We start from the raw sequence: 143,504 nt of genomic DNA, 5'->3' as shown, positions 1-143,504 counted from the left end.
TCCCATCCTAATGTGCTTAACTATAAATGACCCCTTTATTTTTTATATCTCCATTTCATTTTTCCCCTTCTTCCAAGGAAGCAGTAAAACAGGGAAGCTGAGAAGCAGAGCTCTTATTGTAAAGTGAGTGCTGACACAGAGCAATTCTGGGGACCTCGCAGCTCACGTTGAACATTTGTATCATCACAAGGAGCCTCTGGGCTTCTCCTCTGAGAGCCAAGCCCTAATCCTGCTCTCAGGCTCCCAAAAGAAGCCTATTGGGATCACACAGGTAGAGGTGAGCTGCTTCTGGTCTGGGGGCCCTGACATTTGCTGGCTAAGCTTGACAGTATTTTATTTCCAGTTTTACTTGGTGTTTTATTCCATGCTGTCCTGGGGTTCTACTCAAGGATGGCAGATTTGGGTGAAGACAACCCAGCTGAGCAGAGCACCCCAAATACAGCCCCTCTTTTGTGCTCTTTTTCTCCAATATGCAGAAGATTCTCAGCCACCCTGGGCAGAAGGACAACAGCTTGCTGTTTATTAGTATAATTTTTAAAGGTGCCTCATTGTATTTATTTGCTGTGTGGTTAAACATTTATTATTTATATTTAATTTTTCCAGATTCAAAGGGGCATCACTAGTGGCTGAGTGTCTGCAGATTCAGTGCAGCTCCTTCGCACACTTATTTATGTAACCTTGGCCTCCCCCGAGGGGCTCCCGTTTCACTATGTGCCACTGGCCTCTTAATTGGCCTCACAGATCACGCCTTCTCCTTCAGCTCACCCAGGTCCCCACCACTCGTAATTTCTAAGATATTAAATGTGGTTGAAACAAAAGATTTCAGTGAATTAAAGCCAAGAAGTTTTGTATCTCTCCCAAACCTTCACTGCCAATTCCCTCTCCAGGGCAATGGCCAGACTGAGGTCATCAGCACTCCTCTGGAGAGCTCAGGAGGGACCAGGCTGTGTCCTGGGCAGGAGGTGGACACCCTGGCTGGTGTGCCTGGCTGTTGTTGGGCCTGGCTTTGCACCCAGCTGTGTCTTCTTGATAAGAGTGTTTGGCACTAATTAGTCTCCAAGCAGCTGATTAACCCGCAGGGATGTGTGGAAGCTGTTTTTGCTGTAAGACACTACAAGAGAGGCAGGATTCTCTCCTTGAGACTGTTTTGCATAGCCAGTCCAGCCACCTTCGATGGACAGCAGGTGGTGGGATGGGGGAGACTCATCCTCTGCCTCTGAGACACCCCAAAGCCACCGCTCTCCACTGCCCAGCACTGTAGCTCTCACCCAGATGATGGGCTGGGTACCAAACTTACAGGGGCAGCCAGGCTGGGACACTTATCAGGACATAGACTCTGGGGTCTAAAAATGCAATTTTCAGAGCTGTGGAGACCAGGAACTCCCACTGGCATTTTCTGAGAAGTAAAACCACATTGAGGCAATGGCTTTGGATATTCCTTTTGTGATACATCCTGCTGCCAATGCACCCCAAGCACCTTAGGGTCACATCTGACCAAAAGATGCTGCCTGCATTTCACTTCCAGCCACCAGCCCTGATGCTTCATAAATAAATGAAAATGCACTTTAAGCTATTAAACTTTATTTTAGACAATACAGACCCTGTCACAAGAAGTTCCACATGTCTGCAACAAGGCAAAGACATCTGGACAACTCAACCATGTGAGGTTTTGACTGGGGTAGCTAAACCTCTGGGTGAAGGGGGTTGAGAACTCCAGCACGTTTTTAGCCAGTTGCCAGCTGTTTGGGTTTAAAGAGAAACTTCACTCCCAAAGGTAAAACTATTTAACATTAATGGTTTTATACCTTCTCCTTAAATATATCACAGGCTATACTTGGAGATGGAGTTTGAGAGTAAACATTGTTATGCTGGAGCTGTCATCTGTGAGTAATCACAGACCTAATTGAAGCTGGCCAGCCTATTAAATAAACATTCTGCATAAATGAGGGAGCAAAGAAACACCGTTTAGTTTGGTAAGACTCGAAATGACGGAAATCTGTACCTGAGTCAGGGACCAGGGAAATGGGGTTGGAGTAGCTGGAGAGCCAGGGAGGGAGGTTTCCCCCAAGCAGCTCACAGCAGTGGTGCTGCAAAGCAGCAAGAACCAGAAAGCACCAGCAACCAGCTTTTGGAGGGAGAGCAAGGAGGGTGCTTCCCTGCTGGCCATGGCAGTGCTGGATTTTGGGACACTGCAGTTTTGAGGAGTATGCTTTTGTTGCATCCAGGGGAACATGACTTCCCACCACCTACTGCTAATAGCTGGGCTAAGGCTCACAAAACAGCCTAAGAAAAACCATCCTCCCAGCATCAAATACTGCCTAATCACCCCACTGAAATGGGCAACAACACAGTCTTGCAGCGTTTCTTGCGTTCCTTGGGGAACCACCTAATCCTCCTTGTTGTCTGCCAGTTTTTCCTTGTCCTTGGGAATTTCACGTCTAGAAAAGGCTGCAGCTTTCGAGAGTGAGGCGCTCGCTGCTGGGGGCTCTCTCTGTTTGCTGCAGTGCCACGGGCAGCACATGTGTATCCAAGGCTGTGCTCTGGGGCACAGAGTGCAGAACAGGCAAATTTTCACCCCAGTGAATCTCGCAGCATCCTGCCCCTCCTCGCCCTCTCACCAGATGTTGCACGGATGTGTGCGAGCGGCGCTGCCTCTCTGGGAGGTGATGAGAAGAGGGTGATGCACCGAAGTGACATGCTCAATTTCCCTCAAAGATGGTGCAGCCACAATAACATTTCTCCTGCTGATGGCGTCCATGTGTCTCTCCCTTTTCACTGGAGCTCTGTTACACACTGGGATGTGGTAGGAGCGTGTGTGCACCTTCTGTTCCCCGAGCCATCCCTGCCTTTCTGGGGAGGACGAGGTGCCTGGCCTTCCGTGGTTAGTTTAAGAAAAACACTCTCCCAGTGATCAGTGCCTGTATGAAGTAGATGTATGGTTTCAATTCTGTCCTTGAGCCATGGATCATTTAATGTTGTCAACACATATACATCCTTCTCAAACATCCCACTGAGAATTTCTAGGGACTGTAGACAGCTTAAAGCTAGCGTTACAGCAGCAGCAGCTTCATATTTGCTTTCAGATCCACGTGCATTTTTTAATACTAAAGCTTGCATAATTGCTGCTGAATTTCTAAGCAACTTCTTCAAAGGGGCAGAAGCACACTAGCAGTAGGAGAACTGGTGGTGGAGCAGGAACAAGGCCTGTTGTTGGCTTGTGGTTTCCCAAAAGCTTCTCAGAGATGATGTTTGAGGAGCCCTGAAGAAGGGCTGGATTGGGACCTCCCAGCTTGGTGTGTGTTTGAACGTGTTTTCTTCCTGACCGTGGGGGCAGTTTGCATGTGCTGCCAAGCAGCCACTGATGCTGTCTGCATTAAAAGCATTTTAGTGATGCAGTTATTTTGCCAGGGAGGCTTGCACTGACATCCTGCATTGAAAAAAAGGGGGATATGGCTCTGCCAGCCTTTTTTTTTTTTCTAGTGAGGTCTGGGTGTGCCTGGAAGCACAGTGAGATGCTACATGCAATGAAGATACCCTGGCAGGCCAAGGGGCCATTACAGGATTGATTGAGGCAGGGATGTAAAAGGAGAGACAAGGTGGTTCCTCACTATAAGAGAAGGATCTCCTGGTCTTTCCCAGCTAGTGGAAATGGAGTTGCAGCTGGGTGAGAGCTAGTACCTTGTGATTTTGAGTGTGGTAGTCTCTCTGTAATGTTCCTCTGAGGTGTGTTGCTGTTGCATGGGAAGGGGATCAAGCTCTGTTTGTGATGCCCATCACTCCAGGGCTTAGTTTCCCCTGCGTAAAGGGCAGTAATAACCTCAGGGAGCAGGTCACGCTCCTCTTTTTTAGCTGCCAGCTGCTCTCCTGAGTGCTGGGGGGAAGAGATTGATGTGAGGTGGTCTGCTGGCTGGAGTGTGAGAATAGGAGGCTGTGGGTTTGCTGGAGAACCTGCACCAGGGTTCTCCTGAGAGCTATGGATGAAGCTGGGTATCCAAAGGCTTCTTTGCCTTTGGAAACGTAAAAGGGTGGTGGGTGATGATGGTTCCCTGCACACACACACCATCGGGGCTCAGGGATGCAGGGCTCTGCTGCAGGCAGGGGGGCCAGCTCCCTCCTTCCCCTGAGGAAGGGCATTGCTGGGGGTGACACCAACCTTCCACCCCCCAGCTGCCGCAGGGCCCTGCTCACTGCCACGTCTAAGGCACCTGGTCAGCCAGACTCCATTTACTGCATCTTTATTTATTATATTGGAGCCCAGGGTAATTACTTTACAACTCTGAACATTAAATATCATTTGTCTTATTCCAGTAGGTCCAAATCTTTATGAATTTTATCTGACACTTGTTCCCTTCAATTATCTGCCATCAGAAAAAGTTTACCGTTGCTGCAAAAATATCAATTTGCCAGAGGTTGCAATACATTTACTCTCCACCTCTGTAATTTACAAACTTACATTCTATGATTAGAAAGAAAAATGGCTAATAGGAGAAATATTCATGCAAAATCGATACTGAATAAGATGCTGCCACCTTTTGGCTTAACCTAATTCTACATGTGGGGCCAAATTCATCACTGGTGTAACTGCTTTGCTGGGAGAGCAGCTAGAGCTGCCCCGGGGCTGGCTGAGAAGGATGGAGTGGGATGGGGGATGACATGGGGGGCTCAGCCCCTAACAGTGAATGGGGTATGGGAAGCTGAGCTTGTGAGGTTTGCAGGCTCTGGTAAGAGGAAATTTTCCATAGCTGTGCATATGCAACAGGATTTTCCTTCTTGCACATCCAGAGTCGAAGTGAAGATTCCCAGCAGGCTTTTTTCTCTCTTTTCAGCCATCCAGGAGGCTGTTCCTGGAGTTGTGTCCTGGGTGTGAGGACCAGCACTGGGCTGAGGGCTTTTCTCCCTGTCAATGTGCTGGGAAGAGAGTCTGGGATCTGATGAGGCTCAGCACATGGCTGAAAGCATCTAACCAAGCTCTGAGCTGGTCAGACAGTTCATCTAAGCTTGTAGGCAACCTCCACCCTGCCTGCCTGCAGCACGGTGAGACACTGTGCAACACAGCAGCACTGTCAGTCTTGGTAGCTACTGAATGTACTTGTTCTTCAATTACATGTCACTGTGATGGGCCGTGGAGCCCAAATGCTGCTGTGCTTTCAAAAGAAAACAAAACAGCATTTAATTTTCATAGCAAAGATATTCCAAAGTGCTAAGTGCTACAGCAGAGCGATTGCAGCGCTGCTCTGTCTCCTTGCCCAATGACACAGGGGTTTTTCAGCTGAATACCAGCAAGCACGTGATTAAAAGCCCTCAGGATTCTGCTGTTATGGGATTGCTGCTATTTCTCTCATATCTTGCCCCTTTGTTTCCCCGAGTTCAGGGCAGAGTCTGAATTCGGTAATTCTGACCTGGGTTTGCTTTGCTGTCTTCCCAAGGAACTTGTTTGAATAAATTGAATTGGCAAATGTATTGTTCAGCTGCAAAGCGTTGTGTCAGGAATAATGTAGGTATTTCCAGGCTCTCTATCACTGTGCTGAGCACTGCCAGGGACAGAGAACTCATGCAGGAGAGCTCCCTTTGAGCTGCTCCCTCTGCTTCCTCTTCAGAAAGAAGCACGCATTTTTTTGGCTGGTTGCTCCATGCTCTAAAGCAAGAGCAGAAGGGGCTATTGGAGCCTCCTCAGCACATCCAGAAACCCTCCTCCACTGGGTAATTTTCATTTAATAGGCTCCTATGGGCTGTACTTGTGTTTCCTTCACTGGAGCAGATTTGGGTGCAGCAGTCACCTTGCTTATCATGGAGCATCTGAGCAGTCAGTCCCACGGACATCAGCATTAGGTCTGTGTCAGTAGAGCTCAGGGCAGTGTGGTGGGGTCAGGCAGGTCCTGGAGCTGTACAGAGCAGAACAAGGGCATTAAGCTGCAGAGCTTTGCTGAAGGACCCTGAGGACTGGGTTAGGCTGTGGAAACTCAGCAATCAGGAGCTCAAGAGCCTAATCAAGGCACTAACCAGGTGCTGAACAAGTTCTTTGGGTTTGGGGCTGTCACTCACAGCATCTCTTTTCTGCACTGGTGCTCGTAAGATGGAGCTGATTTGAACATGCCAAGGCATGAAGTGTAAAGTTCCTCAGGGATATAGGCTCACCTGTCCTCCCTAGCACATCATGACAGCGTTAAATGTTTGATATTTCAAGACAAAGATACTGGTGTAGAGCTTTTCCTTTTTCATTGACTTAGGGACATGGCTTAGGGATGGACTTTGCAGTGCTGGGTTAATGGCTGGACTTGATGAGCTTGAAGGTCTTTTCCAATCTAAACAATTCTATGATTCTATGACCAAACTCTGTGTGAGAAACAAGCTCTCCTGCATGCAAGTCCCTGGAGGGTGGGAGCACAGCCAGAGCACACCAACAGGTCAGCACACACCAGCCAGGCACAACCATCATTGTGACACTGACAACTCTTCCAGTGCCAAAAAATGAGTGTGCCAGCAGGGACAGGAGCCTGGGACCCCCCCTGAGGAGAGCTGTAGCCAGTGGCAGACAGCACCACAGCTCTGCAAACCTTGTGCCCTCACTGTGAGGTGACCACATTTTCTCAGGAGATGCAGAGGGCTCTCAAAGGTGAGTGGCCTCACTGTGAGGATGCTCCATGAGACAGGGCACCACCTCCCCCTCCCTCAGCTGGGTCTTACAGAAGGGAGGGCTGCCCAGTTATTTTAAACCCCCCAAAAGCTCAGTGGGTGGATTTCAGCAATGGGCTGCTTGGAGGCCCGGGGCTGCCAGGTGAGCAGGGTCCTGCAGAGGCTGCGTGGCCGCAGAGGTGACCCCGCCGTGCGGGTTAGCAGGGACATGGTGCCACCTCGTGGCACTCCGATCCTTGTCCTTGTGGGATGGACATCTTTCCAACGGCAGCAGCACCTTGCGGGTGCTCCATCCCCTCCCAGGGCTGCTGGTGCCTCCAAGGGTGTGGGTGCACCATGGGCTGGTAAAAGCCACTGGTAAATGGGTGGTTGGGACCGATGGGTGAGGGGACCACTCTCTGGAAAACAAGGGGAATAGCTAAATCTGTCATCCTATCCCCGAGCCCCAGTAGTGGCTGCAAAGCAGGGTATGACCCGAATTCATGGTCAGAGTCATGGCTTTTGGAGGTGATTTCTTTAGGACTGTCTGCCCACTATGGAATCCAAGACTTAAGGGAGTCTTCTCCCTTTCTCAGCTGTTCTCCCCCTGGATATATCCTTTTCCTTCTGGCTCCAAAGCTCTGCCAGGACTCCTCTGCCCACCCTCCCCTGCTGACTCACGGGAGATCCACTCATATGCACCAGAAATGGATTTGGTCCCCTCCTGTGTTGACAGCAAACCAAACTCCACTTACGAGGCTTCAGGCCTATTTCTTAGTGCTACAAAATAAGAAGAAGGATTCTTCTTCACATTCCATTTATCTACACAAAAATAGGAGAAATAAGATTTGGCACTTTTACTAAATCATCATCTGTTGAAGTACTTAAGGATAGTGCCTCAGTTTTCAGTGGAACGGTTTAACTCACAAGCAGGAGGAATTTGTTCAAACGATAATGAGGATTTGGGGTCTAACTTCCCTTGCTAATTGATGTCATCATGGTAGTGCCTAGGAAATGTGGGGCTCAGTAGTGATGGACTGGGTCCTGTAATGCTGTTTGCAGTATGGACTTTACAAAAAGACAATAGTTATCTCAGGAAGTCTGCCATGGAGACCTCTAATCTGTTTTCTGCTAGGTAAGACATCAGTGTTTGATCTGTGACTAGAAATCACCTGATAAGGGATTTATTTTTCCACTACAACTAGAAATGCTGTTGCAGTGTTTCCCACCCTTTGAGATAGCCTTTTCAGAGGTACATGCTCTCTGTACCTGTCCCACTGCTGGCTCAGCTGCTGTCTGTGCTCTTTCCTTTTGGGTTGGGACATTCCCTAACAGCAAAGCAAATGGCTTAATTTTACTGATGTTTTGTTCCTCCTATACAGATCCTTCCTGGATGCTCGCAAAAGAGGTGTGGGACATGGTAGGTATCAGAGACAGTGGGAGGTATGGTGAGTTTTACCTCTAAAACGCCAAATCCAAGACTCCCCTGGAGGGCCAAGAGCTGGGATTAGGAGCAAATTGAAGTGAGTCTACAAAGCAGATTTTTTTTTTTTTTAACACCCCAAGGAGATAATTTAACATTCTTTACAGGTATATATCACCAAAAAGTAGCCATCAGAGGAGGCCCTTTCCAGTTTATTTCATCATTTAGGAAGAGGGTCTTAAACAAGGGTCTGTTCTGTCGAAGAAGTGAGCTCATGCTGGTGTAATGGTATCTGTGTAAATCCAGCAGCATAACAGTGGATGCAGCGATGAGCCCTTAGGCACTTAGCAAGGATTTGCCAAGGAGCCTAAGGGTTGATACACACTTGAAACTCAATGGGATTTAGGTGCCTAAATGCATCAGGCTGCTTAGAAAATCCCAGCCTTTGAAGTTAAAGTAGACACTAACAAAAAATGGCTAAAAAACCTTAAAATAATAAATGTCAGATTAATGCCACCATGAAGGCGGTGGGTTTGCACCCAAAACAAGGCAGCAGGAGGTGGCCACTGAAGGCAACAGAGAGGTTCCACCAGCATGAAGGTTCAGAAGAGCTCCATCTCTGGTGTTTGCCATTCCATCAGGAATTGCAGAAGGACCCCTCTGGAATCATTTCCATTTCTGATGGTGTCTGCTTGAGTGGGAATTTGGCTGGTGGAAATCCACCTCATGAGAGTGTATGTGGAAAACATTAGAAATGTCTTTTTCTTGGTTGAGGAGAATCTTAGGGCATTAAAAGTTGGAGAACTCATCTTCATTATTTCTCTTTAAAGTTAGTTATGAATTGAGAATGGCTCTGCTCATATTTCTCTTTTATTTGCTATCTCCCCAGGCTAAAGTGTTGTCTATTTATCTTACAGATTAGGTTACTTTTTATGGGGTTCCTGCTATTATATTTCACCTCTAACTTTGTTAGTTTGTGTTTGCTATTAAATTATGTTGAATAAAACGGGCGGCTGAAGGACATTTTTCAGCTCCATCCTGAAATGAGGTTCTTAATCCTGTTTCTGGGTCTGCCCCTGTAGCCCAGCCCATGGGGACAGAATTGGGTATGTAAGAAGGGCAGCAGAGGAGTGTTTGTATCAACTACAGGGTTTGCAGGGTGAAGCTGCAGGAGAATCGTGCCTGTAAAGCCAGTCGGTTCGTGTACAGTGATTTTGGAGGCATCTCTTTAGAAACGGGTTCTAATAATATTGACATCATCACAAGATAAGATCCAGGACTAGTTAAATCACAGCCTCGCAACTCAGCGTTCCTTTGAGGATTAGAAGAAGTCGCTGAGCTGTCACTCTAAAGCTGATCATGGACTCGTTTAACTATGTCATCCCATAAGACAGCCCTTTCAATTATGTCAACCTGTCTGCTCTCCCAAGACTCTAATTTTAGAGCAGCAGTAGCTAATATTCTTGGAAAACTGATCCGCCTCCACAGATCTCTCCTCTCTGCCTGCTGCTGTTAACGGAGTATCCTGTGGGGAGATCGGACTGCTTTACTTCCCCTCCTGTAATAAACCTAATAAAAATAGGTACCATTAGGTTCCTTTGTGTGTGGTCTCTTTAAGACACTTATTTGAGCTATGTAATGGAGATGTCATGTCTCCTCCACAGAGAGATCTGGCAGCACCACAGGGTCATTGCAATAAAAATAAAATTCAGTTTTAAGAGCCAGGTACAAAATTATGAGCTGAAAAGCAGGACACTGGGATTGGAGTTCAGAGACCTGGAAAAGGTAAATATGAGCTGGAGTCACCCAAATGTTAATGCCACAGCAGTGGCTGTGCAGCTGGAGCAACAAGCACCGTGCTGGTGCAGGAGGACCGCAGGCAATGAGGTGGCCCTGGGGACACCAGGGCCAGGGGACTTGTCCGTGTCCTCTGGATGGTGTTGGGAGGAGTTGGGGGCACACAAGGTGGAGAGGAGGTGGATGGACCTGGTTGTCTTGGCCATGGGCATCTCTGTGCCATGCTGCCTGTTATAACCCAGGGAGGTGGGAAGGGAACAGACGCTGCCTTGAGAGATAGGATGGAACCACATCCCCAGCTCCCCATCCATGTCATGTCTGTGGCTGGCAGTGATGCTGGACAATTGTTCTCCTGCCATCCCATCCATGTCCCTCTGGCTTCACAGGCTGGCAGCACAGGAGAAAACAAAGTTGCCCTTGGGCTGTCCCATTTGGGTTTTCCATTGTGTCAGCCACGGTGTTGAAAAGTAGCACAGACTTTCTCCAGCCATGCAATTAGAGCTGCCACTACAGAAGGAGCAGGGAAGGCTTTTGAAGACCTTCTCTCTTTCTTCTGGGCAGCGTGAGAGTGCCTTCAGCTGTGTCAAGTCTCCCTTGGCCATTGTTCCTTTGTGCTTGGCCTCTTCCAGGCTGGACTGGAGATACTGGAGATTGGTGATGTGCAGGTCTGAGGCTGCCAGAGGATTTTCTGTTTTCTGCAGAGCAATTCTAGGCTTCTCCAAAATGACTTGTGGGGGCCCTGGTTGAAGGAGCAAACATCCATGAACCTGATGAAGGCTGTGATCCTCTTCAGAGGTGTTTTATTCCCCCTTTGGGATGCGGTGTGGGTCCACCATGCTGGCATGGTGGGGTGGACAGTGATGTTTAATAGCCCACCAAGAGGCAATCTCATGGACTGGAGGGAGAGGTTGGGAAGGACAAAGAGCAGAAGCATGGGACAAGGGAAAAAGCAATAGCCTTCCTCCCGTAGAAAACTAGAAAGGAGGTAGAAAGGATGTTTGGGGAATGAGGAGGCAGAGAGTCCACGCAGAGGCAAGGGAGGGAGGTATCCCCATCCATCCCACCCAGTGTCACCACCCTGGTGCCCAAGGGGCCAGGCCTTCCCTGTGCAGATCAGGTTACATAAAACTAACACACTGCAGGCTGCCGGGAACGGTACCTCCCCCAGACTCCAGCAAGTTAGTTACACATAGCCTTCCTTTCATAAATCCACGTTGGCTGCCCCTAATCAAATTCTGCTTCTCAAGCAATTTCCCTTGCTAATTCCTCCCGAATCAGCCCTAACCCACCTATCCCCCTTGTTGCTAAGCTAGCCAGCCTCTAATCACACACTGCACTGTGTGATCCTTTCCCAAGTAATACAGGGTTCGGCACTTTCCTCTGGTTCTCAGCAGCCTAACCTGTCAGGAGCAACCTTCTAAAAATATCACTAAAGACCTCGGCTAATTTCTAATCCTCATTTCTATTAAGACGGCTGCCTGTACTATGTGGGTTTCCAGACTTGGGATTTACAGACTTCCTTAAGAGCATCTGGTCTGCGCAGAGCCATTTCTGTTGTTATCCATATGCAGACTCCTCCCTTCCCCACCATAAAACATGATCCCTTTGGCAGTGGCTCTCCAGTCTGCACGGCAGCATCAGCCAGTCAGCAAAGACACCAACCTCTTCCTCTCTGCTCAGCTCACCCTGCCGCTTTTTGGCAAGCCTCCACTGGGGTCCCACTCCTGTCAGGCACTGGGTAGGCGCTTTGTATTAAAAGAATCAGCCTACAAGCTCAGCAGGACATGTGATTTTCTTTGCAATTCCCAAGTTTTTGAGTGCTGTGTAACGGAGCTGATGTATAGATGTATAATGGAGCAGAGCTCTTGAAGTACCTTGGGTAACTGGACTTTCTGTTACTGTTTGTATTTGGATATTTTTTACTGTTTCCTCCTTTTTAATATGCCCTTGTCTGAAGCTGCCAGAACCAACCAAGTCAAAAGAACAAGCAAAGCGGGGGGAGAGTGCCATGCTCTGGCTGTGCCCCTCCACCCTGGCACACACCAGCTAGCTGGTTCAGCTCAGGCAAGGGAAATCTTTTTAATCACATGCTACTGGCCAAAGAACTGTGGTGGGAGATGCTGCATGTCTGTCTTGTCAAGTGCCAGGCATGTCTATGTGCCAGAAAGAGCACTAAAGGAGAACTAAAGCTCTCCCTGGGCTTGAGACCACCAAGGTTTGCATCAAACTTGACTCGAGAGGCAGGTTCTGCCACAGGAGAAGGGAAGCCACAGCCCAAGGATGGAATAATCATCAGATGAACAGGGTGATGTCTAATGGAAACTTCTCCCACTGCTGCAGAATGCGCCTCCAGGACACAGCTGGACAGTGGTGGCTCTTACACATTCACAGCAAGGTCAGTTTGGCTCCTTCACCTGCTGGTTACATGGACACAGTGAGAAGAAACTACATAAACCAAAGGACAGCACTGCTTGGAAGACAGATGACCAGGAAAACTTTTACACTGGAATCCTGAAGCTGTCTTTTTTCATGAAAGCAGAGGGGCTATGGGACATTCTGATGGGAATAACCAAGGGATTTATGAAAGGAATTACATGAATAGTTATATGTTTAACAAGAAGTTGAATTGAATGTCCCAGAAGGTCTATTCTCACATCAGTCTCCACAGTCTATGTGTCTGTGGCCATGTTGGGCAGAGGGCAGGATTCTGCTTGGCACAGCACTGCCTTTCCCACTGCTGCAGACCGGAGCTGGTATCTCCCTGTGGGGCTATGCCAGAACCCCAGGGTGTGCCAGGGCAGGCTGTGGGTGCTCCCAGCATGGATGTGGCATGGCTGTCCCAGAAGGCCCCATGCAGCAAATGCCACAGTGGAGGAGGTGAAATCAGAGTCTGCCCTTGGAAACCGAAGACCTGTGGCAGAACACAATACACTGTCAGCACTGTTGTTCTGTGGAATAAGGGCTTTAAATGAGGAGATTTGGTAATTTTAGGGGTTCAGGAGGAAAAATTAAATTAAGTGGGAAGGCCTGGGAAGAGTGTCTGGCTGATGACATGGCATAATTTATAAACTGTGTTCTTGGGAAGAGCACCAAGTGGGTGTGCTGTAAGCTGGCACACACAGCAGGAGTCACAGGAATATCACGTGGCTGGGTGACGTGGAAGATGGAGGAGTGGCACATGCCATTCCCAGAGTTCAACAGCACAAACTGACCTTCACAATCAGTCAGCACACGCCTTCCTAAAGCTCCCCTTTGACCTCATGGCTCCACTCAGCATCTGAGTCATGTACTACAGCAGAGTCAGGTGTTTTCTAGGGAGAGCAGGGGCAGAAAAACATTTCTCAATCCTGTAACAAATGTCATCAAACCAACAGTCCTCACCTCCCCTGTGCAAAGCCAGTTTGTTACACGCCTTCAAAGATCAACATTTCTGAAACACACCTTGATCCCAAGGTGCCTTGTCAAAGTGAGATAAGCATTTAAAGACAGAGACCAACTGGGAAAGCTTTTATTCAGTTGACTTGTGCAAACTCACAACTGCAGCTCATGCTTGTCCACCCTGACCAGTCAGCACACACTGAAGTCCTGCAATGGGGCCCTGAGCATCAGCTTGTTGTGACTGAACTCATGCTCTCATCAAGCTCTCTGGATTTATTTTGAAGTTTGGAAGTTAAGCATCCCAATCCAGAGGGATGGAGCAGCAGCTGAAGTCTTGATGAAAAAATGAAATAAAAATGGAAAAGGCAAAGGGCTGATGTACTCCAGTGTGCTCTGGAGCACACCAGTCCAACATTTGCTGTGCCATTCTCCCTTATTTGAGACGTGTCCCCCAGGCAGGACAGCCCTGCACTCTCATCCCTTTGAGTGCCTGTACAACAGGGAATTTGCAGGAATGGGAATGCTTGCGTCATGTGGACGCGACTCCCTGGGGAAGCTGGAGAGCCCTTGTCTTCATCACCACACCATCTCACCACCCACCCCTCCTGAACTCATCTCCACGCCCTTCCCCAGGCCCTGTTGCCTCAACTCCTTTCCTATCCCAGCACCCATCCCCATCTTCATCCTCACACCCATCTCCATCCTGTTCCTCATCCCCCTCCTCATCCCCATCTCCATCCTCGTTCACATCCCCATCTCCATCCTCGTTCACATCCCCATCTCCATCCTCGTTCACATCCCCATCTCCATCCTTGTTCACATCCCCATCTCCATCCTCGTTCACATCCCCATCCCACTCCTATCCTCACCCCCATTCCCGATCCTCACTCCCATTCCCATCCTCATTCCCCATATCCATCCTCATTCCCCATATCCATCCTCATTCCCCATATCCATCCCCTTCCCCATCCCCTGGCCCCGCCCCGTCCCCCTGGCCCCGCCCCCTGCCATGACTCAGCACGCCTCCCCGGCCGCCCATTGGCCGCCCGCCAGGCACGCGCACGGTCGGGGCGCGCCATTGGCGCGGGCGAGAGTGACGTCACCGCCGGCGGGCGGGCGGGCGGCGGGAGCGTGACTAAGCACGGGGGGCGCTGAGTCAGCGGGACGAGGGATAAAGGCGCGGGCGGCGAGGCCGGGATTGGGATTGTGTTCCTGCTCCCGCTCGGTCCGTGTCCTCGGGCGAGGGTCCCGCCGCGCTATGGAGCTCCCCTGGCTGGGCGAGCACTGCTCGGAGCGCACCTGCAAACAGCTGGGTAAGTGCGGCTGCCTCGAACGGGGACCGACCCCCGGGACTGGATCCTCCGGGAGGGCTCGTCAGGGTGGGATAACCTGTGTCCCGGGGGGGCTGTCCCTATACCCCGAGGCTGTGGGTAGTGGCAGATGTCAGTGCTGCTGCTGGAGACCCCCTGCAGTAGGTCTGGGGAAAGAGTGATAGCAGAGCCCGGTGTGTTTTGTTCTTGTACGTGTTAAACTGTTAAGGGATGGTTTTTAAGGAATAAAAAGACTTCCGAGTGTGGGCTTTGGATTTGTACTTCAATTCCAAGCTCTCGACTAGGGCCTCATTAAAGTTTCTGTGTTCAGAGAGCTCCTGAGGTATTTGTGGCTTGTGCTCGCCTAATGCTGTGGATAAAACCAAGGAAAACTTACCAGTCTTGCTTTTTTTAGTTGTAATATTTATAAAGAATGGCATGCTCTCTCTTGACATAATTGAAGTGTGACTAGACAAAAATTAGTTGCTTTAGAATTTATTTGTAGTCCTTTGTGAGTACCCTTAGAGCTGTTAGCTCTGTTCCATGAGAATCCATTTTCTTTTTTTGTTCTTCTTGCAGATTTCCTTCCTCTGAAATGTGATGCATGTGGGGAAGTCTTCTGTAAAGATCACATCCGTTATGATGACCACAAGTGCAGCTCTGCCTACAAGAAGGTAAGTTCCTATCTGTGAATCAGGAATCTACCCTGCAGAATTGCTAAGTCATTTATTAAGACTGGTCTGAAACTTGACATGTGGTTTCAATAAAAAGGGATGGGAGAGCCACAAGATGCAAGTTAATGACACATCTGAATTTCAGATATATAGAAACATGACATTTCAGAGGTTAAGTACTGCTAGATCCTATTTTCTTACACTGCAGCTTCCCAGAGAGGACTGCTTTATATTTTAAGTAATGTATTATGGCCTAAAACCTTCTGCAGTCCAAGTTCTTTAAGTTGAAGGACAGCAAACATGAAACTACAGAATAGAATAGAGTGAGGCCAGACTTGATTTCTAGCCTATAATCGGGCTTTGATGTGTTTGAAGGCTGTAATTCTAGAAAACCCAGAAGGATATTTAAAGTCGATTTACCAAATATGTTGCTATAAATTGATTTGCAAAGCGTGTCTGTCTATTTTTTGGGTAGTGATTTGCAGTTACTGTTGGGAAGTGTATCTTTAAAAGCATTAGTGAATGAGAACATGAAACACCTGTGAATACACTTCTGTCACCCATGGGTAAGGGAAGGGAAAGGAGAGAAAAATTGAGCTGGACTTCTAATGTTTGGACCTGATTATCTTAAAGGTCTTTTCCAACTGAAATGATTCTGTGATTCTAAACTGTGTTGTGTGTTCTTAGAATGTGCAGGTCCCAGTGTGTCCACTCTGTAATGCACCTATCCCAGTGCAGAAGGGGGAAATACCAGATGTTGTGGTTGGAGCCCACATGGATAAGGACTGCAAATACAATCCAGCACAGCAAAAGAGGGTAAGGAAACTGCTGTTTTACTCTAGACTGCCTTCCTAATGCTTGTGAAGTTAGGACTTCTGACAGCAGAATGTGTAGAAACTCACTCTGTTTCATCCTAATTCTAAGGGTTCTTAAACATTTGTCCTTCAGCTTGGTCATTGCTTGGGAAGCTGCTCACAGAAAGCAAACGTTGCCAACTTCCTTTCCTCTCTTATTTAGATCTTCACAAACAAGTGCTTAAAGCCAGGCTGCAAAAGGAAAGAGATGATGAAGGTGCTTTGTGAACAGTGTGGCCTCAACTTCTGCATAAAACATCGGCATCCCCTGGATCATGACTGCAAAGGGAGCAGCCACCCCATCTCCAAGGCAGGGTAAGCTGTACTTAGGGTACTTCAGCTCAAGCTGAGATTTCAGAGCTGTTATCAGGTTGGTGGGGAGCTTGGACAAATAGGGAATTGTCCAAACTACCCCTCATGACAATAAAATAGCCACAATTTCCTCTTGGTATTTCCAGCTTAATTTCTGAAAGTCTGTGAGCAAGGAGAAAAGCTTGTAAAATGCTTTCCTAAATTCTTCCAAGCTTACTGGTATCAGTCTCTCCTAATTAAGAACAGGCACTGGCCAACTCAAGTTCCCTTTGGATCAAAATACTAGAATCCTAAAGCTATGCCCAGCACCTCGAAGTAACCAAAAATAATCAATACACTATGAAGGCAAGTTTAAACTTAATTGTAATAAAAATCTCTTGCAGGCAGACGTACCTTCATTGTTCTGTGCAATAGGACTGTGAGACTTGTGTGACAGATGCAGGTGATTAAATTGAATGAAAGAGTGAAGCTACAGACAGAGTGCATAGGTGCTGAGCCTGGTTGTGTTTGTTTGTAGATATGCAGCTCTGATGAGAGCCTCTCACACTGCCCTCAAATCCCCGGGAGCAATTGGAGTGCCATCTAATGGGAATCTTCAGCACAACAGGTATGAGCTGTCAAAGGGGAAAAAGACAAATATTGCTTAAAAATAGGCTGGTGTCAACATGGTGTAGCAGTGCCACTGTCATACCTTCAGCTGCTCTAGAGTTGGGAACGCAGTAGAGGGGTTCTGGCAGCACAAGTAAATCTCTGCTTCTCTATACTGAGTGATTAAAGTAGCTAAATAGACACAAGCATCAGGACATCAAATTGTTGTAACTGCAGGTTGGTCTCCCACCTGCTCAGAGTGAGGCTTGGCCAAGTTCTGGAAAAATGGTTTGTCATCAGAGTGCTGAGGAAAGCACAGCAAACACACAAATGAAAACAATGGCCCAGGCTCTTCCCTGGCATGTTATATCTCCTTGTGAATGAAAGTTCTAGTTGTGTAACCCTTACAGTGCATTCTTATGTCTTTCAGGTGCAGGTAGTAGAGGCTCTTCATATCTGGATCAAACCTCTGTCTAAACTTAATATTTTCTCTATCTCTTTAAATTTCTATGCCATTAACTTATTTTTGTATCAGAATGTTTTGTGTATTCAATAAACTTTCCAAGCCAACGTTATTTGTTCCTATATTTGGAATAAGAACTTTAATACTATGAAAAATATTTGATGGAGGAAACTGGGGGATGGTGGTAGAAAGAAGATTACAATTAGTATGAAACACAGCCAGCTTTGCTTAGGTCATGCAAAGTCTGAACTATGAGTTCCCCAAAATGAAAATCTGAAATACAAGCTGCTCTCATATGTCTCAATCCCTTTGGAAGTGATCTAGCACACAGTGCAGTGTTCTGTGTGACAAACAACATCAACATGAAGCAAGTTTTATATAAGCTGCCTCTTGGTTTCTGAATGTCATTAGAAGAACTTGATTTATAATCCATGCCTAGTTTTTCTAGGCCCTGCCTGAACAATTCACTCAGTGAAAGCTGGTGCTCACAGAGGCATGTGCAGTATAATTCTTCAGCATTTATTGCCCCTTAGACAGAAATCTACATTTGCAGGGGTGTATTTTGTAGCTGGGGGAGGGGGGAAGGAAGCCAGAGAAAGTAACATTAACTGTGTCTCATGTAATGAGAATGAGGCCAAAATGCAGCACTGTCTGGGGAGGTTACTCTTGCAGTCTTCCTGAAAAGCTTAAACAAATGAAGCCGTAACAGATAATGCTCCATCTATTACCCTGATCAGCTGTCCTGGCTCTTTAAAACTGCATGACCATCCAGCTGCTTTGCTTGAGGCCTGAAATATTGTAGTCTGATGAAATGGAAATGTGCTGTTAATGAACAATGCTAATTCCCCAGCTGGGATCTAAGTAGACCTCTCATCCAACTAATTGTGAGAAAAATGCCAAGGCTTACTGATGTCAGGGGGTCAAGACCTCAATTTCATGTGTGGCTGGAGCCATTCCTCTGCACACTGGGGCTGCTGGGCTGGAGTGTTGGCTTAGGACTAACTGGAGGGTAATTGCAGTCCCTTCAGTCCCCTGCAGCTGTGAGTGTCCAAGGCTCCTCTGCTGGGGTGGGAGGGTGAGCAGTTGGCAGAGCAGAGGGTGCTGAGTCCCTTGACCTGGGAAAAATAATCTTTGATGATACCATGAGAGATGTGAGTGTAAGTGCAGTTAATGCCTGTGCTTTGTGCAACCTTGAGGGGCACTGCAGCTGTGCAAAGACTCTTGTGCCTCTTATTTCTCTTTGATCAGGTTTAATTCTTGGAGTACAAAGGCTGCCTAAGGAGGAAATGTAGATTTATGGCCCTTCACAGGGATGGCATATAAGCAATCAACACCTTGAGTTGTAGGCCTTTCATAAGGGAAGATGTAATTTCTGGCCAACACAGAACAAATATCAGTCCTATCCCATATTAATGTTGGGCCCAATGTGATTTTTCCTGCTGGGAGAAATTTTTGGAGATCATTGCTAATTGGCCAAACTGAGTATGTAATGTAGGTATGAGTTACCACTGTTCATTCCATTTAATCTAGTTTTATGCGATCATGCAGCCAAAATTGTGATTTGACAGTATCTGTAATACTATGTTTAACCACAGGATGTCACAATAGGATATGCAATAAAATGATCTTTATTTCAGGGAGTCTAAACATAGATGACATGCTTTCCCTTTTCACATTGGAGCAAAAGCTTAAATTACAACTTTAATTTTAGGTGCCACCACCTACTGATTATTCCATGTGCTCTAACGCCATAACTCAGCCCTAGCACGTTGCTACATTTTATATACATTTTGTTTTATATACATTTTGTTTTATATACATTCTCTATACATTTGCATACATTTTATACTTTTTCTGTATAATTTATAACTGGCCACCCATTCCCCAGTGGTGCCATGCACCCCACTGGTGGTATGGAAGGGGGTTTCTAGGGGGAGCAGCAGGGTGGAGGACATGGACCAGAGCCAAGAGGCTCTGCCCAGCCCAGCAGTGATGGGTGGGGGAGGGGATGGCCCCTCACAGTCTGGGGAGAAGGTGGAAGGGGCAGAATGGTGGAAGTTTTGGACAGAAGATGCAGAGGTGTGAAAGGATGTCTCTGCCCAACAGGGAGCTGTTGTCACCAGCACCTGCTACCACATCCAGCATTTCATCTGGCACTGGGATCCAAGCAAAGGGAAACAAAAATTATGTTTCAGGTTGTCATGAAAAAATTGCTTCACCTACCAGTGTGTTTGTACGCTGTATTCTGGTCCTTAAATTACCAAGGGGAGATGGAGGTGTTTGTGCACGTGGTATTTATAGAAAATGAAAACATGGAAGCCAATTTGCTTCCTGGAAACCTTGTTCTCAGAGCTGTTTTGTCATCCCTTCAAACTGCACCGTTCGCTTCTTCCATGCATTCCCTCAGACCCGGTCAGGACACGGGTGATGCTGTCTCAGACATGGAGCCTTTAGGATCTGTGGGCTGAAGGGGATCATGGCCATTCTCCAGAGAGCCACATCTCCCCGTGTCAGCACTGCCCTGGCCCCCACGGGAGCTGCTGTGCCAACAGCACCGGGCTGGCTTCCACGGGTGTCCTGCACGGACAGTGAGGGGTGGGAGCTGTCAGGCTCTGGAGATCCCTGGTAGGCCCCGAGGGATCCCTGGCAGGATGCAAGTGGATGTCTGTCAAGCCAAGGGGGTCCCTGTCAAGGCATAGGTAATCCCTGTCAGCCCATGGGATGATCCTCGTCAGGGGACAGGTGATCCCTGTCAGTCCATGGGATGAACCCTGTCACGGCACAGGTGATCCCTGTCACGGCACAGGTGATCCCTGTGAGCCCATGGGATGATCCCTGTCACAGCACAGGTGATCCCTGTCAGCCCATGGGATGATCCCTATCCCAGGAATGACCCAGGCCAAGAGGCGGTGCCTTGAGCGGATCCCGGCGCACGCAGATGACGTCACACTCCGCCGCCGAAGCCGGTGGATCGCTACCCTGCACGTGTGTTCCCGGTGGGCGCTTTAACTCCGGAGCGGCGCTTCCTATTGGCCGGTGGGGAGATTGGCGTGCCGGGAACCAACCAGAGCCCTCCGTTCTCCCCGTGTAGCCAATGGGAGGCAGGGGGCGGGCCGCGGCGCCAAGCGTGGGGCTCGTTGAATGTGAAGGACCGGGAGGTGCGCGGGGACGGGCGGGGGCGGACCGGGAACCCCCCCACGAGACCGGCGGGTTCGGGGAGGGAGGAGGGGCAGCACCGGGGTGCCCCTGCGCGGCCGGGGCTGCGGGAGGGCTGGGGTGGCCCGGCCACGTGCACGGCGGTGGCTGGGGGGCTGCTGCGAACCAGGGGTGCTGTGCTGGGAAGTGAATTTGGTCGGGGCGTGTTGGGAAGCGATCCCAGGGGTCTGTGTTGGGAAGCAGAGAAAGGGGGTTCTTGTTGGGACGTGAACCCCGGGGTGTGTGCTGGGAGAAGTGAACCTGGGAGTGTGTGTTGGGAAGCATCCCAGGGCTTGTGTGTTGGGAAGTATCCCAGGGCTTGTCTGATGGGAAGCGAACCTGGGGGGGTCTGTGTTGGAAAGCGGACCCAGGGTCCTGTGTTGGGAAGCGGACCCAGGGTCCTGTGTTGGGAAGCGGACCCAGGGTCCTGTGTTGGGAAGCGGACCCAGGGTCCTGTGTTGGGAAGCGGACCCAGGGTCCTGTGTTGGGAAGCGGACCCAGGGTCCTGTGTTGGGAAGCGGACCCAGGGTCCTGTGTTGGGAAGCGGACCCAGGGTCCTGTGTTGGGAAGCGGACCCAGGGTCCTGTGTTGGGAAGCGGACCCAGGGTCCTGTGTTGGGAAGCGGACCCAGGGTCCTGTGTTGGGAAGCGGACCCAGGGTCCTGTGTTGGGAAGCGGACCCAGGGTCCTGTGTTGGGAAGCGGACCCAGGGTCCTGTGTTGGGAAGCGGACCCGAGGGTCTGTTGGGAAGCAGTCTCAGGGGTTGTGTGTTGGGAATCGGTCCTGCTGGTCCTGTGCTGGGAAGTGAACCCAGAGTGTCTGTGTTGGGAAGCGATCCTGGGGGTTTATGTTGGGAAGCATCCCAGGGCTCGTGTGTTGGGAAGGAGACACAGCAGTTCTGGTTGAGAAGTGAACCGTGTGTGGGGGGGGGGGTCTATGTTGGGAAGCAGACCCAGGAATCCCGGCTGGGAAGCGATCCTGGGATCTGTGTTGGGAAGTGAAGCTGGGGTCGTGTGTTGGGAAGCCAGCGGGTGGGTGCTGGCTGTGTGGTGCCCTCCTGCCCAGGGCATGGCCATGGGTCCTGGTATCTCTAACTGAGGTGCCAAACCCATCGTTTGGTGGGTTCTGCTGTATTGGGAACCTGCCAAAGCGTATTTGTGGGTTGTTTTATCTGTCAGCGTGTTTCAAGGTAAATATTTGTGACTGAGCCAACAGTTGCCTTTGTGCTGTTAAACAGAAAGTGACAGTGTTGGGGTAGCTGTGGAAAGCCACTTAAATCAGATTTTCTCGCAGAGAAATAATGTGGACTTACAACTAGACCTGGTTTCAGAACTCAGTTCTCTGCAGCTCCTGTTTGCCTTCGCCCTTATGCCAGTGTAAAATTAAAGATAAAACTAATGAGGCAATTCATAAGCATTTTTTTACCACATTAATCTGTATGAAAATAGAAAAGCTTGCAGTTTAACTGCAGAAAACTGTTTAGTGATCACATAGGCTTATTTTTGCTTGTATGTGTGTATGCACGCATATGTATTTTATTGAGATGACTGACAGTCACATTAATGTATTTTGAGATGAGAGAGGCTTGATTTGTGTTATCTGAGGTAGACAGTTATTCAAACTATTTAATATGGTGCATTATGACTTGCAGAAAGCACAGCATCAGTTATGGGGGGTTCCTACCAGGAGGGTCAGTGAGGCATTTTCCACAACAGGGCCTCAGGGGAGAATAAGTGCTGAGTTTCCTACAGGAGATTGACATTTGAGTTTTACAGTAGCTTAACTGTAACGTAAAGGAAACATGAAAAAAATCCTAAAGGAAGTATGAAAAGATCTCTAAAATGAATCAAAATTCAGTCCAGACATACATTTCATAGTTAAGTAGTCACAAATAATTCTCATACCAGCGTAATTATAGTATAACTGTCTGTATATGAGACTGGCATTTAATATTAACAAAGGTTCTAACTGCAGTGTGGTGGTTTCTGTTACAGAACAATTCTATTTCAGAATGCCGAAAATGAATGCAGAAAAAAAAGAAAAGAAGGCAGAAAAAAGAAAAAAGCTGAAGCAACATGTGGCCCCAAAGGAAGAGCTGGAACCAGAAACTGAACCAGTGAAGAAGAAGAAGAAGAAGCAGCAGCAAAATCTGCAGGTTTGACTGTTTAATTCAGTAAAATATGGATATATTTTTTTGTGTATTCAGTACTGAACCTGAGTGTGCTGTTTGATTCAGTTGCAATAATTCCTCGGATGCAGTATGCCTAGAGTGAAAGTTAAAAGGAAAAGGTAAACTAAGCCAGATGGGATCTCTGTTTGTTTTGGATGCTTCTGTGAAAGACAGAGAATGGGTGAGAGAATGTGGGTGAAAGGGGAACCAAGTGGCACCGAGCAACTGTCATATGGCAATATCGACGCAGCTTCTGTTTCATGTGATCCTGAGTGGCTGGGAAAACATGAAAGATGTTTTCTTGGAAGTCCTCTTGATTTTTTTTTTTTTTTTTTTTTTTTGGATGGAATGTCAAGTGGCCAGAAGGTGTCAGCAGTCTCTTTGTATTCCTGAACACTTTATGAATTAATTTTATGAGACTGCAATTAGCAATATCAAGACATTATTTAAGCAGAGCTGTGTAATGCTTGGTGGTTTTTTGTGATGGCAGCGGTGCATAAACAGGACCATTCAGTTCTGCTGTTCTGAGTGGTTACTGTAGAGTGAGGATCAAAGAAATATGAGGCAGTTTGGCACTGTCAAGGAGTGGAGAGGGAAAGGCAAAGGATTTTTCCTGAGGAATTCCCGAGGGTCACCTCAAGAAGCCCTATTCTTAAAAACTCTTATGTTTCCTGGCCTAACACAAAATAGATGTGACAGCTTGTTACTTCATTTATCATGAGATGTGCAGCTCAATGGAGATCGTGTAACTGAAAGTTAGTACCTATTTTGTTATTAGACTTTATTTAAGCTTGTTGGCAAGAATGTTTTTGGAGAACTTTTGAATTCATAAGTGTCTCTAGGTATTGCATTTAGGGTTTGTGAAGCTTAATATAAGAAAAGCCAACCTACTGGCAGTAGTTATTCAGAGGTCTATAAATTCTTGCAGTTTTGCAGTCAGCAGTAATTTCTCAAATAGGGAAAGGTTTCATCTTTATCAAAACAAAAATAGAAAATTTTTGTATTTAGAACTTAATAAGAGGGAAAATTTCTCTTTTCCTCTGGAGAGTATTATAGACCTTAGATTCACAGTACTATAATTTAGTTTGACTGAAAATATTTTTTCAGGATAAGACCATGTGAAATTGAAATATCAAAATGAAAATTTTATTGCCTGTATAATTTCATGTAAAACTGCAAAACATCCCAAATGGGCTTCAAGCCTCTGCCAAATGAGGCCTTTTTGGACCATCTGATGTCAAGTGATAAGTCCTTGGAGCACACAAATTAGCTCTTGTGGGCTGTGCAGACTGTAGGACTGTGAGAGAAAGAGCAAATATTAAATGGAAAGAAGAATCCTTAATGTCAGGGAACACCACTAGGCACAACAGTTCTTAGAATCATAAAAGCTGATGCCAGTGAGTGACTTGAACATGTATATAGTATGAGTTTAAGGGAATGCCATATAAGGTCTATGACAAGCCATTTCTTGGCATCAGCTTTATAAACTATAACTGTTGATAGCAGAAAAGCCTAAGTTAATAGACCACATTTGGTTTTTTTTTTATTTGAAGTGACTGTTGAGAATAAAAAACGTGAGGCAGATCTTACACAAATTTATTTCATTGGTTAAAGAAAGCTACTTTCCAGTTTGATTGTTACTCAGTGTATATGCTCCCAGCTTTGTGTGAAATCTTGGTTCAGACACACTGGCAGTTATGCTTTAAAGTGCTTTTGGTCATCAAACCTTGTCAGCATGGAAAACGTAGTAAAAAAAAAGGTAAAATTGCTTTGTGTGTACAGGAGGATCAAGAGGAGCTCTGGGGCTGCAGTGATGTGCTCAGTTAGTGTGGAAGGTTCCACACATAGGAAATTTGGAACAGAAATAATTAAGGCAACTGCTGAGAGTGTTTATTCTGCAGCCTTACTTTCTTTAGTTTTATTTCTGTTACTTTAAAACAAGTTGGAATTTTGCTACATCTGCAGGAATTCCTGAATCGTGACAACTGGATTCTGATGAGCTGTGAGTGACTTTAGTGCAGTAACTGAATTAAAGAAAACTCTTTTGAGCATTTTTAAAGTAAGGATGGGTAGACTCCAGTTTTTCCTAAGGAGTCTCATGTTTGGTAGAAAGAAGTCAAAGGTTTTGGTGGGACACTGATTCATTAAGTCACTTTACTTTCCTGTGATTTACTTTTTTTTTTTCAATTGTGGTACAACAAATTTAGTCTCCAAAGTGGAAAATACAAATCTCTAATGGATTTTGGTATAGACCTGCAGGCAAGTTGAGCTGTGTTTAAAGTGTCTGGATTTAGTTGTACACTGATCATTCCTTCGTGAAATTTGTTTCAACAATTCTTCCCAGCTTCAGACTAAGGCATTTTTCCTTGGGGCAACTTGACCTTTCAGAGTAATCTTGATGTTTTATTGACTTTCATCTACTCAGTTTCTTCTGTTTACGTTAAACAGCAATAAGCAATTCAAGACCAATATAAATGTTTTCATGAGTGATCTCAGAACCAGGCAGCTCTAAATGACACATCTCTGGTGAAGTTGAGCATTACAAGTTTTAAAACTTAATTCAGCCTTGTGGTTTTTCTAAATGATTTTCCTAATGTCACTGTTCTATTTAACTTGGCCATAACTACACATTTTAAATGTTGTTGTTTCTTTTGTTAAGTGCCTGGACATTGGTTTTATGTGGTTTTTAATGATTTTTGTAGTTTAGTAATATATTTATATGTTAGACAGTGTAACAGTTGAGTTCATTCTTGTGAATTGTCACATAACATAGGCATAAAGAAAAGAGATTTAAAATGTGTCTTCCAGGCTGGTGGTTTGAAGTTAAATACTGGCTTCTTAAATAACGACTTCCTGATGGATCTTGTCAGAGACAAGTTAATTTTGTTTCAGTTCTCTGAAAAAAAAAATATTTACAGTATTGTTAATGTGTCAGCCTGAAATAAGAGAAGCGTTAGAAGTGTTTCTTTGCAATTACCCTTGTCTTGCTTCTGGTTATGGATTTCTTCACCCTTCAGACTTTGAGCTGCCTCAGTGTTGTGAAGCAGCAGTTGCAGCCCTGTAGGTAGGGAACAACATGTGGCTGCTTTTTCTAGGAGGGCATTTTGAGTTCTGCCCAGAATGACCTTAATGTATCAAAGGATCTTGTAATTTAGGGGTAGATCTTGTTTCTGCTGTTTTCAGAGCTGGTTGCTTTCTACAAAACAGTAAGGAATTCTTTCTGAGTAGAACATCTATTAGGCAAGACTCATAATTCATAATCCATAGCAAACAGTATAAATTTCCTGTTCCTTCCCAATTTAGTCCAGTAAACACTGTAACTTCCAGGAAAACTACAGTGACTAAGAGACAATCTATCTTTATAAATCAAATCCCCTTGTTCATGGTTGAAGGGTACTTTAGGTAATGCTCATACAGCCAGTGGGTGTTTCCTTGTGTTTCCTTGTTATATTCAGCATTGCAAACGGTTGGAGGAGGAGAAATCATTTTTCTCGGATAAAGGCAGGGTCAGTGGGAAAGGAATTTAATTTTTGAGATTCCATACAGATAGTACAAACAATGGCAAATAAACAAATGGTGTTTCTTTCATCAGAGTGTGCAGGTGCCCAAACAGTAAGATCTGTTTACTAAATGGAAAATGGCTAAATCTGTAGGGAAGGGCTTTTTCTGTTCAACTTTTTGGAGGTTGTCATAAAGAGCAATATAGAACTATTAGGCTGGAAAACAAACCACAAAACAATGATTCTTTAAAATCAATGTTTGCTTGTAGCAGTGGAAAAGCCCATAAAATTATGTTTAAGCTGTGGAGGGAAATATTTTGGCAGGAGCTTGGTGGAATAACTAGGAATGTTACCTTGATATGATCTCTAATGCTGCTTGTAATCAGGTAACCAGGGTAGTAATTTGAATGTTTAATGACTGCAAACCAGACATTGATGCAAACGGATCCAGCAGATGCTGTAAAACTATCATCAGAAAGTGTATTTATTTGTTTGACAACCCACTAATTCATCCCAAAGTCTGTTGTTGCAAGTATGAGTTGTGGATGATTTGCAAACAAACTCAGTAATCCTTTAGTGTTCTCTTAATTTATTTTTCTAATTAATGGGAAGCTTATCTTGTAACCATCAAAATAACTTGGTTTATATTTTCCCATCCTAAGAAATGCCATGAAGTCGACTTAGTGTGATGTTACAGGATTGTCTTCTGATTATCAGGCTACCAGTACTAACTGTGTCTTATATACGTTAAAAATACATTTTGGAAACTGCTTGCATTTCAATTCCACTGTCCATTCTTCCTGCACTTGTGTAATTTTGCTGTAGTGGCTTAATCCTTAATTATTTTATAAGAAATATGTAGAAAACTAATCTTAAATATGGAAAAAAAAGGAAAATAAATCCCGAAATGTTAATTTTATTTAGCATAACCTCCTAAAATAAGAATCTTGTCTTGTTCTGGTTTTTTTTTTTATTTTTTTTATTTTTTTTTTACCATGTTTAGAATACCTTTAACATGCAAATAGAGTTTTGTCCGTGTTATGAAGAGAAGATGACATAATCTTTCATCTTCCCCCATCCCTGCATCTCCCCCTGTGCCTTGATGGAGGGATACATCAGCAGAAAGCAGTTTTCCAGTTATAAAGGGGAGGGTGAGAGCTATTTCTCAGAATGGCCAAGATAAATGTCAGGGTGGACATTAGTGTGGTCTCATTAGTCTGCTGGTTTTGGTCAGTCTGTAATTGAAATGTTGGGCCTATTTCTCTTTGCTTTGGGCTGCCTTTCAGTTGAATGTTTATTCTTGGTTTATTTGGGGTTGTTTTACTTGCACAAAGACACAAGTTTGCTGGCCCGTTGGCTCCTTGTTCTACAATGGCCTTCTGATGGTTGAAAATAATTATGGAGCTCTAAATCCATGTGGCATTTATGACTTACTCTGTGTCATCTTACTTGGCTTATCTGCTTTCTTATCTATGCAATATTTCTCAAATCAGGAAAATTTAAAAAAAACAACCAACCACAAAACAACAAACTTTGAGGGCAGCTGGTTATGGGACTGAAACATTTGTTTCCTGCTAGCAGTTTTTCATCAGAATATTGATAGAGTTGCTTTAAATTATTTTATTAAATTAACAAGACATTTATTTATTTTTAAAAAAAGGTAAATTTAATTGTGACACCGCATAGTGTTTATAGAGAATAGTAGGCCTTTTGTAAACAAACATGTCTAAGGAGGCACAAAATAATGTCTGAAATATGGATGTGCATAGATTAGGCTGAATAATTTTACATTCCTTTGAAAATTATTTTTGTAATGATACGAATAGATTTCCCAGGAAAGAGTATTCACAGCTGGGAAAACAGTTGCTACTTTGAAGATGGTTTTCCCAGGCGAAAGGCTCACGTCCCCAACTGTGTTTGGTATAAACAATATGTGGTGTATTTCTTACTTTGTTTAAAGGAGTTGTGCATTCTTCATTACATATTAGCCAACGAGAGGTTCATCCTAATTCTGGGTATTTGCCTTAATCTGAATCTATTCAAAGTTAATTCCTTACTTTTATTAATAAAGCCAGGGTATTAAATTAATGGGGAATTTGGTGGTGAAACACAACAGGCCCTTCTTTGCTATTAAGAGGGAGAAATTCCTCTTTCTGTTCTTGGAGCACGTACTTGTCTTTCCCTCTCAGCCCTCATTCTTTACTTAGTGGTGAGACCTTCCTTGATGGTTCTTGCTGGATTTCCAGTATAAATCCTTGCTTTCATGACTTAGCTGCAAATATCTTAACAAAATTGAAGTTCAGGACAGGATTCCCACTTGTGGGCTCAATTTGTTGAGTCTTCAAGCAGTTGTTGAAGGAGCAGAGGCAAGTTCTGCTTGACTGCATGTCACCCAGCTCCAGTCCAGTGAGAACACTGTTTTCTGCACCTTTTCAGTAATGATTTTATTCTGGTTCTGTATTAATGACTTTTAGCTCCTCGTAGACAGAGTCATCATCAATTAAAAGTGCTGGAGAAGGCCCAAATTGTCGAATGTAGAAAATTTGGCACAAAACCTCAAAATATGTGTAACTTCAGTTAAAAAAAAAGTCCTTTTACATGTTTGATTTCACAAAACGCATTCACTTGACAAGAAATTAAGTTGTAAGCTTGAAAGGATGTTTGCTACATTCTGATGCAGAATAAAGTGCAGATAAATGGGCATTCAAAGGCATTTATTCATGAAAGGGCCTGAAACTTGGATGTGTGTTTTGTGTAACATAATAATACAAACCTGATTCTTGTGGGTTTTTTACTTCCACCTTATTGTTCTTGGTACTATTTTATTAATGTTAATTTGTTCAAAAAAATAAAAAATGGCACAGATTTGGATAGTTAAAATGTTTATTCTAAAAAGCAGCTGTTCTCCCTGTCCTTGATGGAGTGCTACTGCTTTTCTAAACAACATGTGAGTCTGGTATAAGGATTTTTATAAAATACAAATTTTTCTATATCAGTGGAATAGATTCAGAAATTAAAACCTCCCAATATTTTGGTGCAGATAAAAGGGGAATGTTGGGTGCTTCCACAGTATAAACAAGAAACTAGAAGTTTCCTCCTTCAAAATACCTTTTGTGTTTAGATGCAATATTGTGAACCACATGAAAGAACAGTGTATATTTATGTATGTTAATAAATTACAGCATAGATAAAATGGCTCTTGGGTATTAGATCAAAGCCACACAGATTAATAAATACTCGGAAAGTGCTTGTCTGTTACATCCAACAAGTAATTAGAACAGAAAATTAATCTTTTGACTTTTAGAAGCTGCCTGAAATATCGAGGGTACAAGCATGAAGGTATTTGACAGGGGAACCAGACTCTGAGTGAATTTACCTGTTTCTAATTGAATCCCACAGGAGTTCTGTAGGACATCAAACAGAAGATCATCAGCCAGTGTTTTATTAAATTTCTCAGCATTATCTTAATAATCTGTAAACCAGGCTATTGCAAACAGCATATATACATAAGGGCAGACAGCTCTTCCTACCATCCTATGTTTTGAAAGATGTCAGAGCTGTTCAGGGAATGTACTGAAGGCTTAGAGCTACATCACTTAAAAAGGAGCAGAGAGGTTATGTAAAGAGAATAGAAAACCTAAAGTATGTGGGGAAAATACATGCTTTTAGTAACTGTCATTCCATCCTACCTTTACATTATGTACTGCATCCTAAATGGGAGTTATTCATATTTACCCATGTGTAAAATGACTCAGTGGTTACAGAACTGTGACACTGAACTGTAATACAAAGGTCATTGAAATTGGTCATGGACTTTGGAGCTTTCATGTACTTCATTGGCTGGTCCTTTTTTCAAGTCACCTTTGGAATAGACAAGTTTTTCCTATTTTATTATGAAATTCCCACCTTTCATGGCTTTCAAGCCTGTACTCCATGATTTTCTAAAGGCATTTTTAATAAACTTGTGAGGTTGTTTTTTTTTTTTTTGTAAATAGTTTGTTTTCGTGGTTGAAGTTTGCAATGCTTAGTTTAAAACATGGTTATCTTCCTTACAAAGACTTGTCTAGATTAAGTCATGATCTGGTTTGGGCTTAGAATAGGAGCAGCCAACTGTCCTGATCCAATAGGTCTTGTAATAAAATCTCTGGTCAAGACCTGAAAGGTCTCACTTGTTATCAGTGGGAGTCAGAAGAGCACAAATCTGGCAAGGGACAGGGGCAGTTTTCCATGGATCCTCGTGGGCCCTGTGTTATGGGCTGAGGATGCAGCAGGTTCTGTGTGACCCGATGTGAACTTTAGCAGCAGCTCTGCCAGCAAGTTTGTGCTTCTGATCCCACAGCACTTCAACAGTGTCACACTCATCAGGCATCTTTAATTATCACAGATGTCATGTTTCTCACTGTTCTAGAGAATTACCTTGCAATATCAGAAGTAATTCTGACTGTATGTATTTAAAAACCAAGCAAGTTTATAAAGTAAGCTCTCCCACACATCACTGTCTGTATCTTCTTCCCACCTTGATACTCAGTTGTCAGGTGGATGTTTGGATTGTTATCACATTGTTTCAGTGAGCTCTTTCCTTGGTTTCTTTCTCAGTTTGCTGTGTGCACTTCACTCTGGAGCACAAGAGTTAAAAGGTTTCTGGAGCTGGGTACAGGCTATTTCTCTTTTGTAGTTCTGAATGGAGAGAGAATGAAAGGAAGAAAATCTTATTTGCCATTATATTACTGTTTCTATTGAGAGAATGCCCGGGAAAGGAAATATTTCTCCTGCTGAGGCAGAAAATAAATCTATCTCCAGCACTATTAGGCAATTCTAACACTGAGCTCCTTCTGTAAAAATCGCCTTAACTCCAATTTCTAAGGATAATTTAACAATATCCTAATAATTTTCCTGTTTCTCTACTATGTGGTTTTTCCCCATAGTTTTTTAAAAGTCCTTCCAGAAAACACATTCAATGCAATTTGAAAAGGTCTTAAATAAACCTTTTCAGTGGTTTTGCTTGCAGGTCAAGTGAGCTGGAACTTGTAAGCAAAGCTGCTGCTTTGGAAAGGTTTACCCTGTTGCATTAAATGTTTATTTAGAGAAAGTGGGTTTTACTTTTTGGTGATGAACAGTTCAGTAATTTGTTAATTTAGAGCTTTGAAACTCTGTATGTACCTGCAGCAGACTGTGGGAACAATGGGCTGGAAACTTGAATATGGTTTTGTCACAGGGGCTGAAGAATTTCAAAAGTAATTCTAAACACACAGGTGATTTTTGTGAGACTCAGACAATCATCTTTAGATTTTGTAGTGGAATTTAGTGGACATATGTAAAATAAATGAAGTAGGATGTAGGAGACTGAGTTGAAAGTGGAGCTAATCCTGCACTGTCTGCAGTCCTGAGAAGGCATTGCTGTCCCTTAAATGAAAAGCAAAACCCCTTATCTCTGTTGTTTTCAATCAAAATCAAATTAATTCATTGGTTCACCTTCATGGATAGCTATTAAAATTCAAACCTGATTCTTCATGCACTCACTTGTTTTTACTTATGCAGAAACAAGTTCAAATGGAATTAATGATAATCAGGGTTGAACTTGACATGCTTTTACTTACGGTAAACCACTCTTTAGCACATTTTTTATGTGACAATCCTAACCATTTAAAATTGTCCAGACAACCTTTTCCCTTTTGCAATGTTAATAAACAGATGAGAGAATACAGCAAAATCCTTACACAGGAAAAATTCAGTTATACTCTAACATAACTTGATGGCTGGAAAAAAGATTAGAACCTGCACTGTACAGCCAGTGAATTTTGTTTGAAACACAGATACTTAGTCTGAAATTTTACAAGCATTTTCTTGTGAAACTTTGTGTTCAATTTTTTTTTTTTTTTAAAGCTTGCAAAGGGAGAGGTGACTTTTCTTACATCTTGTCCGTATTATGTCAGTCTTGCACAGAATCTGGGATCACCTGACTCGTTGATTCAGATTCCCTGTCACATGTCCTCCCATCGTGTAATGCTTTTCATAAATGAATCAAGCTTTATCTTTAGACTGACTGACTTTGCATTTTCTAGATGTGGATGTTGTGCCTGCACAGTTGGTATTTAGTGTACCTCCTAAAACTTAAAAGTATGTGAAGTTGCAGCATCTCTTTAACATGTTAAAATGGTCTCAGATAAAAATTTTTCTTGTATCTTTTTACACAGCTGAGGGAAGGCTGTTGCTTTCAGTTGCATGAGGTCCAAATTAGAGCTCGTTTGTACTGTTTGCATTTTTTTTGTTTCTAGATATTTAATTATACTCTGCATTCAAGATATTCTTGTGTTAAGGTATTTTCAAAAGCAGTTAATGGTTTCAGATGTTCTCCCTCCCCTCTCTTCTGTGAGCTTTTTGTAATATTAGACTTTTCTTGTCTGGAGACTTGATATAGACTATTATAGCAAAGATTGTAAGCATCTGTGATAAACAGATTTTTAAATCTCATAGTTGTCATCAGTCCAGCATTTTAGAAAGGCATATGGAATTCTTCCCTTAAATTAAACAACTGAACAATTTGTGAGAGACCAGAGAAAAAAGTGAAGAAGTTGTATCAAAATTCTTGTCCCCCTTTCCTCTACACTCTAGGAAAGTTTTTGTTTACTAATGATTATGCTCTTTAAAATCAAAGAAAACGACACATTTAGCACAGAACTATTTGGTTCATGGATAAGCCATAGTAACAAGTTATTGCAAGTTGATGGGCTGCAGAAAGCATGTTGTGTATATAAATACGTGGAAGTTTTATGGTGTTTCTGCAAATATTACTTTGTACAGAGTTACTGTTTTAAAAAAAAAAGGTTTTGGAAATAAGTGTGCCACTTTTTCAGCTGGGACAGTACTTTGCATTTAAAGTAAGTAGTGTGTTTAAATTTAGTAATTTCAGGCACAGTTCGTAAGCATGTACCAAAATATGAACAGTAGGGAACTCAACAGGTATTTTAGATTTGTTAATTTGGTTTTAAACATGCAATAGGTTGTTTCAAGTTAAGTAAATATTTTATTCATACTATAGTAATCTGATCTTTCCTAGATTTCACTGTGTATTACAGAAAATGACCATTTAGAAACAAACTACTTCATAGCATGTATGAGCAGGCATTTGCTATTGCTGTTTGTTTATTATTATAAGCTTCTGCACAAAGACTTTCTTGACTTGTGTTCTACAGTGGTAGTGAAAGGGCTTCTACCACAGCCTTGATCAAAAACCTGATCCCTGTATTGGAAGGAAGGAGGAGGGGAAAGGAGCTTATTCCTATAAAACCAAAATAAGCAACAACTACAATTGGGAAAGTATATTCCTGTAACCCCAAGTAAATTATTTGTTCATGTCAAGCATCAGGATTACACAAAACTAATCTGTCTTTAAACTCAAGATGTGTCTCAATTCACAGAATTGCATTGCCAAGATAATTATCCATTCCTTCAGCTCGGGGTTGTCTGAAATAGTTGTCTTTGAAGGTGTGATGATGCCCACTGACAGTCCACAGGCCATGAGTAACTGTGGCAAATTCCAAAAGTGAAAATAATGAAGAAAAAGGGCTCCGTGTGATGCAGCCCAGTGGTGTGAGATGTCTCGTTAAGTGTTGTTTAGCAACTCATCCTGTGCTTGCATCTGTCTTTAGAGAAGATATATTTGGTGTTCTGCAGGGAAGATGTGACTAACATGACATTGTTCCTTAACCCGCAGTTGCCTCGGACCCCACCCTGCAGTTCCTGTTTGAGCTGCAGGAATATCTAGATATCTATTTCAAATTCAGCCATCATCGTCCTGTGGCCTTTCTGTTTATAGGTCAAGTCTTTTGTGGCCAAAACTTCCACTAGGAAGCTCGAGATATTTCATGAGAAATATGAGTGGAATCACTGTTTTCACTGTTTTCTTTATTGGTTTACTAGCTTCAGTCGTTGTTTTAAGGATCTACGTTTAAAAATGCTTTAAAATCTGTTATTGTGCTAATTAATTCATGTATGACATTTAAAAATAGGACAAAGTGTCTTATTCTGCAGAGTTCTGGTGCTTCAGTCAATAAGCACAGAGGTGAAATGGGTTTGTTCACCTCAGAGGTGCAGCAAGTGATGTTTTAATGATCTTGCACACTAATCTCTAGGAACTTTATAGCTTCCTCTGAACAACTTCAGCAGTAACCTGTGCTAAACATCAATCAGATTTAAAACCCAATTATTTCCTAGAAGAAAAGAGACGCTATTGTTTTCCAGGAAGTGGTGCTATAATTTGTTCTCTTAGTATAATTAATCTTCAAATGAACAAAGCAACCTACATGCATCTTAAAACCTTGAAAGGCCAGTGTTCTCTGGAGGTGGGATGGACAGTGCACAAGGTGCAAATCTGATAATTGCCAATCACGCTCCCCCTTATGTAAGTTCTTCCTTTCTAAAAATAGAGGCTTCTGTTGTTTTCATAAGCACTATTTACACCCTTTTGCAGCAAGTGGCACCTCTGTAAAAATCACAGCATTTTGTTCTGGCAATCAAAATAGACCTTTTGAATGTAAAGAGATCTCGTGAAACATGCATTCAGTTCTGAAGGCAGATGTGAATGTACGTGTATGTGCACTGGCATTTTTAACACAAGGCCCAATTATGTCTGTCCTGGGAGAGATGGTTGGGGTCAACCCTTAAAAGACAGAACGAAGCACTACATTTTGCTTATGTGAAGTTCTTTGAGATGAGTAATATAGTTACAGATGATTTTGGTTTTGATCAAGTAAACATGTAAACAGCAGTTTACATTTAGGAGACGAAAACTCACCACTGTGCTTGATTATATTATGATTAAAAAAAAACTTAATCATGGAAGACATGCTAGGATACAGTGACAATAGTAGTATGTAGTTCTTCTAAGCAAAGTCATTTATCTTAACATGTTTGGATGGAAAAAAAATCAATGTTTTCTGCATCTCCACGTCAATATGTTGTAATGATTTTTCCCCATTGTTAGGGCAGCTTCATTATTTCAGTGGAAGTTATATATACCAGCAAAATAGAATCTCTGATAATCAGATTACATCTAGAGTCTTCCTAACTTGATAAAATTTTCTCCTCTATTGTCATTCATGCATGTATAATACAAAATAAAGCTTCTTCAGTGCTCAGCTTTTAATAATCCTGTTCTTAATTAAATATAAATCTGGCTAAAACATATTCTTCTACATCAAAGTCTTGTCATAAAAACATTTTGAATATAAACTTTCAATACTCAGTAGAGCGATACACTATATATATATATTCACAAATGCACTTTTTTCTGTTACTAGCAAGCATTTTGTTCACTATTTGCACAACTTCACAGTCATATGTTTTATACAACGACTACTAAATCAGACTTCTGATTGCTCGTTACTGTCAGGGATGACAGACGTTAGGGCAGCCTGACAGAAGCGATGTAACGTTGACATTTTTGTTTTCTGTTCAATGTACAGTCGCAGTTTGTCTCTGAAGGTTTCCCCTAGGAAACTGTAAATTAAGGGGTTCAAGCAGCTGTTAGAAAAAGCTGCCAGGTTCACAATGTGTCCTGTTAGAGGATAATCGTGTCTGAAGGATGGGCTGTTTGAAGAGACGGGCTCGTTTTTCTTCTGAAGAAGTTGGACGCTGATGAAGACGTTTTCAGGTAACCAGCAGATAAAGAAAACCAAGACCACCACAAAAATCATGCGAAGAGCCTTTTGCCGCCGCAGACGAAGACTCCTGTGCTTGTGGGCTTTTATAAGAACTCGGACAATTAACGAGTAACAGAGACCGATGATCACAAAGGGGATAATAAACCCCAAGGTTATTTCTAACCACTGGATTTCTTTTACATCTGCAAAACAAAAATAGACCTCTCCGGTGTGTTGTAAATGCACGGCCGTGAATGGGACCAGAGCTGCAGAAATGGATGCCATCCATATGAGCCCGCAGCTCAGTCTGGCGTGCTGCATAGTGCGGAATATGTTGGACCTCATTACTTTTGCCAGGGCTAGGTATCTGTCAAAACTCATCCATGTCAGAAAGAAAATGCTGCTATACATGTTGATCTGAAGGAACAAAGACATAAAGGTGCAAATGATAGTGATATCATAGTACTTTTCGTCAAGATTAAACACCTCAATGAGAGAATCGGCAACTAGAATGAGATCGGCCACTGCGAGGTTTATGAAGTAAAGGTCTGGGATAGTCATTTTTTCCCGAAAGCTTATGTTGACAACCAGTATCAGAATGTTTCCTACGAAACCGATAGGAAAGAGAAATATTGTGTAAAGACATGATAAGAAAAGGCCAATGACATATTGTTGGTGTTCCGATTTATCTGCTAATCTAGAGGATATGCTTTCGTTACACAGATGGGATCCAGTCAGGTTAAAAGTTGTGCTGTTACATATAACGGGTGATATTGAGGCAGAATAAGTTTCCATGGTTAAAATACCTGTAGAAAAGATATTAGCAATCACAGTTTGGTGTCAGTACCAAAAAAATGAGATTTTTGGTTGTCTTCAACTAAACTTCTAGTAAGCATTTTTGATTGGAGTTGGAAAAGATGCAAATTTTGTATAGAAAATTAAAATTCTTTAGAAGTCAGGTTAATTAGACTTAAAACTGATCCAAATATAACACTACAAATAGTAAATGTCTTAATTTGTTTTACAGGACACTATATACATTGTAAATGAGAGAATTTACAGTTCTTGTGTGCCCTAAGATCATGTAGGAATCTTTTTACCATGATGGTACTTGTGTCTCTTTAATAAAAGCTTTTCATCAGCAGTGTTTCTTCTTGCAAGTTGGAATGCAGTAGAATTTTAGCTCCATTTGTTTTCTTTTAATAATCAATGAACATCCTTGGACCTGCAATTTGCAAATGGAAAACAATTAATCTCGTATTCCAGCACTGTACCATGTGCTATGTGCTGCTTCTAACTTAACATCACAGCTGAGGTTGTAGGAAGCGTCATGTTTTAATATATGTGCAAAGGTTCAGTTAAAAGAATTTAAATTTGTTCTGGATGATAATATATTGTGAGGGCAGATCTGTTAAAATGGTGTGTACCCTTCAGGGGTTCAGCATCAGAAAATGCAGAAATACAGAGAAATCAGATGAGTGAGTTTAGCCTAATAAAGAAAAATGGTGTTTTTTACGTAGGTATTTATTTTATCAGCTTGTAAGGCTATTAAATAGCAAAGTCTGTGGCTGAGAAAGCAACGGAGATGAAAAGCAGTTGGTTCCTGCTGCTTTCAGTGGGAAGGAAAGGCAAATTTTAGAAATGAAGGTAATACAAGCAGCGTATTGATTTACACTAGCATTATTATACTCAATTTGCTTTTCGTTGTGATTTATTATGTTTCACTGACTTCTGGGTAGGAATGGAAAATACCAGTTATCAGATTTGTTTACTCATAAATGTTGAATGTTATGGACTTGAAGCATTGCTAGAAGTTTATTTAAAGGAAAAAACAACCAAACAAAAGACATCCCAAACAAATAAAACAGCAAGAAAATTATAAACCAGGGTATTTTGTGTTAAGTTTTAAATATTTCGAACTGCTTTAATCTTCATCCTCCTATCAACTCCTTGACTTTATTTACACTAAAACATAGTAAAAAAATTGTTTGCTAGTAACATTCGTGCATATTTCCACATGTTAATGACTTAAATCCTGCTGAGGTACAGGGTCTGGGGGAGAAAAAGGAGCAGACCACTAATGGAGTAGGAGCGTTAGAATATTTTTAGTCAGAAATATAGCTCTGAGTTTGCTTAAATGTATTCGAATCACCAGAAGTAGCTACAGATACTTAAATAAAGATATGGGTTCCAGAGCTTTTATTTCTCCATGAAACAGGCATAATTTCCCAGTACCTGTTGCTGTGTTTTGAATCGTTTTAATAGTGTAAATCTTTATGCTAAAATATCCATAGGAAATTACACGTATTAGAAGAAGGTTCGCTGTTTGTTTCCAGCAGCTGTGGAAGTCAGACATAAACTGTTGTCCCTTACATAGGGTCCTTTTATTTGCAAACAAGGCAGTAAAACTGCTTTAAACACAATAAAAGATAAGTTAGCAGCCTAAGAAATTGATTTTAAAAGGTCGGTCTGTGGTCAGATTTTAATTACATCTGAAAGGCTGCCAAAAGCCAAGTAATTACAAGCATTACAGGTAACTATGTACGATGAAACACTTTATTTTACCTTAATTCCATTTCTCCAGAGCTGATTTTCCTCCAGGCAGCAGCAGGCTGGTCCTTGCTGGGTACACACGTAAAGGATGTGCCAACTTCCACTGTTCTCTCGGTAAAAAACTTGCCTTTAGGTGTGCAGAGCTGCAGTGGATGCCACCTGTTGATGATTCAGCATTAAAAAGAAAATCATATAAAAGTCTGTCCTGCTTTAGAACGTTTTAAATAAGGGATAGTTTACAACAGCAAAATGCAGATCTTGCCGCATGTCCTTGCCAATAAAACAAGCTTTATAGATTCCCAGGGTTGTTCTAATTTGTGTGCAGTTGAAGTGCTGCTGAACAGCCTTATAAGGCTGGAATTAACCCTGTTTCTGCTGGTTTCTTTTTTGCTAGCACTACTCAAGCATCTTTTCTCTCGTATTTGTCAGGTTTATTTTGCCTAACGTTCGTTGCACCCTCCTTTCTGCCTCTGGCATTTTTCAAAGTTATATAGTCCGTTCAAACCTATAGCTCAGCTGATCAATAATTAAGAGGGTTTGATCAATCGTTAAAATATTTGTTTGCAAATTTTAAGGAAGCATGTTTTATGTAGATATAAAGCAATAATTGCTATATGTGGTATTTTTTAAAAGCCTCTGGACAATCTAAAGTGGAATATTTGGTTGAGAGACCTCAAGCAGCTGAGATGGGTCATTTGCCAAACTGACAAGATAAAGTTCAGTTTTCCTACCTTCAAGCTGGTCCCATTTTGCCTGTTTTTATTTAAATTTTCAGGTATATATTGTCATCCTCTTACTTCTTGGAATTGCTCAGCTCAGAAGCACATGGATAAAATACTTCTTTTACAGAGAATGTGGAGCTTTGTGTAAAACCACCAGTGCTGCAGGTGGAGTTTTGCATTTCATCTGTAGGGGGGAAAAAAGCCACTTACCATTTCCAGTAACACCACCTACTGGTGGCCAGGATTCTTAGATAAACCTTTCTCATAAAAGAGAAATATTTTATTTGTGGTAGTTGCTTTCTGTGGTTATATTGATCTCGTACCTGAATTTCAAGTGCCATGAGTGGTTATGCTGTACATCAATGCAGCATCTGCTCCTACTGGAATAAGAGGAATGGGAGCTCAGCATTTAGGACTTCAAGAAGACAACGGGGCAGTTTCAGAAGTGTGGAGTAAGCAACTACCATGTCATTATAATGCCTGTATGACACCAGTTACAGTGGTCAAATATTTTTAGATTACAAAAGATCTCATGTGTAGAAAAGTGAAGCAAAAGTTCTTTAGATGAATGGCTTTGGGAGTAGAACCACTTTGCCTTCATTGAAGCAAATATATTATTTGCTGATTTTTTTGTAACACACTGTGCATAGGAACAGAGGATTTTGGTAGTTTTACTAAAAGAGTTTTTTAAGATGTTCTTGCATGATGGCTCCTCATAAATAGTTTGGGAATCAATTACGATTTAGATCAAAAGAATGTTTGCGCAAATTGGTGCTGGTAAAAATTTTCTGAACAGAAGATTTCCACTATGTGTGGAATGGCTTTATGGAGTGGTTTTTTCTACAGGGTGATGAGGACAGAGACTAAAGTGTTTTGCTTTGAGAAGTGTACAAATGTGATGGTGTTATGGGACTGGAATAATTATAATGTAGAAAAATCTTGTGATACCAGCTTTGAAGGTCTTAATTTTTTGGTGTCGTAAAAGAACAGGATTAAAAAGAGTCTTTATTGTTGTTTGTTGATCATGTGGTTTTGCTGTACTTAGTTCTGTCCTTCAGAGCTTCCACTGATCTTGTAAGAGCCAGAAGGATTTTTTACTTTACTTAATGTGTAACATTCGCTTCTGGGTATTGCTTGGTTGTAATTATTGGGGCCTGAATTTGATCATCAGCTGGTCTGTTTGTCCTTGCTTTTCTAGCTTTGCATATCATCTGATTTGCTATGAAAATGTATAGTTCTGAGCACTAATTTTCTTGTTTGAAGTCATGGTAAGAAATATGTCACTTTGCCATACTTCCAGAATTGTTAGGAAAGTCTCTTTCAAAAGGCCCACGAAGAAGCTGTTTTCTGTGCTAGTAGAACTATGAAACATGAGAGGCCGAATCTGGTATTATGAATATTCTATTATTATGTTGTAACTATTGAGTTCTCTATTTCACTAAGATGATCATGTGAATCCTCTGAATCTTGCTTCCTAAAACAATGACAGCATTGTCAGGCTCTTGTTTATGCAGTCAAATTATTGTTACTGATTAATCTATCTTAATCTCACTGATTAATCTATCTTAATCTCACTAATTTGAGCAGCTGCCGAACATTGTACCCTTGCTCTTTCCCTATCAGTTGCAGCTATTCCATGGGACTTCACAGCGAGTGCCTTAATGATCCATAGTCACAGCTGTGACAGTATTGAGTCTCAAAATTCCACCTGTTGTACCTTATTATGATTGTTCCTGAGAACATGCATGAAAGCAACTGGTGCAGTAGCATTTTTATTATGTCAGACTTCAATAATCCAGCATTCAGAATTCTCCTAGCGGTTTCTTTTTAAATACAAGTAGTAGTCAACTTGTAAAACGCTGTCTGTATCTCAATAAACATGTCTACCACCCCAGAGTCTTTCAGGAGCAGTGATGTAATTGTCTGTGATGTACTTACTAGCACCAGGAGGCAGAATGTGTGGTATATTAGAAGATACTCTGTGTAATTTAGCAGACTTCAACATATGTGCCTGCTATTGTGCTGCTAAAAGGTGGCAGCTGAGGAGGAAGAAAGTGGGAGGCGTGAGTGTGGGAGAGAACAATGTTAAGAGGTCTGGTGCATCACAGCACTGCATGGCAGCCTCTCCAGCTGGATAAGCAGGATAAGCCCTGTAGGATGCAAGAGCTGTTGGATTCTTTCAGAAGTGTGGAAGTGCTTTGGGTATAAAGCTGTCGAGTCCTGGAGAAATGAGACCAGGGCCAGGGAGTCTAAAGCTGAAAAAAATAAGGTACTGTATTGCATGGAAGTGGAAGGAAGTATAAATTGAAATCATTTTGGAATGCTTGCAGTCTAATATAACCATCTGCAGAAGAAACAAGATTTGTGTAAGAATCTCTACTGAAACTATCTCCAGGGGAAATACAGATGCTGCTATACCGTTCATGATGTTTTGCAAGTACACTGATCTCCAAATTCTCATCTTTTTCAACCACTGAATGACATCAGCGTCCATTACTCAAACCCCTGAAGGGTTTTTTTTTCAAATGCAGACCAAAGTTTTGGAAAGATACAAATATTACCAGTACAGAAGTAAAAGATTCTTCTTTGAATTTTTCCAGTATATCCCTGCATTAATTTTGACAGCCTGCCTATAAAAATATATGCTCTATTTCCTCTGGAACATACTGTTCAAATCTAGGTGAAGCCTGGAAGAAGTGAGAGTTCAACAAAGCTGTTGCTAGCATAAGGGAAAAAAAGATCTCTCAGAGCAAGGAGATTTTATTTTGTTCTTAAAAATGCTTTTAGATTTATTAATTATTTAAACATTATTACTTTTAATCTTTGCCAAAGCTGCTTTTTTCTCCCTCGTATGAAACTCTTTTAGAATAGAGATGTTTGCTCTTATATTCCAACTGAATGTGAGATTTTCTCTAGGACTATATGTTCATTTTTGTAAACTTTAATATAAGTTCCGAGTAACTTTATCAAGAATGTTTCTATGAAAACATTTCTATATTGCAAAAAGTTGTATTCAGAACTATTTGAGTTATTGTTCTACATTTTTCAACCTCTTCCCTCCTGTCCACCTTTGTTTTCTCATATTCAGTTCAAAGTCTTTTGATTGTACATAGAGATTTCTCTATGTCAATATAACCAGCCATCCAGAAAATATTCTGATTTTTTACACGACAGTAGTCAAGGACAGGGAAGAGGCCAGAGTACATGAACTTGAATCTCACAAATGGCAGCCAGGAGCTGTACCCAGGAGTACTCACAGGCTCACACACAGTAGTTCATTCTGACAGGACGTACTCGTTCTCAAATCCTAGATCTGACAGTAGGTCCCTGCAGGTTTTATTTCTCTGAGGCCTTTGGTTATGGTTCTGCTCTAGCTGTGTACCTTGCTGAGAGTATCATGAAACATCCTCCTCTCCATGCTCAACCTTCCACCCATGCTCAACCTTCTGGCTCCTTCCAGGTGTGTCACCACAATTCACTCACCATTAGACCAGTTTCCAGGTCCCAGCCAGTTACTGACCAGGTTTTCTTTTAGGCACCTTTCACAGTAACTCAGGATTCAGAAACAACACAGTATTTATTCTTTCATCCTTAAATATAAAAGAGATGGAAGCTGTAAATAAAGTAGAATTATTTGTGCATAATTCCAGTACTAGAAAATAGACCTCTTATCCACGGCACAGCTGAAACTATGACACTGAGGGATAGACAGCTTGCATCTTCTGACATTCTCCTTCACTCAGTCTGTCAGCTTTTCCACTGATGTACAGCTCTTACAAATCATCTCTTCAACCTTCTTTCTGCAGGGCTGGTCTTTGGTCCGTGTTGTTTAATCTCCCTCTTCTCAGGCGCAAAACAAAACCTCTGATGCCATCTGAGAATCCTTTCACAAGTATGAATTTGGCTCTTGTATTCCAGGAGATGATTCTTATCTACCTACTTCCTTTCTGACCACATTCTATAATGATCTGTTTATATGCAGAGTTTTTTAATTATCCATCTGTTCGTGCTGGCAGCAGAACAAAATTGAACAGGAAAACAGGCTGACACAATGCAATGCAGACATCTTACCAGTTGACTTTTACATCTTGCAGAAATGTTGGTCCTTACAAACATAGTGAAACTACATTTATTTGCATGTGATTGCATTGCCCTTTATTTGCATGTGATACAGTCATGGTCTATACGTTTCAGGACTTGGATGACTAAGGCTAGATCTGTATCTCTAGATACTAAATCTATGTTCTGTATTATTATTGAACAAAAGTCCTTTATTCTTTCATTTCTGCACTTGGCTGTAGTTTTGCAGAAGATGTTCATCTTCATCGATCAGTTCCTGCTTTTCTCTCTTAGGCAGCCCGTGCTGATCTTCACCAGTTCCCCACGCAAATCTGGACCCCATCAGGAAGACCTTTCAAAGGATACAACTGCAAAAAACCCTGTCAGTTCTGTTAGCACCCGAGTGTCACGCAGAGGAACGGATTTAAGCATAAAAATGAGTTTTCTCAAAACTCTTCAGGTTGCTTGAGCTGTCCTCATCACAGCACCATATTTTTATAACTGTGTGATCTAAGCTGATGTCATTATCCAAGATCTAGTACAATTTTGTGCTTTTCCTGTTTCTGTTCTCTCCACCTCTATGAGAGGAAAAGCTGAAACCGAAGCCAAATATGTAAGGTGGCTCCTGGCCAGATTTGGTGACAGTAACGATGTGCTCAAAGCAAGCATTTCACAGCTTTGCACCTACCTCTCAGCTGCATCAGCTACTGATTCTGCAGGGCTACATCCCACCTCCTGTACCACAGCTGTTTAGTTCTGATTCACATTCTCTCCCCTTTTTGCACCATTGACCCATCAACTCCCATCTACATGTACAATCCTTCTGTCTTTTTTCCAGTAGAGCTTTGATTTCATTTAGGACCTGAGGCTCTGCTTTTGTTTGCCCTCTTAAAAACACACCTCAGTTACACTGTTCTGGACTGGCATTTCTCCGGTTTTTATTTAGTGTATTGTTGAATGTGACTCTTCCAAGGCATGCGACTTCATACTTCTGAATGAACTCACCAGGAATGGCTTAAATCAATAATTGCCCTAAGTCTAAATGCAAAGTGGAAGCTGAGAGGTCATTAACAAAAAGCTTTCATTCTTGCACAAAGTTTTAATTAGCCATCCTGTTGATCTTTCCAGTTCAGTGCCTCACAAAGGACCCAAAGCTTTTCTTTATGGACCAGCATTTCCATTAATTTGAATTTTTTTTTTTTTTTTTGGCACAAGAAGTCAGACAAAAACTTCACTGCTGCTGCTACTGGGATTTACCAGTGTTATAAAAATAGTTTGTAGGGTTAGAAGTCAAAAGAGGGAGCATACCTGAGAGAATGCTTTGGCTGAGGATTTTTGCTTTTGTTCAGAGTTGCTTTCTGCCATGTTTTTGTTTGCAGCTTTGCTGGGGCATTGATATTGTTGCAGAAGCACAGCTCTATGGCAGCAGTACTCATCTTCCTACTTGGCTTTGAAGTAACACTTGCAGAAAATAGACGATTTTAATATATATGTGTATATATACATAAAAAAACCCCCAGACCCTACATGTTCTCTCAATGATCACTATGAATACTAGAATTAAAGGTCTTTTTTTCTTCCAGTACTGCTAGCTGTAAGATGGGCCAAGTTTGGGTTCTAAAGAAGGAACAATCACCCTTTTTTAAAGAAGTGAAAAACCAAACCAAAACCCACAAACAAGCTGAAAAGTAAAGTGGATTGACAGCTGTTCAGAACAGTGTTACTGAGACCCGCTTTCATGGGGCACATTTGTTTCTGGTATTTCATGGTGATTGTTGGCAGTGGTTTTCCTTCGGCAGTTCTGTATGACTTTGAGTATTTCATCCTTGCATGGCTTATGGAGACAAAGTATAAACACCAAACTAGCACAGCTCTCACAGAACAACACTATTTCTGCAATATTCATCACAAGCTCGTTCTTCGTGGTTCCAGTGCTCTTCTGGAACTTCAGTGTTGTCCTGAAGAGAAGCATGAGGTTGTAAAACAGGCGGCACATGAACATTGTTACGCTGATCACGTACAGGGCGGGGTGAGTACGGATGTGCTGTTGTAAGGCTGGAGCTTCAGCAGGTGCTGCTTTAGCCAAGAGAACAGTAAAACAGAGTATCTGAAGGAACAGTGGGATTCCAAACCCAAATGTGAATTTAACGACCTCGTACTCAGGCCATGCAAACAGTGGATCTAACTGGCAGTCTGTTTCCAGGTGATAGTTATCAGTGCCAACCAGCACTGCCTCAGTCAGGGACAGACAGAAGGTGTATGTGAGAACAATTCCAACACACAGGGTGGGTCTCTGGGTGGCTTTGCAGAGAGCAGTCCGTGGTGGAAATCTCTTGAGTAACACTATGAGAAGCATCAAAATGAAAACATACTGAGAATTGAAGTAACTGAAGTTGAAAAAGAATGACAGTACATTACAGGTGAGGTGGGTTGCTGTTAAATAGTCGGGTCTAGTAATGACAGTGAACGATAAAAGAATCATTATAATATTGCTGATGGTGAAGTGTAGAAGAAGCAAGTCCAAGTTTTCTATGACTTTGTGCTGCACATAATTCTTTATGAGAACAACCAAAATACATATGCCAGCTATTAATCCTGAGGGCACAAAAAAGGCAATGTAGCAGTGCATGAGTCTGGATATGATGTTTTGAGAAGCTATGATGTCTTCAATTTCTTCTGGGGAGGTGAAAGCCAGGTTCTTACTTGGGTAGCTGATCCATGTCATGTTGTGAGAAGTCATTCTTCCTTCTGCTTTCCTGTTCAGAGGAGTTTGAAACTGAAATGGAAAAGGAAGGTGAAAGAGGTTTAAAGTACAGTTTTAATATCTAATTTGTGCATTGAATATATTACGTGCAGTCAGGGGTATGAGCCATTTGTTCACAATAAACGTAGTCATTTTTAGGTGGGTTTTACCCTATGCTAATTTCAAGCTAACTCGCATAACATTTTTAGCCAGAGAAATCACCTTTTTATTTTTGGTGTGGGTTCTGCTCTTACCACTCCCCCCTTTTCCTCTCTTGGTGCAGCCAGGACTTTTACTGCAGCTCAGCCTTGAACAGGGCAGCCAGGATCCAGTGCGCTGATGTTGCCTGTGGAATATATGGGAGTTGGCTGTTTGGGTGAGGAAGGAATTGGCTCTGGGACTAGGTGGAGCTGCTTTTCCTCAACATCTTGCCAAAAAAGGCCAAGGCAGTGCACAGGGCAACTCCAGTGTGTGGGCAGCAGCCACAGCCACAAAAAGCTTCACTGTCCTGTTGCAAGGCGGGGAATTTTGGACAGTTTGAACCCAGCTGCCAGTGGGGGCTCGCTGAGGAAAATGCAAAGATAATCACAATATGAGGCACGAGCCACATTCCTTCCTTTGTTTTAGTTTTGTTTCCTTTCTGTTCTGAAATAAAGCCTTTCATAACTGCAGCCTGTACTGAGCAGCCCATATAAAATTAATGTGAGTGTTTAAGAACAGCTAGGAACAAACTGCTTTTATACTAAAATATATTTATACATTAATAATACTGTCATTTCTTATATGTAGCTGTTGCATGAAACTGCAAAAAATAATGCTTTTCTGCATGCTCAACTTAGAGAAAACAATTACTGATGCATTATAAACCTATTGATAAAGTTTTAGCAAGGAACATTTTTTACAGCTGTGCTATAAATTCCTGAAAATAGGGAATTTTAAGAGTAATATCAATAGGCTGTTAGCTGTAATGACTCTGTGATATATTGATATAATGATTCTGCTACTGTATAAATGTTTGGAGGCTCCTTTTTTTTTTAAGCCAAAAAGCTTTTATAGGAACATAACATATACTTCTGAAAAACTGAGTGTAATGGATATGGATATATACATTTTACAGACCATCTAAAAGCATAATTAACTCAATTTCTGAAAAAAAATTTCTATGCACCTTATACTGATTGATGCAGAAAATAGCATTCTTTGTTTTTAGTAGCAAAGGCTATTTTTAAACACAAGATAATGAGCTCTTCCTAATGAATTTTGAATGTTTGATTAAGGATGCTTCTCAGTACTGGAAAGAGTTAAACATATATTTACAGTGTAGAGTGTTTCTGGGGGAAAAAAATTCTTCTTTATTCACAAAGATTTCAATTTTGTGTTAGAGTTTGGTGGTTTTACTTTGTTGTGTTGTACATAGAGCAGGTCTGAACAAGAAGCCAAAGACAGGATGGTGGAGTTCTCCTTATAGAAATTTCTATACAGTCATACTAGTAAGAAGTGATTTACTTAGTTGTACATAATGCCTTTTTCATAAAGGGATTCTAGTGATGTTAACTCTTAAAGTGAAAGTAACTTTAAATTGGTAAAAGTTCATAAAGATGCATTAATGTTTTTAAGCAGTGCTCATTATAGATAAGTCAGTGTCTTAATACTATTTGACAGTTAATTTATGGTTGTTACCTCTGACACTACTTCACATTTCTGATATTTCTAATCTCTCCTCAAAATTGGAATTCTAATACTGGTTTTAATTAGAAAAGTTGACTTATCAAAGTGACTTTGATTAAATGTGTATATAATCTTATATAATTATAATTTCATTTATAGAAAACCGTGGAGTTATGTTTTGATTCAGCAGTGTTCTTTGTCCCCTTTTAAAGACAGAGTTTCTTCCTTTCTAGAAAAGGTTATTTTCTGAGAGATTCCACTACACTGATGCACCCAGGGAAGATTTTTTGTGTTACAGGTACACTCACAGGAGGGGAAAAGTTGGCTGGTCAGACTGTTTATGTTCTGACCTCTGAGCTCGACATACACCATGTAGGAATGAGCTGATGGGCAAAACTGGTGGAAGTCTCTGAAGCAAGTCAAGAGTTAATATAATTTTGAAGCTTAAAAATAGTTTGTTAAATATGAACAATCTTAAGAAAAATGGTACGAAATTCTAACTTCTGCAATTCATTTATTCTTAAATACTCAGCAGAGGGAAACAGTGTAAGTCAAATTTTGACCTTCTGTTAGTAGAGAGATTTGAAGCTTGATCTGATGAAGGATCTGGTGAAGATACATTGTGGCCACTTGAGCATCTGAGAAAGTTTGTTGTTATCACCCCACACTGTAGCTTCAAGGTTAAGAAATATTTACATTTTGAGCTGTTCCATGGGAGCCTACAGTGTCACCTTCTAATTGCATCAGGCCTTTTGCAGGGCTGAATGTGAGATTTCAGCTCTGGCACTGTGAACGTCTCCATTATCTTCTCAACAGCCATGGGCCAAATAACTGTGCTCGTCCTCCTTGCAGAGCATCTCAGAATAACTCAGCAACATTCAACTTTTCTGGTAACATAATTGCAAAGGAAACAAAGGATGTAGTTTGTGGTTTCACAGGAAATCATATATGGCTCTACATTAAATTACAGGAAAAACAAGATGCCGTAACTTGGTTAAATTTGCTCAGGACCTGGCCTTGGTACTGAGACCGGGTTCAATTTTGACCATAGCAAGGGTATTTTTAATTTTATTTAGCTTCTCTTTGGGTGTTTAAGACAAAGTAAGGAATATCAAAATTAATGCAGCATATTCCAATAGTCGCAACTTATTGTGTAAGCAAGTGCATCATCTTGGTTTCTCTTTCTGTACCCACCAGTTTAGTTTGCACATTGTGATATTTTAATGATGGACCAGCACAGTACTAAGGAGAGGCTGACAACATATTTCAGCCTCATTTTTCATATATGTCAAGATGAATGCCTGAAACAGTTTCAGTTGTAACCACAGACCATTACTTAACATAGTTGTTAAATAATAGCAATGATGTTACTCTTCCTCTCGCCTAAATATTGCTATTCTAACATAGATGTGTGTTTTAACTTCCCTCATCTGAGGAGGGATTTAAACTAAACAAAAGTAGTCTATTCAACCTAGAATTAACACACTCACTTGGGGGAAATAGCAGTGCAACTTTATAATCAGTGTAAGTATTAATACTCTGAGCTAAGGAAAAATTTCTAGGTGTGCTGTTTTAAAGGGAACATCCCAAAAATCACCTTAGGATTCCTACACAACAAAATTTCACCAAAACAACAAACTTTTGTGGCTTTGCTGTGGTTAGTGAGTGTGAGCATAATTCATGCTTGAATTCAATGAAGTGTTTATCACAGAAGAAAAAATATCTGCTAACAGTTTGTAGTTTATTCAGAAATATTTTTGGTTGGCAAATAAGATAAAAGTCAGGTTTTCCCCCTTCAAATTATTCCTAGAAGCTTAAAAAAATCACTTTAATAATGTCAGACTATTTTCTTATTTGATTCTGGTGTCTCACTCAATATTTAAAAGAGTAAAGGGCAATTTTGAGTTCCGATTTTGGTAGGAAAGGCTCATGTGCAGGGGGCTGCAGTCAGATATCCCAGTACTTCATACAAGCTGATACATGTGCACTCTTCTCTCTAAAGTGGTCACACCCCCATAGATATTTCTGACTTATGGCCTTATCCTACAACCTAATATTTCAGTGCAATTTGAGGATAGAAAGCACTTTCCAAGGTGCATTGTCACCACCTCGTGAAGTGGCTGCATTAAGGTTTTCTAACTGATATTATGAACTGGGCCTTGTCAGAACAGCCTGACTCCTTTGCAGCCTCTGCAGGTGATGGATTGGGAATAGTCACAGATGGCATAACCTCTCTGTACGTTTGTTTACATGGAAATGGGGAGCTTTAGAGATTCCTGTGACTGTAAGGTGCTCATCTATCGTGTAAAGCAACTCTTAAGAAATTGTAAGTCTTTACGGTTTTAAAACATTCCCAAAGCATTAAGTTCATTCCCTGCACTAAAGCAAATATATGTTTAGAATAACAATGGGATGAAGGAGCTCACAGCTTCTGCTGGAGTAATGTGAAGATGTTTCCAAATTTTTATAGACTTTTGGTAGTACTAATATAATTTAAAATAAAAATATATGTTCCAAGGGGGCAGCAGAGGGCGGGTTATCTTTCATGTGATTTTTTTTCAGAATCTTCATACAACTGACCACATTTTTTGTCAAAGTACTTTGAGTTTCCATCATATAAAAATGAGGAATTTATTATGTCATTTTCCTCTGCTCTGAGAAAATCTGGCATTCCCTCAGTTCTTGTCTGGTTCTTGGATTTACTGCAGGGACCTTTTTTTTTCCCCCCGAACACATGTAATGTTTATGCTCTGCTTGGCAGGGGGACCTTGTCCTTTACTCTTTTACTGGAATCTGTCAGCTTAGGGTGCAACCACCTCACGACCTGAATTAATACTTTTTTTCCTCATAGCTTGCTATAACATAAAGTGGCTTTGTTATTTCTATTTACTGGTAACTGAGAGTAATATACAGTGTGTCACAGCTCACATATACTGAAGCTGTGGTGGAAGCTTATTCCTGTTTCTCCTAAGATTAATTAGTGAGGGAAATCTGCAATATGCTACTTGCATTATCTTTCTCTGTGTTGTCATGCTGCAGTATTTTGTCCCTTTACCTCAGCCCTCACCCCTTAAATTGGCCATCATTCATATGTTATGAATCCTTCCTTAACTTCATATGGCCTCGCTTTTTTCTTGTGGTTTTTTTTTTCCTCTTCATATCCCTGTTTCACCACTATAATTTAGCAGTTAAATATGTTTGATTTTTGCTTCCTGAGGCACAGTGAATACGTTCCCCATCACTTCCAACAGATGGGGCTGAGCAGTGAGTGCAGTGTTCAGAAAGCAGTTTAAAAATAGCAAGTTGTGAAAGGACTTTCAGTATCGAGAGGACCCAGTCCTGAACACTTCAGTGGTTTTGGGCTCCCCATCCCCACTTTTATGTTTAACTTGAAAATGGAGAGATTGGTTTCAAAGAAACTTGTGTTTATTTAAAGTGCAGAAAGAAGAGCTCCTAAAGCAGGGAGTTTCTCCCTGGCAGCAAGAACTCTTCCTCTCTAAAAGGTTTGGCAGGGCAATCTTTTTGCATTCTGTCACCAGCCTTTAGAAGGAAAATAGTCTTTCATCCAGTCATAAAGCATAACACATAATGTTCCTTATGAAACTCTGCTCTTGGTGGGCATGTCCTCCATTGACTCGTGAAAACACTGCACGTAATTTGGGGGGTGAATTTGTCCTTTCTGTTTGCACTGCATCTGCAGAGTTAAAAGAAGGGGGGCATCTTGCATAAGAGACTGAAATGTGAAATACTGTATTCATCTGCCTTGTAAAGTCACAATTCCTGCACTTGGGCAGGTATCTGAACTTGTAAAGGTTTAAGAAACCCTACCCTTAGCTTGCAAAAAATTACCAGTTCCTGAGAAACCAAGAGCTTTTAGTTTTACTTTTGTAGAATATAAAGTAATCAACAGTAACTTAAACATAGTTTCCGAGAAGCATTGCTCACGTGTTTCCTGTATTATACAATTCCTGTAGTGTGGTATCGGGCAATGGCCATCCTTTAAAAGACTGGTTTTAGACAATGGTTGGAGTCTTTTTTGTCCAGACCACTGGGCAGTATTTCATCATCCAGCTCCCATCGGTTCAACAGTAGTTAAGTACTTACTGGAAAACAGTCTTCACATTTTCTCTATTTAATGCCCAGCTTTGTTATAAATTTCAGCTTTATTAAACATATCAGCCTTCTGAGGATGTTTTCCAGATACAGTAGGTTACTTTGTGTAGTTAAAATGTTGTTAAAGAAGGGAAAACTAAAAGCTTTAAATTATAACCTTAGCTTCACAATTTGAGCCTCTTGTGATGAATAAAACATTGCATATTCAAAGTAATATAAAGCACTTACCTTTTCAAGAGAATGCTCCACAGATACCACAGGCTGAGACTTTCACTGTAAAATGCCAGATGAAATATAATTGTTGTTTGGAGCTTATAACCCTTTTTATTTCTGTAGAAAGCAGAGTGTATAGATTAGAATAATAACTTCTTTAGCTGCTGTACATCACGATGAAAAATCCAGGCGCTTGCTGACTAAAAAAACATTCAGTTCTGTAAAAAGGAAACAGGAACTTGGTTGAAGTCATTCAAACCATACACGTTGCATGTTTAGCAAACCTATGGTTTCATCATGTGACTTTAAAGTTCAAATTATCCTCTGCACTGAGATATTTTAGAACAGAAAAGTAGTGTTTGTCCCTGCCATTTCTAAGTGTGTGAGGCCATCCAGTGGATTTTGTTTTCCTGTTCCTGAAGTAATCCCACCCTCACTGACCAGCCTTCGCAACTGCATTTTTTTCCAGTGCGCTGGTTGAAGTGCTTGAGGTCTAGAAAAGGAAAAGCCTCTTGAATAAATACCATGCAAGGCCCCTTGCTTAACATGACAAAAACTCGATACAAAGCAGGGCATGTAAAAAATATTAAGAGCCCTTCTTAAAAATAGGTGTCTTTCTATTTTTCCATGGGTTGGAACATTCCCAGTATTGTATACGTGCTATAAATTATTTTTCCAGATGCTCTGCAATGACCATGAGGTGTTAAAAGACAGGATTTTGAGCCTGGAGGATGTTTTGGGTCTGGCTCAGCATCAGTTGTCTTAGTGACTGTTGAATAGTGTTCTTAAAACCTCAGATATAAATAGGCAGGAAAGGGTTGGCTTGTAATTTTTTTAGTGCGTGCAGCCTGTCTGGGATGCATCGGCAGCATCACGTTTTCTCATATCAGGACATGGGGAAGAACATTTTTATTGTCATCTTTTAGTGACCTGCAGTGGCTTTCAGGGATTGAGAAGACAATTTGTGACCAGTGTTTGATCAGCACTTTCTGTTTTCATGGCTTCCTACTTGTTGCACTTTAACAAGCCTCACTGAAATACATCTGGAAACTGCCAAAACACTTCAAAGCAATTAAATGAGGCAAATGTCTACAAGTCTAGATTTCAAAATGGGAGTTGTGGGATACCTGGAGAAAATATTTCAGCACTTGGTCTGTGCTCCAGAACAGCTCTTCAGTAGGTCAGTGACTCTGTGAAATGTGATTTCCAATGAGCTTACACACATTATTCAGAAGACTTCAATTCCCATGGGGACTTGGGTTTTGATCATCTTAGTGTAGCAGTTTGTTGGACTGGGTAGGTTGTTTATTAGTTCCTCCAAGCTGTTACAGATAAACCTGGGTAAAGCTGGCAGTGCCGTAACCATTTGTATAAACCATTTCCTTGTGAGATGTACCCTAATCCAGGTTTATTCTGTTGGTATTAGTTTCTCATAGTTAAGAATGGTGAAGAAAAAAATACACATGGTAATCACATGCAAATCAGCTGATTCTTTCCTTTTTCTATTGATTTTCCATGAAAGATGCAAATTTGAAGTGTCACCTTATTCTCTCTAGGACTGAGGGCTGTGCAGAGAGCACACCAAACTGTGTGAGCATAGTCAAAGGATTGTTTTGGAAATTACAGAAAAATTTCTGGAAGTTTTTGCTCATCACCTTAACCTTTCAGCTTCCAGAATGGATCAGGTGTGCACTTGAGGCAATGGTGAACAGTTGAAGCATCTGTTTGTTGCTGTACTTCCCATTGAAGTGCTCTGATTGATAACCCGGGCTGTGCTGAGGGCAGGGGGAGACTAAAATTGTTTCTTGGCTGAGGGTCACCAGCAAACCACTGGGATTTGTACATTTTAGAAGTTGCATTGGGCGGGTGTACACAGGGATATCTGGCTGTGCCCTTTGTGATTATTAGTAAAATAAAGGCAAATCAATGACTGCACCAAACGTTTAAGGAATATTCACAAAGGTTTAAGTGACTCTGAGTTAATTAGCAGTCGATGAGCAGGGAGTAACCCCGGTGTAGATAAGCCCTGTCACAGCAGTGTTAAGACCACATTTCCTGTTATTGAGTAACCTCAGTTCTGACAATGCAAGAGGTGATACAGCTGAACTCCAAGGGAGCTTATCCTCTAATGATTAAATTATATAAATAGAACCGGAAAAGCAAAAAGGGAGAAGCTATTTCTTATGCCTCCTGTCTTTCAAAAGAAAAAGCAATCGAAGAGAAAGCCCCCATCTTCATAATTGTGTTCACATTTACAAACATTCATTCATAGTTTGGCTGCAACCTGTATTAAGCCTCGTTATTCAGTGGTGTTTAGGGGGCAAGAACATGTTTCCTGCTTGGAATCTGAAGCAAGCAGCACGATATAATTCCAGAATGCAGACACAGATTCAGAGAAACAAAGGTTAGAAAATGAAAGTTGGCAATTCTGTATTCTTTAATGTTTTTAGACCTTGCTGATTCCCATCTCCATAGCTGCCATTTTGCCTTATCTAAAGAAACAAAAAAACTTGGAGGTATCTTAAGAACTCCCAGGTGGGGTTTTGGCAGCAGCTCCTGAGCTGTTACTGTCCCAGTTAATGCATTACTAAAAGAAAAAAAATATATTGCTGTTGTGTGCCCAACTGCATCTTTCCTTAGAAAAAACCTAATAAACGAGTTTATTTAATTTGCCTAAATGATCACAGGGTACAAGTCATATGAGAACAGTGGCAAACAGTCTTGTGTTCAGTTGTATAAAAGTTTCATAAAACTGCAAAAAATGGTGGTTAAGTGATTGTGTTTGGGTTGATGCACAATGCCACTATTTTTATTAGTGATTTGTGGATTTATGATTCCTTGGTGAAATTTCTTAGCGTGTATTAGTTTTTCTTGCTCTCAGTGGAAATTGTCCAATAATGATGTTCTGGATAGGGTGGAGGCAGGAAAGGTGGAAGTTGCAGAAGCGAGGGCTCTCTGTCTTTTCTAACAAACACTTTTCAATACTTCTGGCCTGGGAGGTGCTGAAACTATGGAGATTTCAGGCTTTTAATTCTCTAGCTTCAAGCAGATCCATCCTGTAAAGTGCTATGGAGATGGTGATCCTGTCTTGCCTTCCTTCTGAAACATTGTGATCTGTTGTTCAGCAATGAGCCACAAGAATGAGATGTCAAGAAATGACTTGAATTGAAATGAAATGAAATTTAATTGGAATGAAATGAAATTAAATTTAAACGCCTAGACCCAGAACATACCTGGAACACAGGAACATGTGTGCCTGGAACACATGGAAAACACACCCAGAACATAACTAGAACACACCTGGAACACACCTGAAACACACCCAGAAACCCCCCAGAGCAAACACACACACATGTTCAAACTCACCTGGACATGGAACATGCCTGGAATACACCTGGAAAACACCCTGAACATGTTTCCAGACGTGTTCAAACACATCTGGACCTAAAACATGCCTGGAACACACTTACAACACACCTTGAACAAACCCAAAACACATTTGCAAACCACCTGGAACATGTTTCTAGGCTTGTTCAAACACACCAGGACTTGGAACATACCTGGAATGCACCTGGAACACACCTGGAATGTAAATGAAATTTCACGGAAATGAAGTTAAATGAATAATGAATAATGAAGTGAAATGAAATGAAATGAAATTTAATTTAATTTGTGCCCTTGATTAAAACACTGTGGAACATCAGGCCTTTGACATTAAAAAGGATACCTCCAGACAAAACCAAAACAACAAAAACCCCAAACCACCAAGCCCCAAAACGTGAGGGAAGTTGTACATAGAACTAAGAATTACTAGCTAGAAGAAAGTTAAAGGAACTTTGTGTATGGATGAATTCTAGAATGAAACCCCCATGCATACCTTTATTGTATTATATTCTCTGCATGTTTGGTTCTGGGAGGGTTTTTTGAGTGTGGTTTTTAAAATGGAATTCAGATGCTTCTGCTGATTTATAAGGTACCCGGAGCTATATGAAATTGTAAAATTTGATAGTCTTTCTCCCTCTGCTAGGAAGGGGTTAGAAAAGCCCAAGTTGGTGATGTGTATCCATAAGAACTGGTATTAATAATTCCCTGTGCCTCAGAGGCTGCTGTAAATCAACATTTCTTCCTTTTATCTTAGAACAGCCATGCTTGGTGCTCTGTGACTGCTGCCTTCACATCTCAGGGTTCCTTGCCCATGATTCACTATTAGTGATTTTATATTGGCTTATTTGAGCACTGTTTGTAATGCAAGTTGTTTTATAAACAGCGTTTTATTATTATTACTCTGCAGTAATGTTTCTATCAATCACAAATTCCTCAGTAGGGGTAAATCATCTGTGTAACTCAGCTACAAGGGCTCAAAAATTGCCTGTATTTGCTAATAATACTCTACTTCTATTAAAGGGTGGAAAAAAGCTTTTTCTAACTGAAAATTTTATAAGAGAGCTGGTCTCTGCTTAGCACTGCAGGTGCTAGAATGATTATTTAATTGCACATAGGCTGACCTGAAAAATTTCAAATGTCTGTATTAATTAAGTATGAAATCTATTTCATTGTGAACTAGTGAAACCATAACTTAATTAGAAGGATTGCAATACTCTGGAGCGGAATGGGAATGGCACTTCCTATGGTCTTGGACTGGAGTATCTTGTCAACCACAATGACCAGTACCAGATGTTTCATAAAACAATACAAGAAACGTGCTTTTTTAGAAATATTTCTTCCTTGTGAATAATCAGACCTTACAACCTGGTTAAATATCCCTCTTTTAGGTTCAAACTAAAATTAACCATTGCTGAGGTTTGTTTCCTCCAACAGAATTGTCTCTTACATGCCTCACCCTCACGGCAGCAGTTGGTTGTAGAAGTTGAGGTTAATTTTGTTTCTTCTTACAAATACTTGTAGCAACACCCTCACTGCCTGCAGACAGGACCAGTTAGTATATATCTGTGTTTAACCAGAAACTGGGACTGATTTTTCCCCCTCAACAATTAATTTAAATCCTTTAACTAATTCTACAGATCTTTTGGGAACTGCAAGAATATTCTGCTAGCGGCCACCAGATGGAGTTTCTGAAACAGCTTTGATAACCCAATACTAGCATTCGTTTCAAAATGATCTTTCAAAGGTTTTGGAGATAAGAAAGAGTTGCAGAAGCTTAAATTTGCAAATTTTTTTTTGCTAAAACTAGGCTTTTCAATTCACTTTGTAATTAGTAATTACATTGAGTTTGCAGGGTGAGGTTTTGGTAGTGGAGGTGGGGAGAGGCTACAGAGGAGGCTTCTGTGAGAAGCTGCCAGAAGCTTCTCCTGTGTCTGATAGATCCAGTGCCAGCTGGCACCAAGATGGACCCATAGATCACAGATCACTCGGAATATTCTGGGTTGGAAGGGACCCACAAGGATCCTTGACCCGCTGCTGAACAAGGCTGAGCCCATCAGTGCCGGTGGCAGCACCTCTGGGATAATGTGTTTAAGAAGAAGGAAAAAAGTGTGCAAGTACAATTAGATAAAACAGATTCACCTTCTGGTTGTAAGTCTTGCCTTGAAGAACTTTTGATAGAAAAGTTTTTTTAAAATATATTTTTATACCTAATAAATTCACTTAATTTCATACTCCACTTATATACTTAGTTCTGATAAGAATCTGAAGTTTTAAAATATTTACTGCTTTAGACTGTGAATAACTTTTGGCTGTTCTTGTACATGGAATTAGAAGTGCCAGTTCTTTAGAAGGAAGGAATATAAGGAAATCCTATGGACTTCCAAGTTAAGGAAAGGACTTGATGGGAAGAGAGGAGGATGAAATAGGAGAGAATACATCTCTGCTCTCCTGATGGAAAAAGAAGGTATTCAGCATATAGTGTTTTGATATAGAATGGAAAGCTAAAGGAAATACAACAGAACAAACATTTCACACTTCAGCCTTGTTGCCAAGACAGTCTGCACAGCTGGGCTTGTACCACTAGACTGCTTTCACTTGGAAAAAGTATTGCATGAGATATTTTAGAAATACACAAGGTTTTGCTTATTAAGAAACTTCATAATTTAATCCATGAGCATCTGTTTCAGATTCATCAGTGCATTGAGCTCTTTACAGCTGCAGAAACTTAGGCAAGAATCAATTCTTCTCCAAGTCCTCAGCCCACAGCGGAACTGAGAGCAGCACTTGGGCAACTTCTGCTTTTCTTTGGTCTTACCAGTCCTGTGCTGCTGCAGTGAAGCTCATGAGACACAGCCTGGACACTGTGCTGTTTTCATTTTTATTTGGCAATGATAAGTGGGGTATTATCTATGCACGTACCAACAGCACAAAAACAATTTAATTGTATCTCAGTTTAAAAAAAAAAAAGAAAAAAAAAAGTGTTACCTCCCTTTGAGGTTTCTGGGAGCGGTGTCATATTTTCTTGACAACCTTGGGGCCTATTTTCCTCTTAAAATAGTTGAATGAGTATTTTCTGATTATGCTCAGTATTTCTGAGTATTCTCCAAAATGTAGTTGAGTTCTGTGAAATCTCATTGTATTGACAGAAGAGGGCAGATTCAGATGCCATGTCAGCCTGGTTTGTACTGGTGTAAACATCTTGACTTTGTTGAACCTGATCAACTCTTTTTCCTTGCATTTATGTAGACGTTCTCCCTTCACAAAGCTGTGGGTTTGTGAACTTGCATATGACTAACTCTGTTCTCACTGAAGATCGTTCAAGCCTGTGTTATATACAAGGGGTTTTACTAATCCAGCTGAGAAACAGCCTTTTTGGGTATGTTGGTTGTATCTTAAAGCTCTGTGGAATGAGGGATCAGGAAATCACTGCTCTATGTTTGTTCAGAGATGCTGGCTCTCCTACTTGAGTAACAGAAAACATCCTCTAAACCATTGTATGGAAATAAGGGAATCTTGTCAGACACTAGGCTTTGACTAACTGGTGTAGTATTGCAACTTCCACTCTGACAGTTGCAATTTTCATTTGTTTCTCACTGAGACTTAAAACTCAGAAGTGCCTTGGACTGACTTTTTTTTTTTTTCCTAAAGGAATTTACCAATAACTATTTTAAATAGAGTTTGCTATTATTTGCTGTCTTCCTACACTTTACAGGAAATTGAAAGGGAACAAATGAATAATTTGGTAAGTATAACCAAAGTGTGGGATAAACTAACTGAAACGTGGTCAGTGATCTTTTGGTTTTATGCAGTGGTTACTGCAATAAATGTGCTATGAGGTACATTATATTCTGAAAGCTACATTTTCTTTGGGATGACAGAGGTGTGGGTTACTGTGTTATGTTGTTCTGGGAACCAAAAGGTGTTCTGCAGGGAGCTGACTGTGGCAGCACAAAGGAGAGGAAGTTGTCAGGATGTGGGCAATGTATGCATTAATCTCCATCCTTGTATTTTTGTGGTGCACTGTTACTGTCTTACAAGTTGCAGGATTCTTTATGCTGAAAAAAATTGGGAGAGTTATGTGCCTTTTTGCTTTCATTCTCAGCCAGCTTCATGCTGATGAATAATGAGATTTTAAGGATGTCAAAATTATGGCCTGGAAATTTGATATCCAGGTCATGAAATTTGTTATGTTTGATTTAGTGAAGCAACACAGGTTTAACCTTGTCTACAATAGGTTTTTATCAAGAAAGCCAAAAAATGTTCACACATCTCACTGACCAGATACACTTAAAACACTTTTTATTGAGAATGAATTATGAGTCAATAGTTCCTTTATGAAGCTTTCCAGAAAGTCCATTTCTGTAGTATTTTGACATGATATTGGAGGCCACAGCTCTTCGTTGTAATAGAACCAGAAATTTTCTAGTGGCTGATCACTTTCTTCCATGAACTGAATTTACATCTTCAGAGACCAACACAATTTGATTCTGAAACTTTTGAAACTAGGACCTCTACTAAGTTAAGTCAACAAGGACCTGTCCTGAGTTAGCTGTGTTAGTAACTCAAACAGAAGCAGAGCACGACAGTTTTGTTAGTTCATTGATTTGACTTAATTAGCAGTTCAGCAAGAGGGCAATAAGCCATAGATCAACTCAAATATTAAGTTTAATTCTGTGAGAAAATAACACTGTTAATAATGGCACTTAACTAGTGCTTACTTTCTAGTACACAGTATATACATATAGAAGCATACAGTACACCTTCCTGTTCAGAGGTTTACATTTAAATTATACACTTTAAGAAATAATTTAATAAACTCTTTGCAAATTCTTTTTACATCAGTAGGCTGATTTCTGTCTTGCATATATACAGTATTTTATTCATCTTTATTTAAATGTGAAATAGATAAGCCCCTATTTACAGTCATCAGAAACCTTCAGGTATTTGAAATGGAAAGGCCCCATTCTCGAGAACTTTGTAATTTGTCCATTAAATTTCTCTCTAGATTAAGATAACATGTATTTCCTTAAGTATTTTACTGCACTTGCTCCTCTACTGTTCTTTATATAAATATTGGAAAGCTCTCCCTTTCTGGGATACTGCTTTTTAAGAGATACCATGTGAGGGTGCTGCAATAAGTCCAGATTTTTCTTAAGAGAAGAGCAGCCAGGCAGGTCCATGGCACAGTTGCTTTGAGGCAACTAATAAATCAAATTATCTCTTAAAAGAGGTTGAGTGGATACCAGTCTTGTTCATTAAATTATCAAAGTTGTTTGTATCTATGATTGCCATCACATTTAGTATTTATCAAGGATAAATGCAAACATATGTAGCTCTGTTGCAATAAAAAAAAAATAGGAAAAAATCAGATTTGATATTTCAAGCGTAAATTACATAAAACCCTGTCTTTCTCCATGTCTTAAACAGCAGCTTCCATTCAAATCATTGAATATTTGGGTCATCGTAAAGGAGTCACGCAAATGAAGTAAACATGAGTGTAGAACGGTACCAGCTATACAAGTCCAAGCATGGATGGGAACAGGAGAGAAATGGAAGTTAAATAAATGGGGCAGAGAAGTGAAAAAGATAAAGAGAAATGATAGAAGAGCCATGATCTGAAACTGAAACTCATGGAGAGAAAGGAACAGAAATAAAGGCAACAGTTCAGTTGGAGACAGAGAGTAAGATGTCTTAAGAAAAGGAGGAAATGGAAGTAAGGAAGGAACGTGGAAGTTAAAATTGCACTTCGTGCTGCCTGTTCAGCCGCACTGTTCTGGCAGTGTCCCAGTTCTGAAAGCCCCTATTCACACCAGATAAGGCAGTTCCTCCCTGCTGGAACTCCTCCTGCATAATGGGACAGAATTTCTTTAACAGATTTTATGTGAGTGATTTAATGTGGTGCGTTAGGAAACCTAATTTTCCTCAGATGGGAAGGAGGAATCTCTTTGCTTGACAGCTGTAAGGAAAGATTTTTTTTTTTCTTAAGCACTTCTGTGTGGAAGTGAGTTTGAATGACCAAGATGTGCAGAAATTCATAGAAAACCTCTCAAGAGGGAAAAAAAATCAACCAAAACATCCAGTATTGTATCAGCATAGAGGCACTATAAATGAGTGTGTGAGTTGGATGGAGTGATAAAGAACAGCTTCATTCCTTAACATGGTTTTTATCAGTGAGCTAAAACTATGAAGTAAACTGCTGTAGTTATGCTGGATAGTTTTTGTATGGAGAAAACACCATAGAAGTAAGATTATTTACTGTATAGTCTTTAAGGATTAAAAAGATTTCAATAAACTATGAAAAGTTGTTAAAAAAAAGATTAATGGAGAGTCTTCCACCAAAATGCTGACAACTTAAAGATGCTTGTATATGAAGAAGATAAGCAAAGATGACTATGAGAAGAAATTGAGTAATGTTGAAGGGAAAAGGTATGAAAAGTCTGTTTCTCACCTGCTTTCCCCTTAGCACTTAAGCATGTGCCTCTGCTGACAGACAGGACCAGCTATCAGATGAGATTGTGCTCTGAGCAATGGAAAAGATTCAGATCTGGTTTTGCTCCATGTTTTTATTATACCTGAAGCTTGAAAAGCCACATTTTTTGCATAAAGTCACGTGGAATTTGAACTGTGTTGTGACAGATTAAGCAACAAAACAATGCTGTGGTGTTGCAGGGAGAGTAACAAAGATGTCTCGTGGCCCCCAAACCAGTGGGAGAATCTCAGTTCCACTTGTACCCCCTCTGTCATTAATAATGCAACAGCAGCACAGGAACAGGCAGTTCTTGGGTCAGTGCTTTGTAGTTTGTTGTTGTGGGTAATTATTTATGTGCTTCCTGCAGCATGTTTGTGGTTCTTATATCAAACCAGTAAAATTTGGTGATCTGGGCTGGATTTCTTTATCCCTACTGTGAAATACAGTAACTAGACTTTACTGTGTATCCAAGAATCCCATTGGGAGGCACTTCCATTTCTGGGAGGTCAGCAAAGGCTGCTGCTGACTGGGATTCCTAGATATTACTCCCATTTTAAAACCTTGTATATATTGAGGAATTTTATATGGTTTCCAAACCTTTAGTGATGCCCTAGATTAAAGAGAGTTTAATTTATTTGTTGCAAACATATCCCTTGAAAATACAAAATGTTAATCATAAACATATTTATTTTTTAAGATAATTACTCTCATTACATGAACATATGTGGACCATAACACTTAGCCAGACAATCTTTACTAGTTAAATTCTGATTTAACTTTGTAAACCACTGAGTCCTTCATTTTCATATGTGGAACAAACATCTTTAGGTTCCCTTAGAATTAGTCAATAAATATTTCTGGATTCTTGAAATGTTTTAGGATGCAAACAAAGGACTGGAAAATTAAAACACATTTTTGTTAATTGTTATAGCTAGGAAAAAAAATCACTTTACTTTAAAACAGGTTAGTTGGTGTGAGAAAATAATTTCTGAAAATGGTAAATTAGGCTTCTTTTAGAGGGGATTCAGTGATGGAGAAAGAAATTAATTTAATTTATAATTAACATTTACTATTTGGGCATGTATAATTGGATCACATGATCTTCAGTAAAGATCATCTATATAATCTTCATTGAAAAACGCTATTTACTTCATCAAGGATAGCACTATCACTTCTTTGTACAGAAAATAAGGTAGTACCTTTTTCTATACAAGATACAAGGTGCTGTGTCTTCAGTCAAGACTTCAATAAACTGCTTAGTGATTTCTTCAGACAGGAAGATTAGAGACATGAAGACAGAGTTTGTAACGAGTTCAGTGCACTGAAGGTATCAGATGTCACAGGTATTGCAGCACACTGGCCGGAGCCTCACGCGACTTCAGCAAACAACTATTTGAAAATTAAGACTGTTGCATTCAGCTGCAATGGAAGCTCCTTCCAGCCTCTTGGTTGGGACTCTTTAATGTCTCTGAGTGCCAACACAGCAGTATCACAGTCCCAAGAACACCGAGTACTGCAGTAACAGAGCACCAGGGGGGTTTGACACACCTATGTCATGACTTGCTGTACTACTGTGCGCTCGTGAGAACACCCTTGATTCCCACAGTGTATCTTTTTAAGCAAACGTCGCAATTTGTTGGGAAAGTTTTTGTTAATATATCTGTAGAGCAGAGGCATTACAAAGCTGCTTGAGAAAGCCAAGAATTTGGATAAAATCGTGGTAAAATGCAATATTCGAATGTAATTTATATCCGCAATTCTTCCTTGCAGGTTAGTAAATGTGCTTACCAAGAGAATAACATAATAGGGTGTCCACAGAGTGAACTGTGTGCAGACTGTGGCGATCAAAAGCCTGTGCACTGACGGATCCAACCGCCCAGTGTCTTGATCCAGTGGCGTGGCCTCTTTGCGTATCCGCAGGATTAACGTGAGCGCGTAGAGTACCGCGACGGCGGGTACGACGTACCCGATGAACACCATGATGGCATCCGCTGCCTCTTGGTTCTGCATCTTGGAACACTCAATTATTTTGGTGGACACGTGATTGCAGACGTAGAACAGGAGAGATGAAAAACTCGTCAGCATGGCACCGCCCCAGATGAACCCACAGACGTGTTTGGTGTTGTACACACTCGACATGTAAGTTCTGGGGAGAGCGCGTTCGATGTAGTAGTCCAGACTGAGCAGTGTCGTGGAGTACATTGTAACTAAGGACGAGACGTTGAATAAAATAAGAAAGGTAATATAAACTTCATTGTTGGAATTCCAGATGGCCCATTTTGTATTGGCAACACCTAGAAGGTACATTGGTGCCAGAGCGTTGATGATGAGACCGGCAATGGCAATGTTGACAAAGTAAACATCTGGCATAGTCATGGTAGCTTTGTTGTAGAGGTTAACTAGGACCAGCAAGCCGTTGTAACAAAGGCCAATTGGGAAACATATAATGAGGTAGAGTAGGGAGAAGATGGACAGTACAAGGTCGAAGTCATGGCAGAGATGCTGGTCCTCGCTGTTCTCGGTACTGTTGATTAAGGCTTCACAGCTCCACATAGTGATTTTAGCTTTTGTGTCTTCTTCGCTGGTTACCAGCTTTTCTGTAGAGAGAAAAACAGTGAAAGTATTGTTGAAACATTATATTGTAAGCGAAATGCAGTGTAGTGTGAAGAAAACATTTTAAACTTGAAGATTATACGCATCACATAGCTGACCTTGTTAGTCTAGGAGAAAGTAATCTGTGATTCAAAATTTTGTGAGACTAGTAAATATCCTGAAGTTCTAACTGAAATGAAATTGGTTGCAAATGAGTTGATACAGGACACTCAACAGAAGTAAACTGTAAACTGTCTATCTTTAAGTACTGATGTAGTACATATGAATATTAGCACAATGGTATTTTTAAATTATCAAACAGTACCTTGTATATAGCTACTAATATATAAGGGTAACTGGAAGGGTATAAGCTGAAGCACAAATCTTTGTAGTAAGATGGAGAATAGAGTTCTCTAAGGTGCTAAATAAGCTTTCCATTGAAAAGATAGTTTCTTGGGAGGCATATCCAAGGCAGTATGGTGGATGTGTACTGGATCACTGATAAAACTGACAAAGACTAGAGGAAACTGGGAAGTGAGATGAAAGGTTTAGTTTTTTTAATAGGTCAGTTTGTATTCAGACTTCCAACCTATAACTATTAAGTTCTGAAAAAAACAATGGACCTCTGTAGTCCAGGGAACCTAATATCAGGGCAGCCTGACTTTCCAAAAAGGCAAGAGTTAGCTATCATTTCCTCTCAAAATAGCACGAATTCTTTAAAGTATGTTACTGTCAGTTGTTATCCAGCCATCTTTGCTTTATGGTCAGTAAAGAGATAACGTTTTAACTGAAATAACTGAACTTCAAAGCAATTGTGAAAAGTCTCTTTCCAAAATGCAGAAATAAGAAATAACCTCTAAAGTACAACTCAAAACCTGCACTTAAAATCACGGTTATGATTCCTGCCAGCTCATTTCTGGGCCAGTGTGGAGTTTATGCAGCAGGTGATTTCCCGTGTACTCCCGACACTGTCACACACTCCTGTGGTTTTTTGCACACTTCCCTTTCAGCACATACAGAAAAGTGTAAGCACACATACCTGCATTCTTTCCAGAGAGAGAGAGAGCAAGATTTAATCAAATCCCCAGTAAACATTGTGCAATGAAAATGAATGCTACTAGACAACATGCTATACTCTGTGAACCATATGGCCGAATTACACAGTGTGGGGTTTGTAAGCATATGAATACATGGGTGCATCTCTCTAGTGCTAATTCTTTGACATTTCAGTCACAGTACAGAATTTGCCCCAAAGTCACATCAACTTTCATGATTTATTTCCCATTACAGTTGTTTTGTGTACATTTTTCTTCTAAATATCATAACCTGTGCCAGAAATCAGGCTAAAAATAGTCATTTTAGCTGGGCAAGCAAATTTTTATTCCATTGTCCTATGCTGGCTTTCCTCAGAGAAGTGACTTCTGTGGGCAGCAGTACCAGCTGCAGTTCTGTTGTTTTCAAAACCCGTTTTCACCTTTGTGGGAAAACTTACTTTTTTGGTTCACTTTCTCAATTCAGTTTTTTAGCTATAGTACTGCATATGAATGGACTGTATCATATCTTTATGTTGTCTTTCCATCCTCATGCTATTTCTGAGTACTGAAAACAACCCAGTTTGTTTTCAGGAAGCATCTGTTGTTTTAAGTTTTTAAGAAAGAAAAAGCAAAGCTGTTTTTTGCGCAGTTGAAGGGAACCAAAACTACATTGAACTGTTATGACTTGATTCAAGCAAAGCAACAGACTGGAACCAGATATTGCAAATATATGCATTATGGTGAGTGCAAGGGTGACTAAGCACAGGCATGGATACAATCACGTAATTCCATTATGTAGGTTTATCCTTAAGCATGTAGCTTTGATTACTCCAGACTGAATTACATCAGCCACAGAGTAACTTGCCTGTATATTGTCTCAGAAGATCAACAGTCTTTGCTACCACACTTTGTATTTTACAGAGCAAGGGGATGTCTGGTTTCACAAGTGTTTTTAGTAATTACCCCTTTTTTCTTTACACAGTTTAACACGATTCTGTTTTAATGAAATAGCGATAGAAATGGCAGGTGATTCTCTGTGTTAAATAGTAATCTGACGAAAATTACAATATTTACATCTGAAATGAGCAAAACTAAAATCCAAATAGAAATATTTTCGTAAGAAATTTTGTTGATGACTTCGAAGTTACCAGGTGAGGTATTTTTGCCACTAATGCCGGAATCACCCATGTTTAATGGTCACTTACCGGCGAAGGCACTGAACCTGTTTGCTGTGCTGTGCAGGCCCAGCTCAGCATTTCTCACCCAGCCGTCTCTTTTGTCATTTTTAAAGGCAGTTTTGCCGTCACAGTTTTCCCATGTCCGGGTAAGTCCTTGCGGTCCCTGAACGCAGCTTGACTCGCTCAGTCTGAGCTGACCCCCTTCCCTCTCCGGTCACAAGGAGCTCTGCAGTCCCAGGTTGGCTCTGTTGCATAAGTGAACGCTGCAGCCTCTTGTTTACAGTGGCCTGACTCGGCCGGCCGCGGCACTTCCCAGGTTCTCCTTGCTTTTAGACCCGGGATGGGGTTGGAAATGAAAGCCGGCCGTGGGCAGGGAGCGGGGAGCGCTCCGTGCCCGCCGCCGCTCCGCGCCCGCCGTTCCCACGGCGCGGCCGCCGCGCTCCGGAGCCTCTTACCTTCCCCTCACATTGGCATTCCTCCGAGCCGCATTCCCGAGGAAGGAAGCCGGCCGCGAGGCCCCGGCGTGGTTCTCCTTGGGAACATGGTGCTGGCCGTGCCAGCGCCCGCCTGGGCGCTGCTGCCTGCGCTGCACTTGTTTTTCCTCTATAAGTTACTCACAAGTTTCTGCTTGGCTTGGCAGCCGCCTGGCCCCTCCCTTTCCCTGTTTACAGCCAGTTTCAAGAAGTGAGAGGCTCCGGTCGGAGCCGTGTTGGATCCAGCTCGCTTTTGTAGTCTCTGGGTTTCAGATTTTGCTGCTTAAAATACACGGGGCTGCCGGAGCGCGCAGGTTTGTCGTGGTATTGTCATCGGCGCTGGGGGTCTCTGGGGACGCTGCAGAGGCTGTGCCATTCCCTGCGACTGCAATCAACAGCCCCTGGTTCAAGAGCGTGGGGTTTATTTTTAACCCGGGATGAGTATGTGTAGCTTTGAGGTTTCAGTTTTATAGGCAATATATCCTGAACAATCGGTATTTAAAAATTCCCGTACTACAAAGTGCACAGGTGCTTGTGGTGCTGGCAAACATGAGCCAGCTTGTAGCACAAGGTAGGAAGAAAAGTTTCTGAGTGTTTAATTTGAATCTGGAGATTGTTTTGGTGTTGTGAAAAGGCATTACGACATGACCCTCATTTTGTGATGGTGTTATGGGGTTCAGTTCTGCTTCCTTTTTTAAAAAGTTGATTGCTCTCAAGAGTATTTGCGTGTCACTCGCAGTTAATGGATGTGAGTGTATGTATTTTCTACAACTTTAAAATGCATAATTTCTCGAAAGAGTTTTTGAACTGTAAGTTGATAATTTATCCCATTCTGAGTTTTGTACTGTGGTTGTTCTGTTGTTTATACGGAAACTCCTTGGACTAATGAAATAAAGTTAGTACCTTTGAAATGTGTTTTTAACTGATATCACCAATCAAAACAGTGTTGCCTTACTTTCTCAAAATAATTTGTCATATTTTTAGAAATTTGCAGGCTTTATTCCATAGCAAATAAACACCAATGTAAAACTCCTTCATGTAAAATTAAGCAGGTGTTTATGGAATAAATACCAGAAAAACACTAAAAATGGTTACTGAGTTTGAGTTCTTCTATCTGACTGCAGTTTGGGTTGGATTTTTTTAGGTAAGGTCTGTCTGTGCTGCTTGGTTTGTATTTAAAGGTTCATTATCAGTATGTAAAACCACTGCAACTCCCAAATGGCAGAAATTTCCTACGGTCCTGTTTGATACATTGTCCACAGACGGAATTGTGTATGTGCTGTGGATAACTCCGTATTACAAACTGTGGCATCAAGTGTTTGTTGCCTCAAAACTTTAGAAGGACTTTAATCATCAGAAGTTGACTGGAGAAACAGCAAAGTAGGAAAGGTATTTGTGTAGAAGTACTTTTAGAGTGCTGATACTTGGCCAAAAGCCAATTTCTTTACACTCCATTAAAGCCAAAGGTGGTTTTATTTAGATACAAATTTGCATAAGGTACTTAGGAAAAAACTTCTTAAAACGCAGCAGGAAAAGTTGAGAGCACTTTGTGGCAAAGATTATTTTAGAAAAGATGAAATGAACTTTAATTAATGAGAAAGAAACAAAGTGCTGCTCAGTTGTATTACAGAGTCCATAGCTGCAGTCAGGTTTTTTTCAGGCATTTTCATTCATAATGCAGCACTGAGTTGCAGAGCAGGTTGGGTCACAGTTTGAAGCATGACACTCAGATTATTTTATTTGACTTAAAGACCCCAAACCTTTATCCAGCTGCAGCACTGTCTCTTTGCTCTGCAGATTTTTTTTGTTTATATGATAAATGGTTTATCTACTTGCTCTGTTATCATCTATATGTTAGGTAGCTCTTACCTAGTTTATCTGACCTCTGAATATGTGTTTTCACAAGCTGTAATATCATTATAAACTGTACATAGCTAATAAAGCTGGTGCCAACAAGGTGAGTCTCTAAACAGGCCTAAGACTCGTACCTTCATCATGTTTTCTTGAGTTCCCACAGGATCTCTTAATTCCTAAAAACTGAAACCCAAAGGTGCTGCCTAAGGGAAGGCTGGACCCTATGTAGAGCTTTGCTGGACAGCACAGATTTGCTTCAGATCTAGACTGAGAAAACTAAAAATCTTGGCCAGAAGTGCTGCATATATACATAAACCATGACTTAGCAGACTGTCGGCTCCTCATGAGGGTTTGAAAGTTCTTGAAAGTGTCATGCTAGATATTACTTATGGATGAGTTCTTAAAACTTTAAACAGTGGATGATCAATATTTCTGGAAGAAAACAAACCTGCAATTAGCTGTACCTCAAGGGGAACATTCTCTGAACTCTCAAGTGCGAGAGGATGAAGTGTCACACTGCTGTTGTGTCTCAGCCTGGGTAACATGACATTTCTTTAGGCTTACTAGCTTATATACATACCATAGGGATTAACAGAAAACATGTTGGCTGGATATACAGAAAAGTAAAACTAGATTGCCCAGGTTAGATGCGAGGGGCAGGAAAATGCAGCAGTGCAGGCAAGTAGGTTTCAGAATGTATTTTCCTCGTGCGATTGCTGAGTTGCTGCTGTTTATAATATAATGATACAGCTCAGATAAAATGCTTTTAACATGAGTAGAGAAGAAAATCCTGCTTGATACTGGGGGCTGGGCTGAAAAACAGGCCCCTTCCAACCCTATCATTTTATGTGTTTGTGGCGCAACCATTGACCAGTTTGGCGGGTGGTGAGTTTGTAATTGATATGGGCTCCATTTGTAACGTGGTTAGTTCAGTGCAGTGCAAGGTGAAAGAAGGCACAACTAAATAGTAAGACTAACTGATACAAAGTAGCACTGAATATAAGTCTGTCTTGGATGCTTAAAAAGGAACAAATTAAAAAGCAAGACTAGGTCAGCTGGAAGAGAGGGAGCAAGGAGTTGGCCACCCCGGCAGGTGAACTAATGGAAGAACATGGTCTCACTGATTTCACCCTTCATTAGGCTCAGGGTTTGGAAAACCCTCTCCCTTTGCAGTATAACTTGCTTTAGTAGCGGCAAAACAATAATTAAAAACAAAACCCAAGGAAACCTTTGACTCATACAACCCAACTCTTGCCTACTCCAGCTTCATTCTGCACAATTTGAGTGCCCATTTCCACCTTTATAGCTTATTGCCTCCCCTTGGGCCAGTGTTATTTCTTAAATGTTCCTTCTGTCCAGGCATAAATTCTTATGTACATTTCCTTGTTCTTAAAAGAAGTCTTGCATTTCACATCTGCCTGGCTTTTGCTTTTCTCTTTATCTCTCCCCAGTGACTCCTTTACAGTTAAAGTTGCACCTCCCACCATTATTTGCTCATATGACACACTTACGGTATCACATTCGACTCATGACAGGGTTTCCAAGTACGCTTTCTCTTCTACTTCTCTTGTTATTTTCCTATGGGACATCCCAGGCTTTTCTTAGGCATGTTGAGTCAACAGGAAAAAGTACATTGTCAGGAACTGTAAGGATGTATTTCTGTTGCATGTGGGATGAGTACAGAGATACCCATGTTTCTGAAACTGTTCTTTGCCCTTTGCTCATCCTTTGAGGTTGCTCACTCTGCTTTTCTAGAAATTCTGACTATATTTTGTCCTCAGAGCACTTCAAAGCTTAGCTCCTTCCTGTGACCTTTTTTATTGTTCCACATACATTGGCAACCTCTGCCACTTGTTTATCCTTTCATTCTGCGAGCACCATCTTAGTGGTAAATCATCTGCATAGCAGCTGCCTGGTCCTTCAGATCCCACTTGTGCCATGATAATCTGCTTACTGTCCCTGGCCTCTTGGGAATCTAAATAGATGCACTTTTTTCCCCCTGTTTTGATGTTTTGGTGTTGTTGCTAAATATATAAATAACATAAGGTAAAGGTATTAACATAATATAACTGTTAACAGTGTCAGCTGCACACTTTGTTGCTATTTAGACTGTTCAGCTCTGAACTGAGTTCATGTAAGGCCATGTCAGAAGTAAGCCTCTGCAAATTGCTGTCACAGGTCACTAAGCATCAACAAATGAGTTCAGATGTTCTTTTGGTTGGAAAGAAAGAGGAAAACTTGATTTTAGGTTCTGGCAACTGTTTTTTAAAATGTGCATCCTCTCTAATAGGTTAGAACTACAGAACTTTCTTCTGTCTTCAGAGTTCACAGAAGATTGCTCAGAACAATGTGTGTACCTGTCAGAAATGGATAACTATTTGCTTCAGTTTCTCTGCCACCCCTCAATTTTTAAACAGCTTAAAGCTTGTGAGAACAGATAATATACTCCAATAAAGAAAGACAAAAAAGATCAACTACTCTGGAAACCATAATAAAAACTGCCAAGTGGTGTTTCTAAGAGCCCATTAGATCTGTTTGAGAGAGTCACTGTGACAGTGGTCTGGAAGGTTCTAATAACCCAGTGCTACAGGGTCAAAGTTCTGTGGAGAGGAGATAGTCCGGTGTTAGGGCCCCTAAAGATTCGTGTGGAAGGAATCCCATGTTCAGACACAGATGTTATCTGCCAGGCACATCTGCCACTCTGGATAAATCCTCCTCTTTTTGTGCTGTTTGTTTCTTTGCAGTGGAGCCCCTGTGGGGGTTTGGTTGCCGGTGGCTGTGCCCTCCTGGCAGCTGCTCAGGAACGGGGCTCTGCATGGGTTAACTCTATAAACTCAATCGTGTTTTGATAAGTTCTCTCAGTGTCCCAGTATCAGATGAGGGTGACTGCTCTCCTGCTCCACCTCTTCCTGACTCCAGCTTTATCACTGAATTCTGTAAGAGCCTCTATATGGAAAACATGACATATCGTTTCTTTTTTAGTGTTTATGTGCAGCAAAAAAGAATTCACCTTAGAGTGAACAGTGCAGCTCTTAATACATCATATACATGTGGTGGGTTAAGGTTTCACTGCTGCAAAAGGTGAAATACCTTATTTTTGTGCAGTTTTTCAAATGGGGATTCCATCAGGCAGAATGAATTTATGCAATGGTTGCTTCTATTCATCTACAGGCAGCTTCACTGCCTGGGTGCCTGAAATGAGATACAATTTTGAGATGCCCAAATAGCCACTAGATAATACTTTTTTAAAAAAAACTAAGTTATATGCAAAACAAAGCCCCTGTAATTTTCCTAGTATTCATATTTGCTTCCAGTATGCTACACAGTTATGGTGTATTAAATAACAGGAATAATTTGAATGAATGTAGTATTAGAAAATCAGCTTACATAAGGTGCTTTGGGTTCTGGACTTTATAAAGTTGACCAGTTGGAATACAAGAAGTGACAGCTTTTAATCATCAGCAGAGTACACAGCCCCATTCAGAGTGCTGAACAGCCAGTTAGCACTGCTGCAGTTCTGGGCTGTGTTGTCAGAGCCCTTAGAAGCTGATTTTGATGCAGCTATCCTCTTTTAAAACTAAGTGGCAACAAACTTAAATAAAATTCAGTGTCAAGGTGACTGAGAGTTGCTATGTATATATATTAATTTTTTTAACTGAGCCATGGAAACCAAATTAAAAAATAAAATTTCAGTTTCTTGTAGAGCACGCAAGAAAATATTTTCATTCAGTTTAAAAGTGAATGTAAGTTGCAGATTCTTTTCATATGAAATATTTCAACTCAGTGGATCTAACAAGGGTTAGTGGGACCTTCAGAAGGCTGAAGTTGTGATGCTGATGTTCAGAGCAGCTGGGACTTGGCAGATTTACACAGTAGACACACTTCATCCCACTGTTTTTAGTTAAAGTATTTAGTTCATTTATTCTGTTTAACTCTAGGGGGTTTTGTCCCCAGTACGTACAGACACTTAAACTGGAGGGCAACAAGTCAGATAATAGTGATTTGAGGGGGAAATTGTTTATGAAACTTATATGTTCCTTTTTTTTATATAAAGATCATCAGATCATGAAGACTAATTTAAAACTTTCTGCTAAGGCCTTTTTATTATTTGAGAAAATAAAAGATTACAAGGCAGTTTTATGGTAAAATCGTTTTTCTAGGTAATTTCTTTAAATCATAGGTACCACATTTGCACCTCTTACAAAATAGCAAGTGCCCAGATTTCTGCATTTCAAGCATTTTGGAGCTGCTCAAGTTCCAGGTAAGGAATGTCTGTACTTCTGGTTTATGTAAATCAGCATCACTCCAGTAAAGAAGAAAGATTCTCGCCAGTCAAAATTAATGCAAATTATGCCAATGCTAGGCATTGCAGACTGAATTTATTCCAGGAAAAGAGTGTCAAAGGTGCATGGACTGTGCTGGAATTACTCTGTAAATGAGCTGGCACGGTGAGCTGGCAGGGTGGAAACAGCAGCTCTTATCTTCCCCCACTGTTTGTCAGCTCAGGGCTCGTGGCAGGGAACACTGCTGAAATTTGGCAGCACGGAAACATTCCCCACAGATATTTTGGTGCCAGTTGCAAAGACTGACAGGAGGCACAGATGGTCCTTTTCCTGGAAACTATAATATAATGCTGTTTCCTATTAGAAACGTCGGTGAAAGCTGACCCAGTGACTTATCAGCAAGACATCACGTTGGTTGTGTAGGAAACTGTTGTGGAACAGACTCTGACTGCAGGGACCAGGTTTCCAGTAAATGCAGAAATATTGACATAGTCCTGTATCAGATAACATATACAGGAATTAGTATGAAAATGGTTTGAGTTTTAGAGTTTGAAGGGAAAAATCGTCCCTCAGCAGATTTTCACTAAAGCTGAAATGACTTCAAAATTTGTCACATCCGTTGGAGATAAACATATCTTTCTGTTAATTGTCAGCAAGCCCGAGACATCTTGTTCCTGACACTCCTGTGGCTTTTCGTTTCCACTGCTTGGTGAAGGAAATGGCATTTTCTAGCTGCCTCCTGGATGAACTTGAACAATTACTGATTACATCTTATTCCATTTATAATGTCTGAAAAAAGTCTTTTAACTTTACATTCTAGGGGGTCCAAGTATAATATTAATGCTGATCTAAGGTTATTATTAGACTGCAAGATTTGGAGAAGGGGCTTGCAATTAATTAAGAGGCATCTTACAGACATGAATGGGCTCTGACTTATCCATGTACTGCTTGTCATGTGTCACTCCTCACTCTACTTTATCAGTGACAGGGTTTTTTACCCCTTAGTCATCAAAATTTTCTCCCAATAAACTTGATTTCTTATAGGGCTCCCCATTGCGGCCATATGTATATATGAAACCTGAAAAAGCCAGGAATAACCTTTAGCACTTTCTGTTCTGGGATGTTGGCAAAGAGTTTGACAGGTTTAAGTATTTGATGATTTGATTTGAGTCCTTGGCCATCCTTTCACAGGTCTGTGGGTGTGGATACTTCCTTAGATACTCCTAAGGGGTGTTGTTTTTCCAGCCCAGTATGAGGCTGGGAAAATGTTTCCAAGGGCAGAAAAACCCAAATAGTACTAGGGGAAGAAATGAGCAAAGGAGTCTGAGAGCTCTGTGAACCAGGACTCTTTAAACCTAAAGCTTCCCACTTCAAAAAACATGTAGCCACCTGTTACCCACATTGTGTCTATTCCACGGTACTTTGAAAAGCCGTGGTTAGGATTTGTACAAATTCCTGGGACTACAGCCAAGTAAATGGCATGGAAATAAATACTACTGCTTACTAATTGCAGTGTATTGATTCACATGCTGCACAGCAATCACTTCTTTAAAAAATGTTAACAGATTTTTTGTAGAGATTTTTTAGTGTCCTTGGTAGGTAACACGCTGCTTTAAAAGTCTTGCACACCCCAGGAAGCCAGCACGACTTCTGTAGCAGATTTGTTACTGCAGGAGCCTCGATATATAAAATTATATTGGGTTTGCATGGCAAGGTGTTCAGTTTTACTTCTCATTACCCTACTCTAATTTGATTGGTAATAAATTAAATTAATTTTTCTGTAAATTGAGTCCATTCTGCTCAGGATGGTAATGGGTGAGTGATCTCTCCCTGTCCTTCTCTTGACCCATGAGCCTTTAGTTATGTTTTCTCTCCCTTGTCCAGCTGACAAGGGGAGCAACAGAGCAGCTTTGGTGGGCACCTGGTGTCCAGCCAGGGTCAGCCCTCCTCAAAAATAAATATATAATCTGCTTCCTCCTGTGCTAATGAGTGGAAGCCTGAGGAGTAATTAGTTTGTCACAGAGCCGGTTTCTTAGTAATGATTGATAAATGGATGTTTTTACAGAGCCCACACAGGCACTGGGTGCTTATGAACAGTAAAGCACAGTTTGCAGGGAGGTCACTGGAGCCTGCTAGTCTGTCCTCAATTAAATGAGCCATACTTATTGTAGCTGTTGTGGAAAATATGCAGAATATTCTGATAATCTCTTGTCTGATGTTCAGAGCCTGCACACGCGAGTTCAAATGAATCACTCTGAAGTGTAGATCACAAACATTGATGTCCACATGAATCACTTTGTCCAGACACTTGATTAACTTTTTTGCATCATTTCAGAATCAGTCCAGCTTCTGTAAGAAATCCATGGAATTCTGCTTGGACTGAAGTGATTGGGCCAATCAGACACGTGAAGGATGTGATGCCCGCATGACAAATAGGGTGCTGCCTTTTGTGCTGCTTTAGCATTTGTATAAGAACAACATAAAGTTCAGCTGACAGAGCCCTAAGGGAGAGTAGGTGTTCTGCTACATACAGTAGAAAACAGATTTGCAAATATCACGGTGATTAGTGTAGTTAAAAATGCTTAGGGAGGCTCAAAAGGCCAGCAGTTGTTCTGCTTATTCAAAGCTTCTGCTGAAAGCAGTTAGGAAATTTTTGGTGCTTTGTAGTTTGCCTTTGGCTTAGCTTCTTTTATAATATAAATGAAAATGCAATTTAATTGTGATTAATTAGTTAATTAGTTACTGATGTGTCTTTTTATCTGCTTTGCAGTAGTATTTCACAGTATAGTTTGCTGTGTGTTTATTACTATGCTACAAATAAAAGATTCACAAAGATCTCACTTTCATTGAGAACTTTTTTCTCTATTAAAGACTAACTGGTTTAACTTTTGATCAATTCCTCTGCTATACTTCTGCTCTAGTACAGCTTCTAGATTTAATATACAGGAATATTTAGATCTTGTATATTCAGAGAGATTAATAAAAACAGTAAAAGCACATAGTCATTACATAAACAGTAAGTGAGAAATCCAGCCTAATGTGCATGAAAATTGATATGCATAAGAAAAGCTACTGAACCTTTCTTTTGGCCAACCAGATAAAAGTGGGAGCATGACAAATTCGAACAATAATGTTTTTCCTGAAGAACTGTTACCTAAACCCCAAACATTGCTTTCTAACGATGGCACTATTCATTCACTGATCCGAGGTTTATATGCATTAGTGCAAAGTGTTTCTAGGCTCTTAAAAAAAAAAAAAAAGAAATCTAAAAGGAGAAGTGCTAAAAACCTCACCTGGTAGGCTCTGCCTTGCTGTCCCAGAAACATTTTGGCCCCTCAAGTCGGACCCTTTCCCAGGAGAGCTCAGCAGTCCCTCATTTCTCTGGCAGGAGTGAGCAATGGGAGAGCGGGGGAAGCGATGCCGAGGTTGCGGCGCTGCCCTCGGCGGTGGCACCGGGCTCTGGGCACATGTGACTGCCCCGCACATCCGCGCACATAATCCCTTAAGCCTCGGCCGCACGCAAAACAAGGGCCTGATCCTGCCAGAGGGACGGCCCTGTGCCCCCTGTCCCTGGTCGGGAAAGGGGTTTGGAGAGGTCTTTTTTTTTTTTTCTTTTTTCTTTTTTTTTTTTTTTTTCCGGAAAGGTCAAAGCGAGAGGGGCTTTGGTGGAGCAAAAGTTTTTTACCACGGGAGTAGCTGTTCTGCATAGCCGTGCGTGTTTAACAGGGTAACAGAGCCAGAGCAAAATAAGCCAAGATGGCAAAAATATTCTGTTAGTAATTTCTGATTTTCTTTAGAGCTCCTCATCACAGCTGTGTTTGCCAGGAGTCATATCCCTTCCCACCTCTGAAGCACAACACTTGGCCTCTGGAGAGTTTAGACAGTAACCAGCATTAGGCTGAAAAAGAGCCAATGTGTGCTTTAAAAAGTACTTTACTGTAAACCTCAGAATTCTTTTAAGCATTCAGAAAGAACATTTTAATTGGGAGGGAAAAAAAAACATGTAAGGAAAATGCTACTGCTCTGTCTTCTCAGTTTAATGAGATGGTAGGTAAATGTAAATTCTTTCCATTTGAATAGAAAGTGTGTAATATCATGATTCTCTCTACTTAGCTTGAATACAAATAGTCCTTAAATAATTTGCCTTATTTTTAAACTGTAATGTAAAATTAATTTATGTGTTTTCCTTCCTCTCCAAAGCAGTAAAGTTTAATATATGATTTTACTTATTGACCAAAAAGGAGTTGACCCATAAAATGAAAGAAGAATTTGTCATTCATGTTAGCATGTGTGGTTTTTTTTAATGTATGAAATATAAATGTATTTTCTTATTTTATACCATTAGTAGCTTATTTTTGTTCTTACAGTATCTTAGAGGCTAAGTACCATAGGACTGTAAGACAGACTCTAAGACACCTGAGAACTTTTTGGGTGTCAGTATTTATGATCTAAGTATTTGCTTAGTTCAGTTATTTTTTTTGTTCCTTTTGGCTAAGCTTCTATTGTTCATATTAAAGTTAAAGCCCCCCCCCCCAGTCTCTATTTGCAACCTCTATAACACAGAGGCTCTGTTTGTAGGTCCCAAGTTAGTATTTTCCATTAGATTCTCTATTGTTGGAGACTGGTCAAATTATTAAATAAACAAGTACCTCTTTAATCTCAGAAGTAACATTTCTTTGAGGAGACAATGGGGGGTAGCCCAGGATTATGCTTTTTCCTTTTTTTTTTTTTTTATGGTTTATAGTATTTCGTACTTATCACTCGTTTGGCTAAGCTGTTATGTATGGTTTGCATTTTGAAACACAGAGGAAAAAAAACCCAAACTGTGTTGATTTACATTTGATAAAATACCAGTGACAGTTGGGTATGGAGTTGAAGGTGAGGTGTGCTTTCCTTTTGAAATTCAGACCTCATAAACTTTAGCGTATGGGCTTTTTGCAGGAGAAGAATGCAGGGACTGGGAGATGGAATAGCACTCCTTCTGTCTCCAGGGAGAGCAGAAGGTAATAATGTGGCTCCTTCAAGTCTGCTGCTCTCTGGGTTTTATAGAGGCAACTGCTTGTTCTTATAGGCCCCACCAGTCCATCACTTATTTCAGTTTGCAGTGCCCACCACCTAATACTTTTTCCATTATCCTGGTTGGATTTGTCTAGCAGGCTTTCCTGAGGTTTGTTTGAGTGTAGAGATACATAATCCCCGACACAATTATGCTGTGTAACTATTGCTTGTAGTGACAAGTGGTAGTTGATCATCTGTAGAAACCTGGGGTAGTTGTGGGGCAGAGGAGACTGTTGTGCTTTGACTGTAAAGGTCCAACTTTTAACAATATCCGTATCTGTAGAACTTGCCCAGGTATTTCTTGTGTTTTCCTTTCTTCCCAAAGCAGTAAAGTTTAATATATGCTTTTACCTATCAACTGAAAAGGAGATTAACCCTAAAATGAATGAAGAATCTGTGGACAGACCTATGGATGTGGCTTTGTGCTGAGACTGGGTCCTGGCCAGGCAGCTGCAAGGGAACTGGGGGAAATGGCAAACAGACTTGTTTGAGGTTCACTTTAGTGACTTATTTTTTAACTCTGCCCCACTGCAAAGTCAGCAAGCACCAGCCTCAGTGAAGGTGGAGCCTCTTCTGTGATCTGTCAGGAAAATTAGCCCAAACTTAAAACACCTTTAAACACAAGCCAGATACTTTTGCTGTGCATGTGGTAGAAATTCAGCAGGATAGGACTCTGGTATGAGCATGACACACACACAGAACCTAATGCACTTTTTCTTTGCCACCACTAAGCAGCAGGGATCACTGAAGCCTTGGGGGTCTCTTCACCTGTTCAATTTGTTGCAGTCTGCTGTTGCTATTGGCTTGATTAATGCACTGAATTAAATACGACAGTTCCCTCTCCATCTTCCCCCAAACATGGTTCTCATTGCTGATGGTTCTGCAAAGTTAATGCACAACCTTAAAGTTCATAATTACAAGTAACTTCGTTAATATGAAAGCGGGATGTGAGCAGTGCAGGTTTTTGTTTACAGAATGATCTGTAGTGGTTCAGATGATGAAATCACCCTGACACACTGCTACATCTGATATGAACTCACAGACAATTCTAGTCATATTTTTTATTTACAGAAGCTAAATATGACAAAAATTAAGTTCTGCTCAATTTTGTTTGGCAGTATAATGACTTTCAGAAGTTCACCTTTCAGGAGTGCTCTAAGCAGTAACTTGGATTAAGGCAGGGTTAGTGATTCAGGTTGATCAAACAAATCACAGCGTTAAAGTGAAAGTAGTTATTTAGGACTGTGGTTGCCAGAGTATTATTTTTATGAGCTAAAGTGGTTTTGTTGAAGCATCAATACAACATTAGTGAATTAGTGGGTGTGTTTGAGCCCTTTATACGCATGTGTAATGTGTCTATAAAGAGCAGTTATTCATATAAAGGATTATCAGAAATATTTCTTGGTAATACTTTTATCTTAAGCTAGTACCTTCAAAGGAACACAAACAGTTGGTGGCACCTGATAAAGAGACTGTGGTGTAGGCAAAAATCTCCTTCCTCATATGGAATGAGGCCAGTCCCCACAAACACTTCTTCTTATTTTCTAGTACTGTTGTTTTAAGTGTAAAGCAAGGTGTAATATTAATGGGATTCATTCAGGACTGTTTATTTCTGTTTTATCTTAGTGTGAATATTCAGCAAGTTCATATTTAGTCATAACAAGTCTGAAAAGATGTAAAAAATTGAAATTGAATATGCAAATCAGTTGAAGCAAGCAAGACTTATTTGCAAATTTTAGATTAGTTGCTTTGGAACTGCCTTTTAAATGGGCACAGCTTTTGAGTCCCTTTCATTTTTCATCTGCTACAATATTGCAGGTTGTGAGAACTTTGATGGAAAACTTTAAAAAGGCGACCACAATTGTCCCAGTGCTGCAACCCCCATTAATCATACCTTCATTCTGCAGAACCAGCATCTCTGGTTTGAGAAATTCACCCAGCTCTCCCTAAGGGCCCTTCCAAAGGAGCTCTGCTGGCACTCGCTGCAGCACCTGGATGCACCATGGCCCTGGCACAGCCTCCCTTCTGGGGAGGGCTGGGTGTCCAGGTGGGACCACAAAGCTCAGGGCCATTGCAGGGCACTCAGGCTGCTGAGACAGGTCAATGTTCCCCTCCTTGTGCCCCCTCCCTCATGACAGGGGTGGGAACCTCCTCCCTTGCAGCTCCTTCCTCTGCTGACGTGATTCGGGATCCTCGTGTGGTTTTGGGGAAAATCCCTCGGACCTGCTAACCCAGCTAATTCAGAGGAGCTTTCCCAAAGTAAGCTTTACCGAGCTTGTGGTTCATGTCAGTAGGGTGCCTTTTATTTATTTATTTTGAAAAGACCATGATTCTGTTTCAAAATACAGTTCTGTGCTAAAAACATTGGAAGAAACCTGACAGTTGCATACAAATAGAAGTGATATTAATCAACAAGGTAAGAATATTGGTGTCTTTTCTAGTCAGTAGGCTTGTTAACTTGGGCTCCTTTATATTTGACCCTGATCTGTATGGCCAAGCTGCTGAAATTCCATTAGGTCATTGCCTGTGTGGATGTATTAGAGACATTTTCTGCTGTGTCTGTGTGCATCTTTTGTCTCTGCATACCTTGGATAATTTTATTAGCTACTGTTTGAAAATGTCATTAGACATCAAATCAGTTTATTTAGCTATTGTGAGCTAATCCAAACATACAGAATATAATACACAGCTCCTGACTTTTTCCTGTTACCAGCAGCTCTTTCCTTTGCAGACCTCAGGTGGCGGGGATGGAGGAAGGGCTTTAACCTTGTGGGTATATTTTAGGAAGGCTACAGGACAGGCTGAAGGCACTCCAGCTCCCTTGGCAGCATAGGAGAAACAGGAGAGGAAACAGATGTATAAGAAGAGGAAAAAAGTCCAGGGCATTCCTGTTCTCCTTAATAAATGCTTAGGTGCAGTCTCCCCACCTTTCAACCCTTTAAAGAAGTTGGAAAGCAGTGAGTTTGCCTGCTCAAGGCTGTGGCTAATGGGCAGGATTTCACAGCCAGCTGACCATGAAGCACTACCAGCTTCTGAGTCCACTTGACTGAACATTACTTCTTGAAATCTTCCAGATTTTGGGGAAACTTCTTGCACAAAAAGATGAGATTGCATGTTTGTAGAACTGTTTCTTCTAAAGGATATGGAGAATTGAAATGGAGTTAAAACACCATTTCCTCCAGCTGACACTTTTGATCTGTGCTCATATGAAAATACAATTTATTCATAAATCTCTACCCCAAGAGGTATTTTGATAGCATAAATCTATTGTATTTGTTTTTAGTAGCAAATGTTAAAGGGAAGAAAAAAAACAGAGGAAGAATGCAATAAAAATGTTGACCTCAGTTGGACTACTTGTACTATGAGAAAATGAGATAATTATGGCTATAAAATCCTGTGCCCAAAGAATGAAAATAAACAACAGACAGAGCCAGTACAGTAGGACAGATTCACTGAAATATTTTCTCCATAATAATTCTTAATAATGTGGACTTTTTTTTTTTTTAGTAAAGGACTAAAACTGTCCTGGAAAGTGTTTGGCAGCAGTGCAAGAGGATGGTTTATAAACATTTCACACCAGGAAAATATTTGGAAACAAGTAATGTGGTGTTTTGCCATTCCTATTGTAAGCAGTAATAGATGCATTTTTTGTTGCATTAGAGCCATCTGGCAGGTTAGTGGTCCATTTATCTGTTACCAGACAATCATTCCATGTAATTTTAGGCCAAATCTTCTTTTGAGGAAAAAAAAGTGATTAGAGTAAAGCATATCAGAGCAAAGGGTTAAAGCATCAGTTAAATACAGCACAATAACACTGGAAATAACGTTGCATCTAGTATCTAGATTTTTAAAAGAATTTTCCTTTAAGCAATAGCTAAATGGTTTCTTTAGATTGTTCATGTGTTGCACGAACCATATCAGACCAGTCTGTAAAGTTCAGCATTTTCTCCAGTGTCTGAAATCCTACTACAAAAGAGTCCTTGCGTCTGAGAGTCTGACACCAAGTAGAAATAAAAGGCTGAAATAATAACACCACTAAATTGGTTTAATTAATTGTATGTTTCTGTACTTAAGCTTTTGAAGGGTGGAAAGTATTGCTTTAAAGACTACCTACAAAACTGGTGAATGAGCAGCCACTCAGGGTGCCACTTCAAAGAGAAACACCCAAAAGAGCAACAGAAGGGAAGCTGCTTTTGAATTCTCTCAGTTCCTCCTGGCAGCCCAAGGCTCACAAAGCCAGAAATGGTTATTTTCTTTTGTGTTTGTTAGTTACATAACCAGCTCCCGGCAAATAAAGCTGGAGGTGGAGCAGCTGTACAAAGATCCACTTCATAACCCGTGCCTACCATAGCTGCCAAAAGAATCTCACCTGAATTTAGGATTTTTTCCTTCCTGGCTGAGGGAGATTCCTTACACTGCCTGCAGACAGCCTGATAAAGTTCAGGAGGCAGACGCAGCTCTTGGTTGCGCTGGTGGATATTTTGAGATTCGTGCCTTTGCATTTACTCCAGATTTATCCCTTATTGCTGAAGCTGTCAAACAGATCTTGGTTTCCACCGTTTTTTATTTTTCAGATTTCTCTGTTTGCAGTACTGCTGTAGTTAATACTAAAGAAGTAGAAAAAAGTATCAGAAAATGGAAACCTGGATTTTACAAGAGTGCTCAGTCTTTCCTTTAGGATCAGTTGGAGCACCAAGAATTGTGCTTTCACGTTAATCATCCTGTGCCATCTTGAAACTTTGCAGCCGTGTTGTAGCTTCCATAAAGCAGCATCCAGGATGCAGGCTGGTGTTTATTGCTGGAGATGACAGCCCTGGCTTTGTTCTGGCAGTTGTGCTCTTTGCCTCCCCATCCATGTCCTCCATCCTCCCGCCACCCTCTGCACACCGTGAGCTGACCGTGAGCTGGCTGATCACTGTCTCTGTCTCCCTCATTATTTCCTTCCCACAGCTCCATAATGGCCTGGTCTTGGCTGTGGGACTTCAGTTTGTGATTTACTGGTTATAAAATTCCGGGATTATGTGTGTGCTCTTTCATTGTCTTCAGGTGTCAGCTGTAACACCACTGCAGGATGTTACAGTGCCATCATTAAAAGGATGATTAGGAGACCAGGCTGAGAGTAGCTACTGCTGATGATATAACAGGTAAAAAGGATCGAGAGAATTTATGCATCTGGCAGTTCTAACCAATTTTTACACTTAACTTTATGTGAAATTAGACCTGGAAAGGAGGGACTTGTAATAAGTATGAAATTCTAAAATGTTATCCATGCCCAACTCCTACAAACTTTATTATCATTACCTCTGTGTGAATTAGAAGTCAGTTCATGTGCTCCAGAGCAGCAAATATTGTCAGACAATGTGTAATGGAAATTTATAAGAGCCAATATTTAACATCTTGAAATGAGAAGCATGCAGGATAACTTTTGAAATCACTCGAATTCAGTATATATTACAACAAAATATGAAGGTAAATATTAAGGTTTTTTCATCAGATGGCTTTAAATTAATCTTTGCATTTCCTTTAAAAAAAGAAAATTAAGAACCTTTGAGTAATGGAGGGACAGAGTGCTCCTCATATTGCTTGCACCCTTAAGTATGGCACAGAGAGAAAAATTACTTAGAAATAATTCTATTTCTGTGTCTAAACTCTAGTTATTTGAGTCCAGAATGCTTTTAAATTGCCTGGTTTAGGCCTTGATACTGCAAATTAACTTTGGGTAGTTAGATGCATATAGAGAGGCAGAACAAAATCCCACTGAAATCAATAGGTCTCGTGTGGCCTGGGGTTCTGTCTCATAGGGCTGTTTGCAGGGGGGTTGTTTATTTTTAAGGTGTTTCAAAATACTTTTCCCAGCTAAGTATGTGACGTTCCACAAATGACAGACGAGTAGTAGCAAACTTCAAGCCCTCTTACAAAGTAGCTTTCCTCGGCTTTGTTTAGGGAGATCTCTTTGATTCTGCTTGTATTTAAAGTGCTCTGCTGGGTAACCGTGGAACATCCATCTGCTTAAACCAAATTCAAAGAGTATCACGAACTGACACCTGCTTAGGTCTTTAATTAAAAGTGGTTTAATCTCTAACAATCTCTACATACATAAGCAGAAAGTAGCTGCGTTTCATGTGCACTTTGAACTGCCATTCATTTAGAAATCAAAGATTTGTAAATGAAACACAGACATGATGATGTTTGACTGGAATCTCTTCTTGTTGGCATAGCCTAGTTTTCCTGATGCTGTCAGCCCCCGGGAATACATTCTTATTAAAAATTGTGTATAGAGGGGGAAAATACAAAAAGAAGCCTATCTTAAAAAAAAGTGTATCAACTCTATAAAAAATGTATTTAAAATAGGCAGATATATACAGTGGGACATGTGGTGGAGAATTGTTCCTCCTTGAAAGGGTCAGCAGAAGGAATACTGTTTGTATTTCCAGATGTGTGGAACCAATAGAAAGAGATTTATTTTCTCTATTTTTCCCAACTATGTGAATTTTTCTGCCCTAAGATGTCCTAAAATTAAAGACTGATCTTAGTTTAGTTAATGTTCATTCATGATAGTTCTTTTTCTCAAATCTCTCATCTTTCCTCCTCCAAAATGAGCGTGGTCTCATCTGACAGGGAGACTCAAACTGCATTAGGGAACGATGAACACAGTCCTTAATTTGTAACAGGAAGGAAGCTGACAGGGAGAGAGAGAATTAAGGTTTATAGTAATTGAGTATGAAGAGGACATGCAGCAGGAAGGATGTTGGGGCAAGCTGGAGACAGAAAGCTCCATGGTCATAAGTGGAGAGGAGTAAATTGGAAAGGAGACATGGATAATGCAGGAGGGCCTGGCATGGCTGTGGATGGGAAGGTGGCACGTGTACCAAGCCAGTGGGGTGGGACAGAGGGATGTGAGGGAATCCCTAGTACATGCAGTGAGCTGAGAAGTGAGTAACCCTTTTGACCTGCTCATCTTTTCTACCTTGAACCACTGCAGTGTCTGTGTTATGTATGTGTTGAGTTTGTGCCCAGAAAGGAGATGAACATTCCTTGAAAACATTTCAGAGCTGATCTTTTGAGAGTACAGGGTTAAAGGCATTTGCTTTTGATTTACTTTTGACCTCCTGCAGAGCTCACCAAGCTTGTTTTGGGTAAGACAGGACGGCACAAAGAATTCTGGGTTGATTTTAATATGGGTAGTTTTAGGATGGAGACTTAAATTCTGAAATGTTAGGTGTCTGGTTTTTGCTTTGTTTAGATTTTTAGAAACTTTCTTTTCCCCTTTTACTAAGGTTTGTTTATATTGCTAATTTTAAAATATTTGGGATATTGTCTGGGTCACAGTCACCTGTTGTTTGTAAGTACATTTGTGTTTTCTGGTACCAGTTTATACCATGATACAAAGAATCCAATGTGACAATCAAAAGGTCACGATGCTTCACCTTAAGTGTCTGGCCAATGGGATCAGACTTTTTTAGTTGAATGTCTTGGGGGTGAATACTTTGGAGGAGTCTTTCCTATGCTAGCTCTAGGTTTTGGGGTAACAGACCTTTTATCTTTTTAACAATGGCCCCTAAAAGGATGGAGCTGCGTACATGTAATGGTTTTGTGATCAGCCTTCAGTGAGGAATTTAAACTAAAAGCTTGTCTTACTGTAGCTGATATCTTACTCAATATATCCTTTCTGGTTTTATACATAGTCTCTAAGATTAGTGTGGTTGAGTATATTGAAAGTAATAAAAAACAGACACAGAAAAATTGTTGCATGTTTTTTAAAAAAAAAAATCATAAAATGAAAGAGGAAGTGCATCATTTATTATAACACCATGTAGTCTAATGAAAAACATACTGCAGGCTGGAAATTTGTTAAGAGCTGCACTCAAAAAGTTTCCACTCCCAAAAAAATGCCTTGGGGCCTCCGGCTGTAAGCCTGTGGCTAAAGAGGCCCTGTGGTAAACTGACATAAAAAATAAGTACTCCATAAACAGTCAGCTCCTGTTTCACAATAGTTGGAAAGAAGTTTTAAAAAAGTGTTACCTATTGATGCTGACTGTACTTTATCAAAGTAAAAGGGGGGCCATGCATTTATGTGCATTAACTAGAATGTTAAATTGGGAATTGAACGCTGGGGAGAGGGACACTGGGCAACAAAATGTTATGTTCACTGTACATAGGAGAACATGAAAAAGATGAGGAGACTTGCTGAGAGCAACAGAACAGCACTTGGCACTGGCAGAGCTGGTATTAATATTAAATAATTCCTGGCTTCTCATCCCTTGCTCATTAACTAGACTGGGGCAAACAAGTTCCCTGCTCCCCCACACTGAGCAGGTGCCACCCCTTGCACCCGAGCACATTCTTCAGGCTGTGTGCAAATACACCCTCAGAGCATTGGTGGTGTTTGCCACCCTCAGAGCATTGGTGGTGTTTGCACCATCAGGGCTCAGATGAATGGAACTGGCCACTTAGAGGAGACCAAGTTTTGTGTCTCTCCTTTTAATCTGTTTGGCTTTCTTAAAGGTGCCCCTTCCCTGCCGAGCCAGCCCAGGCTGACCAACAAGGGGTTGGCTTTGCCTTTCTCCTTCTCCTTCATCAGCCCTTGTCAACATAGGAAAGTCATTCCTGTGGGCTTTCAGGCAGGTTTAAGTGTTGTGATGCTCTCCTGGTGGGGAGAGCTTTACAGCCTCCATTCCTTCTTCACGTGGATTGGGAAGCAGTTTGCAGAAGCAATGCAAATTAAACCTTCTGATATTCCTCCAGTCTGTTTCTGCAGAGGTTTCCCTGCCTGGCAAGGAGCCCTGGAGTGCCTCAAGATCACGGGACACTTCCATGGAGCTCAGATTTCACAAACTTAGAAAGATGTAGTGAATTGGATGTACCTTTGTATGAGACTACTTAGGTGGCTGGTTTGTGATCTTTGAGAAGGACAATCTGAGACATAATATTACTTGTCTTAGTTAAGTCTTCAGTGAGGACTTGGTAATCCAGTACACCTTTTTACAGGAGTAAATAGAAGGTCTAGAAGTCCCAATTTTGGTAAATATTTTCACAGTTGTACCTTGGTTAAATAAATAATAGTCACACTGTATTGCTACAGCTCTACTTACATGAGGTGCAGTCCAGCAGAATGTCAGTCTGAGATGGAGCCACTGGAAGGAGAAAGGAAAAAAATAGAAGGTGAGACAGTTATTTGTAGGTGGTTGAAAGAAAGGAAAATTTAATCAACTCTGATAAATATAGCTCACTTTCATTTTTTTGCCTTGTATCTCCCTGTACCATGCTCTGTGTAGCATTTGAAATATGCAGTGTTTTCATCCAGTGATTAGAAAATCTGTAATGTAATTAATTGTTCATGATGTTTGATGTTGTAGCATCTCACAGTGGGGTTGATGGTTTTATTTACACTTGTGAGGTGAATTAAGGATCTTTAATAAAAGCTGTAGATTGATCTAAAAATAGAACCATAACTTCCTTCTCCTCATTGAAAATATCACACTTGGTGGGTTAAAATTGACATGTAACAGTCCTGATACGAAATATTTTTCATGTAATATGATACTATGATAAATGTCAGTTTGGTTTGTTACTATAAAAAGTGGTGGGTTTGGCACCACAGTAATTCACTTTGGTTACAATGTGTCTGCTCCTTTGCACACTGTGGGGAAAAAAATATAGAGAAGTATATTTTATTAAATTACAAGTGTAATATATCTGTCCACTCAAAATTTGTAACCAGTATTTCAGTATGGACATGTAACTTATCTAAAGGAGAAGAAAGTAACTAAAGTACTGATTTCCCTATGCATTGCAGTAGAAAAGAAATGTATACACACATAAGGCATTAAAGAGGTTTTAGGTTAATGTTTGAACAGTAATATTTGGAGAGAAAGACAATCTTTAAGAGTAGATGAGTTTTGCCCTAAAAAAAAAAAGATTAACAAGTTTAATTTATGACTGAATTTTGAGGTAAGTAGAATACTTTATCTGGGAAAAAATGGTTGAAGATAGCTGCCTGTGCCACTTCATTCTTTTTTATATTAAAGTTTTATCGAGAGGTGCAAAACACTGTTCTGTTAAAGATCTGAGATCATTCTGATGCACATTTTTCCTTCCCCTTTTCTCTTCCACTAGCACTGGTTATGGTTGTTATCACCACGTGTTTCAGGCAGAGCTCCCCTGCTCTGCTTGGCCTCTCTCTGCCCTCTGTTTCACATCTTGTGGTTGGCATTTAAGGACCCAAGAAAAACAACCAGTGCAACCAGTATTTCCCTTGCAATTTTAGTTTCATACTTTGATGGAGAACAGTAAATAGAAGGACAAACTGTTACTATTATTGTGTGGTCTCGATCTTAAGAGAAAGAGATTTCCATGGCTAACGTGTATTTGTGGTGTGTCACACAGGTGGAAATCGCCAAACACCAACTCTAGTGGTCTTAAAAGTGATAGTGGCTGTTTGGTGACAGTCTCTGGCTGGCCTCTCTTCTCAAGAACAAAAATAAATGTGCCAGAAATCCATGCAGAGAAAGAAAATAACAGCTCTTCTGTTTATACTTTCATACAAATTTAAGTCGTGTTCAGAGATGTAGTGAGACAGCTGGTCCGTGCTTTAGAGCAGAAAATGGCTGGGGAGAGCTTTTCCTGGCTGGTACCTCTCACTGCTGAAGTCCCACCTGTGGAACAGCTGTAATACATCTGGAGCTCTGGGAGCTCCAGCCGTGGAAGGACAGGCTGTAGGAGGTGGCTTCCCCTCAGTAATGCAGCCCTTCAGCGCTTTAGTTGTGTCCTGTGGACTCATCTCCACATGTGTATGGATATGATTAGAATTAGACATGTGAACTGTTGAATTCAGCTGGCAGAGTTGCACAAGTTTATTTATATGCCTGCCTGGCAAGGTGCATTGCTGAGATCTGCATTCCAAGGGCCACTGTTGTGTGCTCATGGAGCTCTTAGGGCTGGGTTGGGGAAACGTTCTGTGGTCACCACAGTGGTCACCCAGCAGGCACCAAAGAGAAGCTTTTTTACTGCTGACCTACTCCAGCTTCCCAAGGATAACATGTATCTTGTTGCCTTCCTCCTTAGTGACTCAGTAGCCCTTCTGGATTGATTTTCTTGCTTTCTGATCCTTGTTGTTGAAGTACAACTTGTTTTATGTAGTAAACAATGTTTCAGGATTGATTAAATCACAACATGAATCATAATGGAAATGCTGAGCTATACACATCTATAAGACTGTGGAGGTGAATAACAAGTTCTGTAGTGACAGACTTAAAGTAGGTTTGCAGTTTTGCTGGGAGCTGAACTCACTGGTTTTTGTTTTAATGTAGGCAACTTGAGTGGAATAAAATGCTGGTTAATCAGTTTGAAATGAAGTTGTGGCATGGACAGAATGAGCATAGTATTTCTAGATAGCTGAAAGAATGGGGTATGATTTCAAAGGTCATTTGTAATTATAATTTTATTCATGAGGCCTGTGTTTTATATTCTAACAAATGTAGTTCATCTATTGTATTAATCACATAGAATTCTGAATCACATAAAACGTTGCAGTGCTATAATTAAGAAAAATGAAAGCGATAAGGAGTAGCAGCTGTGTAGCTAATGAAGGAGTTAATTTCAACGTGTGTTTTAGACCATTAAGTACTACAAAGCAAAAGGGTTGCTTTGCCAGCACAAACCAAAGGAAGGCAGTTAACCACCACTCCCTTCCCCAGCCAGCATCCCTGGGAATAACGTGGAGCTCCGGCTTTAGTTCAGGCAGGAGCGTGCACAAGAAATGTGGAAGAAGATATAAATCATTAGTGCAGATTGTCATTTAGCATGGAAAATCTTTCGTATTCTGCACGTGAATATGAATTTTTCTGTAAGAAAATGTTTTTATCCGTTCAGGTTGGAGTACTTTTATAAAGTTACTTAACAGTTCGGGAGCCAAGAGCTCAGGCCTTTTTTTCTGTCAGGACTCTCCAGAGGCTGGGATCTGCAGGCCATCCAATACATCACTGTTCACTCTGTGCTTTTCTCTCTCTCATTTTTTTTTTTAACAAGTCTGAAACGTTTTCCTTGTGCGGTTTCGCAACCCTGTATTTTTTTTGTTGCCAAACAGCATGAGTCCTATCACTAGATCAAATTTAGAATTCACTGCTTCCAACAATTGTCTAATGGATCCACATGTTTACACAGCATGACACTGGCATCCAGATAGTGTCGTGAAAGTCTCGGACCAGTATTACTGTTTCATGCTTCCTCCCTACTTTAAAAAAAAAAAAAAGGAAAAGCTAAAGGTTTTTTTCCGGTATTCACAGCAGCAGTGAATGATCCTGCTATTTCAGCCACCAGTACTGTCTCACAGAAGTTTGGGAAAAGACTTTTTCCATCTTCTGTAACTGAAAATGCCAACTCTCAGGTATTTTATCAGTACTTATTGTATCAATAAATAGATCTTAAAATCACACAGAATGGCCTGCGTTCAAAGGGACCTGAAAGATCATCTGGTTCCAATCCCCCTGCCATGGACATGCTAGACCAGGTTGCTCAGAGCTCCATCCGTCCTGGCATTACTTCCAGGGCTGAATGCTGCTAAATGGGAGCCTGGAAAATAACATTTCCAGACCCAATCCTTTCTTCTTTCCTGAGATTCCCAACTGGATGAAAACTTTTATGTCTGTGTGCCCCTCCTAGCGGCACAGGTACCACTGCCTTGGTGAAGCTCCAGCTGCTTATCCCCAACACTGATCTCCCCTTCTGCTGATCTGAGCCTTTGTGTGGCCTTATGGTGAATCAACTCACCAAAATGATCCTTCTGAAAACCAACCTCAGGCACTTGGCATTTGCGTAGCATGGGAAGACCTTTGCTAATTTACTCGCCTGTGTATTTTGCAAAGTGTTTAACTCCTGTTCCCTGTGATTGGATGTGCATAAATCAGTAGCAATTACTTGGCAGGAACCTTCCACAGTCGTTTGCTCTGAAGAAACAGTCCCTGGTAGCATGAAGTGAAGGAAGGGGGGTTTGGCTTGGACACCAGAACCTTTCTTATTTTTTTAATGTTCTCCTGGGATCTTTCACTTCCACACAAGCAACTGCCCGAACTGGCCAAGCGGTCTTGATTTAGCATTGCCTGATGAACACGACTTGTCCCAGCTGCAGGATGTCATAACCTCTATTTCCTTAGCTTAGATTTGAAATCTGGAGCTGTATGGTTCAGATGAACCACAACTGCCCTTGCTTTAACTCAGTGTATTTGTTTTGAAAATACTGTTGTTGACTCCAAGTTTTAGCTGCTGAGCAAATAAGGCTGATCTGCATTGGTAAATGGGGAATACTTACCAGCTTCATTAAAAAAACTCCATAAAACCTGGAAAGAAAGCTCAAGTAATTTTTAGCTCATCAGTGCCAATGAAAACACTACATTAGGGTAAATATAAAAAATACAAAACTAGTTTTGAATACAAAACTTAGAGATTGTCCCTGAGATAAGTGTAGCTCTGATGCATAAAAACGAATTCTTAGAAAGATAACTGTATGTTGTACAATATTTCAGGGAAGGACAGTGAGCTCACCAAAAACTGTTGCTGCAGACAGGATTCAGAATAGAGGATGATGAGCAGAACTGGGTTGGCTTTGCATTAAAAATTTGATTTTACACGGGCTCCTGTTCTTACGCAGCTTAGAAACAAGCTTTTGCATTTGAAGTAAAGCCAACTGGATTTGTAAAGATACTTATCTTATTCTCTGGCCCCATTCAAATCACTAGAAAATATTAGGGCTGACAAGCCTAACTTGATATGCTTCTCAATTAATATTTTTATGCCAGATTATAGTACACACAAATTTGCACAAGTGCCAGGTTTGAAGTCACTCAGCTGGTTTTGAAGTGGCAGATGCTGCCTTCACTGTATGTCTGCTTTCCACAATAAAGTCACTGCAAATATTAGCATCAGAGTTTAGTGTCTTTCTTTGTAACTTGTTGCATTAGAGAAATCTTAGACAATTTTAATATGGGGCTAAACTTTTCAGTTCTAAGTTCACATGTACACTGTGTGTCAGCTCCTCTTAATTCCTTGTTATTTTTGGCATTTTGTCTCCTGTTGAAATTTATGTGCTTATCAGTTGAGCAGGTTTTTTGCTGTTTTGTAAATTATTTTTTAAAGAGTAACCTAGTCTAGAGTAAGCAAGCAGAATAAATGCTGTGCCACATCCTTTCTGAAGGTATTTGATGGTGGGCTTTAGATGTGTAAAATTTTTTTTTTAAAAAGGAAAAACAGTCCATGCCTTGGCTGTAATCTGTTAAATTAAAAACAAAGAAACAAACAAACAAAAGCCCCAAAGCTTGAAAACCACCGTCCTGCCTCCCTTTTTATTGAAAAAATTGAGACATGGCAGAAAAAGTGAAAAATCACCCAAGAGAGTCTGCCTGTTTACCCAGTCATTGGAGGTCAGCCTCTATTGCTGATATGTCCTGTGAGGGTTTTGTTATCACTTGTTATATAAATGAAGATGTATTTACAGGCTTGTAAAATTGTAGAATTTTTTTATTTTTAAGCTTATAAACATCATAATCTAATTGAATTCTTAACTTCCACTTTCTGTAATTGCCAGTTTGTAGTGGTAGTTTGTGAATTTTCTTGTTTATTTATTCATAAGTGCTCAGAGAAACTAAACAAAATGTTTAAGAGCTGGGATGCTTTCCCAAATATAGTTTAGAGTCAGTGAACTGCTTCTTCAGTGTGAAATAGAAGTAGCCCCAGCAGCACCTGCTGGGACAGCATGTGCAGGATGCTAAGTTTGGCAAATCAATATTTGTGAGTTGATAAGGTGCAGGAGGATCAGTCTTAGGGCACCCACAGAGCTGCTTCTAATTGTCAGGTGTATTGTGGAGTGGAATAGTGTTGAGGAAATCGTATTGAAATATTGAAAATAACCTTAAAATAAACAAGGAATTTTACTTGATGGATTTTTGGCAATTCTGCTTCCTTCCAAACTGCACAGGCTGAGTGAGGTTTTTCTTCTGCCTTCTATTTCCCCTCCCTCCCAGGGTATTGACATGAACCAGTTCAGAGTTTGGTGTAAGGCACTGGAGCTATTCCGGATTTAAGAGCTGGTGTTGGTGTCTCAAGGCAGTGCTATGGCCTGGGGACTTAGCTGAATTCCTTAGCAGTGGTTGCATGACCAGCCAGAGCAGTTTCTTGCACTTCACCATCCACTGTCAATGGTTGCTGAAACTTATTTATGCCCTCCAAGATTTAACCCATCCCATATTGCACTTTGTGCAGTGTCCCAACCTTTTAGACTGACCTGACTTTATTTATATTCACGTACATGCACACAGACACACAAAGCTGACATTTCACACGTCTCACAGTCAGACCTGCAGAGCTGATGGCTGGAAGAGCTCTTTCTCTACCCTGCTGGCAGCTGAGAGGAGCTCCATGGCTCCATTGCTGGCCAGGCAGCTCCCCAGGAGGGGACGTGTTTGCCTCCTGGCTCGGTCACTGAGCTGAACACGGGCACTTTCTTGCCAAGCAACTGGTCCATCTGATCATGACCACCTCCACTGCCTCCCTTTCTGGTACGTGCCTGACTGCATGTGATTATTTCTCAGCTAACCTGCTGCTGGGACAGATAGAGCTGTCTCTGTGTCTGTTGTCAGTAATCGGCGTTGCCAGAGGGAGGGATTGCAGAAGGGAGGCAGAGGGAAGGACGGGGAGCGCTGCAGTGCTCCCGCACGGAGAAGCTGGAGGTGGGTTGAGGGTGTTGTTGAGGCAGGAAGGAAGAATGGGATTTTGCAACGAGGAGGAAGTGGTGTAGTTGATTTGCCACATCACAGTTCTCAGTGGCCCACCCATTTGTTTTGACATAAATACCTACTCTCGAGCTATGTCCAGGCACGAAGACTGGACATGTACCTTCAGACTTGTGGTCTTCAGGGCTTGTTACTGCTCTTTGAAGCTCGAGCTTGATGTTTTAATGTTTTGTTTGGAGACTTAAGCATTTAGATTTGTAATTCTGCCCTTCTACTCATTTCCCTGATTTACCTTGCAGAGTAAACATTCTTTCCTTCCATTTCCCAGACTTCCTTTTCCTTTTCTTTGCTGTTGGCTTAATTTCGAGATCTGATACTCGAGTCAGAGGTAAGTATCTCCTTGGGAGTGAAACAAAAAAACAGCTAAGGGTTTGAGTGAGCTAACTATTTTCTCTGTTTAGAAGCAGCAGCTTATTTTCCAGTATTCTGGAAGTCCTCAAACACAGATCCTGCCAAAGGCACTGACTTTAACAACAACAGTGCTTAGGAGAACACGCTCAGGTTTTCTGGCAGCTCTTACAAGCCACTTAGAATAAATAGGCACATTGCTTTTAGCAAGTGCCCCACAGCCTGAAAAGCACTGATGAAGACAAATTTGTAAAGAATTTCTTCTTGTGGTTGTAGTTCTTCATTTTCATGTCATGTACAGTGGGCCCAGTCTCCTCAGAGTTTGATATCTAGGATCTTTATAGCAAATCTGTAATTAATACAGCTGCATTTAGAGACTGAGACATTTGCAGGGTTTGTAGCAATAATTCACTGTGTGGCACAGCAGGGAACTCTCTGTGTTTTAAACATTCTCTACTTGTGCGTGTACAGATTTTTATAGTTGAATTGAGAATTTATAACATGCTGGGTCTCATATTCCAGCTCTGTTTCTAAAGCTATACACAGAACTTGGACTAGGTCATAAATTTATGCAGATGAAATGAAGGCTGATTAGAATTTTAATATTAAGGAAGGAAATGGCCTTGGGTAGTGCACTACAGAGCAGAACAGGCCTTCTGTTAATACACAAGAGTATTACTGTTTTCTTGAACTTTGCCTTCCAATCCAATTACAACTTGTGCCTAGAAATCATAACTCTGGTGCCTCCCATTTGATAATGTTGAATGTTATCCTTGTCCAAGCTTATATCATTTCCAGTAGTAAAAACTATCGTAGTTATAAAACTGCTAGATAATATAGCCCTAAAATTGAATTATAGGCAGTAGGATATGGTCTTTGTTGATAAACAAAGCAGAGTCATGATGGTATATCAACTTGGCCCAGTTCTGTCTCTTTTTAAATTAAATGAAAGCAAGAATTTTTTCTTGTGACATGCATTTCTGGTGATGGCATATTGTATAACTCACTCTCCGTGGTAAGAATGAAGACAAAGCTTTCAGTGTAAACGATTTTTTTTTTTTCAAGTCACGCAAAATAACGGGAATCTACGTGCCAGCTTTCGTTTTAAGCACTTCTGTGATAGCATCATGCTCACAGTATGTAATGAGCTCATACCAGGAGTAGTCCCAGCCAGCTCCTTTATCAGCATAAGCCATCGTAGCTCACAACGTGTCCTCCCATGTCCTCCTCCCGTGCCCTCACTGATAACTGGATTGAACTAGATGCTGCATAATTCTCTGGGTCTGTATTTACTGACACATCTTTGGTGCACGTTCACAGCAGAAAATGTTATTACCAAAGTGTGGAGTCGGGTTCTGGTATTTGTTACGTGAAAATTGATTCTGATTCCTCGGTATTTCAGAGTGCGTTATTAGCACAGTACAACTAATCATTTTCTTACAAAGGGAATGACAATTGTATCCTTGTTTAGATGCTGATTGTGTATTTATAGGGTATAAATATATATAGCCCAATGTGGTGACTAAACTTGGCTGCTTTTCCTGCTGGTTTCTGTGGTTTCACTTCATTGTCCAGAAGAAGCAACAACATTCTTAACTCTGTTGCATCCCTCACCAGGATTGGTGTGATGTCCACTCTTGGCAGGAAAAGAACGATGTGTATTTGTTTATTTGGGCCTTTAAATGGTATAGCAGACTTCATAGTTTATTATCTATCTCTAAGAAGTTTTATTTATAGTTCTCACACCATTAAAATGCCACATTAGTGGCACAGTCTGAAACATATTTATCCCACTCAAAAGGCTCAAGGGGTTGAGCTCAGGCTGTTATGCAAGAAGCTTTACTTTAGATTTCTTCCCTTTTTTCTTTGATCACTTGTGTAATGTCTTTGAAATGTATGTCTGGTGTTGATTCTTTTTTGTGTTCCATTGGGGGGCATTTGATTTTGCAGCTAAAAGGATTGAATACTAAGTGTTCATTTTGCATGTGTACATAAGAGGGTGCTTCCTTCTTTCAGACAGAGAAAGGGCACTCCTAGGATTTAAGGCCCGATAAAGTAATTAAAAAAAAATAGCAAACCCCAAAAAGCCATCACAGAAATGTATTTTTATAATTTTGGGTATTTTATATTGTAAATCAGAACAGAAGGAACAAACTGTATGAGAGATGCTACTGTAAATTAAAAAAATTAAAATATTAAATTATGTCATGCACATTGTAAGAACAGTAGGGATGAGCTCTGACTTCCTTAGTGCTTTTTCTCCCCTATATTAGCCCACAAGTGTTTCAGTAACCAGAAATATACAGGTTTTTAATTACTTACTATAATGAATTCGATGCTGAGAAAGAGAGTTGTGTTCAAAGATTTTTGTTTTCCCCTTCTTTCTTAAAGTAGAAAAATGCTAATGTTTCCTTTCCTTTCTGAACTTCCAGACTGGAACAGTATTTGATAATAGTGTTCCCAGGGTAGAAGTGCCCTTCACAGATCGTCTTTGTAGAGCATATGAATTCTTTTGTTTGATTGTTGTAGTTTTTGGGCACAACACAGCAAGTTTAGTGTCGGTATCTATATTGGGCTTGGCATTTCAGTGACATTCCATTTTAAAAGTTCTGTAGTGATTCAGTGCTGAAGGTGCAGTGAGTCTGCAGCTCTGGAAAGACTCCTTTCTTTCTGGTGCCATATGTTATCTTTGATCAGGAAACCATTTGAACTGAGATGCCTTCAGATATAATATGAGCAAATATAGAAGTCCAGACCTTACTAGACAGTTTTACTGCAAGGGAGGATCCAGTTGTGGTTTTGCCTACAAACATTTTTTTATCTGTTGAGTTACAGTTTTTAATTACTCACAACTGTGGGGGATTTTTATGTCAGCCATGTGAGCTCTATGAGCATTCAAAACTGAATTATCATTACAGATTTTCCCTGCATTTTTACTTCTTCCCCCTCCTCAATTCACTTCTGAGAAGAAGGGATTGTGACTGGAGAGAGATCTCTTCCTTCAGCAGACGGTAATGGAAAGCCTAAGCCAGTGATCCAGCTGACATCTCATACCAGAAGCTTCTCAAATGATATCATACAAAATTCTGGCATCAAACCAGCCCGTTGGTGATAACACAGAGCTACCAAAGCTGATCAGTACCACCCATAGTGAAGGATGCTGAGGAGCCCTGTGCTGCATCATGTGCCAGGAGCAGTGTTCCTACACTAACCCTGGAGATCTCCCCACCCTCAGTGGTACCTGCCCTGCTCAACATGGACAGGAAATAACCAACCAGCTGCAGAACCAACTGGACACGTGTGTGTGTGTAGCCTGGTGTGTCCCCACGAGCACTGAATGAATATTTGCACCTCAGAGCTTCCAAAAGAACTGGTGGGAGTGCAGCTAACACCTTCACACATATTCTTCCTGAAGAATTATGCTGTATCCAGTGCTTGTTCTGGCAAAGACATCTTAATCTTATTGTAATAGTTTTTAATTACTCATTTCTGCAAGATCGCTGCCAGAAAGTCACCACGAGCCAGATACTCTGGGAACAATTATCCCAAGGAGTTGTTAATTACCATGGAGCCACTACAGCTCTTTAAAATGTATTGCCTGTACCCATACCATAAATCCATTTTCCTCTCCACTTGTTATGGAGCCCTTTGTACTCTGGATTCTGTGTTAATGAAGGTACAGAAGTGCTGCTGTGGCTTATTCCTCACACTGCTGCCTGTCATCTCTCTACAGACGAGCGTGTGAGATGGAGACATGGCTACAAAAGGCCCTGATAACCCAGCAAGTTAGGTATTATGTGGTCTAGGTTTTTTAATTCTGATTATCGCTCTGGAGGAAGAGCCACAAAAATGCTACAAAATTGCCTGTCTTTGTAGTGGATTTTGCGGCTTCCTATTTGCAACATTTGTTGCGAGTAAATTTTTGCACTTTGGCCAAAACAAGACTGTTTTTATGACTTTACTTCCAAATGTGTTGAAAGCTTATGTTGGTGTGTTATTTATTGTACAGCACTTAAATAACTTTACATACCAAACATATGCTAAAGCAGGATTCACAAATGGCATCTCCCTCAGTGTAACTTCATAAGTATTTCAGAGAACCTGCAGTTGGTGTCCTACTGCAACCACGTAAATTTGCAAGGAAGACAGATGATTTAAAAGTTTTTGGACAGAAGTAGGAAAATTATAAATATTAGAAACATTACACCTAATTTGATTGAAATCCCAATGCAAACCTTAATCTAAGAAGCTAAAAAGAGAGTAATGAAAGATACAATGCTTTTATTAGGGGTGAAGGATTTTAGAAGCCTTTAGAGGTCTGTGTGCTCTTTTATATGGGTTTTGTTTCTGGCACCTCTCAATGTGGATTTAAAGCAGCTTTTTATTTAAAAGGAAAGATATACAAGCAGTTTGGCAGTAGATCTGCTCTTTGAATAGATTAAAATGCCTCAAAAAACTTGACAGTTGCTTGTAAGAGGAGATGTATTAGTTATTTTTCTGCTTTTATTTCTAGTAAATAATAAATCTAGTTATTAAATCACTCCTATTCCTAAAGCATTTCCCATTACCACTGGTGTCCTGACAGGAATAATCTGTTAGGAAGTGTCCAGGTAAAAAAAAGAAACAACTTAAAATCTTGTGAGCTCAATCTAACTTTTGTTCTGTGATGACCAAAGAGGGAAAAAATTCCTTTTAAATAAATTTGTTCTTTTACTAAATAGATAACTAGCCAAATGCATTTCAAATATTTGTTCAACTGATCAAATATTGCTTTAGGTTTAGAAAACAAATTAACCAAATGTTTGAAGAATTAGACATTTTGTACCTGAACACTTCTCTGTGTCATTACTTCTGTACCGATGACCCCAAATACTTTGGTCAAAATAAAAGGCCCTTTTGACAAAAATGAGTCAGACAAATGTGTTTGCAACTTGGATAGTTCCTACTGTTGTGGGCATTCAAGTTAAAATAGCATACTTGTATGTTTAAATTCCAGTAGTTTCGTTAGGGAAAGACCAGTCAAATTGCAGTGCTGTCCAGTGCTGGTAATAAGGAATTTTTTTCTGAATGAACTGAAAATATAAACAATAGTTAAAATTACAGTGCTTTGTTAGTCTATAAGTATTGGGAAATCAGTTTCATATGCCTATATGGAACATTTGAATGAGAAAACAAAGTTGTAAGTTGAAGCAATTTTCCACCAAAGTTAAGTAGAATTACTAAGCTGGCTTGCTTACTGGGTTGGGTTGGTTTGGTTTTTTATTTCTTCATAGAACAACTAAACTGTGGAAGTTCACAATCTTTTTTTCTTCTTTTTTTTTTTTACTCTCTTGCTTATAAGAAAGGCACACCAGTGTGTCAAGTTCTTACTCCTGCTGTAGATACACTGATTGGCTGCAGTACTTCTAGATTAGCTATATATTTTTGGCAAAAGGATAACTTGATAGTTGAACATTAGTTTGAATTTGAGATAAACACATTTCTATGTGGGTGGGTTCAGAAAGCAGAACAATCCATCCAGACACTAAATAAAAGCAGTTCCCAGGTGGAAATTCTCAATTTAGATGTCTGATAACCTTCTGTCTAAGTGACTGTGCCTGGAGATCCCGGCAGTGTTTGGATCATTGGTTTTAGATACCATCCCTCTTCCTGCTCTGGAATTAGAAGCTGTGAACTCCTTTTTCACACTGTTAACATTTTCTACTAATTAGCCAGTAACATGACTGGACTCAGAGACATATAGGCATATCTAATGCACTTTTGCATGCTGCCTATGCCTAAGAGTTTTAAATAGACCAAATTAAAGTTTTGGCAGTAAGATTTCAAACTCTCAGTTGATTCCTATGATGGCTCTGCTCTGTTCTGCTGGTAGTACATTGTATCACAGTGTGCACCTGCTGTGGGGTTACAGACTTCAGTGATTGTTGGATGTTCTGTTTACAAAATTGTGAACCTTTCCAAAGGTTGCTGGAGTTTTCCTGACAGGGCACTGTGCTTGCTTTGAGTCATTGCTGAACTGAATTATGTCTTTGGATGTGATGCAGCTCCAAGAGGAAATGCAAAGGGAAGGACAGAGGATGGCAACACTTATAGTTCTCCTTTAACCACCTTGACCACATCTTGCAATGTATTTGTATTTGTATAGTATATGAAGATAACCTGTTTTCTTCATTACATTAAGTATCTTGATAAAGTTATGGGTATAGTTTATTATATAGATGGCAGCATTTGTTTGTTTAATTTCATTTTTAACTCAAGTCATCATCTGTTAAATTACTGGAGCAATTCAATAATTGACTGCTACCACTACCCACCCCAGAATGAGCAAGCAAACCTATTTATTTCTGCCACAAATCCTTGCTTCTGCTGTGTTTGTTGACCACTGATCAGTAGGTACTGAATAAAGGGGATTTTCTTGCTCATTCAAAACTGCAGGAAGTGAACCAGCATCTTCTCATTGTAGTTGTACCTTGAAATGGCTGTAAAATCTGACAGCTCCATTGGAACCTGGCTGTATCCCAGGCTGTTTGTTTCCTGGCTGTGCCTCAGGGTTTTTGATGGGCAGGAAGTTGGTGTCTGTGCTGAACAGTCAAACCCTGTGATTCAAGGAGTCACAGCTCCAGCAGCCAGAGAACATCAGCTGAAGGGAGAAACTAACTGAACCAGCAGCTCACCTAAGAGGGTGAAGAACAGAGGGGAATTTCACTTTTGTACAAATCCCCTCAGTATGGTGAAAATGAGTCCTGTACACTGTAAGAGATTTATAAATTCCTGTACTGGTTATCTGTTGCCATTTTTTAAAACTTACTTGCTTATCTGCAAGAAAAATGTATTTGTCAAAATTTTTATAATATCAAACGCCTGAGTTCTGGCCTTTGGAAACAAAAATTATTTTTTCTGCCTTTACTAGACCCCCACTGTCATTTTGAAATTAGAGGGAAATAATTGAAAGCCCATAACTGTGCAATCCATGGTGCTACTAAGGAGCATCAAATACCAAATGATCTGTGATAATTTAAGAGTTGGAAGGCTGAAGTTCATCTTCCCTGTATGTAAAAGTTTGAGTACCCATAGCAACGTTGTGTATTTTACAATTATATTTATTACTTTACATATTTTTACACTTATATTTATTTTAAGGAATGGTGTCTTCAGCCAGAGGCTGCAAAAAATGGGATCCCACAAGCTGCACACCTACTTGCTTCCACCTTTCTATCACTTCCTCTTTTTGCTGGCAGAAATGTTCACAGTACATCAAATTAAGAAACTGATTTGGTTTTAAAGTAACCTTCTTGAAGCAACCAAGAGGTAATTTTAACCCAAATGAGTTTTCAAGACCGTACAAACACTTGTGCCAACCCAAGGAAGAGGTGGGAGAAAATGGAGAGTGTGTCTTTTGGCAGCAGTACTTATACAGCTTTAAGTTGTTGCTGAAACTATTACCTGAGATATTTATTCATAAGTGTAGAGAGTTCTTTAGAGCCTAAACAGAAGTACTTGGTTGTAAGCAAAATATACTGCATCTAATTTATGAGCATTTGTTCTGCTGCAGTCAGTATGTGACTATATTTCTGCCAGTAAGTTAACAATTTCTATTCTATATAATGTGGGTATTCCAGCGCAAGGCGGGAAAGGAAGAAATCAGAGCTCTGTGTAATGACATTAAGCTTTTAGGCTATAGACAGCTTAAATGGACTCACAGCTGCTTAACATATGCCCTCTGCCTGAACTCGCTTTATCACTTGGTATCTGACTTCTCTCAACATATAAAAAGTTGATGTGATTGATAGTCGGCCATACAATATTTGTCAGGGGGAACTGAATCATTATGTGTGTAGATTCAGGAGTACAGAAAAATAAAGCTGAAAGGACAACAACAAAAACTGTTGACATTTTTTCCATTCATTAAGCTTTCCTAAAGCAACTCTTTTTGTTTGCTGGAGTTAGTGGTTGCTGGTTTTTCTAAGCAGCAATTGCTGAGTGATTTAGAGTACATCTCTGCTCTTTTGTTTGGATTTCATTTGCGAAACCATTTAGAGTTATAAAACTGTCAACTCAAGAACATTCTATATATTTTGCCAGTGAGGGCCTTGTGTATGCAGAGTTTATGCATTTCTCTCCATTTTGTGTGCTGTTTGAATCTCAGTGTATATCACTGTTCTTCTTTGGGCTGGTTGTTAGAAAGTCCCATGGCCTTCTTTAGAGCAGCAGAAATCTTCAAAGTAATTATGAAATTGCATCTCAGATTAGTCATTAGATAAACGAGTGTGTAAGATTTGCTAACCACAACATCTTGCCCTTGGCCAAGCCTAACCCAGCAGTGTAGTAATAGAAGGCTCTGCTGATGCTTAAAAATACAGGAAATTTAGAAGCCCTGAACTGCAACTGGAATTGAATCTTGCACCTAAACATTAGAAAGCATAGACCAGAACTGTTAGTTATGTTAATTACAGTTGTTAAGCCACAGTATGGTACCTTTCTGAACTCTCAGATGCCCTGTAATAACTACCAGCTGGGAGTTGAAAAATGTTATGCAAACTCTGTAGAGTTTTGCTCACTGTTTCTCTCCTGCAGAATTCCTTTGGTGGCTGAGCTCAGCTTCACATTGCATGGAAGCTGTAGGGCCCAGGTCCATCATCATTCTGCACAACTGTAATCTCTCATGGCCTTGCTGCTGGCCCTGTTTCATGTATTTCATGTGTTTATTTCAGATTTTCTACTCCTATTTTTCATAAGGTATGGCAGACTTAAGACATCAGGTACTTAAATTATATAAATGTGGATGTGACAAGTCTGTGACATGTTGTTGTGCTGAACACGTGCCTGAAGGTTAGAAATTTCTAAGCAAAGTTCCACAGTGGGTTTAAATTTATGTTACTTTGGGCAAGTTGCAAAGTTTGACTTGAACTGCCAACATGAACCACACATCCTGTCATGACAGTTGTCAGTCAGGTTATTATCTTTCACTTCCAGTTGTATCCCTGGTCTAATCATAGAAGGATCTGAGTGTAGAAGTAAAAAAAAAATTAAAAAAAAATATTGCATTTTCAAAGCAAGGAAAATGATGGACCATGCTCCTGTTTGTATCTTGAAAGTTGGAATCTGTCACGAATTTGCACCTCTGCATTTGTTCTGGGTGCCTGGTTGATTATGAACAGTGGGAGATAAGTCAGTGCTGGAAAACCACTCTGGAATTTTTGCAGTCCAAAGTTTTTAAGGGGCAAGGACAGATTTTATGAAAGCATTAAATAACTGAAGAGTTCACTCAGCGAATCTGGAAGGATCTGTGCAGGAAGTACAGTGTTTTGTCTTTGCTATCTTGAAAGGTTTTGGTTTTCCTAACTTTTCCGGCGTTCCCTGTTCTCCTTGACTTCACACACCAGTAACCATGTTGCCTGCATCACTGGCAGGAGATCATATCTCCATTTCTATCTTATGACCTTCCAGGACAATTTTAGCTCCCAGTATTCCAAGGAAAAGTATTAATTTTTTAAGAAAAGAAAAGAATTAATGAGAAAATTTCTTCGTCAAACTTGATTTTTTTTCCCCTTTGCAGATCGCAATTTTATTCAATATGTTTTAGGAAACATACTGACTTTTAATTTAACCTTTAGCAGAGAAGTATCATATCTGCTTCCTCATTTCACATTCATAATAATGGATTGTCTCTGGTTAAGGTAGAATCCTTATTTTCACTTTGATTTTAGTTTAATTTTTCTGTTTCAAAGTATGTTGTGTTGCTCCCAGGTAAACAGAAGTATGAAGCTTTTCTGTTGCCATTCAAGAAAGACTTTTGACATCTTGGCTTTTATCCAGACTAGTTAAATTTTTTTAAATTTTGTTTTGAAGGTCAGGCTTTCCCTTGAGATGGACCTTCCATTTGCTGTTAATCTCTCTCTTCCTTTGCTCTCCTTTTCTTCTGCCAAGCACAAACTACTTCACTTTCAGAGCTTTGCAGTCTAATCCCACTGTAGCCATTATCCCTGTGATTCTTGGTTCACTAACAACTCAAACATTTACCTTTGACCATCTGCATTTTCTAATGACCATCTCCAGTGCCTTTTGCTGTTCTGTCCCTGTGTGCAATGAAGAAATTCCTTGTTGTTCCTATCTTAAAACTTTCTTTTGATCCCTGAAAAATTACATGATAACAGAACAGATATGTGATAAACTTAATCCTGCTATTAGTGGGTGGGTCCATGCATTCTTGTATTTCACATGGTATTCCATCTGCAATTATCCACTCTATTTTGTACTTAACTTGAAAATTATGTAGGTAGCTGCTGTTTTCTGTTGTGTTTGTACTTGGTTTATCAAAGATGTAAAATGTAACTTTGGCAGGTAAAGCTTGGCTTTGAAACTATCCTGAGTTGTAAATTCAATCCTTGTAAATTCTGGTATTTATTTTGTAAATATGTGTAAGCTACTTATTATTGAAATGTAGATTAATACAACTTTATTTTAGGATAACTTGCTAGATGCCCTAATTCCACAATAAGCAAACACCGCCAACACCTTGTGTTGTGCTGCTTTTACAATGATATCTTTCAGTGTGGTCTGTTGGAATACAAACAGGTTTTATGGAACATTTTTTCTAAACAGTCAACAGGTTTTAATTTAGGTTCTTAAATCATAATTGTTTTTCAATTTTCCGCTCTGCCTCACAAAAGCATAATGAGGGCACACCTGATGCTATAAAAACCAGATGTCATTTCAGTATTCCAGGGCTGTGTGATAAATTTGGAGAGCTTAAAAGTTGGTATCATAGATTTATAGTTATCGGGGAGCTCACAAGAGCAGAAAGCATGTAGAGCGTTGCTAAATAAACAGGATCTGGGAATGGATTGCACTTTATTTTCAGAGACTTTCAAAATGCTGAAATTGTAGGTGGAATTTTCTTAAGGAACTTTCAACAGGAGACCATTTCAAACTCCCAAACAATATATTCAAATTCTTTCTCCCTACCAGTCATGTTAAATGAGCCTGTGCAGTGCCACTTGCACTTGATCATGGTGATTTGAAGAGCAGCAAGCAGACCTGGAGGAAAATTAGATTGTGTAATTCATGCCAGCTCTTAGAAACTTATCTCCTTTACCATTCTCCTTGAGACAAAACTTAAATAGGATGTTCAGTGGGAACTGAACTGTACCTGAGATACAGTTTTACAGTACAGCTTTATAGTAGTTGTTTCTTTAAACAGGTTCAAATTCTGCATACTGGTGTTCAGTGGTCTATTAATGGAAATTATAAATATTTAGAACAAGAATAATTTCACAGAAATTAATTGTCAAGGCCTAGGTCACCCATCTCTGATTATCACTAGGCATAAAGTCAAATGCAAAAATCAGTAACATCCATCACGTTCATTCCTTATTTTGTGTTAAGATGTCTCTCTTTTCACAACCAAAGTGAGGGTCCAATCCTCTGTCTCCCAAATCCTTTATCCCATTGTAAAGCAAAGCAAGTGGCAAGACATGAGCTGAGGTTGTTGATACCCTTGTGCTTGGTTGTCACAGTATGAACCTGCAGGACAGTTGAGGGGCTGTTTGTGTTCTGGGTGTTACTGTGGGTTTCTGTTTTAGGGTTGTTGAATCATGAAGTGATCACATTCTGCCAATGAAATGAATCCTGCCCACTCTCTTTTCTTGAGTGTCTTCTCTTGGGTCTTGTTCACCACAAAGTGAAAGTTGCATGTTCCTGCACACACGTGTGTGTGGAGTTGAGTGTATGTGAATGTAGGCATGTATGAAATGCATTCTGCTAGGTTTTAAAAAAGATCTTAGTATAGCAAACTATAAGTGATGATAGTTTTATCTAATGAGGAATTCATGAATAAGTTTTGTTGAGGTATATTTGGGAGAATATACAGAGGGTTTGAGAATAGAGTGTATTTACCCCAGGACATTCATTCCCTCTAGCCATGCATCCTGTTGAACTGTGGAGCTGAAGATAGTGACAACTTGTTGGTAAAGAGGTATCAAGTCTTTTACAGGTTTTGATGACTTTGTTGTTTCTAACAAAAATGTCTTCCTAAGTCAAATGCAAGGATTCCCGTGGTGAAGATGTGATTCATTGTTGAGGACAAAGTACTCCCAAAGATATGGGACTGTCAAGACTAGCAGAAATGGGAGAAATTGGTTCCCATTAGTTCTATTTTGTTGTATCCAACTCAGCAAAGCAATATGAGATCCTTCCAGATCTCCATACTCTAAAGGGAGAGTTGGAAGGACTCTGTCACTGTGCAGGGAATCTGCTTTAATAACACTGACATGACTGAGGAAGTGTGATAAATCCTGCCTTGTGGTATGACTGCTAGAATATCTGTATTTGATCAAAACTTCTGATTGAGAAAATACCTTTTTTTCTATATTGTGTGGTTGAAAAGAATATATTCCATTAACAGTAAGTGCTGTGGAAACTCACACCACTTGGCTTCTGAAAAACCCATCCCTTTGAACAAAAATATCCCACACTCTGCTTTAAAGATAATATTTATATTTCTGCTGAGGGAGTAATGGGGAGGAATATCACTTGAGCTTGAGAGTGTCAGTACAAGTGATATGTGTTGTGTAAGACCCACCTAAGCTTTCCTTGTTTGAAATGTTAAAAAAAGACTTCAATGAGTTCTTCTGCATAAGGATAAATTTAGCTCCAAGAGCCATGCAAAACAGACTTGTTGATTGGTGTGGGAGTGACTGCTGTGATTCCCGAGCTATGAAGGTGCTACCATTTTTGCAAAGGATCTGTGCAGGGGAGGAAAACACAGAACTCATTTTGAAAAATGAATCATGGGTCTGTGGATATGACCCAAACCTCATATAGGGTCCTATTCTGTTATGAATCACAACTTTGCTTTTTTGTTGTAAATTGTTGTTCTTTAATTACATTTTTGGCTATAATTTTGTGACTGTTTTGTGTGAAAAGTTCAAAACTGGATTAATAGATCCATGTAAAAACTTCCTACTATTTAAATACTGCCTCAGCTATTTTCGTAGCTTTATTAGAACAGTTCATGCCTAAACTTACATCCTTTACTTTTGGTCATGGAAGTGTTCTCCAGGTCATTCTGTAAGTGTGTGAGTCATCCACTTCCACGTGTTGTGAAAATTCTAAAATGACCCTTAAAAGGCGTGCATTTTCCAAGGAAAGAGCAACATTGCACCTGCAGAAATACATCTGCACTTGCTGTACTGACTTGGTCCATTCTGTCTGCTGGTACTGAAAGGGAGGAGAAGATGCTTGGAAGTCTCATCTTTCTACCTTCAGGGTCAACCAGGCTTTTGTACCCTACAGGTTGGGGATCATGAGGTGCCAAATAAGTGGAAGTGGAGGCATCCAGACCCTCCCCAGCCCTCTCTGGGACTGAGTGTGTGTGTTGCTGTCAACATCTAATGATGACCAGCATGGAGGGGACAAGCACTGTTGCTCTTGCTCCACAGGCACCTATTTATTATCTGTTCCAGTGAATTCCTGCTGCTGCTGGAAAAGAGATGTAGGTATCGTGATTTTTGCTTGCTTTGCAGAAGGTGGGCTTTGATTTCATCCTCTGTGCCTCACTGAAGTCTACATAAATCATCTGAAGCTGGCCAAAAACTTTAGAAGAATGTTGTGATCTACAGCTGTTATCTGTAGATAACAGCCTTTCCCATTTTTGTTAGGAATAAAACCTGCATGCATTAGGGTAATGGCAGAATATACACGTGCTGCATAAACCTGTGTCAGTCGTTCCTAAACAAGGTGCCAGAAATCCCCCTTGGCTGTGTGAACAACTAATTGCAAAGTTCTTTTTGACAAAGCAATCAGCCTTGCCCCCCCCCCCCCCCCCGTGCGTGCACGCTGCTGTAATTCGTGGTACAGAGCAGCACATGGAACTCGGTGAAAGTATGTTCTGTATGTGGCTGCTATGGTGATTAAAATACATAAATAAAATAGATAAATATGGACCATATTAGAAATCCATTACTGGCGCTGTCTCAGATCACAGTCTGCTCCAGCGTGCGGTGTCAGTCCCTTGCTCCGAGCGGGCCCTCGTGGAGCGGGAGCTCCTGGGGGGGCTGCACTCGTGCAGTGGCCCTGTCCTACCTTGTCAGCTCGCGAATTCAGCACAAAACCGGTAAACAAAGGGCTTTTGTGCATGGTTTATAGTTCAGCGAGGATTAGTGGCCTGACACGGTTTTCAGACGGGGCAAGCTTAGCGTTAAGTCTCCCGAGGTTAACGAGGGCGGACGCGGGGCAGGCAGGGGAGGCTGGGGCAGAAAGGTCTCGCTCCGCTTTCGGGCGCGGTACAGAGAGTTGGTAAAAGCGGGTTCTGCTTACCTGGGTCGGTGTGTCGGTCACGTGTTCCCAATGTTCCAGCTGCCTTAGGATGTGGATGATCTCAGGCGCTTGCTCGCGTTTCTCCCCGCAGCTCCAGAGGTCCCCTCCGCCGGGCTGGACATCCTAGCCTGCTCCTGGGCTCTGGCTGGATCAGATTCCTGCTTTTCCTCCCCCTCTCACCTTTTAGCATTCTCCGACCGTAAAATCCATCCCTTTCCTGAAATGCAGGACGATGCACTTGTCCAATGAAGTTTTTTCTAGGCGAGATTCAAATTCCAAACAAGCCTTTCATTTCCTTCGCGCTGGGGGGAGAGCGAAGGCAGGGAGGCGAAGGAAAGTGCTCGCTTCCTTTAAATCCCCACCAGCGTCTTCCCAGCGCTGGAAGCAAAGTAGCTTGTCATGGTGATCTTCAGAGTTTTAACTTTAGAGGGGGAGGGAGAAAGTGGAAAGCAAACTGAATGCTGTAGTGGAGATTTCTCTCTTCCCCCACTGGGCCCCTTGCCGACTGTTTTTATTGATTTCAATCACTGGAGGCTAGCTGGCTCTCAGAAGAAACACTGTGTAATGTGTTCTTTCCTGGCTTTCATTAAAGAAACTCAATGCAGTGCGGTCACGCTGCCGAGCTCGCCTGGCAACCTGCCTACACCCTGTGGTACCTCTTTCATTGGAGGAGATCGAGCTCGTGGTTTGGGGTTGGTTTATTTATTTTTTTTTTTTTCTGATTCTCCAGCAAGGATTTCAAAACAGCCCCTGCTCTGCTTCTGCCTCCTCTGTCGCAGCCCAAAGCCTTTTCAAGCTTCGGAAGAAATTGTCAGCACCCCTAAAGGGGACGACTTTGGTGGCAATGAAAATGCCGAGTGCTGCGACAGTCTCGTGCTCCTTCTATTAAAATTCCTCCGTGTTTCTGGGGAGGGGTTAAAAGGGCTGTGTGTGAGCCACAGGGATGTGGATACAAATGACTTCCAAGGGGTTTCCTTTTCTTTTTCTTTTTTTTTTTTTTTTAATTCCATCTTCTCCTGATTGGTTAACGTGGTTTAATTAAGGGTAAGGGAGCAAGCAAAATCCTCCAACAAATATGTGAAAATTCCTGGCAGCGCTGCAGTTGCAAATGAAGCGAAACTGCATTCCCCGAGCCTACAGTTGCGGTGGTGTCTGAAATATTTCTGTTGCATTCAGGGCTGTGATAGCGGTGGGGAAAAATGAGAAATACAATATGATACTAATTTATGCCTTAGAACCCAATCTGCTGCAGTATGTACTTTATGGGAGCAAACAGTCTATAAAGTGGAATTCAACAAGCTATGTTCTGTAAGTCGTGCATTCTGTGTGCCTGTAAATGCTTTCATTTAATTTGGTAAATTGTTCAATTTCTTCTTATTCAGCAGTTGCTAATGATAACACTTTATGGGCTCTTCACAGTTGTCTGTAAATCTATGAGACATGCAAAGATCACATAGTTTTAAATTAAGCTGGGTTTCAAGCTAATCAAGGTGCATCTATTCTAAATTACAGCTGCAGATTTAGAGTGCTACCTGATCACTTGTGTTCCTGAGATACTATAGCTGTGTACACAAGAAGGCTTTTTTTTTTTAAAAAAAAAAAAAAAGGCATTTACATGACCACAAAAAGAATCCTTTCCTGGAGCAGAAAGATAAAAAGCCTGTTCTTATTTAAATCTGGTTTCCTGCAGAACTTGTTTAAGGCTTCTCTGCCTGGGTTGAAACTACAGAAACCTTTCCAAATCAACTTAATATAAATTATTCCCAGTGTTTTTGGTGCAAGTAGTTGAGATTGTAAAAACACCTAGCTTTTGTGAAAAATTTGTTATTTTTCATTGAGCAGCGTATAAATTTTAAAAAATCTTCCTCTGTAAGTGCGACAGACATGATGTAAGGAGGAGTACTTCTACATATTGCTTTTCATTTAAAATTTGCTTTCTGCGTGATAATGAAATTTCATGTGCCCTCTCTGGTCATACTTCTTTTCAAAAGGTTCTAGATGATAGAAAATAATTATTTAAATTCAGTATGGCCATGAACTGTTCTATGCAAATTCTCTAGCTGTAGTTGGAGCACAGCCTCGAATAGTAAATCATTTGTCAATCTTTCTTTTATGAACCTTGTGTGTAAGGCTTTGCCAGCCTTTCTTCTCTGTGGGTTTTGAACTGTGTTTATAGATTCTGCTTTTTGTTTTTAAGCCGGCAGATGGCCAGTTATTTATCAGGGTTCATATGTATTGTGTAAGGCAGGAACAGGGCATTTTGCATGCTGATATTGTTCACAGGGCATTTTTGGGGCAGGAGGCTCCTCGTAAGCAGAAGCCATTATGAGATGGGTCGGTAGCTCTTGGTCAGGGAACAAAGCCCCTTTTGACATTTCTCTGTATTAAAAGTTATGAAATAACATGAGCTTCGTGAACAAACAAGGTGATACAATGCTTCTACTATGAAATAAACCATATAATCTATTTCCCCCCCCCATTCTGAACTCTCTGGAGTTCAAAAATTTGATGCCCTTTTTGTATGTTTGTCGCTGTTATTTTTCCCTTTGAATTTCTGCTGTTGCTTGCTTTGCTGTTGTACAGACTTTGTGGTGCTGTGCTGGGAGGAAAGGATAAAAGTCTGTTGGTTTTGGAGGAGCTGGATTCACTGTTACTAATAAATAGTGAATTTGGTCTTGTGGCTTGGTCTGTGGTTACTGTTATAGGTTTGGCAGCAAAGCCAAACCCCTGATCAGGCAGAAAGTTCAGACCTACACAGGCGAATCATAACGGCAACATTTCATGGACGAGTATTCGGTTGGTTGTGGCAGTTCTTCAGAGTTTCTGACTACATCAACTTTATTCTGTGCTGGCAACGGGCGACCAGGGATGCAAATATGGGAGGTTTGGACATGGTGATGAGGAGGAGGAGGAACAGAAGTCTTTAGGAGATGTCTTCGGTTCTACTCAGGTATGAGACAGTCAAGGACTTTCGTGTAACTATAAATCTGGAAACAAATTTAAAAATGCACTTGGTGCTCTGCTGCAAATAAAACACAGTTAGTGTGCTGTTAATCCCATCTGGGTGCTGCTTGCTCAGCTATTATGGTTCACAGTCCCCTGGCAGTACAAGCTTTTATGCAGGTGCAGTCCCTGAAAACCTACACCTATTTGGTTCTGCCACTCTTGCTGAACAAGAAAAGGGTCAGATATCTTCAAGAAAACCTGTACATCTTTCTACTGGTTTCTCTTGCAGTTCTACTTATTTTTCTCTGTTCTGAATTGCTTAGCAGGGCTGCTCTACACTATTAAATGCTTCCCTTCAGTGTGAGCTGGCTCCCCATTTATGATGGGTAAGCTCATTTATAAAGACCACTTATAAAATGTTTCAAATTTGTGCAGTATTTCCAGATTGCAAAGACTGATGGAAAACTTTAACCGGTATCTAAAACTGCCACAGCTGAAGCCTCCGGATATTTTGAGGCAGATGTCTTAGACTATTTACAGCATATTGCTATATTTACACACAGTTCAGAAATTTGGAAACTGGCATTGATGAAAGGCACTGTATTGGCAGTCACAGCACTTTGCCTGCAGATGGACAGGGTACAGTATAAACTTTGGCAATTTGCTGGAAGATGCCTGAACTCACATCTCCGTACCCGTGCAAAGTTGACATGGGTTTTTATGAGCATAAGTGTGAAAGATTTGGGGGTCTACCTTTTACTCAAAATATGGAATCCAGTGGCAATATCCCTTTTAGCACCTTTTCAGGCCTTCTGGAAAGCTTCCAAGTGGAAGACTCCCACCTCCTTAATCACCAGAAAACACTGGCTCTCCTCTGAATGTCATTCATTCAAGTGTGCTGACCTGGCCTGACCTTGTTTAGATTGAGATCTAATGAGCCCAGGATCCAAGGTGGTGTGGTAGCTCTCAGCAGGCTTTGCAAATAAGCAAGTGTTGTGTTTTTCTGTGTGCATGTGGTTTAAATTTATCACGTCAATAAACAAGTGTCTCACACACTCAAATAGGGACTTTACAATGTTGTAGTTAAGACTAAATTGCAGCACTACAAATTGTGATGTCACTTTATAAATATAGAAGGAGACAACGTGGAATATTTATGACCTCAAAACAATGAAGTCCTGTTGGTTGGGTTTTTAAAATTTAAATAATGACATAACACTAAAACTCTTAATCCAAGCGGGTCACAAACTGGGAACACCTTTCAGAAGAATGGTTTGGAGAAAGAGAAATTAAAAAATAAGGCTATTGATTTAAAGAAAGCAGAGGTGCATCAATAAAGTTATAAATAATAAACACACCTAGGATTTAAATTCCATTAAAAGGTTTGGTTTTGTTTTCTTTCGAGTCCCAGGTTCAGGGGAAATATTTTTTATATATAAATTGAGATAAAATTACCCTCAGCCTCAGTGGAGAATATACCACCAAATGTAGGTATTTTCTGAAGCACATAAGGCTTTCAAATTAAAAACCAGCCAAGGACAGATTGTGGCACGTGCAACTAAATTAACCAAGTTGACGTGGATGGATAAAAGTATAGTTGGAACTAGAGAAGTTGTTTGAGCTGTGGGGTTGTGAGGACTTTTTGTGGGGTGTGTGCTGGCAGTCCCAGACAGAAGCCTGACGAATCCAGTTTTCCTTGAATGATGCTGTGGGCCAGCAGAAGGTACCTCCAGCTGTAAACCCCGACTCCTTCACGCCGGGAGAGCCGCAGGAGAACAATGCTCTTGTGTCAGACAGCCCAGGGCACGGCAGTGGTGATGCTGGAAACAAACGTTGTTAGGGCCCGGTATTTACGTTGGGACCTACAGGGAGGGAGCAACTTGTTGTGTTTTTAATGGAGCGGTCGGGGAGAGGGATAAAAAGCTTTTTGATAATGCCAGGAATGTGGGGGGGGAAGGGGAGGCACCGAGATATGCATTTACTGTAAGTATGAAGAAGCAGAGGCCTCTTTATCAGAGCAGCTCTAATGATGTGCCACAGTCACTTTATTTGAAAGCTTCATGGCTCACAGAAAAGTAAACAAATTCATTACATTATTTTTAAAAGAAGATTAACTGTAGTGTGTCGTCTGTTGGACAGCTGCTGTAGTAATCTTTTACAAACACTTTATAAATGACCACCCTCAGTGTTTTCCAGGGCTTTGTGTGGCTGGACTGTTATTTTAGTAAGAACCAGGGTGGCTTTTCAAATGAAAACGTTGTTTCCTGTATAACAATTTAATTCTACCTTCACCCTAAATATTATTTTATTCTCAGCATGAACTATAAAATGCCTTCTATACAAATGCAACATATGTTGCTTTTTTTTGCATGTGTTTGCGATGAATGCTGGCTTTTCAACAAAAGTAGCTAAAAAGTGTTTTGGACGAAAAAAAGCAAATCCTCTTTACTTCCATTTATTCTGATTTTTGCTTTCTTGCCCTTTCTTTGGTCTGTGAAAGCACAAATCTGGAAAGATGAGTCAGAGTAAACTTACATGGTAGGTGAATTGACTCTGAACAAATGTTTAGACCCCAGCAGGTGTCTTTGGCAAATAAAGATGTGTTCAGGTATTGTCTTGTTTAACATCCTTTGGTTGAATGTCAGTGAGAATAACCTTATTTAGCTCTTTGGATGGAATTGTGTTTGAAAGCACTCAACTAACACAAATTGATATAACATTAAGGATTTGTGAGTTTATAATGTGCTTTTAACCAATCTTGCCATAAAGCAGTTGATCTTGTGCATTCAGGTTTCAGTTATGGGTTCCTCAAATAGATGAGGAGGGAGCAGAGAGAGGGAGGAAGAGCATTTCTTTCTCACTCAGTTGGCCTCCATGGGTATCCCAGGCTCTAGCAGAGAGTACCTCTTTCAGACATATAGGAATCCCTGGAGTCAATCTCATCTTGCTATGGAACAGTGTTTTATTTCTACACAGTGTAATCTCACACTGGATATGTGATAAACTCGATGTGTCTATTTAATGCTCTTCATCTGTACATGAAATATTTATTTTCATTTGGGATAAGCTGATGCATATATTTATGGCAATATGGTTTTAGATGTGAATAATTAATTGTCTGTCTACAAACCTAAAGAAACGCCAACCTTTGTGAGATACTTGTCTGTATGTGTTTGTTGAAGATTGTGCCCATGTTCCCTCAAGATTGCTAAAGTTTCTCCTAGTGGTGTTGGATGAAGATGGTAGTTGTCACATATTCTCCCTTGGCATAATCGAGATGAAGCCTCTGTATGGCAGACAGAGGTTTTCTCAGTCCATGGAAGTGTGTGGTTACACAAAAAGCAGAAACTGAGAATCTCAGGGAAACCCTGCTGCTCCCACTGAAATGTGTCTGTGCTAAAAAAAAAATCCAAACCCTCCTTCCACTGTGAAACAGCCTCTGCTGTTTACATGCCCCCCTCAAGTTTGAGTGTGGGAGAACAAACAGCACAGGAAGTTTTAGGTATGATGTTTAAATACATAGCTAGAGGTGCTCAGGTACCTGAAGGTGCTCAGAACAGCATCATTATCTACAGAGGGCAGTTGGACAGATCTCTGCAAGTGCAGCATTTGCAGTTCTGTGAATTGGGCAGAGCAGAGAGGCAGTGGAAGTACAGTGAACAGTAAAAACATGAATCCTGAAGCTTGTTTTTTGAATATTACCTGTGCCCTTTATTTGAATTTATGCACATTTCGTTCACTTCCGTATGGAAATATAAACACTTTATTTAAATGTCGATTATTTCAGGCAACAAAAGAAGAGGAAGAACTTATTGCAGAGGAAGAGCAAGAACTTACTCCAGAGGAAAAGAGGAAACTGGAAAGAAAATTAAAAAAAGAGCGCAAGAAGAAGGAGAAACAGCTGATGAGGGAAGCTGGAATCTCCATTAAAAAGGCGGCGCCCCCGAAGCCATCGGGGTCTGAGCGGGCTCTGGCCTATTTAACCAGGTAGGAGCAGTAAAACCTCTGCAGGTGCTCCCTGCAGAGGGAATCTGTAAACCAGTAATCCAGAACAAGCTGCACCAAGTAATAGCACATTAAAGGAAATTGCTGCAGTTCAGTACTAAGTTAATGTTTCATCTCAGTTGCCACCCTGGAGGACAGTTGATCATTTCTGTCACAGGAGCAACAGAGAGAAGTGAAGGATGGTGCAAACATTTTACAGAAAGGCAGCTCCTGTCCTGAAGATATTGTAGTTGCTCTATGAATATCATGGGGTTAGCTGCACTTGGAGAGATGAAAGGCAGATTGCAGAAAAGATTGCAGAGAGAAAATGAGTTTTGTTTCTTGAGCGTGCTGTTCCAAGCAAAGGAGTTCCAGTTGTTCTCTTTATGTAAGCAAATTCCATGGAATGGTTAAGCATTATGGAGTCTGAATTAAACCACCTGCATGGTGTTTGGATATTTGTAAACTAAGATGGGATTATGCCACTATTTTAAGGTTAAATAGTGTACAATGCCTGATTTTTGCATACCAAAGTGTACTGCAAGTATGGTGGCTGATTTCACATTGGAGGCAATTGCTTTATCTAGTTAGCACACTTATTTAGAAGTCTTAAAATTCCAGCACAAAGCAAAGTCTATGGTTAAACTAAAGAACTACAGGGAAGCATTCAGAGTACCCCACAGACAGTAAGAGGCCATGTATAAACAGGATGATAGTGTTTATTTTTTTCCAAACTGCAGAATACACCCTGTCTGTAAGACCTCCAGAAAGCTGGCATCTTACAAATAGTGGGTTACCACGTGGAGTAATTCTAGGGTTGCATCTCTGGCCGTGCTCAAAACTGAAGCATCCAGACTGTCTGAATTGTTACTTACCACTCACAGTGGGGAGGGAGGAAATTAATTGCATTCCAGGCAGAGGGACATGTGCATTTTTGTTACATAACCCTCAGCACGCAGCGATAGCAAAATGACAATAATATTTTTGATCTGGAAAACAGCTGGAGCAGTTCACCACTGTTTTGAACTGCAAATGGATTGACAGATCGCTTTGAACCATCTGCTCAGCCTGTACTCTGGTATGTGTGCTCTGGTAAGTGGTGGATCTCTAAATAATGGATTTCAGGTTTGGAAAGCAAAGGAACGAGCTGTGGGTTTTTGCTTGTTATTGTACTGTTATCTGTATGGATTTTTATCTTGTTAGGTGAGAGATGAAATTGTATTTGAACTAATATTTGAACCAATTTGATTCTGGAGTTTCACTTAACCTGTACTAAATTACCTTTAAATACAATACCTGCTCTGTCAATGGTCTTATAATACAGAGTCTATGGACTGTCTGTACAGTAGTAGGTTGTGAGGGATTCTTTCATCAACAGACAATTTGAATTTTGGGGACTTAACAGGGATAGTCATAAGATGCTGAACTGCCAAGCAAACATAACCAGAGTCACTGTTCTAGCCCCAAATACAGCAGGACCATCTTGCACCATTGTAAGTTATAGAAAAACAGCTTAATCCTTTTACATCTCAGACTTCTTTTCAACCCAGTAAGACTGCAAAAAGAAACAACTGGATTTAAAGGAATCACAGAAGTATTATATTAGCTGAGGAAGGGGAACAAAAATCCAGTTTCTGGAAGTCCCTTGCAAACCCTCCAGCCACACCAGTGGGTCAAGGATTTTAGTCTATGTGCTTTTGCAGGGCTTCAAGCATGAACAATATGTGTGAGGATAAGTAAATCTTATAGATACAAGAGATTAATATAATTGGAAGTAAACAAAAGGGTGCTGTGGATTTGTGTTTTGCCCCACCTACAATAAAAGGCTTACATGACATAAGGGTTGGTAAGTGGAGTGACATCTTAACTCCTTAATGACGTATAAAGCTCCTGTAGGACAGGTGGAACTTGAAGTACCATGTGATGACTGAAACTGTCATTTTTATTGATTGAGGGACTCTTTGCAGTGTGAGAGCACAGCTGTATGAGGCACGAGGTGACTTTCACAAAGCCGTGCCTCGTGCTGTTGGTTGACAGGAGTTAGTGAAGGAGAGCATTGATGAGAGGGAGTAAGGAACACAGTGTGCAGGGGAGCAGGACTGCTCATCACATCCTGCCCTTCCTGATGCTTTCAGAGCAGCCCTGCAGCAGTGGAGCCAGGTTCCAAGTGATGCAATGCTGGACTCAGGCACGTGGGGCACGTTGGCAGCACCGCCAGTGTGTGCTCCTGCTGCTGGGGGTCTGTGCTGCTGGGCACAGTGTGCTACAAGCTGAGCTCTCCGGTTTCTTTATTTGAGTCTGAAAACAAATGGTCCTTGATGTTTTCCAGTCTCCAGAGGAATCAAATTATAATTTTATTGGAGGGCCATCCTAGCAATTGAGAGAAGCTTTTTTCACCATGCACATGGCACGGCCACATGTGACAGCAGCTGATGCCAACTCGCAAACTGCAGCCCTCAGGTACTAAACCTGAGGTGCTGAAGGGTTTCCCCTGTGAGGTGGTGACATTCATAGCCCAGGCTTTTGAGCTGCTTGCCCAGTTAACGGGACCAGGACGAGCATAGCCAAGTTTTGCACTCCTGATGGAGGAGAAACAACCAAATGACTTCTGGCTTTTTTCCTCTCTCACTTTCTGTTGGCCTGGGAGAAAAGGAATGGGGAAAGAAAAGAAGTCTTTACTTCAGCAATTTTTGTCTCACCTTTTCCCTCGGTGAGATAATCTCAGGTGGTTCCCAAGGCAGTTCTGTTCAAGGAGCAGTCAGAATGTCTGTGGAAACAGAGGAAAGTTACTGCCATCAGACTCCCCAGCTTGGTGAGGGAGCAGACAGGAATAGTAATAGAGCTGGAGATATATAGAAGATTAAAAATAGGGAGCTGAAGCAGAAAGGTTATAAAACTCTGGAAAGGAAAAAAAGAGAATGTGAAATAATGAAAAAAAACAGAGTGGTACTGAGCAGAAGCGAAAAATAACTTGTAAAATTACTGCAGAGGAATAGGGAAAAGCAGGAGTGAGGAAGTGTTAGTGGTTGAATAAACTGCTGAAATCTCTTCCTTTTAATGATGACATGCCTTGTTTCTTTATGATGGCAAGTGATGATTCAGATTTAAAGCCAAGATTAGAATGTCTCATTACTGTGATTCTTGGAAAATCTTGAAAAATTCATCCTTTTCTGAGCATTAAGCAACTTCAAGTGAAAAGATGTTGCAATTCATGGGAATGGTAATTAGATTTAATTATAACCTAACTGACCTTCTGTGGTGTTAAAATGTTGGCAGAACTTGTTTGTCTTGGCAAGCCACTCTCTCGTAGAAGCTGCTGTTCTTGTGTTTGGCTTACAAAGTTCATTGCTGTATGGATCTGCACATATGGTTTTCTCCATCACCCATCAAAGGAGCAGACAGAGATCTGAAAAGATCTCACTGAAAGTATGTGGAATTACAAGATTGATATCATCTGAAGTAGAAGTAATAGATAATATCGTTATCTGGATATTGCTGTGAATTATCCAAGCCTTTCAATACTATTTAAAATATTAAAATTTTTAATGTGTTCAAATTTTAAAAAATAAGGTGTTGGAGTACATGTTTTTAATGATTTGTATTAGAGTAGTAATATATGTCACCAGAATGTTTCCCAAGGCTTTTTGCTTTTCTTTATAGATCTTACTGTCCTCATCCTTGAATTTAAATTTAGGTGAGATCCAGAGATCCCTTTAAAGAAAAAAAGATGCTTTCAGAACGATACAAACCAAGGGCACGTCACAGAGACACGAAAGTGCGAGGCAGCCAGAATTCCCCGTGGCGTGGGGAAATCTTCTGACTCTGCAGAACCCAAGGTGGTTTTTGCTGAGCGTGGTGGCAGCTCTGCTGACAGCCCTGGACAACCCTGGGCGGCTGTTTATCTGCTGGGTTTGCAGAATGGAAACAGATCCCAGTCCTCCACCCAACTTTATTGGAAACAGTGCCAAGCACGGGAGATTCGAAAGCTGAAACGTTGTTCTTCCTTTCGAAGAATACGGAAGTCTGAGGGGTGTTGCTGGAAGCATTTATTTTGATACTTTGGTGTTTTTAAATATACATCATGTGTTATATAGATACATAAATAGAACTAGCACCTAGAAAGTATATCAGGTTTCTCCTCCTGCTGGAGCAGAGGCCATGTGGAGAAGGGCATTGAGAGGTAGCTTAGTGCTCGCTCAGAGTTCACATCTAAGGAGGTTTCTGATTTTTCAAGGAACCAAGAGAGGCTTGTCTTGGGCTGTAAAGTGGACAGCAACATTTGAGATTTGTGGCCAAACAGCTGAGATGACAGTGGCCCTTCAGGAAATCACAAACCAATCATCCTACCCCGTTTGGGGCAGGGGACTCCATTGGCAGAACTTCTGTGCAAACACAACCACGCTCATTAATGTTGAAAACCAGCTTCTAATTTTAAGTGCTTCAAGTGGGCTTTTGTCAGATTTCATTTGCTTTGTTGATCCATGACATTTTGAAGCTGTTTTTCTTCTCACAGGTTAAGTACTTTTTTAGCCATGGTTAGTGATGTTCGATTTTGAACTTATTTAAGACATTCTTTTTGCTGCTGGCCTAAATCTTTATTAATTTCAAACTTGGCACTGGTGTTGATGTTTTGCCATTAATGGCTTAAGCTTTTAGATATTAAGGGTAACTGATGCACTAGAAATCTAAACATACACAGTTTTTATTTCCTCCCTCCAGAGACCAGCTCCTTGGGTTGGGTAGCAACTAACATTAGCATTTAGTGTCATTTTTCCTTCCTCCACCCTCCAGGTCGGAGATTGAGTTTCCTTCCTGACAGGGAGGTGCAGCATATATATAAGCTCATCAGTTATCTTGAATTTCATAAAATATTGGAGAACTGCTCAGGTGATGAATCTCAATTAGCCAGTAACAAAAGTAGTATGTGAACTTAAGAGAAACTGTTGTAATTAGACATGGCAGCATTCCTAAATTCCCTTCAACAGTTGGGACTTTAAGGTGTCGTGAAAGAGCAGCTTTTCCTCAAAGATTAGGGGAATAGTGATGGAGGATAGTTTTGCTTTAATAATCAAAGGACTATTTTTTAAATGTTCTGGGGCAAACATTAACTATGGATGTAATTAATCTATTAATACATGCTTTTAATCATTTTGTCATATTCATTAGTTCCATAAGAAGCCTCATGACTTTGACTCCAGGGAGTCAAATACAGGATAAATTTGCATTTGGTGTTGTTCTGTGGCGTTTTATATGAACTTGGGCAGGCACTTGCTGCTATCTGATTTCAAAGGCTTGCACTTTTCCTAATACTCTAGAGATCAATGAATTTGTTTTAGCACTTCTCCAACTTTCTATATTGCTTGACTTTTAATTTCTACTAGGGCCTGACCTTCCTCTAAGTGGGATTCCTCTCCTTGATCTTAGTCAGTGTCAGTGTGTCTGTAAAACTGCAAGTTTTACATTTGATATTAATAGTTGGGCAAATCTTCAGTTTAAAGGCAGCCACTGTCTCTATTTGTGGCAAAGGAGTCTTGTCTTATTGAGTTACCTTCTCATTATCCTGCACTCCCCTGTGTAACTTCAGTTACATTCACTGGCATCTGCTGAAGCCACCCCGGTTTGTTTGCAGTTCCCTGGCAGCCCTGCCATTACTCAGAAGCTCTACAAATCTCTCTGTTGCAATGCCCACACCTTTCCTATTTTAGGGTGCTGGTATGCTGGCAGTTATTCTTGTGGGTGTAAGTGGAGGGGGCATATTCACTCCACAGATTTGGTGCTGCTTAGGGCTATTCTGTAAAGGTGCTCAAGCACATTATCTTCTGCACAAGGCAAAGCTTGCTGTTAGGGTATGTGAGAAATTGTTCTACTGTGTTGGACCTGTTATTGAGCAACGTTTTCCAAATCACTTTTTTGCCCCACATTTGGTAAGTAACTTCTCCCATCCTGGTGTTTACTTCCTTCTTGTGGCTGTGTCAGGTTTCTCAGTCTCACTGCCCATTCAGTGAAGCAGTACATCCCTGATCCTTCATCTGTTACTGCTCCTTCCAGACCCTGATGTGCTGTGGTGCTCTTCTTTGAACTCCTGTGTCTGTGATCCTTCTGGAAATGCAACACCTGGAAACAAATGTGCTGTTTTGCTGGAGCCTTCTTCCAGCTTCACGCAGAAGGGGCTGAGAGTCTTCAATTCCTTCCTGCTCCTTGTCACTCTGGTCTTGCTTTATGAGCAGCAACATTGGATTCATCTTTGGGCTATCTTTGAGTTGAGATTTCACATTGAATTTGCTGAACACTTTTCTCTTTTTTTTTTTCTCCCCCCAAACTGTTGCTCAGTTTTGTGTGACAGTGTGGGCGTGAACATGTCAACTACAGCCATAATACATTTTTCACTGACTGTCAAAGGGACAGAGCTTCTCATCCTGCTTCAGTGTGGGTGCAGCAGGTCAGACACACTCCTGTTTCAGAGTTGGCTTTATGATGCCCATTTCCAAGTGTCAGTGTTCTCGTTATCATCTGATTGTTCAAACTGTACCTTTAGGATTCTGTGACTTCATGTTATACTCTGGGTAGCAACACCATGCAGCTTTTGCCTGTTTAATGAAGGTATCTGGTAACAGCCTGAGTTGATGATTTTCAGTCCCTGTGATAGAGTCATTGACTTCTGGATCCACTTTCCTGTACCTTGATGGCAGGCGATAAGCAGAACCGTGTTGGAGCCATGCCAGTGTTTTTCTAACCCCCACATGACATCCACAGGATGTCAGATTGTGCAGGAATTGCTTTTAAACTGTTATTAACTTCTTGCTGGGTTAGCTGCTTTTTATGGTTCTAATACGATTTCAGTGCTCTGCAAGAAGCACATGGACATCTTACCCTTAATTTAGTGAGCTCATGCACATTACTGTTCCCCACATATATCTCTTCTCTTTTTGCACTTTATAAATATTACAGCTATCCATAGTCAGTGCTCCAGGCTTTGCCTGATGAAGATCCACTAAGAAAAGGAAGGCAACAGTTTTGGTCTGCTGCTTTTCCATGTGAGTCCAGCTTTGCCATGTAGATGGTTGAAGAGATGCCTGCACAGGCACTGAACAGAGGCAGGTGCCTGTGCAGGAGTGCTCGGATCTTGAAGCTGAATAACCAGGTTAACTCCCAGATGATCCTGAATTAAGAAGTCTGGGCTCTGCAAATGAGCTCAGACACTGCATGGAGCTGATTTATGTTACACCACTTCCAGAGCCAGAGTGGGCACCGAGGCTTCTTTAGCTGTTGCTGAAGATAAACTTGTCAGTTCAAGCTAATGCTGACAAATCATAGTATTATTTACTACATAATTCTAAAAACAGCAACCAAAAGTAAGAACCAAAAAAAAACCCCAACTTTAAGTGGCTCAGAGCCAATCTTAGCTATTTTTGCCAAGAATTTCTGGGAAGAAAACAAACTTTAGGAATATATTCTGGGTATCCGTAATACTATCCTGGAAATGCTCCAGATGGACAGAATTACTTTGTAAAATAATTTCAGTCTAATAATTTCGAGGAAGTCCTCTCCATAGTGGTGGATCATGTTGTGAAGATCCATATGGGTGCTTAGAAATATTTTTTGATGTATTTTGCCATTTCCACCTTGCTGGATAAGCAGCTCTGGTTTCTAGAGACAAAACACGTGATTGCTTTGAAGATTCTGAAATGTTGGGTTCTAAGACTTTTAAGCATAATTACACATGGAAGTTCTTAGATGTTGCAGATATTTATTTCTGTGGTATTTTCAACTCAGTCAGAAGTAGGAAGTTTTAGAAACATCAAGGATTGCATGATTTTCCAACCAAATTAGTAAATGCTTATGATGCAACTCATTCAACTTTGGAAAAGCAGCTGGACTAACACAACCTTCCCTGAACCAAACTCTTATGGTTTAGCTATTAATATTATTCTGGATAAACTCCTTTCTATAGTACCTTTCTCACCCCTTTGCCTAGCACTGATATGTGGCTTGAGAGGAGGAAGCAAGGGAAGCTCAGGTCCATGGTAAATATTTCTCAGTCAGAGTCAGTAACTGTTCCATCTTTCTGAATCTGCTCATTGTCCTGTTTAGTTTATGCAGAGGAAAGACATTTCTTCTTGTAATTTCCATAACCATAAATGGTCACTAAATTTAACAAAAAACAAAAAATAGATTAGGAAACTCTAATCCTGCTTTATGGCTCCAAATCAAATTATTTGTCTTTCTAAATCTTTAAACTAATTTTATGGAAGGTCACAAGTACACCTCTCAAAGCATATTTCAGTGAAAGCTGCAGAGTGATTTACTTTGAAACCTTCTGCCTCTTTGCATTTCTACCATTTTTTCAGTGTGAAACAAAGCTGTCAAAATATTTACTTGGGCATTTTGTTCAAACATTCTCATATGGAAATACTGTATTTAATAACATCATTAACATGAATTCAGAAATCCTTCCATCTGACATCTGTCATTTACAGGATCAGCTGAAAAGTACCTTATTGACTAACCAGCCTCATCTTTAAATGGGTTTTGATATGTTGGAGGTTTTTAAACATACTGTCTCTATCTTCTCCCCACTGTAGTAATGATAATTTGCTTTTCCATTTTGCCTTCTCTGGTAGCATATCACAACTGTATTTTGACAAAATAAATGAAAAATATTTTGACACTAATTTATTTACTCTCGTTCTGGCAGCTTTTGAGAAATTGTTATATTACCCCATTTTTCAGATGGATAATTAAACACTGATGAAGTTTGTGACTCACCAAAGTCCTTGTACTATGCAAAGGTCTCCTTTCAGGCAAGTGACACGAGAGAAACTAGACACAACTTTCTTCTCATCTGAGCACAGGCTCTGTTTTCTTTGGCCCTGTACCAGAGTCTGCTTCCAACAGAGCTGCAGGATTTTTGTCAATTCCTGATTTTGAAAGGGGAGTTTGCATGGATTTTGTTCTGTAGTGGTGTCTCAAGACATTTCTAAATGCCACCAGTCTCTGGGTGGGCGTGCAATGTATGGATTATTATTCCAAACCCTTCTGTAGCTATCTTGGGAGAGGCTTCTGTCTTCCATGGTTGGGGTCTCCTGGCAGTTGTGGTCCTTCATAGTATGGCTGCAGGTGACCAGAGCAGCTTTATTCCACTTCACTACTGCTGATAAAACTAGGAACGAAAATTCCCAAGTTCGCCAGCTGGAGGTTGCAGACAGCACTTTCATTCTCAGCCACATATATAAGATTTTCCTCCTGCATATGGTCTTGTATCAGATAAGGTTGGTGGCACTGAAAATGACTCATTCCCACGTGCCTGAGGAGGCTTCCTGTGCATTCTTGGTGAATTGATTTTTTTCCCCGTTTAGTTTGCTTTTGTTTAGTAATAATTTGATCAATAGGATGGTTAAACTTCTCATAATTTTTCACATATATGTTGTCAAAACTGTTAGTTATATTAGCAGCAATTAACTGTAAAGTGATCTGTCAGATGGGGATAAATAGATTACACGTGTTAAATCCATAAATATTGAGGCAAACATAATTAAGGTGTCTTTGCCTGATTCTTTCCTGTAAAATAACATCTTTATTTCCAAACCTGGTTAAGAAAATTTAATGTCTTCTTTCTTAATGACTCATTTCCAGTAAAAGAAAATTTAGTATAAATGAATTTTCTTAACAGTTTATTAAATGTAGCCATTAGATATTTATCGTTGAGGTCCAACTTTCATCTTTCCATAGTATTATACAAAAGAGATTGCATCTAATTGAATAATTAAGCAGCTTTAATATATTATTTCATCTGAAATTACTTTTAGAAACCTTGTGAGATATATTAGGGAGATTCAGGAGTCTTTAAAAACAGGCCAGTCTGCTCCAGGACTGTATCCTGAAGTTAAGTAGATGTTTTCAATCCTCACTGAAGTGCTCAAAACCTCACACAAGTTTGACCCTTCCCGTTTGTCTTGGGGCATATTTGTGCACTGTTCGGGTCAAATCAAACCAGAATAATTAAAATAACTCATTTCACATGTAAGTATTACAACAAACTACCTCTTGATATTTTTTAACTAAAAGCATATTTCAGGGATTATTTACTTTGCTGTGATAAAATGTCATTTGCAGTGAGGTTGTGTTGAAGGGAGGCACAGCTTTTCCTCCCAGCCTTCTGAAGTCTGCTCTCCCCTGGCTCTCCGGACTCCTTGCTTCAATCCTGGCTCCAAGCCCAGGCATCCCATCCCTAACCCCCCTTCTGGCTTTGAGAAAAGGCATTTTGTACTCACCCATCTCCTTCCATTCAGACCGTGTTCTTGACATGGCAGAAATGCAAAAGGAAGGCTTTATGTTTTCTCTCTGTCATAAAATTTCGATCGAGGAGAATTAACACCACTGCTCACTTCCTCAAACACATTCAAACTATTCATCTAATGCCCAAAGATTTGTAGTAGTGGCGAGGAGTTTTGTAGCTCTAGGGAATCATTTAGTCTAGCCAGCCAAAGCCAAAATTAAAATTTAAAATGCAGTTGGCAATGATTATTAATCAACTAGCTCCAGGGAGCTGTCAAGGCTTCCTAACCGGAGTTAGAATAACAAGAAGTATTTTTGAAATAATAAAACTAGATCCTTAATAAAACTTGTCTCTTCCTTCACGCATTCATTAATATGATGATGCCGAAAAAGGTATCAGGAATTAGGTTTATATGAATGAAATTGAAATGGAATGAAAGCCGTCTGCAGGAAGCACTAATTTCTTTAAGCATAGATTACTTAAAATCTTAGTAGTACAACACGTGTCACAGGGTATTAGAAGAGGGGAATCTGATACTGTCCTGAACACCATTGTGCAGTATCAGATTTTATTATGCATTGACAGATACTGAATATCTCAGCTAAATTAAAAAAAAAGTGAGTGGGCTGTCAACTGCTGTACACTTTGAGGTTGATCTTGATATTGATATTGGCCCTTTTTAGAACTCTTCTGCAAAAGGAAGTGTAAATCAGCCTGTAAGGTTACAACTTGGGAGATTCAAATGGCATGGGGTCTGCAGCAGTGTCTCCATCTGCCTCTGCCATACTTCCTAATGAATGCAGCCGTGGGATGTCCAAACTGGGATGTAAAAAATTACAAGGATGGTTGACATGTCCTTTTTTTTTTTTTTTTAAACTTCTATATACGTTCTTGCCGTTGGTCCAGAATAACCCCAAATGTGTAACTTCTCAGAGGCACTGTAAAAGCCATCTGTGTGATGGGTTATTTGAAGAGGGCTGTGTGGGGTTTCCTGTAACAGAGATGAGCTTTGTCTAATTAGCCAGCAATACAAATACTTGGATTTCATATTAAAAAAAAATTATATTTTTCTTTGAGGTGCTGGGGGGGGGGGGAGAAGAACCTTTAAAAGTTTTTGAAGGTGATTTAAAATTTAAAAAGTAATGAAAATGAGCTACTCAGCTTGAGTCTGTGCCTTGGCAGGAGTGTTCTGCACCACAGTTGGATGTTATGTGGTGTAACGGTAAAGGAGAAGAGAATTGACCCTATTTGTTTTTTCTGGGTCTGGTAGCATATCCCTCATCTGATCTTCAGAAAGCATTTATATAACTGGATTGTTGCCAACTTTTGAAAATGATTTTACATGCAGCTGGCTTCTTACATGATTTTTATACAGACTGTGGGGCCCTCTTTATCTCCTCGTACCCCCCAGGATGTTCTCCATGGGAGGGAGGCATAACAGTTGTTTTCATTTTCCCTTTCCCTTATTTCTGGTCCAGACATCGTTGTGACCAGAATTAAGTGCAAGAAAAGATGGACATCTGGAGAGGAGATGGGACTTCAGCACAGCTTTGAGATAGCACTTGGTTGTATATTCCTTGCAGGAGCAGAACAGATTGGCTGTGAAGGGCTCAAATTCTATTTTTTATTCTTCTGTGATAATTCAACTCCTGCTTTGTGTTCTTTTTATGAAGGTATGTAAAATAAAAAGCACATTTAGCTTAATAATAAAGTAATGGTAGCTGTGGGCTTTCAAGCCTACTGCTGACCTTTTTGTTATTATTGAAAACAGCAGAAAGTGCTGAGCATATTATTAGTGCTATATATATTCTAGTATACAGTGCTGTATATTTTCCAATATCTATTCTAATATATTTTTTTTCTAATATATATTCTAATATATAGTGCTACATCTTTTCTAATCAAAATGCAGTTTTGCTGCAGACAGGCTAATGCAGGTACCAGCAGCTAAATAACTGTATTAGGAAAATAATTTTTAAAGCATCTGTGAAGGTTTTTTTCCTGGTGGAATGCTGTTGGCATTTGCAGGTGGGTTGGTGTCTGTGAGAAGCTGAATCACAGTAAGATTCCCTACGTGTGCTGTAGCAGATGCAAGAGACAGGAGCTCCACTCACGACCTGCTGTATGATTTTGGGGCATTGTTACAATTTTCTGGGTCAACTTTTCTTTCCACTTATCATCTGTCTCATCTGTTTATACTTGAAGCTCTTCAAGGGAACGTCTCGTGTAGTGTTTGAACAGAGCCTGGGGGGGGGGGAGGAAGGGGATTTTTAGCTTGGCCGAAGCCTCAGGATGCAAACATAATATAAAACGTTACAAATAATGGCAAGTGATAAAAGTACATATAATAAGAGATAAGCTGCAATAAACATTTTATGTAGATTTAATCAAAGCTTTGCTTTGTGGCACAAAGGCCCTTTCCTTTTGCTTTATAAACACTTTCTAAGAAAATCCTGTGACCTGTCTGCTGTACGTGTACAATCAGATACAATGTGTCCTTATCTTGGACATCAGGACAAAAATGGGACACTAAAAAGCACATTTATTTTTTCCTGCATGTGTGATTCCTAAATTAAAAAGAAAAAGCTTCCTCCTCTTGCCTTTTCACAAGTCTGCAGTCATTACGCTGCATCTAAACCAGATGGAAGAATATATTAAAAATTGTTTTTAAACCACAGATTGAGAAATGGTGCCAGGATTTTCAACCAAAAATGTGGCACTGATTCTAAAATCTGTTGACAATTTTAACAAGTTTTCTTTTGGCAAAAGAGCTCCATTAGTGTCTTTTCTTCTCTTCCAGGAAAATAAGGAAAACCTTTATCTGAGTGAAAATTTATTTAGATTCCAAACTGGATCAGAGAATATCAATGTAAATATATTAACTTTCTCCAGGAATTGGAGTTGGGAAATAAAAAGACTCATCCATAACATGAGAAAAACACAGTTAAAAATGAAGGCTATGACTGTCTTATGTCTATCTAGATCTTGGGTCCTGGCACAGATCAGTGTGTCCAAGATTTTAACTACAGCTGTTCCAGTCTAGTCTCTGAAAATCTGTTTAGGATTTAAATTTTGGTTATCTTTTTTTTCCAAATGAGCAAAATCAGCATCACACACACTTGAAATTAGATTATCTCTTACCTTGCATTGAGTGCTGAAGTGCACCATGAGGTAGCTTTCTGGTCATGCAGCTGGGTACAAAACCAGACATTCCAAACCTATCCTTGTAAAAGTAAATTCGCTTTAAATGCCCCTGAGAGAAATAGAAGAAACTCTGAATACCCCCAATAAAAACAAACACTTTTACATTTCCCTTTAAATTATTGTACGTGTTATAACTGGACAAAAAATTATTATTCCTGCCTCGCTATGTGCACTAGGGCACATATAGAACTTCCACCCACATCCATATTTTTTTTAATATATCTGCATAAAACCTCTATCCGCAAAATGGCTCTTCTCCCACAAGAACAAGCTTATGCCCAATTTTTCCTCCCTCCATGCTGCTTCCAGGGGTTCCAGGGAGCCTCTTTGAGGAGCAGCATTCCCCTGCTCACCTGTTGGCCATATGTGCGTTGTGCTCACCGTTGGACTGACTCAGTGTTCAGAGTTTCCAAATTCGGGCCTTATAAGGGCAGTGAGTTGCCTTAAACACCAGTGCACGGGGTTTTAAAGTGGCTGCTGTTGTATGTATTGCACCATGAAATATTACAGCAGATCACCTGGGTGCCAAGTGTTTCAGCAAGGCTTTAAATATCTTTAAGGGGATTTTTTAAAGGATGGCGGTTCTTTATTGAGGAAGCACCTGTGATCCACATTTTACTGATAGGATGCTGTTTGCAGAGAGTTTGGGCAATAAAATGCCTAACTTGATTCCTGCAAGCCTTAGTCATGTGCCATAACTCCTGTTCAGCCTTCCTTGGGGGCCATGTGGAAGAACATAGGTGATCCTTAAAGACAGATTGCAGGGTGTTGAATAACTGGTGTATCCAAACAGAAAACTACCCAGATAAATGAGGTGGGAGGAATGTGACAATTTTTGTGTAGTATCCTAGAATGCTGCTTTTAATGTTTTTAATAGATCTTTTCCACGAATGTGGTGCAATGGGCCAGACCCGTGGCTCTGTCCCTCCTTGGAGGGAAACTTGAGAGAGTCAGACATGAGGGTGCTCAGGGATAAATCACAGGGGAGGCTGCACTCTGAGCTAGTCCTCAGGGCTGGAGAAACCTTTCCAATTAATTCCCTGATACTAAACCTGGGCTATATGCTGGAGAGATCTAAATTTGGTGGCAGTCTGCTTTTCCTTGGATAGATACCCAGGCAGGAAGGTGTATCCAAGCTGGACTGGACAGTGGCACACAGCTGGAGCAGTGCATGTAGGTGGGTCTAGGTGTCCTTGCCTTTGGCACTCAGCAGTGCTCTCGTGTCTTCTGGAAGGTTATCAGCAGTCACACCTCTGTCTGTCTTTTTGGTTTCTTGAGACTTGTCTCCTACGCAATAATTTTTTTTCAAGTTGAATTAGTAAAATGGCTGGTTCTCAGCAGAGAGCTTTTCTGCGCACTGTGATTATTTACCAGTTGTGACAGCTTTGTAGTGTTTTGTCCTGGCTGGTAGTCTGAGCAGATGCATTGTGTTGACTTCCTGAATCCAATTTGTAACAATAATGTTTTTCTCTTACTGTGTTTCTGGAACCAATTTGACTACTTTCCCTTCCCCATCTCTTTCTACCAAGGCACCCCAGAGGGTGTCCTGCCCTGCACGCTACCAATTGTCTTCTGTTTGCCTACTTACGCTGCCTGAATTCCCATGTTTTGGGAATAGATTTGTGTGAGATGACTACAGGCACTAAAAAGTCATTTATGAGATAGACTAGTGAGAATCTTGGGCAGCTTTTCCACAGGAGACTCATGGTAAAAAAAACGAAAGCCCAAATGTAAAATTTCCTAAGCTGCTTGATTTATTTGATTCACTTCCTCTGTCTCTTCAGTTTCAAAGCCACTTGGGAAGATCATTTGCACAAACATTTAAATTCTCTTTAACTAAAGTCAACCAATATGGTTTTTTCAATGAGCTGGAGCTCATAAGAAAGATTCAAACATTAAATGTGTAAAGAAGGCAATTAGTGTTTGTACAATATATTGAAAACTAGCCTAAGGCACACTGGAAAAATACATGTTTTACACATGTGTATTTTTCATTCAATTCCATAGTTTATATTAGACCCTGACATAAATAATGTAGAGGCTACCAAATTAATTCAAACAGTGGAAGAGGTTGTGATTGTCTATAAAAAGAGGTTTTTTTAACTGTAACATAGTTGGTCTTACTCTGTATATTTAATCACTCAAAGGAAAAGCCTTTTCTCCTGCTGTAGTATGTCAAGGAGTATTATCTGCATGTAAACAGCAAAATGAGACCTCTCTTGTGTTGCAAAGGTTGAATTTCTGTGGTTTAAAAGTTGAGCATTTCTAAAAATGTACTAATGATGTCATCCTGATAAAAGGAGATACCCCTCTCACTTTGTCACGGAGTGATGCTTTCCATAGGTTTTAAAGCTGTCAGTGGAGTAGGAAAAAGCTGTCATAGGAATCAGTGGAAAAGTTTTATTTTAATAACTGTTGAGGAATCCAGTTACAGAGAGCAACTGTCATGTTATCTGCATTAAAGATTGTGCATCCATTATCCAGAGTGTTTTGACCACGGTTTGATAGGAATTCGGGTCAAGAGAAGGATCATTTTCTTAAATGGGGAGAAATAGGAGTTGATACAGCCATGGATATAGTACCAGTTAGAAACTTGGGAGTATTTTCTGAAAATACAAGTATAGCCATTGTCTATTAAGGAAAATACTATTTTTCTTACTGTACTAATTTAGGATTTGATTCTAATAGGACAGAGCACAAAGCAAAAGACATTCTGAGATTCCAGTGCTGTAATGTGCACAAATGTACTTTCTGCAGTTGATTATGTTAAAGTATTTGTTGTTTATATGAATTACTGTGGTGTATATAGAGCAGAACCTTTCAGGAAGACAAACTAAAACTTTTGTTTGTTTCTACAAGAGAATTCGCTGGATTGAAAGTCCATATGGGATCTTGGATGCAGGAGTACAACGACTTGCCTTAACATGTAGAAGAGAGCATATGGTTTTGGTAATAGGTTAATAAGAGCAATTAACCTTATAGTGCACTCATTTGCTGGTCTCAGTTGTTTATAAACTAGGTAATAAAAATATTTTAACATCCTATAGCTTTATGGGAGATTAGTGAAATCAGGCTGTGTTTTTGAACTTTAAATGCCAACACTACTCAGGTGATAGTGTAAGTGATAGAAACATAAAATTAGCAGGGAATAAAAGATTCAGAGTACTCTGTGGTGTGTCTAACCGAGGGATATTGCAAATGTCTAAATACATAGAATACTGTGGAGAAATACAAACGTGTTAAAGGTTTTCATTAGAAGAGGGCCTGTTTTCACAGGATGCAGTCACAGATCTGTCATTCAGCTTGTTCTTGTCACCTTGCAAAGACTATCATGTAAAGTGTTTCCAGGCTTAATTAACATAAAAAAAGAATTCTAAACTTACCTTCTTCTTCTTGAGGATGAACCTCATAACGGAAAAGGTTAAAAGAACAGGGAGCACTGTCACTGTCTTTGGGTTTTTGTTTGTTTTGAAGGACTTTTAGAAGTTCAGTGACTTCCTGCAGAAGTCCCAGTTTCTCAGTCAGGAGCTGCTGTGTTTGCCTGGCAAACAGAGAAAGTGGGAACAAATGAGCAGGTTGTTGTTTGCCCCACAAATTGCACCTGCAAGAAAAACCCTTTTTATTTCATCCTCTGTGGCCCCTCTCATTACAGGCGGTGTCATTTTGACAATGGTTTTTGTCCACGTGGGCACCTTGCTGTGAAGGCAAAGTGACACCAAGGGTTGAATGATCTTTCTTTTGCAAGTACTTTGGTTTCTAGGCTGTGGTGATGGGAGAAGGGATGGTTTCCCTGTAATAACAATTTTTTTTCCATTCTATAAATTTTGTCAGTCAGCTTTTTGGTCTCCTGCTTTTGTGCAATATTTGTTTTGGAAACTTCTACCTGTTTATCGACAGTGTTCCAAAAGATGCCTCTAAATCAGCTCATTTTTAGATTTTATTTGAGCATGTAAAAGATGATATATTGTGATTATTTGTCTGTCCTGGTTTACTGTTATTTGTCTGATTTTTACCTTATATGTTGGTTACAGACTATTGTATTAAGCTTAGTTGGTCCTAACCCTAATGAGCTGTTGCTGCTTTTTCTTTATCCTGAATTTGAACATCAAGACAGTATTTTTTTTCTTTGAGTTTTCTTCAGAGGGTTCCATGGAACCTTTCTGTACAAATTTGTGGTCTCATTTTTTTCTCTTTCATTGAATTGACTGAACAATGTATTAGCTGGTGCATTCAGCAAAGATGAGGACTCTTTTGCTTTATTAGACTTCACAGTGTTTAAACAATACTAATTCTCATACCCAGCTGGCTTTTCAATTGATTTCTGTGCTCTCTATTGCTGTGTAAAACAAGCTGGAACATTAATGGCATCTTGCATGCTACCCTCTGGAGACTTATTTTTCTTTAGAGAAAAATCAATTAAGTGTGAAAGTTTCTGGGTTTTCTCCTAGTATTTTTTATTCTTTCATTTTAAATTATATTTTTGTGTGCTGTCAGATTTTGTACATGTTAAGATGCTAATTTTCAAGCATGTAATTTTAAAAAGAAGTCTTCATTTTATGGTGGGATTTGCTGGTTTGCTCATTTGTTTATAGAAATAAATGTCTCTTTCTTCATCTAAAACAGAATATACCAGCTTGAAAAATATGTTCAAGATGTATGTAAATGTGCTATTTTAGCCCAGCTAAAATTTTACATATTTAAAATGTGTTTGCTAAACAGCCAAAGAACGTTTGCAGATGTTAGTAATTTGTTTTGCCCCCTTGCTTTGAACAGTATTGAAGTATTCCTTGTGAGAGAAACCATTTTTCTCTCCTGTAAACATAAATATTTAAGTCACACCTTTAGGCAAACCCAAGCCTTAAATATATGCTCCTCAAGAATGAATTGTCTGCTCTGGAACATCCATCTGTGATGGGCTCCAGCCATTGCTGAGGTGACCATTGGAGCACAAGTTTCTCCTTCCAGTCCTTCAGAGGCTGCTTAATTTTTTATAAATTTCAGTTCATTGTGAAATATCAACTTTCTAAAACCAAAATTTGATTCCTTGTCCACTCCACCTCCCCAAATAATCAGGTAGCCCTGCAACTGGGATAAGGATTTGGGGTGCTCAGTTCTTGTGGGTCAAATGAGGGCAGTGACCTCTCATAAAGGACTGGCCAAAGCTGGGGAGTGGGGCTTGGTATTTAACATCAAGGAATGAGTGCTTTCTGAGGAAAACATAACATTCTTGGCTATGATATCTTCCTAAACCTTTCACTATTTGCACAGAAGCCAGGTGGCCTTGTACAAAATGTGTGCCAGTATCTGTGCCACAAAACTCCATGTGGTGCATACCAAGTCACTTGGAAGCGTTGTAGGGAATATTTTCTGAATAAAGGATGTTTTGCTATCACAATATTTCATTCGAGCAAAATTTTTTCCTTTTCTAATTTTCTGCAGCTGGTCTGAAAATCCAGGAGAATGGAAGTTTCAAAAGGCAAGACAAACGTGGCTTCTCCTGCACATGTATGATAAAGAGAAGGTTTGTATTAATGCTGCTTTTCCTCAGAACAAATATGATATAGTGATATACATTAGTTATAGCTATTCTTTGTTAACCAAAACTTGCTAGTACTAACCATGAACTTGTCTAATAATTTTTTAATAATTTATAAATTACTTTGTTTTTAACCAAGATGCTGAATCATTTTACTTGCTTGTCACTGATATTTTTACTTTGTTGGTGATCATTCTCCTGTGTATGCTAGATTTTTATATTTGATGTATGTCAAGCATAAATAGAGCAGATTCATGTTTTATTTAAACCTAGAATTTGCTGAGAATTTGAGTCATATTCTTTGTTTGAATTTCCTAATGTGGAACTCAATACTGTAAACCATGATTCTCATATTGCTTCAGATATCTCTGGCTCCATAGAAGATGTACAGTCTTATTGCCAAGATGTTAAAATAGCTTTCTCATTAAAATATAAGTGAAACCTGATGTTGATTGTGCAAAACATAAAGTATAACCAGAAGCCAGGATTGCATCCATACTGAAATCCATTCATTTCATAACTGAAAAAACAACATAAATTGAATTTCCAATAAGCCTGACCATCGTGGTATCGAGTGGGAGTTTCAGGTCATTTATTTTGTTGTGTAATAGAACAAACATCTGCCTATTTGCACAGTGCCTTATTTATTGATTCATTTCATTGACACTCAGTTAGGTTTTGCTGATGGTTTTGTGTGCTCTTGAACATTTATTCATACCGATCTTCCTGACCCAAATTACTCAGCAGCTCTTAAGCCAATCACCTGACATAGGGTGTTACCTTTCCGGTTAAAAATACTTTTAGAGACCCAGATAATTAAAAGCAGAGTTTCACGAAGGCAAAAATGTTCACAGGGTGTAAATACATTAAAAAAGATGAGTTGCAGAATACAAATTTGATGGTGGTCTCTAGGTTGTTTACTCTGTCTTCAGTTTTTAAGTTTCCCCTTTAAAAACCTTTATCAACCTTCCAAAATCAACATATGCTCTTCAAAGCTACCTAGAAATTGTTTGGCAGGCAGAACAATGTTTTTACTTTTTTACCTGTTTACCTTGGGGTTTGTGTTGAATTACACTGGGACATAATGAACCCTAAGTAGCGTTTGTTTTATGTATCAAAACACAGCTTAACCCCTTATTTCTCAACACTGAAATGAAACTTCCTTTTGCTTTTTAATCTGCTGAAAGTGCTGAGATTTATTTAAATTCACATATTTTGTGGCTTAATAATCAGAGAAGACTGAATATGAGCTTTAGAGAACGATGAACATCTGCATCCAGATTCAGTTAAGTTAGTAGAACTGTTCAAGTGCTTATAATTAAGCATATGATGAAGTCTCTTCCTTCATCAGGACCATAGGGAGGGCACACCCAGCTTCTTTTGAATATTTTTTATACCCAAATTCAACTTCCTGTCCATTGCAGAATAAAATCTGTTGGCAATCCAAGCATGACTAAAGTACAAAAAGAGACATAAGACGTAAGTTTCTTTCCTTCCTAAGCCACGTCTTTGATCTCATGGTGTCACTTGGATGCCTACTGAAAAGCCATGCAAAGCACTGAGTTGAGTTTCCTGCACTGCTATGCCTCTTTCTGTAAGAAATAATTTGAGATTTTCAAGTTGTTTGCTACATGAAGGTTTTTTTTAAGTCCCTTTAAAATCCACCTGGTGGTTGGCTGACAGCTCCCAAGGCTGTGTACCTATGGTGTGTATACTTCTCCAGGATCCTGTATAAAACAAACACTGGGCCATTTGTTGATATCTGTCATCTGGCACAGCATTTTTAGAAAGTCATAGATCAGCTGTATTCAGCTTTGGGGCTGCAAGGCCTGGAGCTGAAGCTTCCTTGGAAGGTAACCCAAAAGGCAGCGTGGTGGCAGTGAGCTGAGGTCCTCTGTGCTGGGATCTGTGTTTGCTTTGCAAAATACGTGGGGATCTGCAAGTCTCTGAGCCTGAAAACTTGTGAGTTGCATAGTGTAATTGTAAAGTGAGAACTGTTCTTTTCCTGCTGCTCTTTTGTAGGGTTTCCCTCCTTTTCCCGATGACAGGAATTATTTCACGTCGGGATATTTCCGTTTTAATCGGCTCCGGTTAGAACAGAGGCGAGATTAGTGTGAGAGAGAAATAGAAACAAAGAAAGGGTCAAAATGCTTTAACAAAAGAATAATAAAAAAATCCCATAAGCATCGCTTCCACTTCCAGAGCCGTGGTGGGAGATCTTGATCTCCAATTTCAAACGAGCCTAAAACTTAGAACTTAGAAGAAGGATTGCATTCCTTCTTGGAAAACCTCGCCAAGACCCCTGAAATCGCCGCTTTCGTAGTACTGTATTTGAAGAATTAAAATTTGGATTTCATTAAGTTTTTGCTGGCACTTTGTGTGTTCCAGTCCTTGCTATGGCTCTACTGTATAAGTCAGGAGGAAGCTTGACTTACCTTGCCTACAGGGTGCTACATTGTGAGCTCCTGCTGAAATAAACCTCAGAACTGTGTTAAAGAAAAATAATCAGCCACATGTCAGCCTGTACAGTTCGTATTTCTAAGTTTAGAGTAGGTTTTCAATTGTCCCTTCAAGCATTTTGCTTAAATGATATAATAATAGCTGTAGTTCCACAGGTATGTCTACAGCAAGAGTTGTAGATTACAGAGATAATTTAGCCAAGGTTTGAAACATGGAAATGTTGCTGAGCTTTAAAAGCTCAGTACTGAGTATCTGCATTAAAGGAGCACTGTCACACTGGAATTGTTTGCATCTGAATGGTTTGTCTGTTATTAGTACCAGCTTAGTGTGAGTAAAAACTTTCAAAAATATAGACATTTTTCATTATGTTTAAACATGTGTGATTTTTGTATTATAGCAACACTTCATATATCATCCATTTCAGTGTTAGTCACTGTAAAATTAATATTTTTTTGTAACTGTGTTGTTTCTTTAGCGCAAGAGTGTTTGTGTGAAGAATTAGAAGGTTTTCCATAGTGTATAAGTTATGAGGCTGAATGCAGACTTCAGTTTTGATTTATTGCTTTGTAATATGCCTGATTGATGAAGGCAGTGTTGGAATATTCTTTCTTCCTCTTCTTTTGGAGTGATAGAAGTTTTAGTGATCAAAGTTCTGCTGCCAAATGTCGATGGAGAAATAGGTTGTAAATTAAGTGTCTGTTGAAGCTCTGCCTTCTCTGAAATCTTGATACTTTGCAGAATTGAAACCGCCCTCGAATAATTAGTCTCCAATCCTTTAAATACTTACGTATGTGTTTGACTTGACTCATGTCAAGTTGTATGTGTAAAGTTAAACATGGAGAAAAATATTTGCAGGGTGAGGTAATTTTAACATCCCCTGATTCACAGCAAGAGATATTCTGTTATTGGCTGAAACCTGTTCCACAGATACACAACATGAAGTCAAGATATGCTTCAAGATAGGTCTGTCTGTTCACCTCTTATTTTGGTTTGAAATACTGAATAAATCATTCCAAAGTCTTTGCTAAATTATTGCCAAGATTAAGGTAATGATCATTTAAACTGTATGTTCTACCAGATAAGCTAAAATTTAATCTATGACTGGTTAATTAGAAAGGGAGGGAAACGGGGATAACACAACTGTAGATGACTAAAGTGCTTTTAATGTTGGACATGTTGGTTCAGCCTATCAGTTTTAGTCAGCGTGATTTTGAAATTATTTCCATATGTCTGAATTTCAATTTGTTTTTCAAATTAAGTTCTATTCCTTTGTATAAGCATTCTGTCAAAGTGCATGATGGTGGGTGGTATCTCAAGTCAGCAAACAAATAATTTTTGGGACGAGGGTAATTCCGGCAAAATTCTTTCCTCAGGCACATTCATGCAATTCTCACCAAATTTAGCAAGATTCACATATGTGTTTTCCAAAAGGAGGATTTGGCTGGTGTGTTTTGTTTTTTTTCTTGCACCAACCCTCACAGCCTTGAGCTCCCTGTCAGGGAGTGTTTGCATTTGCTGCTCAGCGTTTCCACATCTGCTTAGCATTTCCTCTCAGATGCTCTGCCCATCCGAGCACATGACAGTCATCTCACCACGGTCCATCCCTCCTGGCAGCTTGTACCTTTCAAACATTTCCACTTGGAGTTGGGCATTGGCAAACACCAAAGCCTGTGCCCATCTCCTGATTGTCTTTCAGGTGATGCTGTTACATGATTGCAAATGAGTATCGAGAGGGAAGAAAATAAATCAGATTTTTCCTTCCTTGTTTGTTTTTTTTTTTTCCTTTAAAGGTTCCAGACAAGTATTTCACCATTTTACTGGATTATCTGCAAGGCCTTCAGGGCGGGGCAAGAGACAAAACTGTGGAGAAAGCTGAAGCTTTTATGAAGGAATTTGATGGTTCTGATGGAGAAGACCCAAACGTGCTGGAGAAGTGTGAGCGCGTACGACAAGTTCTGCAGCTGCTGTCCTGAGAGTATTTTTGTGTCTTAATGGTTGTCTGGTGGAGAGGAGGAGAGGATGTCATATACAGAGGCTATAAATGAGTTGTAAAGACGTCATTTTCTAAAAAGAATCCTAATAATAAGTTTTGTACTCATAATTTTTTGCAATTGCAAATATTTATCATGTTTTGAGGCGATGAAATAAAAATAGCATATATGGTCCATAGACTTGTTATTGATCTTACTGCACATCTTTAACAAATAAACCTCTCTCCCTCATTAGTTTTTCTCCATCTGCCCCTGTAATTACTGTTAAATAAGAGGAACTTTACAGTCCTTAATAAGAAGAGCAAAGGAACCAACAAAAAGCCTGGAGGGTCTTTTACAATGGCAGCTTTTAAAATGAGTGTACAGTACAGTGCGTGCTCAGCCAGCTGTAATCTATCACTTTCAGCTTCAGAAGGATGTCACTTGGATTTGGGAAAGATCATTTTCAGTCTGTTGAACATGGATTGTATAACACAGTTGCTTATTAGTACTTCACACGGTGATCTGGAGATACCATCAGCTTTGTTAGTTTTCCTTTTATATTTTAAAGTTTTCAAACGCATTAGGGCAATTGTTTAGGTATTTGGATAATGCACAGATGGGAACAGATCAAATCCTTGCTTATATGTGGTGAAATCATCGGATTGTACCTAAACTTACCCTACAATGAGAAGTGCTGTGCTGTATCTGGCCTGACAGTGTTACATTTTCATCTTTCTCTGGTAATTGGCATCCCCCAAAAGAGTTAATTCCTCTTCGTTCATTTTGGTGTAGGACATTTGTCTCCTATGAACATGCTGAAAATGAGGCTTTCAAGTGAAAACCAAGGACATTAATTACTCAGAAGTTGGATGATTGGCTTATTTAATAACACTGGTATTCAGACAGAGTTCTTGACCTGATTCTTTAATGTTTCTGCAAACATTGTTCATACTTTACTAATAACAACTATATGAAATGTGTAGTGTTTTAGAAGAGTGGCTGTCTTTGGGAATTACAGCTTTAATTTGGATGGGTGAAGGAGGGGAGGATCTACAGATATTCAGGCCTGATTTTTCAATAAGAAGCATTTGAGTGGATTTGACAGCCTTCACAGCCGTGGATTAATACAAATCTTTAAAAGTACGAAATATATTGCTAATAACAAATAACTTATGCTTTCTGACTTCTTGAAGACGATGTTTGCAGTCCAAAAATACTAGAGACCAGCATGCCCTGCTCTAGCAGAGTAACTGGGATGGAGTTTGGCACAACTTGGAGTGGGGCAGAATTGAGCAGCAGTGTCCAGGTTCTCCAGTGAGCTGCTGATGGTTCCTTGGCAGCCCAGGTGCTGTGGCAGTACCACAGGGCAGCAGTTGGGTGAGGGCTGCAGAGGAGGCAGAGCCAAAGCCTTTCTGAGGCCCAAAGCTTCACAGCACTGCTCTTCCAGTGTGAAAGCTGGTAAAAAATATCTGCAGTAAAAAGAAGCGATCCTGACATTTAGTGAACTCATAAAGATCATTGGATCAAGTATTTTGCATGTGAGAATATGCAGCTGGGAAAAGCTGCTGTCACTCCAAGCAGAAGCTGGTACTTTTTTCTTTCCGCTAGGAAAAATAGGAATTTCTCATGGATGAAGTTTTCAAAGTGTCTTTTTGTGAGTTTTTCATTGCACTTTGTATGTCAGAGAAGAATTTTTGTTCTCTCTCAAGATATCTGAGCATTGCCACTTCTGATTTCTCTGTCACTCAAAACTGTGGGTCCTCATTGTGCACTTAACATACCTTGCAACTTAAAAGCACAAGCACGTTGCAAATGCACTTTGGAATAGACTTGTGAAAAAAAAGATGATAAAGGTAAGATCTGGGAAAAAAAAGTGTGAACCTTATATGATTTGGACAGCTTTGTCAAAATTTGCCTTTCTTGGACCTTGATTCTGACCATGTGCAAGTTCTGACAAATCTGTGAGAAGAGACACTTTGTAGATCAAGAATGTCATGTTTCTTTTTATATCAGTTGATATTAAAAGCACACAAGACCTGCCAATCTGGAGTCCATGTGAACAGCAGTATTTGGAAAAGAACAGTTAGAGCCTCTCACCAGCACAATAATAGACCTTTGGGAGTAAGGTCCTGCTCTGATCTCCTCTTCCTCAACTGCTGTTTCAGCTTTCTCTTCACTCCTACCTATTGCTGGGTGAAGGACATGATGTTTGGCCTCTGCTTCTTGCAGTTATAGAAAATTCAGAAGCTACAAATGAAGGTAATTGTTGCTGTGGTTGTGTTTGGCAGAGAAAGCAAAGCATGAGCTTTCTGCCTCATTCCTCTTGGTGTAGGTGCTGTTCAAAGGACAGGGGGATCTTGAAATTTGATAAAAGGTTTGTCAGACTTCTGCTTGGTGGTGTTGCACATGTCTTGTGTTTCCAAGCTCAATATGAAAAAATCTAAGAGTTATCTTATACTTGATGCTGTAGTGGAAATAGGAAAGGACACTTTAATTGCATTTCACTTTTTTACTTTTTACCTTTTCTTAAGGAATCTTTCACTGGTTGGCAAACAAGTCACCTTCAGGACAGCCATGAAGTGCAAAAGGACACACATTTTTGGGAGACATGTATTTACTGAATTCCTGTAGCTGGTTGAAGCTGTATGGGAAGATACAATCTGGCACTTTATTCACTGTGTTTTGTCATTTGGTCATGTAGAATTTTCAAATCTCTGCCTCACTTGTAGCTTAGGCAATCCTGTGGGTACAGATAGAACAAAATCACATCTCTGCCTCTGTTTGAATCAGTCTGCTGTGTTAAGAAAAAATTGCATCCAAGGCTAGAAGTAACAGTGTGTGCAGAATGACAAATTACATCTCCATCTGCCTATGCTAATTGTCTTCTAGTTGAGTTAATCTGTATTGTGGAGCTCTGTTTAGCAGAATGTGTGTCCTAAGAGAATGCTGAAGTCAGGATTTCTAGGCAAAATAAAGGAACATTAATTACTTAGAATTGCTTAAAGCTGGAACTGTGCCTCTAATGGAAGTACTAATTACTCAAAATTTGACAGTGTAAAAAGTTCCCTTTGATTTGGCTGATCCTTGCTATGGGTTGTGTGTCTATTTGGTTCTTTGCTGTCTGCCCACAATTTTAATTTGTTATCACCATTGTAAAATAACTGGGTAAATGAACTCTCTGTTCCTATTTGGAAAGGGTGTCTCAGAGTTGCTCAATGTGTAATTTATTTCCTTATTTCCTCTCACTGGAGAATTGCTCTGCTGTGTTTCTCTTGATTTTAAAGCAAGGTGACTATTGACTCATCTCCCATCATTTCAAACAGCTTAGAAATTCACATTTTTGGGTTGAGCTTGGGGGTTTTGTTTTTGTTGTGTGGGTTTTTTTAAACTTTGCCACTGAATAAGGCAAAATAACAAACGTTAAAATCTCATCACATTTCTGCAAATCAGTGTCAGAGACAGCAATCATAAAGAGATTTAGTTTGCAAAGTCAAGCACTCAGAAAATGAGAAAATGTAAGAATGGAAGTTGGTTGTGTAATTTAAATTTTACTCCTTCACATATATGTAGTATGAAGGAACTTCTTAATTATGTCATCAGGGCTGTGTTTTCCTTTGTGTGTAACTGATAAGTCATTTATTCAGTGTTTTCCTCACAGTTCTGCTGCTGTTCTTATTTTCAAAATTTAGGTCTGTGAAGCAGTACTGAAGCCAGAGAAGTAACTTTGCTGTGTGGCTTTGATCCTGCACAGAGGAAATAAGTAGGAACTTTCCTATTCCTTTGGTGTAGGAACTAGTCATAGACGTTTCATCACAAATGTTCCCTTTAAAACATGTTTTAATGTTCTGATTCATTTACAGTCAAAATATTGAATTGATGTTACTTAATTTAAATCCAGTTTTGTTGACATAAAACTTTCCAGTGGCTTATTCTGGTTTAGCCCTTGGTTTCCTTTTATGTCTTCCTTTCTGTACAGCTGAATGAGCTCGTTATTTCTGTCCCTGCAAATAGGAATATTAGTTGTTTACAGTGATTCCAGTCATACAAGGACACAATTAAATGTCCTTGCCTTTGCAGGACAAGCTCATTTTAGCAGTGATTTATAATTATATTCTATTTTAAATTCTTCACAAGAACATACATAGTCAACAACTTAATGTGCTTTAAAATAGTAATTTTTTAAAAATATGGTTTTTTCCCCTACAAGGAGCAGGGAATAGCAAACTGAATGAAACTAATGAGTAAATGGTGGGGGAAGGGCAAAGCAAAACAGTGGTTTATCTTTCTTTGTCAAAACAAAGCTGAATAAGAAGCTTGTGCTACTAAGAAACTTTAACTGGTGTTACGGACACAGAGGGAGGGCCCTT

At 40.4% G+C, this 143,504-nt stretch overlaps 4 protein-coding genes and 1 long non-coding RNA gene across 13 annotated transcripts; 3 read left to right on the top strand and 2 right to left on the bottom strand.

The window, feature by feature from the left end:
- Positions 1 to 14,314: 14,314 nt before the first annotated feature.
- Positions 14,315 to 17,523, top strand: ZFAND2A (zinc finger AN1-type containing 2A). Of its 4 annotated transcripts, none has more exons than XM_032704014.1 (6): positions 14,315 to 14,523; positions 15,100 to 15,194; positions 15,882 to 16,010; positions 16,212 to 16,363; positions 16,878 to 16,967; positions 17,379 to 17,523. In XM_032704014.1, the coding sequence occupies exons 1-6, from the start codon at positions 14,469 to 14,471 to the stop codon at positions 17,386 to 17,388; spliced, it is 531 nt and encodes a 176-aa protein (XP_032559905.1). In that variant the 5' UTR covers positions 14,315 to 14,468; the 3' UTR covers positions 17,389 to 17,523. The 4 variants fall into 4 exon arrangements, with proteins under 4 accessions (XP_032559905.1, XP_032559907.1, XP_032559906.1 ...); XM_032704013.1 differs by lacking the exon at positions 14,315 to 14,523 and adding an exon at positions 14,585 to 14,714; XM_032704015.1 differs by lacking the exons at positions 14,315 to 14,523; positions 16,878 to 16,967; positions 17,379 to 17,523 and adding exons at positions 14,568 to 14,714; positions 16,744 to 16,871.
- Positions 17,524 to 20,372: 2,849 nt separating this feature from the next.
- On the top strand, positions 20,373 to 30,472 carry LOC116795117. Its single transcript, XR_004359968.1, has 4 exons — positions 20,373 to 20,569; positions 22,600 to 22,825; positions 28,111 to 28,116; positions 30,461 to 30,472. It is a non-coding gene; the product is annotated as an uncharacterized LOC116795117 (long non-coding RNA).
- A 3,640-nt stretch (positions 30,473 to 34,112) lies between these two features.
- GPER1 (G protein-coupled estrogen receptor 1) lies at positions 34,113 to 52,248 on the bottom strand. Of its 2 annotated transcripts, XM_032704405.1 has the most exons (4): positions 52,003 to 52,243; positions 42,574 to 46,026; positions 38,482 to 38,628; positions 34,113 to 37,141 (listed from the first exon to the last, which is right to left on the bottom strand). In XM_032704405.1, exon 4 carries the CDS (start codon positions 36,709 to 36,711, stop codon positions 35,638 to 35,640), a length of 1,074 nt encoding a protein of 357 aa, XP_032560296.1. In that variant the 5' UTR covers positions 36,712 to 37,141; positions 38,482 to 38,628; positions 42,574 to 46,026; positions 52,003 to 52,243; the 3' UTR covers positions 34,113 to 35,637. The 2 variants fall into 2 exon arrangements, with proteins under 2 accessions (XP_032560296.1, XP_032560297.1); XM_032704406.1 differs by lacking the exons at positions 34,113 to 37,141; positions 38,482 to 38,628 and adding an exon at positions 46,248 to 46,339 and having other exon boundaries at positions 42,750 to 46,026; positions 52,003 to 52,248.
- Positions 52,249 to 59,653: 7,405 nt separating this feature from the next.
- Positions 59,654 to 109,351, bottom strand: GPR146 (G protein-coupled receptor 146). 5 transcript variants are annotated; one of them, XM_032704084.1, is made up of 4 exons: positions 108,759 to 109,351; positions 87,405 to 87,446; positions 72,062 to 72,163; positions 59,654 to 64,437 (listed from the first exon to the last, which is right to left on the bottom strand). In XM_032704084.1, exon 4 carries the CDS (start codon positions 64,391 to 64,393, stop codon positions 63,389 to 63,391), a length of 1,005 nt encoding a protein of 334 aa, XP_032559975.1. In that variant the 5' UTR covers positions 64,394 to 64,437; positions 72,062 to 72,163; positions 87,405 to 87,446; positions 108,759 to 109,351; the 3' UTR covers positions 59,654 to 63,388. The 5 variants fall into 5 exon arrangements, with proteins under 5 accessions (XP_032559975.1, XP_032559974.1, XP_032559973.1 ...); XM_032704083.1 differs by lacking the exon at positions 72,062 to 72,163; XM_032704082.1 differs by lacking the exons at positions 72,062 to 72,163; positions 87,405 to 87,446; positions 108,759 to 109,351 and adding an exon at positions 76,548 to 76,867.
- Positions 108,381 to 139,469, top strand: C16H7orf50 (chromosome 16 C7orf50 homolog). Its single transcript, XM_032704326.1, has 6 exons — positions 108,381 to 108,555; positions 109,489 to 109,625; positions 111,610 to 111,708; positions 115,492 to 115,691; positions 134,608 to 134,689; positions 138,955 to 139,469. The coding sequence occupies exons 1-6, from the start codon at positions 108,381 to 108,383 to the stop codon at positions 139,135 to 139,137; spliced, it is 876 nt and encodes a 291-aa protein (XP_032560217.1). The 3' UTR covers positions 139,138 to 139,469.
- The last annotated feature ends 4,035 nt before the right edge of the window (positions 139,470 to 143,504 follow it).

This window comes from Chiroxiphia lanceolata, chromosome 16 (assembly GCF_009829145.1).
Source record: "Chiroxiphia lanceolata isolate bChiLan1 chromosome 16, bChiLan1.pri, whole genome shotgun sequence".
Taxonomy (NCBI): domain Eukaryota; kingdom Metazoa; phylum Chordata; class Aves; order Passeriformes; family Pipridae; genus Chiroxiphia; species Chiroxiphia lanceolata.
This window is presented reverse-complemented; position numbering and strand designations above follow the sequence as displayed.

Coding starts and splice junctions, on each gene's coding strand:
- GPER1 (XM_032704405.1), bottom strand. CDS start 36,711: ATGGAAACTTATTCTGCCTCAATATCACCCGTTATATGTAACAGCACA.
- C16H7orf50 (XM_032704326.1), top strand. CDS start 108,381: ATGGACCATATTAGAAATCCATTACTGGCGCTGTCTCAGATCACAGTC. Junction 109,626..111,609: donor AAAATGCCGAGTGCTGCGAC/AGTCTCGTGCTC, acceptor TATTCTGTGCTG/GCAACGGGCGACCAGGGATG. Junction 111,709..115,491: donor ATGTCTTCGGTTCTACTCAG/GTATGAGACAGT, acceptor CGATTATTTCAG/GCAACAAAAGAAGAGGAAGA.
- GPR146 (XM_032704082.1), bottom strand. CDS start 76,740: ATGTGCGGGGCAGTCACATGTGCCCAGAGCCCGGTGCCACCGCCGAGG. Junction 64,438..76,547: donor AGCAAGGCAGAGCCTACCAG/GTGAGGTTTTTA, acceptor TTCTCTCTACAG/AAAAGCTGGTAACCAGCGAA.
- ZFAND2A (XM_032704013.1), top strand. CDS start 14,651: ATGTCAGTGCTGCTGCTGGAGACCCCCTGCAGTAGGTCTGGGGAAAGA. Junction 14,715..15,099: donor AAGAGTGATAGCAGAGCCCG/GTGTGTTTTGTT, acceptor TTCTTCTTGCAG/ATTTCCTTCCTCTGAAATGT. Junction 15,195..15,881: donor GCAGCTCTGCCTACAAGAAG/GTAAGTTCCTAT, acceptor GTGTGTTCTTAG/AATGTGCAGGTCCCAGTGTG.